Raw genomic sequence first — 144,179 nt, forward strand, 5'->3', positions numbered from 1 at the left:
GTAAGAAGCAGAATTGCTCAACATCTCACACAATACTAACTTTCAGTGCTATCATGTATATGTGATTTAATAAGTGAAATCTTCTACCTAAATTGGGGGTGTCCGTGGGATCACCTGTAGACTGCATGTGTCTCCACTTGCATTTTCTCTGACTCTCTCTACCCATTCTTTGTATCAGGTATAATATGTAAAGTGCTGCTGCTTATCTTGCAGGACCTCCTAACAGGAAATGGGAAGTGAGGATGCCTTCCAGGTGAGAAATGGCATTCCTGTGCTGGTTTTGGCCAATCCAGAACACTCTGGCTCTCTCCTAGCCCACAGGCACCCCATCCACCTGCAGGTAACATTATTTGACATGCAATCAACAACAAAAAGAAATACAACTAGAAATAACAACTGGAAATAACACATAGCTTTTTTAGATCAGATTAAAGTAGACAGATTCAGAGGTACACAACAGCTTAAACTTAATTACAGAGCTTACATACGAATAAGTATACATCGTAGTAAAGTATCAATTTCTATGCCATCCCTGCTCATCTGATGCAAGAAACTTAACTGGTGGATACAAGTTTTAGGTTAATAGACATATACCAACTACTATATATCATGAATTCCAAATCTGTGAAGACGCTGGTGCAAGCACTTGTTTTCCTGCCTGTAGTGTTTGTGCATGCACCGTAGTCCATAAAAAATGCTTGGTATCGCACCTCATGCTTGGAGTACTTCGCAGAACCAAGGCATGTCCTAGGTGCAGCTGCAATAGAAGGCAACATGATTAGTCATGACATACATTTTACAGAGCAATCCAAATGCCAGGAAGTGGGTAGGAGGGGGACTTGCAGAGGAGGAGCTGGTGGAAAGCTATGCGGAATCCTCCTCCCACTCGGGAACCGCTGGCCTGGCTGAATGCTGTTCCTGGTGGAAGCCCATACAAGACCCAACCAGGAAGCACCAGCTCTGACAAACAGGCCTCATGGGAAGTAAGCACTCCCCATAGGTCACAATGGAAATTTAGGACAATTATTTTACTGCGCCGGCCTTTTGGCCAGCAGAGTTTGCAGGGAATTGGGACCCGGGGGAGGGGTCTGAATGCGAGGAGGATCTCACATAAGTCTCACACCACCACACCTCCAGAACACTCCATATTCAGGGCTTATGCCAGCCCTCCATCCACCAGGCTGGCCATCCCTGGTGGATCCCTGGCAGCTCCAGCAGGCTCCCAGCGGCAACATGGCTCTGCCGCAGCGAAGGGCTGCTGGTGGTGGATCCTGGTGCAGCTGGGAGCCTGCCAGCAGTGCCAGGGATCCTCAGCATCCAACTCCAGTCCGGCAGAAAGGTGAGTTGGACTGCACCCTTAGTTTGTAGCTTGTTGTTATTGTATTGTGTTATCAAGCACACAAGTTTTTTTATCACTCTGTTGATGTTTTATCTATGTTTTATCACTATGTTGGAAAATACCAGTACCAATATTTTTTTTAAGTGTCTGGTATCATTTTAACTTTTGAACCCAAATGTACCAGTATGTTCCATACATTTTCTTTCATACAACTATTTATTCCTGTGGACCAGCTTTACAGAAGTACTTGCTTTTGAGCAAGTCATTGGCAGTCTTCACTGTGTATTTTTTCACTTGCCATATAATAATAGAGCAGTAACTTTTATAGCACTGGAATAAATAGACTTTGCTAGTATCAAATGCCTTGCAGCAGATTTCCTGCAACATTCAATCAATCTGAGAACAGCTATTGTTTCTGTTCTCTACTGTTGCAAACATTGTCCTTTGATTATTTTTATATAAGATTCTGGCATGGGTTGTTTGTTTTTTAAAAATGGGTAGTTTGAGGTACCCTGCCAGAGTAGACTTGATAATGAAACTGAAGTTTTAAAAACCAGCATTTGGAAATCATTAAGGCTGATAGTCATTTTAGGATTTTTCTTTGTTTAATTTATTAGGTCCAGTGAACTAATAAAGCATAAGTCATAAATGGTTAAGCATATTCTAAATATGAGTAGCATTGTAACGCCCCATGAGACATGGAAAGATACACCAGTTAGAAATATGTGTAAGCTAATTGTTGGTTAATTTATTTATTACAGTAATACCTCAGTTAATAAAGTAAATGCATTCCTGGACATTAGTTCTTTAACAGAAATGTTAGTACCAAAGGTAGGAATAACATGGAAAGAATAGGGATAGGTTCCTGCTCATAGATGGTGGAGCAGCTTCAACAGGGACTTTAAAGGGTGCCTACCCGGCACCCGCCCCCTCTGAATTGTATTGGATCCTTCCCTCCTTAGCCCTGGGAGAAAGCAAGAGATATCTTTAATGTAAAGCAAACACATATGCATGCCAGTTTCACCCTAGCAAAGCAAAGGCACAGACTTGAAAGTTTATCCATAGCAAAGCAAAGACACAGGCTAGTGAGTTTCACCTTGAAGCAAAGGCATAGGTTTGAAAGTTTATCCATAACAAAGCAAAGATGCAGGCTGGTCAGTTTCACCTTAAAGCAAAGGCACAGGTTTGAAGGTTTCTCCATAGCAAAGCAAAGCTGATCAATTTCACCTTAAAAACATCTTTTCTTTAAAATGAGCTTTGTTCCTGAAGGATTCCTTAACTGAAGTGTTGTTGTTATATGCCTTCAAGTCCATTGCCTTCCTCTAAGCCTATGGCACCCGGTATTCCCAGGCAGTCTCCCATCCAAGTACTAGCCAGGCCTGACCCTGCTTACTTCTGAGATCAGACGAGATTGGGCGTGTTCAGGGTAGCATGGCCGTAGGCTAACTGAGGTATTACTGTATTAAAATTATGTCCTCCCTGTTCTCAAAGGAGTTCATGGTGGCACACATGGCTCTCTCCCTTTCCATTTTATTCTGACAATAACCCTATGAGAGAGGTTAGGCTGAGAGACAGTGACTGGCCCAAAGTCCTCAGTCAACTTCATAACTGAGTGGAGATTTGAACCCTCATATCCCAGGTCCTAATCCAACAGTCTGACCATAACACCATACTGGCAAGATGTTGTTACTATGTGTTACGAATGTCAGCATTCGTTATGAGAAATTTCTATAAGCTTTGATGATGCATTTTCTGTGAACTTAAATTAAGGCTGCATTCAGCCATTACACTCAGCTTAGAACACCTAGTTTGTCAAGCTTGAGTTTGCTGTGGCATTCAACCCAGCAAACTGGTTTAAGTGATTCCTCCAATCTATGATTGCAAGCCAGGACGAAACTAGCTGTGAAATCTGCTTTTATTCTTTTATTTATTGTAGGTGTGGGGAACCTTTGCCCTCCAGATGTTGCTAAACTACAACTCCCATCAGCCTTAGCAAGCATGGCCAATGGCCGGCGATGATATTGATCTGTTTTTTGTGACATAGTAATTCTCAGCATTTGTATAGAACTTTGGTGTCCAATAATCTTTACTATGTTCCTGAAAGATAGCTAGGTGAATATTAACCCCAGATTGCAGTTGGGGATTGAAGCTGAGAGGTTGAGGATTACAATGTGAAGTCATGGCAAAGGGAACTTTGGAATCAGGTGCTTCCTGCATCATAGGGCACTTCCACACAGCAGTATATTGTTGACTTGGTAATTCTTGTGCATGCAAGTTTTGCACATCATCCACACAGTGCCATCCTCATCAAAATGCCACCCCATATAATTTTTCCATTTAATCTGGGTTTACTGTTTCCGGCAGGGGTGGGATGGAGAAATGTGAAAGTGGTAAATCCAGACTGAATGGGAAAAGAATATGAACTTTTATTTTGATGAGGATGTTATTGTGTGGATGGTGCAGACATACCTACATACATGAGCAGTGCTATGTCCATAATAAACTGCCATGTGGAAGCACATATAGTTCAGTCTCTTACAGCAGTAGTCCCCGGCCACAAGTCCAAATTTAATTGGTATGGTGACCCATTGATTTATTGTCCCATGAATTTTGGATCGTCAGTCTTCTCTGCTGCCAGAGAGTGGTTCCCAAGTGTAAAAATGTAAGACTTGAGCCTTTCCGACATTTGGTTACAAGTGTCAACACAGCATTATATGTTAACAAAACAAAAGTTGTAAGAAGTATTCATTATACCAGCTAAGGATTACAAGCAAAAATTGTTTTGGGTTTACTTATAAAGCCTGTGACCCCTTTGCACAGGCTTCATGACCCACAGGTTGGAAAACACTGTCTTACAGCACAATCCTGTTCATGTTTACTCAGAAGTAAAGCTGTAAGCACACAAGTCAGCTACAGCAAAATGTTTCCATTGGCCACACCTAGAGAGGCAATGGGCTGATCTGTCAATCAGTGGCAAAATCTGTTTGAAACGGAATTTTTTTTAAAAATGCACTCGAGCTGATTACACCAGGTTTTATAGTAAAAAGAGGGCGGGTTTGACTAGCATCATGTGCCCCTGTTTTCAAAAAAGAGAGGTGAAGATGCACTGGAACCGGCAGAACAGTAAGTGTTTCTCTAGGTCCCTTTGCGTTCAGTGAGACTTATTCCCAGATAAGTGTGTTTAGGATTGCAGCCTTAGTCCCTACACTGCACCAGCTCTCATTGTTAGCTTTGATTTTAAAAGGGCAAAATCCAGTTTTTACAGCCAGAAAAACTGCTAAGCATATACCGGTATGTTTTTCTTGACTGAAACTACCACAACAAGAAATTAGATCTTCCCCCCAGCCGCTTCCATCTATTCTCCAAATAACCTTAAAATACTTGTAAATACTTCTGAAGGAACTGGTCAGATTATCTTAGAGTTTGGACTACCAGACATTTTGTAATATTTATTTTATTTAAATTATTGATAATTTTCAGTCATTAGTGTTAAGAGATATATTAACCAACAGCACCCACAGTTGTGTGTTTTTCTTTTGTACTATTTACTTTCCAAACAGCCTGGAAATTATTGTTAATAATAATGTTATCTTGTCTCTGCTAGGAAAAAAATATATTAGCAGCACTGCAGGACTTTTCTGTGGTTTCTCATGTTTTATTCTGAATACATCCATTTCTCAATATTATTTACTTTCCAAACAGCCTGAAAGTATTTTTAATAATTTCCTCCCGTCTCTGCTAAGAAGAAAATATTAAGTACACCATTGTGTGGACTTTCCTATGTTTTAACAGACACCATATTTATTTCACAGTTTAGTATTCAGTTTATTCTTCAGCAGCACATACAATAGAAAATGAGTTATATGTGCAGGGCTAGAGACACAAGTAGCAGCACTGGCAAAGTGTTGGAAGCTAACTTAGATTTGATCCGAAAAGACAGGCTACAAATATTTAAAATAAAAAAATAATGATAGATGCAACAATGAAAACTTGTTTTGTTCCTTATTGTAGATGAACAGTATAATAGCAGATTTCTTACTGAGAATTGAGACTCTATTGAGAAAGACTCATTTGCTCTATTGAGAAAGACCTCCCCCCATTTGCTGCTGTTCTTATCTCAGACTTTACCAGCCATTTACAAATATTATTTAAACAGCCAATCTTGAATTATAGCTTGAAGGGGACTCCAAAAAGGACAGAGCAACCCCAAATCTTATTATCTTCCTATTGCCAAGAATTGTTGCTATTTTACTTCAATTGCTAGTCACAAACCATAGGAAGCAGCCAGCTTGGGTGATATAGCCCAGGAGGGTATACAGTTTTTATTGTTACCAGGCGGCTATACCTTGTGGGCATTTCTTAGCCTGACCACTGGCATGACTGAATGAGCACAGTCACTCAGTCTTGTTTAAAAATCTTTTCTAGAAAAAGCAACCTTTAAAGGTAGCTAGCATGAAACCCCCTGGAGCTACACAGCTGAAATGTGGCAGGGTTAGTCCCCTCCATAGAGGCTTCCATGTCTCCAAATTTAATTTCCCTGTGTGAAAAAAACAAGAAAGTTATGCCTTTTAATTTTAAAACCTTTTAAATGTTAAAAGTGTCTTAATATTAAAACCCCTGTGGCTACCCAGCTGAAATATGGCAAGCTTAATCCCCTCTTTAGAGGCTACCATGTTCCCAAATTGTATGTCCCCATATCAAAAAACATGAAAGTTATGGCCATTTTTGTTTTGCAATGCAAGTTAATAGCGTTTCTGGATATTTGTAATATCCAGATCTGGATTCAGATCCTGATTGTGTTGGAATGGGTACAAATATGTACAGACCAAATCAGGCTTTATTTGTACAGTATGTATAAATCGGTTTGGTGGTCCATGCACAGCCCTATCAACTATTGTAAAAATGCATCTTCTTAATTGCCTGCATAAGTCTTGTCGTAACAGAAAGGCTTTCAGCAAGCATTTAAAAATTAAAACAGAAGGTGCCTGCTAAATCTCTGTTGGCAGATCATTCCAGAGAACTGGACTGATTACACTGAAGGCTTGATTTCATGTCGATGTTAAATGAGCCTTGCCAACTCAGGGTACAACTATAGCCGCTCCTGCAGAGGATCTCAGTGATCGAGTTGGGATATAAGTATTCAGGTGGTCCCAATGGCAGGGGGCAGCACTGACAAAAGTGGTGGTTAGGTCTGGACCTATCCCGAAACTACCCAATAATGCCTAAAATAGGGACAGTCAACCTTTTGCGGCACATCTGGAATTTTGGCATCGGGGCATGGCATAACAGATAATGGCTGCCACATTTAAAAGTGCAGAAAGAGACACAACCACAAAATGGTGTGGGCATGCCTCCCATATCTGTCTCAAAACTCTTTGCACTTCTCCTCTGTTGGGAAAATAGGGTGGGTGTCCAATCCTGGCACTGTATAAAATGTTGGTGTGCTTAAGAGAACGTGTTTAACATAAGGAAAGCTGAGCCAGTGCAAACAGAAACTGAAGAGGAAGAGCATTGTGGAGTGTTGGATTATGACCTGGGAGACCAGGGTTCGAATCCCCACACAGCCATGAAGCTCACTGGGTGACCTTGGGGCAGTCACTGCCTCTCAGCATCAGAGGAAGGCAATGGTAAAACCACCTCTGAATACCACTTACCATGAAAACCCTATTCATAGGGTTGCTATAAGTCGGAATCGACATGAAGGCAGTGCGTTTGCATTTTTACCACTGGAGGTTCTGGTGGGTGCACTGGTGCCTGTGAGTGCTTCATTGGAAAGCCTCTAGTCATCACAGAGTCTCGTCCTCAGAAAAAAGAAAAAGAAAAAAAGAAAAATCAGAACAGTGTGGAAAAGTTATATGGTGGCCTGACAGTGGATAAACTTGCTGAAAAGGGGCCCATTATGGGCCCTGTTAACACCCTCAGGCAGTTGTAAGGGCCTTAACAGAACCTTGCAAGGCAGTTTAAATTGGGGAAACACCACAAGGGGAAAGGGTTAAAACTCCCATAGCTGCTTTACATGAGCGTGCACATGCGTACACACACACACACAAATATTAAAAAGCCAGATTCTTCTGTTACTTAAAAGGTGGTTGATCAGCAGTACTTGAAAATTGATGGCATTCTGTCTACTTGACAAAGAAAAGAGGAAGAGATGTACTAGATTTGTTCTAAAATTATTTCTTTCCCTGTTTAGTTTAATTAAATATAATGCACTTCGGGACCTTAGTTGGCTTCTAAAATTATTCTCTGGCAAAGTCCTGGTTTCTTTTGCCATAGAGAGGCATGGAAGATTTTTGTATCCTGTGTTGAAAGAGTCCAGCTGTTATGACTGGAAGATTAAATAAGCAAAAAATCTATCTATCCAACTAGATAATCATTTCCTAAGCTGTCATACAGTGCCACATGGGGGTGCAGTACAACGTGGCATGGCGGCTGGGTGGCAAGCGAGGCGAGGGTGTGAGAGAAACAAGGATGGCTGGTGGCTGGGCGACCAAGCAAGCAGTCAGCTGGATGTAGGGCAAGTGAGGGGAGTGGCTGGGTGTGAAGTGAACTGGTAAGGATCCAGGGGGGAGGGTGAGCAGCTGGGAGGGGCAAGTGGCGACAGCAGCAGCAGCCTAGGCAGGTGGCAGGTGACAGGTGAACACCCTAGATTGGGATGTGGCCTAGACATGCTGTGTGGAGCTTCGGGGTGGTGCTGTTTGTCAAGGGGAATGAGGCAGGACAGGGCAGCAGCTGGGGCAGCGATGTAGCACAGGAACAGGCAAGGAGTGTTAGATGGTCCATGGTGACTGGCATGTGCGAATGCCTGAAAGCACAGGGGGGAGTTGTAAGGGGGTGAGGAGGGAGTGAGGTGCCTGGGGGACCATGGGGGGCATTTGCAAATGTGGGGGTGTATTTGCAAGTGTGTATGTTTCGGAGTGCCTGGGGTGTGTGCGAGTCCGTGTGTGTGTGCGTGCGTGTGTGTGTGTGTGTTTTGGAGTACCTAGGATGTGTATGGGGAGTTCATCTGTGTGTGTGTGCCTAGTGTGTGTGTTTGAGGGTGGGGGTTAGCAAGTGAAGCGAGCAGGGGAGCAGAGCCCCCCCCAGTATTACATAATTATCCAGTGACATATTACTAACACAGAACTGTTGCATTAAATCTTTTATTACCAAATTTGGTGAATGTTTGTATCTGTAAATATTAAAATTCCATGGAGGTTTTTATAAGCTGATAAGATAAGGAGTGGTTAATAATGAAAGTAAATTGAAAAAACAAACTACACTTGACTGTCAACCAATTTATTCAGCAAATCAGTACAAACAGAAATATGTATGAATTCTCGCAAAACTGCAAATTGCATGTATTCTATGAATACTTATTCTCCTTAATTTCTCTCTCTCTCAGAGAGAGAGAGAGAGAGAGAGAGAGAGAGAGAGAGAGAGAGAGTGAGTCCCAGCAAGGAGATACCCAGGTCAGGATATAGACAAGTTGCAACTTAACTGCTTCTGTACCATATAGTAAATTGGACAAGTAATGACTCAGCCAATCCTTACTAATCCTCCAAAGTGCAACATAGGAGTATGCAGAAGATTAATATATAATATTTTCAATCTATGGGGCATTTTTGGTAAGATAAGCTATAGAAAAACTCTTTCAGTTTAGGTCATTGTCATTGGTGATCACTTGTGGCCGAGTAAGATTGTCTTCCAAGATAAGGTCTTTAATGGTGGGTCTGTAAGTGACTGTGGAGGCCAATTCTGGATCCACACAGCCTCCCACAGTCATAGGTTTCCAGATGGAAGATGGTCACGATGAGGATTTGCTTGACGTGCCTTCCGCTTAGCTCGTTTGTCCCTTTCGCCCTGTACTCATGCTTCTTCAAAGTCCATAGCACCTTTGATAATGGCCGACCTCCAATTGGGATGCTCATGGGCCAAGGCTTCCCAGTTCTTCATGCTTATGTTACATTTTTTTAGATTAGCTTTGAGAACATCTTTAAACCTCTTTTGCTGTCCACCGATATTCCGTTTTCCATCCTTAAGTTGGGAGTAAAGTAGCTGCTTTGGAAGACGGTGATCAGGCATTCAAACAACATGGCCGGTCCAGCGAAGTTGATGTTGGAGGATCATTGTTTCAACACTGGTGGTCTTTGCTTCTTCCAATATGCTAACATTAGTCCGCCTATCTTCCCAAGTAATTTGCAGAATTTTCTGGAGGCAGCGTTGGTGGAATCTTTCAAGAAGCTGGGAGTGGTGTTTATAGATGGTCCATGTTTCACAGGCATACAGTAAGGTTGGTAGTACAATGGCTTTGTAAATAAACATTTTGGTCTCCCTGCAAGTATCCCAATCCTCAAACACTCTACGCTTCATTCGGGAGAATGCTGCACTCGCAGAGCTCAGACGATGCTGAATTTCACGCGCTCTTGATAATATATGACAGGTTTTAGAAAGATAGTGTGGTACCAAAAATAATTTAAAAATGTAAAAATAGTCAATCTTTTTTAAAAGGCCACCCACCTCTCAGTCTTTTTTGTATGAAAAAAGCAAAATCACTATAATAATGTGTTAAGAAATCCATTAAATCTATTATGGGATGGTTTTGCTTGATTATTGATTTAGTAAGCCTGTAATCATGTAAACTTTTTTTTTCATTTCCAAAGATCCTAAGTAGTGATTTCATACATACAGTTGTCAAGTGGGTGGTGGTGGTGGGGAAACCTCTTACTGGCCAAAACCAAGGATCCAAGAAGATTAAAGGAAAGATAATTAATTAAACATGGCTTTCTGTTCAATCCTGTTAATTTATTTTGAGGAAACTTTTAAAAATCTGGTACAATTTCCATGGTTTACAAGATGATCCTAACTATATTGCTAAACACTACACTTTCTAATAGCTGCTGAACAGTTATATGCTATTTTACTGTAAAGTTCAATTAAACTTCTAACCAGCTCTTACAACCGTGGTTCTCAAAGTTAGGATGGTCTATATATGTGGTTCAGTAACTGATAATTAATGCTTTCCTTCTTCTGAATAGATGTCTATCTGTTTGTGCTAGAAGTGAAGGGTTAGGGTCCCCTTGCAATGCCTCCACATCTTGCTTTCTTTAATATCTTATTTTGATATCAGGTGATCCTGTATCCATTTCACGTCTGTCTAGTCCTAAACCTGGGGTGAGAATTAGTACTGCTGAGCTACCTCTTCTTGCTTTCTCTTAAGGCACTTTGTATCTATTACAGGAGCCAAATGCTTGTCCAGCTACTGGCTTCCAGATGTGTACATGTTAGTTGTTGTTGTTATTTTCATTTTATTTTAATTGCATTTATATCCTACCTTTCCTCCAAGAAGCTCAAGGGAGCATAGAGTAGAACCAGGCTGCTGGCACTTAAAATATTTTTTAAAAAAATTGGTAGAGAAGCTTTTAAACTGATCCCAAATGAGAACAAAAGGAAACACAACTTTGGCAAGAGAAATGCCAGCAGACAATAAGGAATGCAAAAGAGAATTCAAGGAACATATTGCTAAAAACATTAAGACTAACAATAACAACCCTTTGAATACATTATTAGCAGGAACCAGCAAGGGAGGTGGTTGGCCTTTGGATGACAAAGGTTAAAGGTGTGCTAAAGAAGGAAAAGAAGTTGAATGAAACCTTTGCAGAAGATAGGGCAGATCCTTGTGCTTGAACTGACTTTCTCTGGAAGGGAATCAAAAGAACTGAGGCAAATAACTCAAAAGCTAACAAATCACCTCCATCCAAGAGTTCTTAAAGAACTCAGATATGAAATTGCTCATCTTCTAATCTTAAAAATATATAACTTGTCCTTAAGATTGGCTTCTGTACCTGAAGACAACATTTTTAACAAGTTTAAAACAACAATTAAAAAAAACAATTTAACAATTTTAAACAATAACAATGATTTTAACAACAATTTTAAAAAAGGGATTCCGGGGGGACGGGGATCTGGGAAGTCGCTGGCAAGCTTCAGGGTTTAGTGAGGATTTGAACCTGGATCTCCCCTGTCCTAGTATGACATTCAAACCACTACACTGCACTGGCTTTAAAAAATGTACCTTTGTCCACTTCAGGTGTGTGGTATGTACATGGTAAAATGTATTGTTAAGTAGGCCTTAGTAATGTGAGAAAAGACAGGATCTCCCTCCTTTAACTTGTGGACACCCCTATACATACTTTGTGTTTCCTTTCTTATAGCTAGTGTATAGCACATACTTTGCATACAAAAGGTCACAAATGAAATCCTGATGTCTCCAGTGTAAAAAGAATTAGGTAGCAGGAAATGTGAAAGACCTCCGCCTGAGAGCCACTGCCAGTCAGAATAGACAATACTGGGCTTGATTGACAAATAATTGACCTGATATAAGGCAACTTCTCATGTTCCAAAGATGTTCTGAGTTTCTGTCTCTGGGGCTTTGCAACTGATTTATAGCATCACAGATGCATGGGTAACTAAATGTGTTGAATCTGGAAGTGACACTGAGGTTCTCACTATGCTCAGAGAAGATACAAAATACAAACATACTATAAAAGTTCTACTTTAGTCCAAAGATGAAACAGAATCCTACTGGATATATGTATCTAGAAAATCCACTTCTCATGTTTTTTTCCAAAACATTTTAGTTTCTGGTCAGCCAACACAAATGTTACAACTCTTTCTGTGGTACTGCATTCAATCAAAGAGCAATATGTTGTTGCTGAGAAAAATATGCCACCGTGCCTGCTATTATGTTGGTGTGCTCTCTGCAATGTAGTTATACAACTGTCATAGTCCCTTGACACCATGCTATTTAATATTTGTATGAAGCTCCTGAGTTCATAATGCGTTTGGGAGCTGGGTGACATCAATACACTGATGACACTCAGCTTTATTGCTCTTTTGAGATCTGAAACACGTGTATCTATGCAGGTCCTGGATTAATGCAGGAATTCAGTGATAGGCTGGATGAGGGCCAATAAGCTGAGGCTGAATTGTAAGAGGCTTTATGGGGTGTGTGTGCAGGTATGGGAATTGGACAGAATGCATGTTCTAGACATGGTTGCACTTCTTTTGAATGAGCAGGTTTATAGCTTGAAGGGTTTTTTTGATCCATCGTGATCACTGGAGATCCAGGTGGCTTTGGTGCCTAGGATCTCTTTCTATCAGCTACAACTGGTTCATCAGCTATGGCTGTTCCTGGACAGGGATAATCATTACAGTACCCCATGTGCTGGCAATCACCTGGACAGATTACTGTAATGTAATGGTTAGATTATTGTAAATATTATGGTAAAGACATCCCAGAAGCTGCAGCTTATGCAGAATGCAGCCCCCCAATTATTAAAGGAGCTGCATTGGTTACCAGTGTGCTACCAGACTAGATTCAAGATACTTTTGATGGTTTATAAAGCCTGAAACAGCTCGGGTCCTTATATACTTAAGCACTTCCTCCCATACTGACCTGCTTGCGAGTGAAGATCTGTGAGGAAAGGCTTTGCTAGTGACTCCACTTGAGTGCCACATCTGCTATGTGGAAACCATGAACGTGTATTCTCTGCAATGATGCCCAGTTGTAGGAATGCCCTTTCTATTCAGATTAGGTTGGCATCTACAGTGGTGAACTTTCCCTGCCAACTTAAAACAGGTTTGTTTAGCCAGGCATTTTGTATTTATTATTCTATGACATTATTTGCTATTCTGGTTTCTATATGTTCTGCCCTGTATGTATGCACGTTGTTGCGTTGAAACTCTCTGATATGTGTTGTATTTTAGTTTTGTTTTGTTTTTAAGCCCTATTTTTAAGGGTGGGCCTTGGGGTCTTTGTGAGAAATGGTTTGGAAGGAAGAGCTGGAATGCCTGGAACCTGCCCTGTGAGGGTCAAACCTCTGGTCTGTTTCTCTATCTAGTTTTCAGATTTTGCCTAGAGACTTGCTGACATGGTGAAACTTTCAAGAAACTTCAGGGACTTCTCAAACTTGTCAGTTTCAGATATTGAGCCTCTGTACTAGGTTCTGTGATTCCCTCCTACTATTATTGAATTAAAATGGAGGAATCTTCCAGGGAAATGTAGTTTCTCCACCCCCTTTCCTCAAATGTGCAGATTAAGTGCTTTCTTTGAATTGGATTATAGGATTATTCTGTAATGGCCAAAATCTTGTAGGAACATGTTTGGACAAGCCCTTCAGTGAAATAAACAAAAGGGAAGTGCTTTCAGTAGTTGTTGGTTTCTTTAAAACAAATGGCCATCTACTAACTATGCCTTTGAAATGTCCTGCTCCCATTCCTATCACACTCTGACCACTTAGGTCATATTACTAATTCACTGTACAATGACATGGCCGAATCAGTGTGATTCCCTGGATTTTATTTGAATTTGACTTTGCATAGTAATGGTACACACCTATCCTTGAATAACTACAGTATTTCAGTCTGTAGCTGGGATGGGAGAGAAATTTGATTCAGTTCGCACTGAAAGCTGAATTTATCAGATATGTGCTTTCTAAAACAACGTGAGAACCAAAACACACATCCTTCAAAATTCACACTTATCTAAATTTTGTGATGCAGTTCTCCAACTAAGCAATGTTTGCAAAAATGCATATATTAGAGGAAAGTGTGCATAAAAATGAATATATTAGTGAAAAATAGCATACAAAATGCATTACATTTAGAAAAAATTGTTTGCAAAAATATGTACATTAGTCAACACTGCATACAAAAGTGTGTTTAGTAGGAGAAAATCTCACTAAAATGCTAGAGAATTTTCATGAGATTTTTTTTAAAAAAATTCAAATTGCAGAAATCTGGAGAACCAAAGTTAAGATTGGAAAAACAAGAAACAGAGAGAACTGAAATGGACAGATTATTCAACCTCTAATTCTGTACCCATGTGTGTATTATATATAATCTGTCAAATGAGGACAGTATTTCGTAAATTTTACAAAGTGGGCTCTAACCCATGAAAGCTTATTCCTCAATATGTTTGCTAGCCTTTAAATTACCATAGGACTCTAGGTTTTGTACCATTAATAAAGAATTTATTAAACTACTTTTTAATGAACAACATTGATTTTGGGTGCTCTTTCACTGTTATTTTACAGTAGATTGTTGTTGTTTTTTGCTTTGCATTCTGCTTTTAATGGGTTTTTAAAAGTTTGTTAATACTGTAAGACTGCAATTCAATACACCTGGGAGTAAGTCCCACTGAATCCAGTGGAACTTATTTCTGAGTAGACATAAGTTGGATTGCAGCCTAAGACACCTTGTGGGTCTGGTCTAGAATGAAGGGCAGTGTAGAAATAGAAATATATGTACAGATCTATAGATATATTACAAAGATGTACATTGTTTATGTTTTCTTTAATATCATGCTCTTCCAGAATGCAATTCAGAGTGATGCACAGAATTTGCCACATAGTGTCATCCAGGTTTAGGCAAGGCCAACCTTACGACCAACTTTACTAAGCACTACTGTCAAATAAGAGAGCCAGTGTGGTGTAGTGGTTAAGGTGTTGGACTATGACCTGGGAGACCAGGGTTCGAATCCCCACATAGCCATGAAGCTCACTGGGTGACTTTGGGCCAGTCACTGCCTTTCAGCCTCAGAGGAAGGCAATGGTAAACCCCTTCTGAATACCGCTTACCATGAAAACCCTATTCATAGGGTTGCCATAAGTCAGAATTGACTTGAAGGCAGTCCATTTCCATTTCATTTCATACTGTGTAATAACACATGATGGGGTAATGAAATAGATATGGGTGTGTTCACATGTAAAATATTGTACCTTTTAAATTATTACAATTTCATTTTTATTATTTTTAAATTGAGTGGGCAATGTAACTTTAGTAATCAAAGTGCCAATAACCCGAAATCTACATGCAGTGATTAAAAAAAACTAATTCAGTGATGGTGTGTGCAGTTCAGAGCTAGACATAATAGTGCTGACCTCTCACATTTCAGAAATTAAAAAAATTACAAAACAAGCCTTTTAGAAATATAATTTACACTGGGGACGGTCAGGGGATTGCCCTTCCCACATATTTCAGGCAACGTGTTCATGCTACAGGCATACCTGTACATTTCTTTATCAAATGTCTATATGCTGAAATCTGAAGTTGTATTTATTCCTTTTGCTACTTCTTTGGGAAAGTGTGGTGTAATGACTACTGAATTGGGTTTGAAGCAGCTGGGCACAATCTTTTGCCCATTGGTCAGTGGCTGGGCTGACAACTTGCACTCTGTGAGAGGCAAGCTAAATGTTATAGAGTTAGGTGGTGCCGAATATGTATGCAGTGCGGGCGTTGTTTTTGTTACAACAAACTACTACTGCTGACTCTCTGGAATTAACCACTGTTAGGTAATGTAATTCTAATAATCTGAAGTGAGGGTAAAGATTCGTCACTGGATAGGCGCCCTGACCTGCGGGGACAAAGATGCAGCAGGCTGAAGAGACGGAGCCCTTCACCTCCTCTGACCTCTATAGAACCCGATTGTAATCGTCACTGTGAATCAGCTGATGACGGCACAAACGAAATCCCGCCCCTCGAGCATTATCTCCAACGACGCGCCTGTCACCTCACACCTCATCTCCCTTCATGGAGCGGGGCAGCGCTACCCCTTTGGGAAAGAAATAGAGGGCGGGACCTAGTATAATTCCCGCCCTCTTGAAGAGCTTCAATTGGTATCGTAGGTGGTTGTGGCGTCGCGATTGGTTTTGCATTTTTAGCCAGTCAGAAATCGGATTCGCTGGGCGGTGTAGGCATTTACCGTGCTGTGTGCTACAACCCCACCCCCTCCGCCAGTCATTCTTTCTCTCGCCTTCCTGCACTTTTGCTGGTCCTCCAAAGCGAATACCGTTGTAAGCGGCGAAGCGAAGAATAGCTCCCGTTAGGGGGTGAGCCGAACGGAGTCGGAGAGGCGCTTTAGGTGAGCGAGGGATGAACTTGGGCGGTGGGCGCTCGCGCTGAGGGAACTTTTTGTCTCCTTTCTTCCTCATGAGAGGAGGAAAAAGGAAAAATTTAAATGTTGGTTGTTTCTTTTCCGTTGGGACGGTTGGGAGGAACAGGCAGTTCTTAACGGCTGTCGGTGTGGAGTGTGGCGGATTTCCTTTCTCCTCGCCGGTCACAGGTTTGAGCCACCCCCCTCTCCTTCCCGAGAAACTGTCCTTCTCGAGACACCCTCACCCCTTCTTCATCCCCTTCCCCCCTTTTCTCGGGGCGGGGGGAGGAAGACGGGTAGGAGAGAAGAGAGCGAGGGAGCCCGCCACCTCTGCCGCCGCTCAGTAGTCTGGACTTGAGAGGACAACGGGAGAAGCGCAGTCAACTGAGGGGCAAGAGGGGGCGGGGCTGGACGGCCTGGAGAAACGGGGGGGGGCGACCGGCTGCCTGATATCTGGAGCACCTCGTGCTCGCGTGGGACTGGGGTGGGTTGGAAGAAGTGGCGGGGATACTGCCAGCGGATATCGGTTGAGTGGTGAGGCTGCTGTCGTCAGGGGTTCGGCTCGGGACAGCTGGCTTTGAGCGCCTCCTGGGGTGGCTTTGGATCTTTACTCTGCAATCCTCTGCTTTAGTGACTTGATAGCAAGCCCTACTAATATAAACGGGGTTGATCACAGGGTAAACAAGCGTAGGATCGGGGTGGTGAAGGCATACTTAATGGGGTCAGTGTGCAGCCGAGCCGCTTCTGAGCGTCGCCGCCACCGCCTCCTGTACATTCCAGAGGGTGTTAGTTGTATTCAAGTGAGAACAAAAAGGGTTCTTGTGGCGCCTTTGAAGGCTGCCGGATGAAGTGGGCTTTTGGATCGTGAAAGCTTATGCCGCAACACATCTCCCCCCTCCCCCCATCGCAACACATCTTTTAAGGTACGACAAGACTTTTCGTTGTCGTTTTTGTCCGACAGTTTCCACGCAGAGGCAAATACAGTTAAGTGCCCTAAGAACTTCCGGAGGGGTAGCTGAGTTAGTATGTTGCAGTAAAAACAATCTTGTGGCCCTTTGAAGACTGACACATTTATTGTAGTGTAAGCTTTTGTGGACGAGAATATACTTTAGCAGATGCATAATGGGTTATCATCAGCTGGCGTGTACACATGGGTTTGCAGAAGAAAAATGGCTGTGGATATGCATAGTTTTACCGTGCCTTGGCCTTACAAAACTCGTGCAGTTCCAAAGCCATGGGGTGGGGGTAGATTTGGTCGAAGGCATCTTGGGCTCTTAAAAAAACAAAGTTTAACAAGGACAGTGAAAGTTAGTTGGCATCGAAGGCATCTTCATTCACAAATTAAAATGTGTGCAACTTGATCTTTCGCCACCGAAACTAAAGACTGGAAATGACCACATGGATTTGCTTTTTCAGAAGCCCTGTTACTAATAATGTGGATAACTGTAAATGCATGGTATAGAAATATGTTCTACCTTGTAGAAGGTACCTTGTAATGTTGAGTGTCAGTTAAGACACAAGCTGCACTGTTGCTATCTCATAATCATTAATAGGCATTACGGTTTTGACTGTCCCCGCTGTTTTCACTAGCCAATTGACTTTATCTTATTTTGCTTTCAGTGCTCACTACTGTGCATCTTAAAACCTCTTTTAAGAAGAAAACAGTTTATTTCCTGTCAAAACTGGTTTAACTTCTTAAATGCTACTTGAAAATTGCACTCAAGAGCTCTTATTTTTCCATTTAAATATTTATAGTTTTACATGCATTTTGAAGATCGTAACTTGAAATTTTATGTTGGTGTCTTCAGAGTAGGTTGCTACCTTCCTGTAATCCTTTTATTACTTTTAACTCCACTCAAGTAGGCTTGTGATTGAAGGTGTCTGGGAAGTTGAGATCGTTTGTCTCAAAGATTTTTCAGTCTGCTTAATGGGTTAGGCACATGTTTAGAGTTGCAGTCTAAAGCTCTGTTGATACAGAAATAATGTTAATGATGTATTTTTTGTCTCCTTGTTCACTCTTGAAAACATGAATGTTTGCCCTGCAGTAGCATTGCAATGAATTTACATTCCAAAAATGCAGATTTTTAATATCAATGTGTGTCTTTCTACATTAACATTGATATTAACTGTCCAGATAAAATGTCATATTTTGATACTCATTAAAAAGATAGATTGGACAGACAGTGCAGTTACTTTAATGGCTGCTTGTCTTGGTACTGAGACTGTGTATTCACTTTACATGCAGTCCAGGCACACACAGAAAAGGAGGCAACATGTATGAAGTAGACCGCTATAATGCTGGTTCTTTGTCTAGTAGGATCTGATCACAGTAGTCTACCATAAACGGACCTTTTCACAGCATTTTTTAAAATGCCAGTGTAGTATTCCTTTCAGAGAATAAACTCATACAGAAATAACTTAACCATACTATTTCAGAGTTGAGATACCTCATTGTACATTAAGTTGAAATCTCAACCCTGAGTCATCCCCAAAAGTATCCTTGGCAAATGCATTTTCTTAACTGCCTCTTGAAACTGTTTGAAAAGTGGTCCAAAGTGCAGAAAGAAGGCTCTTAACTGGTGGAATTGTAATGGAGATGTGAAGACCTGGAAAAACGAAACCCCACGTTTTCCCCATTTTTTCCAGGCCTTCACATCTCTAATTGTATATCACTGGTCCTCAAAGCTTGACTCTGTCTACTGGTTTGTCTTTAGGCCCAGTTTCGAGTATTGGTATTACATGGCCTACCTTCTGCTCATCTGATGCCTTTGATACACATGTTTCCCCTGTGCAGTGGAAGAATGACTGATTACCTTTTTATGCCATCCTTCTTCCTAAGAGCTCAGGGTGATGTTCATCAGGGGTTGCGAACATGGTACTCGGCGTGCCAGTGTGCCCACCAATGCCCCCAATGTACATGGTTCTCTCTCTTCCATTTTTTCCACCATCAGCTTCACTGAGAGAGAATTATTTGTTGAAGGTTCATTTTATGAGTTTTGTAGATGAACTGAGGTTTGAAGGTGGGTCTCCCTGTTCTTGCCTTGACACTCTTAACCACTGCACCATGCTGGTTCTCTACAACAGTGTAAACAATTTAATAATCAAATGATCCTTGAGAGAATGCCCTGAGAGTCTCTCGGTATATCTGTGCAATCCTCAAACTAACCAAGTGTGTTCTTAAAGATCATGGTCCAACATAAGGTAGATCATGTGAGCCACTATAGGAATTAAATATCGCCAAACCCTGACTTTATTACCATGTTTGAATACTAAAATCAAAACTACTTTTTTGTGGGGAAAGGACCCTAATATGTTTACAGACCAATTGTACAGTCCCATTTTGCCAGTAGCTGCAAAGTCAACAGCAGAGCTGATATAGTAGCACCTACAAATGTGCCCATAGCATTCCTGGCAACTCCACCATCAGTCACATAATTGCACACCTATAATGGGCAACATTAGTAGCACTGGTCAACATGGGACAATGATAAAATGCCATAACTGTGTGTTGCCCAGTTCACCCCTCCCATGCACAGACATACATGCCAGGAAGAGCCTAGATAGTTTCCCTTGTCAGAAGCCACCATCATTCAGTGGGTAGGAGGGCAGCAACTAACATTTGTAGGCACCCCCTCTCTGTGTCATTTCCTCGGACGGGTTCAGAGTGTCAAATAAAGCCAGTAACAGCAAGGGGTAGCAGCGGCCTACAGACAACTCCTTTGACACATCAGTAGGTGTATTATATCCCCTCCTCCATTTTTCATGTAGCTTCAGAACAATTGGAAATATTTTACTGGATAAACATTTTTTCTTTTTTTTTCTTTTTTCCTGGCTTTATGGTTTCAGGAAAATATGTGAGAATAAATTGGCAGGTGTTTGCCTTGTGCTTGGCACACTAAAGTTAAAAAGATTGTTTTCACATGCTTTACAGAACAGAAACTCTATGAGTCTGTTGTACTTTTAAAAAAATCTTCTGTATACTTTTTGAAAGCAATCCCATCAAACCCAATGGGGCTTAGTTCTGAATATACCTGCATAGGAGTGGTAATTCTAATTTGAGGGAGCTATGGTGAAAATTAAAGCATGGTGGCCTTATTCCAGATTAGTCAATCCAGAACAATTGTGTATCTGGCTCCACCCATCATTTGATTGCACACATCCCAACAGATAATCCCTGAGGGAATGTGACTTTTAACAGAAAAATTTGCCTGTGTGGTTCAGTGGAGTGGGGGCTGGGGAGCAGAAGTCCTAAGGAAGTTTAGCATTCTTCTTAAAATACACCCCTCCTGTTTTCTGACCATTGGCAGTGCTGGCTGAGGCTGATGGGAGTTGTGGTCCAACAACATCTGGTGGCCCACTGGCTGGGAAAGGCTGGTCTATGGTATCTTTATTCACCGTAGTATAAAATGTGAAAATGGTTCTAAAAATAAAATTGCATTCCTGAAACACACTAATATAGTCTGTTTCAGTGCAGTGCCTTTAAACAGTGTGTAATGCTGCAGCAGCAAACTTCATGATGCCACACAAGAGACTGAAGTGAAACAATTTTTGTGCAACTCTTGTAACTCTTACCATAACTGATCCCACAATAGCTTCTGTCCTACTGTTTCTATTCTGTGTTCTGAATTACTTTCCTACTGCCACCCACTCATGGATGTCAGTACTGGGCCTGCTATCATTTTGCTGCTAATCATAATGCACCATGTAAAACTAACAATAAATCAGTGACTTTGATTATATTTATACAGATTCTTCTTTTTGTTTTGAATACAGCTCAGTTTTTTTATTGGTACTGAAAGTTGACTCTTTAAAAATGAATATTCTTCCATTGTAAATGTGTGGCTTATTTTGCTTGACTGTATATTTTGTGTGTATTTTTATGCAATTGCTTCCAGCAGTCAGGAAGATTTAGATACCTAATGGGAGAACTTAGCAGGATTACATTTGGAAAATATAGACCATAACACTTTGTAATTAGTTTGTTTGGCACTGTATAGGAGCCTTCCATCACAGTTTGATCCTGTGCTGATTTTTGTTCTTAATGGAAAGAATATGGGCTTTGCTGATTTAATATAATCTTTAATCTATAATCTATACCTTGAAATATTACATGTAACTGTTTTTGCCCTATATTTATTATCTTAAAGCCTTAATTGGGGAAGTTGTTTTATTTGGTACGTTAAATGTATGTAACAACTCCTTTAGTTATCAATGACCATTTTACTTGTAACAATCAAAAATATATTGTTTGGGTCAGGAATTTAATATTATACTTAGCTCTTATTATTATTATCAAGAAGAATGGGATTAAACAAACAAAATGTAAATAAATATTGTGATGAAATTTAACACTAAAATTGTCATGCATTTAATCTGCTAGATGTAATTTTTTTTAAAAGAGATAAAAATTAAATCATATAAACAGAATGGAGCTTTATAAAACCATATAATCTCTGTAGTGCATTGCAACACATTTTATTAATATTTTAAGTGTTTGATGTAGGCAAAAACTGATGTCACATGTATGCGTCTGGTACCATATACTTGGGAACTTTTGCTTCGTGCATGATTTTAATTTCTGATGGCTTAGCTAAATGTTAGGATTTGCTTTGCCAATTTATACATTTTTTATTCTAGTGCTCTTAAGTTCTAGTAAGAATCAGAGCCACCTATATAAGTATTTTCTCAATAAAGCCAAATTGTGCTGTGAGCCATTTGTGTATATTAAATGTAATGCTCACTGGTGTTGGTGTACCATCCATAACTCATATTTTATAACTGTTGAGGCAGAACAGAAGTAATTTCATTGGGTTCTTGTAATTTGTTATACCTTTCAAAAGCATGTGATGCATATTTTCATTTTATTTCTGTAGGAGGCTAATGCTTCATACCTTGATTTTAAAAAACCTGTTCTCATTTAAGAGGTACTTCGGAAGTGACTATGTTGATGCATTTCCATTAAGGGAGGGAACACACCAATCCTATTTTCCCCTCCTGTAGCTGTTGCAGCTTAAGTGCATTCTGTGAAGCAGACTTGAGACAAATTGCTCTGATTACCCTTAAAAGCCAGGGAAAATCTTGTTGCAGCTCATAGATGGCACAGAGCTGTGCTGCAGAAATGTTAGAGTGGGGCACAAGTTGACTGCCCTTCTCTGCTTCATTGCATGACATTCCCACTGTACAAGGATTTCCCTGCTGTGTTGAAACAAAAGCACTGATGGCAGAAAATATGGTTCTCAGTGCATGGGAAAAGGAGTCGTTTGACCTTTGAAACCCTGAACTCAGTTCTGTTCTCTTATTTCTTCATGTTATGTTTGTAAATGACTAACAAACTAACTTCTGATGAATGTCTTATATTTCAAATGACCAAGTAGGGAATCTTCCATTTTATTCACAGGCTCACAAATGATGAAGGTTGCTATCCTACACACAAGTACGTAGGTGTAAGCCCCATTTAACTCAGTCATACTTCTGAGCAGATGTGTACTAGGTTCCTGCTGGGAGGAAGAGTGGGATATAAATCAAATAATAAATATATAAATAAAATGTATAGAATTGCAGTGTAGCACAGCTACATTTGGCCAAGCAGATTAAGATTGTTGTTGGCTAATAAGTTTTGCAAATCTGGCTGATTCAAATATGTATTTATAAATTATCTTATGGATAGTTTATCATTCTGAAGCCATGTTCTGTACACAGTATGGTTCTGAAGTTTGCCTAACTGACCTTTTAATGGAGCCTCAGAATCCATTAGGAATTGAGAGAGTTATAAGTGAAAATTGAATCAATACCTAGAAAACCTTTCAGACTACATGTCTGAGGAAAAAACAGGCTTAATAATTCTTGAAATGTAGGCTATAAATTGTACAAAATGACAGGATGCTGACCACACCCTACTTCTGCTTTTTTGTTCTTGAATCAGCGTTTTTAGCTGTTTTATAAACAAGCCCTTTGTGTGCTACTGAAATGTGGTACCATTTAGATTATAAGGCTATTTTGCAAGCATATTAAGGATCTGGCTTTCATATTTTTGCTTTGAATGTCAGTCACTATTTTAACGACAGTAAAATGATAATTGTTGTTGATTCTACTAAATTCTAGTAGTTTATAATATGCAGTATTTGTGACAATGTCTGCTGTTGGATATTAAACTGGGGTGGAGTTGGAATAGGTTTTCTGAAACCGTTGCATGTTTGCTCACAGTTAAAGAATGTGTGTAGGAAGATGGAAATCTCCAAAGAATTTCTGTTCAATGTTGTGTTGTGCTTTTTGAAAACTATCAGATTGCCTTTTCTACCTAGTCATATCCTGTATCTTACAATATTCAACAGTTGGTATGAGTTTTCCGATAATTTAGTATTAATATTTGGTATGTAAAAGATTGCTTCAAGAGAAAGGTGAAATAACCTTCCCTGCTGCAAACTTCTTACCTAGTTAGCACAATTATTACCTAATTTCTGGCCAATTGGAAATAACAGAACTATTTTAGGAACTAAGCAGGGGTTACTTATTCTCTTCTTTCTCTGTTAAATCATTTTTTCTATTGTTGTGTTGGTGGTAATTTTGTGTTTCAAAGATCAACATGGTGTAGTCATCTTAGTGAGACAGACAACCCCAGAAAATTAACTGGAACTGTGGTAAGTAAATAGAAAAACTGCCTGCCTGTACAGACAGGATAAAGTTGTTTGATACAGGAGGCCTGAGAGAGAAGATCAGCTGTCACATATGACTATTAATTTTTAAAACAAAAAGCTAACCTTTTAATTATCACGTGGTTTGAATCTGCATGTAGCAGTCTGACTTGAGAGAGCTAAAGCCATGCTATTTCATAGCTTCCTGCTGTTGATGCTGCATAGATATTTGCTTCTGCAGTGTATGAACTTTGTCTTGATTGTGGATTGTGCATAAATAATTCATCTGATAAAATTAATAGTGCAATTTAACATTATAGTATAAGACAAAGCCTTTTGGTTATCTTGTCTTGCATTCACACAAAATGAATTTAATATTATTTCAAAATAAGTATTTTAAAAAATATATCCCAGGTGGACTTCCCTGAAGTTACATTGAAGGGTCTCAGCCTGATCTTCCATCAGTATTTGATAATCTGACAGTAGGAACTATAAGTAGTTATCCTATTTAGCAAGTCAAACTCCACTGATACAGAAATATCAGTTTGGTGTTGCTAGCAAGTCTGAGGAGCCAGGAGTGCCTGCCTTCATATTTTTTTTGGTTTATGTTCAGTTCACAGGAGAACCTATGGACTGTCTGTGTGAGTTGTTATATGTTTCCTCAACAGTGGGTGGGATTGGGATTGGCTTTATAAAGAAGGATAAACATGGAAGAGAGAAATATTCTGGCTGTCACACTGCTGTTGTAATTGCACATTAATAGTGACAAATTGTATGGAATTAGTGAACATACAATTGAATTTTGGCACCCTGATCCCATACATCAGATTATATATAACATTGTTTAAGATGTTTGGGGGAATAGCTGTAGCTCAGTGGTAGAACATCTGTTTTACAGGCAGAAGGTCCCAGGTTCAATCCCTGGCATCTCCAGGTAGGGCTGGGAGAGAACTCTGTCTGAAATCTTGGACAGCCAGTGCCAGTTTGTGTAGATGGACCACTGGTCTGACTTGGTGTAAGGTAGCTTCCTGTGTTCCTATGTTGCTGTATTTGTCTGAATAAATAAGAGGAAAAGCTATGGAGTAATACAGAAAAAATGTATGTGTAAAATAAAAAGTTAAGAGTATTGGCAGAAATATGCTAGATATTGAGTGCTGCCAAGGATGTCAGTAGGGATAAGCAATTTCCTGTTTGCATACAAGAACTCAAGACATCCTGTGGAGGTACAGTCTGGATGACTACCTAGTAACATGTATATAGAAGTTGATTGGTGCTATTTTCCTCCTCTCCTAATTGCTGTGGACTTGAGCTTGTAAAATTGGCCCAAAGCATATGTTGACATTAGAATGGCACCATGAAAGCATTGCTGCTTTAAATAATACTGTGTTATTTTCTTGAAAAGGTCTTGGTTTGTGACTCATACCCTTTATAAACCGCATTATAATGTGCTACATGTGGAGAAACATTTTCTCTTTCCCTCATCTTTTCACAAAGGGATGTGCATCATGGTTCTTTAAGTTACTTTGAGCCTTTGAAACTTCATATCAATAGAGGAGTAGGGCATGCATAGAACGTTCAAAGAAGCTACTTGTTAAGGTTCACATGGTTTTGATTCCTATCTTTATTAAATACATTGTCCCTTTATAGGAAAAAGTATTCTAAAGAGTATTTAGTGTTCTTGAATGAGTCATTTTTTCTCTGCAGTTATAAATACATGCCAGACAAGAGTTCTTGGTTTCTGTGCTGTCTTGACATCTCAGAGCGAATGCACCCTGAGCTTCTGGAAATACATGCTATCCTTCCTCCTGTCTTTCCTAGTTTCCAACCCCACCCCAGAAAGATTCTCTGCCAAAAATATAAAAAGCTGAACAAATACATTAATATTAGCTTGTTGGGTTTTTTTGTGAGACATTGTGCTAAGTTATAATTTTTATATTAAAATTCATTTTGTTCATGAACTCATGGGAAAAAGCAAAGAGAGGAGTCTGTAAAGTCATGAGGCGTGAACCAGAGACTGGCTGGTTTCCATGTCCAGATCTGCTACAAAGTTGAACTTGATAGTCTTTTCTTTCTTCAGTATTCCTAAAGCTCACATTATCACTTACTGTGTAAGACACTGTTGCAGGGCTAGCTCCAAAGGGTGGCCAGGTGGGGCCCTGGTAGAGGGCCCCATGGCTCACAGGGACCCCTGAAGGGCTCCTCATTATAGTGGGGGAGTAGTGCTTCCCTTCACCATGGATCGCAGGGAGGGAGCTGCCCGCCAGCACGCCCGTGCCCTTCCTTGCCCTCCCCCGCCTGCTTGTTTGCTTGCCCTCTCCCCCACTCATTCCCCCACACATTCACCCTCCCCTGGCCCCCCCCGCTCGCTCGCTCGCCTGCCCGCCCGCCCTCGCTATGGTGGGGGAGTAGTGCTCCCTTTCCGCAGCAGTGAGGATTGCAGGGAGGGAGCTGCTCGCCAGCACACCTGATCACTCACCTTCTCCCTGCCTCCTCGCTTGCTTGGCCTCTCCACCCACTCACTCGCCCTCCCTCTGCCCCCCCTGCTCGTTCACTCACCTGCCCTCATTATGGTGGGGTGGGAGCTGCCCACTGGCGCCCGCTCACCCTCCCCCTGCCCCACCCACTCGCTTTCTTGCCCGCCCACCCAACTTCCTGCTCCTCCACCTGCCAGGTAGGTAGGTAGGTAAGGTGTGTGTGCAGGTGCCAGGGCCCAGGATAGGCTGGTGCCGACCCTGCACTGTTGTCAATGTTTATGCTATGTAAAAAGGCCTTTTATCGAGTGGCCATTGTTACTTCTTACATGTGCCTCCATAGAACTAACAGCCTGCTCCCAAGGTTTCCTATGCAACCAAGACAGTAAGGATGAAAGTGAGAGATTGTTCCTTCAGATGAGAACTGTTGTGTGTCTGTTTCCAATACCAACATCTTTAAAGAGTGAGATTAGGAAAACTAACATGTATTTTAATAGTTAGTCCAGATATACATGCCCATGCATTGTTTATTTCATCCCAAGAAGTAGCATTTAAATTTGAAGGGGATGTCCCCAATGCCGTGCATGATGTCTGTGAAAAAATTGTCGTTAGGAAAAATCAGGAAAGATTTCTGAAAATAGGTTTGATGGATATCCCATGCTTGGTCTTTTACATAAAGACATAACTGAAATCTTATGAATAGTTCTGTTGACTTTATTAAGTCTTGCTTCATCTGGGCCGTGTGGTTCAGTGTCTTCCAGTTGTCTTGCAATCTTTCATAAGCACACAGTGTACACCTACAGTATGCACCTGGTGGCCAGATTTTGCATCATGAGTGCACTTAGACCCAGCACTAAAAGGATTGGTTTAATTGGGTTCCTAAAGCTTTAACAGGCTGGTAGTTATCTGTTGATTGGTAGCAATTTAATGTCATCTCTGAATGTCTTACTCCCACTAATGGTCTTACTCCCACTAATTACAATTGAGTAATTCTCGTAAGTGTAGACAATATATGGCTGTAAATCTATGCTTTTATATTATCACCTGTGATCATTGGAATATTGAGAATCCTAGCATGTCCCATTGTGCATAAAAAAGGAGGTGACAGTCTTCCCTGCTTTTTAGAGAATTAAAAATGTATTATTGATATCTAGATCTGTGGTGTGCTGACGCTTGACTATTGGAAGACAGCAGTACAAAGACTCTTGGCTTCTTTTACCAGGTTGAGGGGCAGCGCTGATTATGCCTTATGCACTACCACCCCCAATTTTGGAAAAAAATACTGACATAGAAATGCCACACCACTAATCCTACTTTGGCATTTCTGGATCTTAGAATGTAGAAGATGAGATGTTTTCCCAAACATTGAATGGTTTCAGGGAAAATGTGTTTAGGCTGTGCATCTGCTGGCCTTTAGTAAACTAGTTTGCCTTTCTTTGCTCTTTTCAACACTCCATCATTTAAGATGAGAAGCAAGTTGCATTGATTAATAACATAACTATGGAAACTGAATAAACACTTTCATCATAATGCTAGATAGCTACTCCTTAGTGGTTCTAGTTTTGCAAAAAAAACAAGTGTATTGCATAATAGTAATGTTTTTTCTGTGAATCTTAAGGCTGAAGATTTCAGAACAGATGTTGGAAGATGCTGGCGGTGGACACAGGGATCGTAGAAGAATGGTTATCGGAATACAAGGTAATGTAATTCATGAAAATAAATATTCTTTTTCAAGAATTAAATACTAGCAGTCATTCCTAGTAGTAGAGCCAGTGGAGCGGTTCGAGCAGGTGGCCTAACCTTTTTGATTATGTGGGCAGATTTGCTTAGATGCCTTCACAGAAGGCTGTCATGGGGGGCATGACCATTTACAAAATGGTTGTGGGAGTGCACATGACCAGTCACAAAACAGCCATTTCTCATTGACGCTAAAAGTCAATTAATGTGCCCAAGGACCTGAGTACACAGCAGAGGTGGTGTCTGAGGCTCAAAAGAGAGAACCATTCCTTTGAACCCATAGCTCTCTGCTCCAAAAGAAACCCATTTCACAGAAGGCAAGCTCACTCTCTACCAGGCAATTCACATCCCCTTCCAGAATTACTATCCATATACCCACCTTTTATTTTCTTTTTTTACCCCTGGATCACCACCCAAAAGTGTACACACACACTCTTTCAAGAAAATTGCTCACCCAACTCCCCCTCTCTTCTGCATTTCCACCCCGTCCTGGTGACCTAATAGTAATTGCCATTCCTCGTTCAATCCATGGCCACAGCTCAGTCACCACTGGGGCCTTTTCTCTCCTTTCCAACCAGTCCAAAGGTGTGCTGCCATCCAGTCAGGATGGAAGTTTGTGTATGCAGTAACAACCCAGGGAGCAGCAGCACAGGTCGGGGAGACCATTTTAGTCTCTTTTTTTTTAAGCAAACAATCTGGTGTAGAGCACGTAGTCTAGCAGACCCCACATTGGGTATCCCAGGGTTAGGGTGTCAGACTAGGACTGTGAGACCCAGGTTCATATCCCCTCTCAGCTTCCACAATGAGTGATGTTGGACAAGGTCAGTTGCTCTCTAGCTTACCTCAGTTGGGGGAGAGGACCCATGTACATAATTCTGAGCTTCTTGCAGAAAAGTGGGACATACACATAATTAAATATACAGACCTCTTAATAAATCCCATTCTGCAGCAAATAGTATTATTTTAGATCCTAAAATATATGGGTAGAAACCCAATACAGTGCTAAAATTTTGAAGAAAAAATTGCTGAATGTCTATTTGAATTACAGCGTTTGGGATTTTGGATAGGGTTAAGTCATGTTACTGCTTATTATGTTAGCTTTTTATCCAATGGCTCTAAACGTAGCATGCAAGAAGGTTATAAATACAAATAAAAGCAATAACAATGTTGTGTAGGGCTAGGGACACAAATAGTTATTGGGAATCCTAGTTACAGAAGCATAGGTACCTCAAGCTTTTCAGAGGAAAGGGGAATATAAAAGTTCTTAAATAAAAAGCAAAGTCAAAATGTATTATCAGTATTCCGTACTGCTACTTGGGTTCTCTGCAAGGCCCCACTCCTAGGACTAGACCCATACAGTACCGCAAAAGATGGAACGTTTGGAGCCCTCCTCCCCAGTGTGCTTGCTTTCAGTACGAAAGATGGGAACGGAGCATTTACTCTTGCTGTCCAGTTGTTAACACACTGAAGTATTTTGTTCAGGGTTCTATTACTGGTAAAAGCGCGTGTTTAAAATGTATTCTTTTAGCAATAATTATAGGGAGATAGTTATTTTCCTCAATGTAAGAGATTCTGGCTCTGGCAAGTCAACAATCTTAGTGTTATATTACTTGATTTTCCGTCAAGCCACAGATGACTCAAACTATTCATTTTGGGAAAATATAAGATGTCAAGGGCTAAACTTCTGATTATGGATTTAAAGAAGGGTGCTGGTTTGAACAGGCTGAACATACCATTACTGCATTCTCTGGAGCTCTTGCTGCACTTAGATTAAGAAGAAAAAGCAAAAGGATTGGGTCTGGACTTCTTCATCTATTTGCAGTGCTTGTGAATAGTCCTACATTTAATCAAATGGATGGACTCCATGCCTTGTGATCCTTTCTAATCCAGGTTTCATTTCTCCTCCTTTAGATAAACAAGTTCCCTTTTGTTACTGGTTTTGAAGAATTTAGAATTTTTAGTACCATTTCCTGTAGAAGTCCCCATGCTTGTATGCCACCTTGAGCTCTTTGGAGGAATGGTGGGATATAATTATTGCCTTAATATCCCATGCAAGTAAAGTAATGCTCAAGATTCTACAACAAAGGCTCTTACCATATATGGAGTGAGAAATGCCAGACGTCCAAGCTGGATTTAGAAAGGGAAGAGGCACCAGAGATCATATTGGAAACATACGTTGGATAATGGAACGGAGCAAGCAATTTCAGAAGGAAATTACCCTGTGCTTTATAGATTACAGCAAGGCCTTTGACTGTGTACATCATGAAAAACTATGGAATGCTTTAAAAGAAATGGGGGTGCCACAACATCTGATTGTCTTGATGCGCAACCTATACTCTGGACAAGAGGCTACTGTAAGGACAGAATATGGAGAAACCGATTGGTTCCCCATCGGAAAGAGTGTGAGACAGGGGTATATTTTATCACCCTATCTGTTTAATCTATATGCAGAACATATCATACGGAAAGCAGGACTGGACAAAGATGAAGGAGATGTGAAAATTGGAGGGAGAAACATCAATAATTTAAGATATGCAGACGATACCATACTACTAGCAGAAACCAGTAATGATTTGAAACAAATGCTGATGATAGTTAAAGAGGAAAGCACAAAAGCAGGACTACAGCTGAACATCAAAAAGACTAAAGTAATGACAGCAGAAGATTTATGTAACTTTAAAGTTGACAATGAGGACATTGAACTTGTCAAGGATTATCAATACCTCGGCACAGTTATTAAACAAAATGGAGACAATAGTCAAGAAATCAGAAGAAGGCTAGGACTGGGGAGGGCAGCTATGAGAGAACTAGAAAAGGTCCTCAAATGCAAAGATGTATCACTGATCACCAAAGTCAGGATCATTCAGACCATGGTATTCCTGATCTCTGTGTATGGATGTGAAAGTTGGACAGTGGAAAAAACAGATAAGAGAAAAATCAACTCATTTGAAATGTGGTGTTGGAGGAGAGCTTTGCACATACCATGGACTGTGAAAAAGACAAATAATTGGGTGTTAGAACATATTAAACCAGAACTGTCACTAGAAGCTAAAATGATGAAACTGATGCTATCATACTTTGGACACATCATGAGAAGACATGATTCACTAGACAAGACCATAATGGTGGGAAAAACAGAAGGGAGTAGAGAAAGAGGAAGGCCAAACAAGAGATGAATTGATTCCATAGAGGAAGCCACAGACCTGAACTTACAAGATCTGAACAGGGTGGTTCATGACAGATGCTCTTGGAGGTCACTGATTCATAGGGTCGCCATAAGTCGTAATCGACTTAAAGGCACCTAACAACAACAATAAATAAAAATAAACTGATATTTTGAGGTTAGCTAAAGACTTGCTTACTTTCTCTCTAAGCCTCTTGCTATTATTTTTTTTGGGTAGCTGAACAACCAACCATCCTTTCAGAGACAGTAATTGATTGAAAGCAATCGTAAGTGAAACAGTAACATAGGACTGAAATATATCTCACCCCTTTATAATTTTGTCCTTAGCTGGTTCTGGTGGGTTATACATTTGCCTTTAGTCTTGTTTTGCCCTAGTCTTCTGATACAATATAGTACATTGACTTTTTAGAACTGTCATAAACGCTGAAAAACAACAAGACATGGAACAGTCTGGGAGGATCAGTTCTGTACTGGACTGTTGTGGATGTCTCATCACTCATATGGTGTACCTGAAACTTTTTTTCTGTCTTCCCAAGACAGACAAGTTCAGGATGGTGCTCTGCCAGAGTAACATTCAGTAGGAAAGTGCTTGCCTTTAAAATAATCCTTACTGATTTTCCGCATCACAAAACTAAAACTTAAGGACAGATCCAACTTCACCTTGAATCAGCATGTGAATTCAGGGAAAATACAAAAACATATATCCAAAAACTAGAACTTCCAAAAGAAAGATGACAGTGTGGCATACTCCTATGCATGTTTATTCAGTCTTCTTGTCTAATGTGTTTGCATAAATATGTTGATATATGCACTACAACTTTTATTATAGCCAGGATAGTATTATATAAGGTTTTAAAATGAAACTGCAGAAATATATAAGACATTTATTTATGAGGCTCTTTTTTCTCGCAAGAAGTATGCAACTTAAAATAATAGGATGGATACCTCTTCTGAAGAAGGGGAAGAAATCTCCTTATTGCAAAGACACATATATTGGCTTACTGTATGTTCAAATGTTTTGTGTTAGACAGTGCCAGAAGCATCTATACCAAGCTATGCTAAAAATCTGAAAGACAAGAGTTCTCTGGTTTCATCTCTGTATAAAGTTATTCAGGATCCACAAAGTGAGGTAGGTAACTGTGTTTAGAATTACAACTGTGCTTGAGAGAACTGTGAGAATAAATGGTGCATATTTCAGTGAAGCACTAAGGTTTTAAGAAGTGGACTGGGTGAGCAGAAGCAAGAATGACACAGAAAATGAAATCTTGTTCCCTTCTTTATGATACCCTGCTTTAGGCCCTTCAGTTTTAGCTTTCTGTAGATGCTACCCATGTATATTGCAACTTTTCAGTGTACTCTTCCCAACTGAGGGCCAAACTAGATGTGAAATTAAATACATCTTTGCCTTTAATATGCAGTCTTTAATAAAAACAAAATGGCCTCAGGGGAGTCTGATAATTACTGGAATTGTGGGAGGGAGATTTTAATTCTTCTGCTGCATTTCTGACAAAACACAGAAATTCAAAAAGTACATCCTTCTCTCTTCACTGCTGAGGAAATAATTGCCCCTATTCAATATGATACGAGGAAAAATTAATGTAACATTTGCCATACAATACTATTTATTTTAAAAATTGATAAATTTTGCTTCTTTATAAAGTGGGGAAACACATAGGGATGTGTTAAACCACTAACAAAACATTTAATGTTTGCTCTGGTTTCAGCTGCTAGAGCCAGTCTGTCATCAGCTGTTTGAATTCTATCGCAGTGGTGAGGAACGTCTGCTGCAGTTCACACTGCAGTTTCTTCCAGAACTGATATGGTGCTATCTTGCTGTTTCTGCCAGTAAGGACCTACAAAGCAGTGGCTGCATAGAAGCACTTCTCCTAGGAGTTTATAACTTGGTTTGTATGCACACTTGAGAAATTAATTAATAGTTCTTGGGGCAAAGTGCAAATGGTTGTGTGGTGTCCCAGAGTCTAATAACCTGTTACATCTGAATCTCTGTGGCATACTGGTATTAGCAGAAATAATCGTGTTTTTGTCAGAACACAAGCTTAAAATATGGAAGATTAACTTGTCCTATTAATATTCTAGATTTTTAGTTTGAGTTCTGACAAAACTACATGATCATTTCAATACTGGTGTGATAGTAGTAGGATAGCTCCTATCTGGAGCATGCCTCTGACTAAATATTTCTAGTCCTGAGCATGTGGGAGGGTTGCATAAGAAAATGGACTGCATATTTTTCTCAATGGACAGGAGGAGTGAAAGTAGGCTCCCTGCTCCCTTCTGCAGCTTTCCCCACCCACAGTATCTCCTGCTGTGAGATATGAGGCATTGGTGAAAAAGTGGGTGGGCTGCACAGGGAAGCATACCTGTGTACAGGTTACTTGTCTGATATTGGAGTGGAAGAAGACAACGTGTGGAAGATCTGCACCCTGCTATAGAATTCCCAGTACACTTTCTCCTGTTTTAACATGAGAGAGACTGAGAAGGAGGGCAATACAGGTGGTGAGAGATTTCAGAAGAGGGGAAACCTGGTTTCTATTGAAAGCTAATGGAGAAACAGGTGAACATCAGTCAGTCTTCCTCACATTTTCCCTGGCTGCACAGAACTAGCAAGGGTGTCTTTGGAGGGGGTGGGAGAGACAGGCATAGCCTGTATTCCGGGAAGGAGTTTCCATTTTTGTATTCTGGTTAGCAGGTCTGGGTCCATAAGCAAGAAATAACCATACTAATGATAACAGTATCAACTGATATTCTATGTCCTGTCTACCTGAGTTATGCCCATAGTAATAACTTTATCTGTATTAAACTCATAATTGGTGTTTTATTGCAATATGTAATATCTTGATTTTGAGTTAAGCTTAAACTTTTATTTTTATCTGTACTTACAACATTAGTATTGTGCCATAAACACTAAATTTTATGTAGTATAGGCTTTCTTGGGCCAGAGCCTATTTTGTGAAATGCATTGTGCTTATCCTGTGGGTAGGGATATATACCCCTAGTACAGAAAGATGAAGAGAAAAATTGTCAAGTGAGCCCCAAACGTCAAGCAGTATAAGAGACAGCTGAGTGACAGTGCTATGTAGAGCACAAGTGAATATAGGAACCAATAAGAGTGGATGTGACTAGCAGCCATTGATGATGCTAGTAGACCTAGCAAGATCAGTACTGGAAATAAAATGCCAAAAGAAGGACAATTATATCTTGCTGCAACATGCTAACAATTACCTAAGTTTAATTTATGCACTGAGCGTAAAGGAATTTTGTAAGGGTTGTAATTAAATAAGTTAAGCTAAAGTATTCAATCTTGGGGCATTCTCATTTCCTGGATAAAGAAGTTAAAATGTACATTAAATCTGTTATATTTAATTATGACCCTCTGTTGACAGACAGTTCTTTGAACAAGCAGAGACTCCTGTCGGTGTAATGGGTCAGGAGACTATTTTTACCAACTGGTCCCTCCTCTGGTGACTCCCTGGACGAAACCTCCTGGAGCAGATTTGAGGGGGACTGCAATGGGGGCTGGGGGGGGAGGAGAGGGTGAATATGCAGAAATAGCTTTCGTTTCATGTTCCTGCTGATAGAAGCCTCTGCTGGTTCAATGGAACTTTCCATCAGCAGAGGTACACCATGGATACAACCCATAAGATTTATTCAGGACTCTTAATAAGCAAACCACATTGAAAAAGACTGGGCTTGATTAGTACTTATTTCCACTTGAACAAAACTTTTTACATGCCAATTTTAGGATGCTTTTTGATGAAGACTTGATGCATATGAGGAATAAGGAGATGTTTGATTTCCCAATTAATCCATGTGTTTTGTAGAACTTTGACCTAACTTGCATTTCTTTATGCCTTACAGGAAATAGTTGACAAACAAGGACACAGTAGGGTATTAAGTTTTACAATTCCATCCTTGTCCAAACCATCAGTATATCATGAAGTAAGTTTAATAGATATACTTCTTTTTCCTTATGCTGTTTGTATTTTTGTTGTAGCGTCTCTTATATGAATGTCATCTGGCCCTGATTTTGTTATCATAAGAATCAACATGTTGTCCTAAAAGTCTGCTGACAGTGCAACTAGTTGTTTCTGTATATTACAGTGGCATAATCGTTAGAGTATATGAAAACAGATTATGATTCCTAACAAATTAATTCTGCTTCAAGTAAACGTCTAGAGTTTAGGTATAAGGGCATATAATATCAACAGACGCATGTGCAAAACTAGGTTTGATGCCAAATACCTAGTTGCAGGGGAATTAGGGACAATAGCACAGTGTGGAATGGAGAGAGAAGCTGAACATCCTCCCACATTTCTCTTAGCGGTTTTTCTCCTGGTGCAGTTCCAAGATCAGAAGGAACTCCTGTCAGGAGAGTACAGTTGGAATAGCACAGGCAAGAGTTTTGCTCCCCTTTCTTAGCCACCTGTGCTTGTAAATTGATTTAGGTCAGTGGTTCCCAACCCTTATGAATACCGGACTCCCTTTGTAACCTCAAAAACTTTCACGACCCCCACATGCTAATTGTTCTAATTTTAACCTCTTTTAGTTGAAAAAATACATAATGAAATGTTAAATAATGCCACTTTTTATTCATCACAAAAACAATATGATATTTATTGCCTGTCCTTCACCAGAAGGTCCCAGGGCAGGTTACAACATTATATCCAACTTTTAACAACATTTGAAGAAAATGAAAGGAAGGAAATAAAAGTAAACCAGTCAGAGTGGTGAACAGAGCTTGGTTGATGCCAGGGCATTTGGATCATATCGCAAACATACTTTGGATAATGGAATGGACCAAGGAATTTCAGAAGAAAATCACTACAGTAAAGCCTTTGACTGCGTAGATCATGAAAAACTATGGAAAGCTTTAAAAGAAATGGGGGTGCCACAGCATCTGTTTGCTTGATGCGTGTCGGGATGCAGGATTTGGGGCCCTGATGTTTCAGAAGATGAGGAGAGGGAGGGGGTCATTTGGCCAGAGCCATGTGAAGAAGATGCAGAGGAGGGGGAGGGAATCTCAGAGATAGAACTGTCTGGCAGCAAAGACCTTGAATGTCCAACAGACACATATCCTTCCCGTGAGCTTCCCACACCTCCTCCCCCTTCGAGCTTAGAGCAGTTGGAGAAGGAGGGAGGGCAAGGGGGAATCCAGCCTCCTCCTGATCCAGGGAAAAGCAAAGAGAAGCCACCAGATGGTTTAGGCCTTGCCCCCCCCCGCTTTCCCCCATACCTGAATCAGAGTCCTCAGAAGGGGAGGGGGCAGTGGCACCTCCTTCACCACGTACAAGGAGACAGCAAAAGAAGGGGGAGAGGAGGGGAGTGGATGAGAGCACTTTGAGGCGGAGTGAGAGAATTCGCGCTCGATTGCCCCCTTCTTAAGGGACAGGGGGAATAGTGGTTCCTTGTTCTGTCAACTTTCTTCCTAGTTGCAGGTTATGTTTTGGTAGTGAAACTTCATGAGACGGCGTAGTCTTTGTCTGGATATTACTTTAATAAAAACTGATTTGCTTTCACCAACTGGTCTGGTTCCTGAGTCCCAACCTGGATACGACAATGCGCAACCTATACTCTGGACAAGAAGCTACTGTAAGGACAGAATATGGAGAAACCGATTTGTTCCCCATTGGAAAGGGTGTGAGACAGGGGTGTATTTTATCACCCTATTTGTTTAATCTGTACGCAGAACATATATGGAAAGCGGGATTGGACCAAGATGAAGGAGGTGTGAAAAAGGACAGTGAAAAAGGCGGACAAGAGAAAAATCAACTAATTTGAAATGTGGTGCTGGAGGAGAGTTTGCGCATACCATGGACTGCGAAAAAGACAATTGGGTGTTAGAACAAATTAAACCAGAACTGTCACTAGAAGCTAAAATGATGAAACTGAGGTTATCATACTTTGGACACATAATGAGAAGACATGATTCACTAGAAAAGACCATAATGCTGGGAAAAACAGAAGGGAGTAGAAGAAGAAGAAAGCCAAACAAGAGATGGATTGATTCCATAAAGGAAGCCACAGACCTGAACTTACAAGATCTGAACAGGGTGGTTCATGACAGATGCTGTTGGAGGTCACTGATTCATAGGGTCGCCATAAGTCGTACTTGACTTGAAGGCACATAACAACAACATCTGCATACAACGTCTTCTCTTCAACATCAGCTCAGGAAGCTCCATATGACAATAATATGTCTAATAGACAGAATGTCAACAGATGAAGCTTTTGCCACAATTGTATTTCCATACTAGAAAGGGCTTAGTTTAATTTGTTTAATTTCTGCCTTGTGTTAAAGGTATAAGAGCCCCCAATGCCAACTCTAAACCATGTAAAGAAGTTAAGAGTAAAAACGACAAAATCTGGGCAACTTAACATATTTTAAATTATTTAAAAAATATTGAAAATGAACATAAAGAATCGTGTAAAAACACATTCAGAGCCTTGATAAGGAGCAACAAAAATACCCTGAGCATGTGCAATGTCGCATTTTTAAAAGTTACTTTACCCATCCTTTTTTTTTTTTTTTGCTCACTTACTGCCTTGGGTCAGCCACTATCTCTTAGCCTAATCTTTGAATTCTATAGGACTTACTTCTGAGTAGGTTAGGACTGCAGTCTTGTATTATAGACATAATTTTTTACTTCCTTTAACAAGAATGATGTATCTTTGTCTTTTATAAAGCCCCATGTTTCCCCAGTCCTTGCAAGGAGTACACCTTCAAAGCTTCAACAGAATCTTAGTCTGGTTTGATTACTGCATTTTGATTTACCTGGGAGTAAGCCCCATTAAATATGAATAGACTTACTTCTGAGTAGACATGTATACATTGTACTATAAGCTAACTCTACAGTGAATTTTTAATGAGTGCCCAGGTGTGTTTTCATGGAGGAATGCTCTGGGACTCCATCCTGTTATTTTTTGTGGCAGGTGGACCCCTGTCAGGGTCCCTCTGTCTCTATAGCCAGAGCCAATCAGCTTGATCAATCTTCCCTCACTGCTGCTGACAAAGAGGAGGGGACAGAGGCACTGGAGCTTAAATGAGCTCAGCTGGCCCCTTCTCTTGATGCACTCGCTCACGTGCTGTGCTGCTCGGCTCTCTGTGTGACAGGAGCTGACTGGAAGGAAGGAAGGGGAGGTGGAAGCGGCTGTGTGCACATGTAGTGCAGGCTCACAAGTTAGTGGTGCACAAACCAGCCATTAATTAATTTTTTAAATTAATAAATAATTCTTCTCTTGGCTCTTTGTGATCCGCCTCAGATGACTTTGTGACACCCCCCCCCGGGGTCCCAACTCCCAGTTTGGGAACCACTGATCTAGGTGCCATCCTAAGTTACTATTGAAGTGGTACATAGCATCTTCTCTACTATATCTTAGTGGCTGTTTTTCTCATGTTCCTTATCATGAATGCATTCTTACCATGTATCAGTTACATTTGCATACAGTGATACTTTTATGTCGGTATGTCTATTTTTCAGCTCCTTTTCTCACTCTCTTTTTTTAAAAAAGATTTTAAATACTGCTGTTCTTAGTTCTTAAAGTATCTGTTTTCCTTAGCCTTCCAGTATTGGCTCAATGGCTCTTACTGAGGGTGCTCTATCTCAACATGGCTTATCCAGGGTTGTGTATAGTGGACCTCATTTGCAGAGAGAGATGTTGACAGCACAAAACAGGTAAGAATGCATATTGATGCTTATGAAAAAATAAACTTTGAGCACTTACAACTATACTTCTATTCACTAATAGGCAAAAAACCTTGCAGTTTAAGAACGTACCTATAGCCAACAGATAATTCTCTCAAACTTTAAAAAGCAGGGAAATTGGGCAGCTATAGTGAATGCACCAGGGGAGCAGGAGACCTGACCCCCTCTCTGAGATATTGTACTGCCCTACAAATTTGTCAAAAGGCAAACACAATTTGGGTTGGCCTTTCACAGTCCAATCCACTTGCTGTGTAGCTTGCAAGAATTTGGTAACATGTGCCTCTGAGCATATGGTGAGTGGTGGCAATACCTGCCATCTCCAAAGATAATTATATTTTTGTATGTTTGTTGGAGTTCTTCTTACTTTGCTTCTTTCCTGTGTTACTAATATTTCTACAGAGAATCTATAATAGAAAATATTATTTACTCCCCTGCAGTCATGCTTAGGATAGGTGAAAGTGACCACAGGGGATGGGGAGGGGAGGAGGAGGACAGGTTTGATCATTTGCATGTTTATTGAATTCAGTGCTATTTACTCCCGTGCAATCATGCTTAGGATAGGTAAAACTGACCAGGGGAAAGAGAGGGAGGGCTGGAGTGGGCAGGGGAGGAGGAAGAAGGAAGAGGAGAGGGGAAGAGGAAGGAGAGGGGAGGAGGAAGGACGGGAAAAGCAGGTCTGATCATTTACATGCTTATTGAGTTCAATGGGATTTACTCCTATGCAATCATGGTTAGGATAGGAAAAACTGACCATGGGGGAGGGGGAGGGGGAGGAGGAGGCAGGAGCGTATTAGAGGGGAGCAAAGGAAGGGGGAGGGGAGGGCAGGTTTGATCATTTGCATGCTTATAGAGTTCAGAGGTATTTACTTCCATGCAATCATGCTTAAGATAGGTAAAACTGACCATGAGGAGGGGGAAGGGGAAGGAGGGTATTGTAAGGGGATAGGGATGGGGAGGGAGGGGCAAAGGAATGGGGAGGGGAGGGGCAAGAGGGAGGGGATAGGAGGGAGGAGAAGGGAGGATGGGTTTGATCATTTGCATACTTTTTGAGTTCAGCGGGATTTATTTCTGTGCAATCATGTTTGAAAATGGATGTGGACTGTCTTCAGGTCGATCCTGATTTATGTTGACCCTATGAATAGGGTTTTCATGGTAAACGGTATTCAGAGGTGGTTTTACCATTGTCTTCCTCTGAGGCTGAGAGGCAGTGACTGGCCCAAGGTCACCCAGTGTGCTTCATGGCTGTGTGGGGATTCAAACCCTGGTCTCCCAGGTTGTAGTTCAACACTGACCTGGGGGAGGGGAGGAGATTGGGTGGGTGGGCAGTGGGCAGAGGGGAATACCCTTTCCTTTCCAAAAGGAAAACATTGTGAACAGTATCACTGCTTTTCAGCGTTTCCCCCACCTTTTTATTCTACAACAGGCACATGTAGCCTCATACCCAAATTTAAACCAAAGCTGTCCCTGGCCACATCCACACCAGGCCTTTATTTCACTTTGGACAGTCATGGCTTCTCTCAAAGAATCCTGGGAAGTGTAGTTAGTGAAGGGTTCTGAGAGTTGCTAGGAGACGCCCTGTTCCCCTCACAGACCTTCAATCAGAGTGGATGACTGTTAAACCAGTCTGGCCGCTGGAGCTCTCTCAGTGGAACAGGAGTCTCCTCTCAGCACCTTTCACAAACTACACTTCCCAGGATTCTCTGAGGGAAGCCTTGACTGTCTCAAGTGAAATCAAAGTCTGGTGTGGGTGTGGTTCCCTGATTAGGCAAGCCCAGCAACTGTGAGTCTGGCTTTTAGAACACTGACAGCTAGTTCTTACTGAGCATGCCCCACGTTATCATAGGGTGCCAGCCAAAATTTCTTAATTAAAAATCAGCCAGGCATTTTTTAAACCTTTAAACTGCAGAAGATGAAGGTCAGAGTATGGGGCAAGGTCAGTATTAGGATTACAGGTACTCTGTGGATGATTTTTAATGAATTTCAACAGAGTATGAGAACTCTCAGAGAAAAAAATCCAAAAGGGCTCTGGGTTTTTTTTATCTCTTTTTAGAACTCTCGATTCTCTCTGACTGTTTTGTGTATTGCCATGAAAACTGAGAGTGTTGTTAAGCAAGCGTTTCTGAGTTCAGGACTATAAGTTTTGTAAAGTTTTGTTTTGAAATGAGCTTATGGGAAGCATCAGAATGGCATGGGGGTATTTTCAATTTAACATTGCGGAATGTGAAAAATCCACGCTAGCTGCCACTCTCGTGGCTATATAATAATATCTTCTTATACACTATTATAGTATTTCTAATAGTATAACCTAGATGTTGGTGGTATTCTTTTGATCAAAGTTAACACTGTGTGTGTACAAAGCCTTTTGTATTTTTCAGTGAATCAAAATTCTTTATTTGTTTCAGGTTTGAAGTACTTACATTCCTTTTGTTGCATTACAATGCTGCCTTAAGTTATATGCCTGCAGTTTCTCTTCAATCATTATGTCAGATCTGTTCAAGGTAATTTTCTTTGTTTGCTGAACTGAGAATAGTAAACTTAAGTTATAATCCTAAGGAGTTGATTCCAAACCATAGGGCTGGGTATAAGTCGAAACTCCTTGCTTTAATTTAAAAAAATCTAGAATATTATTACATGGGGTGGTTTGGATGTAACAGTCTCTGTTTAAAACCCATTGCAAGCAGAGGACCAGCATTGGTCCTGGGTACTTTCTCTTTTCTCTGCTTCACTTTACGTGCTGGAATTGAAGATTTCCACGGCTTGCAAAACTACTGGTCTCGTTCGTAATATATTTTCTTAGTTTATTAAGCTGCGCTCTCACATGAAGTCCATTCATTTCTCCCTTTGCCATGAGCTGCAACTGAACCAGCAAGCCTCTTAATAATGATAGTTTCCCATTTCATTTGAAATGGAAAAGTGTGACAACTTCAGAACAAAGCACAAGAGACAAATCCTCAAAATGATACTGAAAAAATAATCTATTGGCTAATAATACTACTTGTAAAATACTTGTGAGACACTGCCTTGATAGGAGAACCTTAATCTTGAGCCCCTGGAGAAGATTGTATCAGCCAAAATATATTGGACATTTTATTGTTTTACAAAAATTATCTGATGAAGGATTATTTTTCAGTATCATTTAGAGACTTTCCCTGTTTTGCCTCATTTGCTTTTTATCACTGCCCCCTTTTTTCCTTTGCAGCTTCAGAACAAGCCAGGATATTAAACAATTTTAAATCACAGTTTAAATATCCTGGCTTGTTTCAAAGCTCAGAACCAAAGTTTCCCAGTTTTGAAAAAAATGAAAACTCTGGTTAATTAGACACTTCTGGTTTAGTCATGGAAAAAGGAGAAGCAAAAGGGTTTTGTGTGTGGGCAAAAGGATTATGCAAATATGATCATCTGAATATGGCTACCCAATCTGAACCAAGAAACTGTAGTTTCATCTTTATTTGTTAACCATGCTTCTCTAGAATCTCATATTCTTTCCTTTAATAATGCTACATGAATTCACACAGCCCTAGAGACAGAAGTGGTGATACGCTGAAATGAGGTTCCTTGCCTTGACTGCAAATCTGTTTGTCTTCAAAAGGAGAAAATGGCACTGGATTAAAATGTAATTCTTTTTTAGCTTAATTTAAGCACATTGGTTTGGATCTAAAGAACTGTGGACAGGAGGAGAAAACATGGATGCTGTTATGAATTCTCATGCAAGAATTAGTGAACAACTTCTTGCAATGTCATGCCACAATATATTGATGTTTACATTGAAGCATAAGAAATGGTGATCAACAGAAGTACAATCTGTAGTGAATAAACTACATAGGAATATTTTGAGGATGAGCTTAAGAAATGAGCTTGTGGAAAAGAAAGAACTCCAGATTTGGGGACGCTTATCATGCACAGCCGTTCTGCCAAACTGGAAGCTTTTTGGATCCAATCCGTAGATAGACTACTAGGCCCTGAAAGTGGGGTGGGGTGTATGCCTTCACTTATTCAACTCTTAAGCGTCTTGGGGATTTTGAGTAATAAGCATACAATTTACCATTAAGAGTTCATAAACCTAAGTATTTGTAATGCAGTATAGTGTCAATGCTTTTTTTAAAAGCAACAGACATTAATGTTCAATGCCTTCCACTTTAGCTTTTGCAATGCAGATGGCAACAATTTCCAGAGAGGTAACTGTGCTACTCTATCGCAGCAAAAATAATGTTTTAAATACTGACAGATTTACTATGGCATACGTGTTCTTGGACTAGAGCTTACTTCATCAGATAAATGAAGGATTATGTTCAGTTAGCAGACTGAGACCACCCTTAAGATTTTATACAGCACTCTGCATGATTACATTCCCACTTCCAGGTGATCATGCAAAGCTTTAGGTTTGAGGCTTTCTAGTGTCTCTTAAAGCTAGGTCAGTACCATCCAGCTTTTTTAAGGACTTCACTACTTGTGTTTTGTGGCGCTGCTGTTGATTTTCAAAACAATTTGTTACATGTGGTGAGCACCTGCAAACCTACAAATTATGGCAACACTTGCCCATCTCTACAAGGTAACAGTACCATTGCTCTAGGTGACCCATCTCTTCGTCATCTACAGAATTTCTCCTCTGAAATAAATATAAGGGCAATGCCTTCATTAGGCCAAACAAAATGTCACAAAATAGCATGAAAGCTTTTGAGTTCTCCAGAAGTCTTCCTCAGGCTAGATGGCAAACATGGGCAGAGAAGAAAAAGAATTGGCTGGTGGTAAAGTCGTCCATGTCTTCATCTGGTAAGAGTCTTAGGATGGAGCTAGCAAACATTCAGTTGAGGCTCTTTTAGATGCTATGCAGGTTTCAGGTTGCACAAAGGCCTTTGTAGTGCAGTATAGTGTCAATGCTTCGAAAAGTTGTCGATTCACTTGCCTCTTGATTTTGCAGTTTTCTTGCCAATTATGCTTCTGATTTTCTCCTGAGGTACATGATGCTGCTCCTGCCCAAGCAGTTTTTTCTATTGCTTGAGTGTTTGTGGGATTTCTTTCCCACTTCCTGTACCTTTTGCTTTTTTTTAGAGTTAAGATTTGCTGATCTATAATCCATATTTAATAGCAACAACTGAATATAGATTTAAGGAACAGGTTTGACAGCAAGCATCAGTGGGGAAGTGAAAAAGTAAGAAACTGAGCTATTTCTGGGTTCCATGGCCTCCATCTTCTGTCACTAGAAGCAAGAGCAAGAGGTCTCTATAGCTAGTGTTCCATAGGCCAGGATGGGGAGCCACTTTTGTCAGATGAGGTCAGATGGAAGCCCCACTCCAAAGAAGCAATTGGGAGTGTGCTTTAAGGTCACGTCTTTGCCTATCCCAAAGGCAAGTGGGGGAAATGACTTTGTAAATTCATTAGGAACCCTGACTGGCCTAATTTAGCCCTTGGGTCAGAGGTTTCCTATGCCTGCCATGGGCTATTAATTAACTGAACACCTCTGCTAAGATTTACAGAGACTGATTATAACTGTGCAGTCTTTCTAGTTTTTTCCCTACAAAATATTTATTTCATGGATTTCAGTGTATATATACATATATTTTCAATGTTTCTCAATATGTGTATAGATTTTAAACAGTGTTTGCTCCCTCATATCTGTCTTCTGTCTGTCTCTCTCTCATATTATATTTTTATATACATTTAAATAAATAAATTTTTGGTTTCTTCTTTTGAGGAAAGCCAAAGAAGAATATGCACTTCAAAAATGTATAATTCTTCCTTTTCATGAGTGGTATCTTTCAGTAACTTCTACTTCATACTGTATGTTTCAATAACTGGCTTGTCAAACAGTACTGTATCCAGGACAATTTTGCTGGAATCTTTTACCAGTTAGATAGTTAACTGCAATTCTTTTAATAGAAGCTTGACCAGATAAGAGCAAAGTTTTGTAGGAGAAAACTCTGAAATGATTTTTAGATGGAATTGCAAGTTAGATGCATTCTGCCAATCAGATTGTTTGGCCTAGAAAAGAACACACATTTCTGGATTATTTTTAGGATTATCCTTTTTGACATAAGTGCACAATATTTTTCCTATTTTAACAAACAATAAAGAAATCTAAAATAATAATACTAATGCTAATTATATTTTAGGATCTGTGTTTGTGGATATCCTCGCCAACAAGTGAGGAAATACAAAGGCATAAACAGCAGGATTCCAATTTCCTCCGAATTCATGGTGCAGATGTTAACTGGGATTTATTATGCTTTGTAAGTTCAGTAAATCTGTTTTGTCTATTAAAAAGTACATTTCATGGTGGATAGTATATAGTGCAGAATGCTCATTTTCATGACAGCAGAGACAGTGTCCAGGGATCTCGCAGGTGCTGTCACAAAGGATTTTGTTTTTTTGTCATTTTTGCCCTGCCTCTCTATAAACTGCAATAATCTAATCTGAAGGTATTTTAAGGCATGTGTCGCTGTGGCCAGTTCTGTCTTCTCCGGAAGCGGTGCAGCTGGAGCACTAGCCAAGTCTGAGTAGAGGCATTCTTTGCCACAGCTGCCACCTGGACATCCAGAAGCAACGCCATGTCCAGGAGCATTTTAAACTTCAAATGTGATACTTTAGATTTCTCCTATCCTGGGTCTCCAGGTGTTGAACTATAACTCTCATCATCCCTGACCTTTGGCCATACTGGCTGGGGATGATAGTGGTTGTAATCCAACAATATCTGGGGACTCAAGGCTGACAGGCTGCTGTAGAGCAGGAGGGAGTAACCTACAGCCCTAAAGCTTCACGTGGCCCTTAGCCTATTTTTATGGGGTTCTTGGCTAACTTCAAAAGACCTCTGCAAGCAATCAGTTCAGTTATCTGGCAAGAGTGATATGTCCCTCCCTTGCAGCATACTGTTTGGAAAGGGGTGGCTCTGGCCACAGTCAATTGTGGCCTCCTGCCCTGCACACAGCATATGGTGTCCAACAGATTACCCCTAAGGGAATATGGCTCTTGACATAAAAAATGTTGCCTGCATCTGCTTTAGAAGAGATAAGATAATCCTAATGTTATTACTTAAAGTTTAAATATTTAGTTAAAGAATGTAGCATTCTGATCAAGTTTTAGTTAATAATACTTGTACACCAGTTTCCCTAACTATTCAGAGCCCTTTCATATCTTAGCAATCACTACAAAAGTCTTGTGAAATAGGCTAGCAGTATCTTTATCCTATTAGCAAACAGAGGAACCCCAAGTGGACTAAGATATTACTGTTTTCAGTGCACTGAGACACTGTGGGCAGACAAAGTATCAAGAAGGGGAATCTGTATTCTAGGACCAAAGTAAATATTACAAAAGAACCATGGGTGTGATCTCTCACATTTTTGTAGAGTTTCTAAAATTACTAATTAACAGACTCACATAGTTGTCTTGAAGAGTAGGGAAGTGGTGCTGTGAGGGGTATTACATTCTCCCATTTCCCTGATCTAAATACCCCCAAAACTGCTAATGGCTGCCTAGGAAAATATACAAAGACCTGCATATACAGTGCCTTGCAAAAGTAATCAGACCCCTGACCAATGCTCTCATATTACTGAATTACAAATGGTACATTGTAATTTTGTTCTGTGTGATATTTTATTGTGAAACACTGAAACTCAAAATCAATTATTGCAAGATGACATTGGTTTTATGTTAGGAAGTGTTTGTAAGAAAGATAAATACTGAAACATGTTGCTTGCATAAATATTCAACCCCTGTGCTGTGGAAGCTCCCAGTTTACACAGATGAAAGAAATTGCCCTATTGAGGACACAGTTACCATTGGCCTCTACCTCTGAACCATTAAAGTTGCTGTCACATTGTCAGGATAAAAACCCCACTGTTGACGGATCACTGGTCAGGCTGTGGTTCTGAAGGAAAATGAAGACCAAAGAGCGTTGTACAAAAGTTAGAGATAATGTAATACAAATGCACAGATTAGGAAAAGGGTACAAAATAATATCCAAGTGTTTGGATATCCCAGCGAGCACAGTTGGATCAATAATCAGGAAGTAGAAGCTGTATCACACCACCCAGGCACTGCCAAGAAAAGGCCATCCCTTAAAACTCAGCACTCGAACAAGGAGGAGACTCGTGAGAAAAGCCACAGAGAGGCCAACAATCACTTTGAAGGAGCTACAGAGTTCAGTGGCTGGGAATGGAGTAATGGTGCCCCAGTCAACCATATGAAGAGCGCTGCATAACACTGGCCTGTGTGGGAGGGTGGCATGCAATAAGTTGTTACTCAAAAAGTACCATCTGAAAGCACACCTGGAGTTTGCCAGAAAGCGTGAGAGTGCCCCAGCTGCCATGTGGGAAAAGGTTTTGTGGTCAGATGAGACCAAGATGGAGCTTTTTGGCCAAAGCTCAAAGGACTATGTGTGGCGCAAACCTAACACTGCCCATGCCTCAAGACACACCATCCCTACAGTGAAGTATGGTGGTGATAGCATCGTGCTGTGGGAATGCTTCTCATCAGCAGGGACTGGGCATCTTGTTAAAATTGAAGGAAGAACGGATGGAGCATAATACAGGGAAATACTGTGAGAGGACCTGCTTCAGTCCACTAAAAACTGAAGTTTGGGAGGAAATTCACTTTTCAGCAGGATAATGATCCCAAGCACAAGGCCAAAGCAACACTGGAGTGGCTCAAGAAGAAAAAGGTGAATGTCCTACAAAAAGGTGAGTGGCCCAGTTAAAGTCCTGATCTCAGTCCCATTGAAAATCTGTGGTGCTCTTTGAAAATTGCGGTCCACAAGCAACGTCCAACCAACCTGTACAACCTGGAGCGAATCTGCCAAGAAGAATGGTCCAAAATCCCTCCAGCACTGTGTGCAACGCTGGTACATACCTACCCCAAAAGACTTAAATCTGTTATTGTAGCGAAAGGTGGCTCTACCAAATATTAATGTGGGGGGTGGGGTGGGGTGGAACACTTATGCAAGCAACATGTTGCAACAATAAATCCTTTCAGGAAAAATGGCAGATTTCTACTCTCTGGTCCACAGAGAACAACATTCTGAAAACTATCTACTGAGTTACAAAGCCAAGATCTGAACCAGGGACAACTAGGCTCATAATTCATGCTCTTTATAACCACTGTGCTGCATCAAATTTGTATCTTTGTTCTGCTATAGTTATCCATCTGTTTTTCATAGCTGTATACATTTTACATAATTTTTCACTTGCTGCTTGTGCTGAATCAGGGATGGTGAACATTGAATGCGTAATGTGGGGAAATGCAGGCAGAAGGTTTATAGGGTGAAAAGCCTCTCTGTCTTGGGGGAAAATTGTGCATAATCCAAAACATTAAAATGGAAGCTGTTTTATGTTTTGTTCCTAAATCAGCATTATTGATGGCCAGAACTTGATCAAATGGCTAGAAAATATTTCATCTCCTTAAATATCAATGTTTCCATATAGCTTCTGTTATTTCTTGAATGCATACTGTTGTGCATTTTATTTCCATTATGATAAATGGTTTATCCAGATTTATTAATGAATAAGATGTATGGCTTTGATGCTGAAATGAATAATTACAGTCAGTTTTGATGTTTTGTGGCTGTATTTGTTAACTTTCTAGTTACAATGGAGAATGGGATCTGGCTCGTAAAGCAATGGATGATATTTTATACAGAGCACAACTGGAGTTATATCCAGAGCCACTGTTGGTAAGTGCCTTCTGTCAAATTATTCTGTACATTTCATTTCAGTTTAAACTAAAATATTACAAAGTATATTAGACAACAATTAAAAGGCAAATCATAGGTAGTGCACCAATAAAACATTCTCCAGTGGGCACCAGGACACCCCCAAGTGGGTATTTGTCTTCCTGTCCTGTTGACTGAGGCAGGAAAGAGTTAATACGCCAAAGGACTCTCACTTCAACCTTTCCCATGGAGTGTTAGTTCATTTTCCTGCCTTGCTTGAGCAGCACTGCCTTTTCCTTTGCTCTTCAGTCTGGCTGGCTTATGTCCTTATTTAATGTCTCAAATCTGAAACAGTTCTTAAGAGGGGCGACTTTGACATGGGAATTGATGCTGGACAGGTGCCAGACATGGGATCTGTACAAAGTATTGTCAGCTCTCCAAAAACTGCCCTTTAAACTACTAAAGACTTCCACTGTACAAATAATATCTTACAAGGTGCTATTCCGAATAGCTATAACTAGATGAATAATCTGAACTGGGAGCACTGTCGGTAGCAAAACACTTTTGTATGTTCCACAAGGACAGAGTAGTATTTTGAACTGATTCTGCCTTTATTCTGAAAGTAAATATGGCTTTTCACCATCAGCAGGAATTAGTTTTGCCAACCTTCTGCCCATCACCGTCACATGATCTGGAACATACTTGGCATTTCTTAAATGTGCAGAGAGCATTAAACATCTGTATTACTAGGACAAGGTCAATAAGACAAACAGATTCTTTGTTTCATACCATCCAACTAATATGGGGAAGAAAGTATCATCTTGCATTCTGGCAAGATGGATTAAAGGGTGCATCGCTTCGGCATCCTGTACTCTGCCCCTGCCCCTGCAATTAGGTATTGTGGTGCATTCAAGAGCAGCAGTTGCTACTGCAGCATTTTCAACAAATGCACCTCTACAAAAGGTTTGTTGGGCACCTGGGCAAACCCAAATACACTCACCAAGCACTACAAGATAGTCATTCACGCATCTGCAGAGGCAGCCTTTGGGAGACAAGTTCTTCATCAGGTGCTGCTGATGTATGTACCCACACACACAGAAGGTCAGCTTTGGGACATCCCACTTGCAGGTGTCCTGTTGCCCACTGGAAAAGGAACCATTTTACTCACCAGAAAGGTGTTTCTCTGGGGGCACCAGGACACAGCCAAAGCCCGCCCTGGGATGTAACGCAAGGAAAGATGGGTGGAAGTTGAAGGGTCAGGGGACTGACTTAGTAAATTTAGAAGTTATGTTTCATGTTGGCTACAGTGAGTTCAACATTATTTTGAGTTGTTAAGTTAGTGTTTTTTCTCCACGATACAAGTGTTATACTTTCAAGCTTGGCCAGATGGTGAACTAACACTCCATGAGAGGGGCTGAAGTCAGAGTCCTTTGGAGTGTTAACTCTTTCCTGCCACAACCAACAGGAGAGGAAGACAACACCCACTTGGGAGTGTTCTGGTGGCCCCAGAGAAACACCTTTCCAGAAAAAGAGAAAATATTGGAGCAAAGAACAAATTGGACACTAGTCAGGTCATATATATTTGTTGAAAAAAACACTGGCAGAATAGGAACCAAATGGATGTTGTGAGATAGGGAGTTACATAACCTGGGCACTACTATGGGGAAGGTCCTCTCCTGCTTCACCACCATCCAAACCTTTGACAGCAGGACATACAGAAGTGTCTTCTATAATATGATATGTCCCTCCCCCACAGTTAAGGTTCTAGGTTCTAGTTTTGGTGTACAAAGCCCTACATAGCTTGGGACCAGGATACCGGAAAAAAAAGGGATTGCAAAGAGCTCCAAAAAGACCTCCAAACTGAGTGAAGGGGCGGAAAAATGGCAAATGCAATTCAATATAAACCAGTGTAAAATTATGCATATTGAAGCAAAAAATCTTAATTTCACATATACGCTCATGGGGTCTGAACTGGCAGCGACCGAGCAGGAGAGAGACCTCAGGGTTGTAGTGGACAGCATGATGAAAATGTCGACCCAGTGTGCGGCAGCTGTGAAATAGGCAAAATCCATGCTAGGGATAATCAGGACTGGTATTGAAAATATAACAGCCAATATCATAATGCTGTTGTATAAATCTATGGTGCGGCTGCATTTGGAATACTGTGTACAGTTCTGGTCGCCTCATCTCAAAAAGGATATTATAGAGTTGGAAAAGGTTCAGAAGAGGGCAACCAGATTGATCAAGGGGATGGAGCGACTCCCTTACGAGGAAAGGTTGCAGCATTTGGGGCTTTTTAGTTTAGAGAAAAGGTGGGTCAGAGGAGACATGATACAAGTGTATAAAATTGTGCATGGCATTGAGAAAGTGGATAGAGAAAAGTTTTCTCATAATACTAGAACTCGTGGGCATTCAAAGAAGCTGAATGTTGGAAGATTCAGGGCAGACAAAAGGAAGTACTTCTTTACTCAGCACATAGTTAAAATATGGAATTTGCTCCCACAAGATGCAGTAATGGCCACCAGCTTGGATGGCTTTAAAAGACGATTAGACAAATTCATGGAGGACAGGGCTATCAATGGCTACTAGCCATAATGGCTGTGCTGTGCCACCCTAGCCAGAGGCAGCATGCTTCTGAAAACCAGTTGCCGGAAGCCTCAGGAGGGGAGAGTGTTCTTGCACTCAGGTCCTGCGCCTTTTGAAGATCTTCTGCTTTAACAAGCCTTTTAAGTAGAGACCTTATCCCAGTCTGTGTCTGTGGTGAAATTGCTTTTTAAGATGTTTATAAAAGTTATTTTAAAATGTTTTGCTTTAATATGTTTTTAAGATGTTTTAAAGTGCTTTAGTGTTTTGTTTGCTGCCCTGGCTCCTTCTGGGAGGAAGGGTGGGATATAAATTTAATAAATAAATAATACTGTTTAGAAAGGGTGACAGAGGAAAAAGGGGTGGTTCCATCTACTTTTGGCTCTGGCCCGGCTGCAGTCAATTATTCCATTCTGCTTTTTCAGAGTTCAGTTTGAAGTACTATTTACATTTGCAAAGTTAGTTTGACCAAAGGCCAGGAATATTATGTCTGATTTAGGCAATAACACCTGTACAATATTGCATCCAGGGCTCAAACAACTGTAAATTCCATAGCCTAAGGCAGGGGTCCTGAACTGTTTTGGGCCTTGAGGTCACATCTGGAAATCTAAAACTGTCATCAGAACTACAAAATAACCATTTCACAGGAGGCAAACAGACACACTCTAAAAAACACCCCCATAAAAACACACAGATACATCCTTCTAAAAATATAACTCACAAAAACATGCAGCAGCCCGATTAATTCCCCCAAAAGCCAAACACTCAATTTAAAATATTTTAATATTGGGAGGGGCAATGGGCCTTGGTGGATGCCCATGGACCCCAAGCCTAAGACATCATCTTTTCCCCCATCCCCAAATGTTCAGAGTTTTGACAACACACAGGAAATTGTAAGAAACAAAGGCACTTCTGTACGCTGGGGGGGGGGGTCAAAAGACAGCAAAAAGCGAAAATATGATTATAAATGGTCTTCTGCAAGAGCTATTAAGGGAAGTGGTCTCAGTCTGAATTGTTCACTACTCTGAAGTAATGCCATAATTGAACAGATGGAAGTAAAACTATTATGCATTTTGACTTTTATCATATCTAATATAATCTATATTGATACGTAGAAAATGTTGCTTTAATTTTAAATCTGGAGTTAATTTTGAGAATCTCACCCACTTTTTTGTTACTTTCTTAGGTTGCTAATGCCATAAAAGCTTCATTGCCTCAGGGTGCCATAAAATCTAATAAAGAAGGTACAAAATGCATTCAGGTTGAAATTACACCTACTGCATCTAGAATATCAAGAAATGCAGTAACCAGCATGTCTATTCGGGGCCATAGATGGAAAAGGCATGGTAAGAAATCTGTTATTGAAACTACCATTTGATAACCAAATCACCATTTTCAGATCATATGGGATGCTTACCCGTGAATATATAATCTTCTGGTACAACCAGAATGTCATTGAGTTGGCTGGTGAGTTAATTTTGCTGTTTTATTTCTTTTATACAAAGAGATACTATGGCTTTCTCTATCAGTACTCATGAACATAAGTAACTTCACTGTGCTTATTCAGTTTATCATTCATTAGGTTGTATTCCACTAAGTCCTACTCACCATAGACTCATTAAAATTAATGAACCTAAGTTAGTCATGTCTATTAACTTGAATAGGTCTACTCTGAGAAGGACTAACATTGAATGTCACCCGTTATTCCTAGGCTTTAACATATACACTGCATATTTATTCTGATTCTGCCCTCAACTGCTTGTATCTATAATTTAATCATAACTAGAATTTTATACCCAAGTTGAAGTTTGTGTATAACTTTAAGCAAACAAACAGATTGAATTCCCAAGAGTAACTGTGTAATTTAAGATAATATTTTAACTGGAACGTTGACATTATTAAATAGTGAAGTTTATAAAATCACAATGGTTTTTATTTTCATTATAGTAATTCTCTAGCTCTTAAAATGTCCTAGTAGGCGTTATATTATGTTGCAAAAAACGGAATACTCTCGTAAAGTACAAGGCCTCTCACTTTCATTTGTTTATGGGATAGTCACTATGAAATAATTTAGTCACAAGTTTTGATTGCTAAAATGGATCCTAAATGTACCCTCCTTCCCAGCTAGGTGAGGCTTGGGTAACCTAAGGTTTATTTCATCCTGCAGAAAATGACAAAAGTTATCTTGTCCAATGGTTGATTGCTGAAGTGGTTGGTAACCTTGGCAATCTTCTTCTTAATTCATCATGGCTATAAATCCTTTCCATACTGAGTTTCATCACAGCAGTGATCATGTGTGAAAGACCCTGGTGAATCTTTACTTCACCCTTCAATATGTTGTGCCCTATAGACTTTGTCTTGTCTTAAACTAGATATGCAGACATGCATTCTCTCAATGGAATTGTTAAGCCATTTCCATCTCCAGATATGAAGTCAAGAACTGGAGACCTCTGTATTAGACCCACTAATGATTTCTGACTATCTTGTAGCTCTGCAGAGTATTTTATTTTACAGTTCTCTAGATTAAAGCCCAATTTGTACAGGTCAGCAGTATCTGTTCTGGTAAATCTGAGTATACAAAGATGTTGCTATCTCCTAAAAACTACACAGAGTACTTTAAAAAACTACTACTACTACTACTAAGAAATACTTTAGATTACTGATTTGGCCAGTTACTGCTTCTATTTTGTCTCTTCTTTGGGAGAGATTCCTAAGGAAGCTTTGGAGTTTTGCCCAAATTAACTTGCAGAATAGTGGTGCAAGGGCACAAATTACAGAGCTACTTCCTTCTAGCTAATACAATTTCTTCTCTTTTTATATAATTGTAAATAGATTGATAGCCCAGAAAAGATATATATCTTCGACTTTTTAGAAACCAAACCATTCTTTAATGTTGCCTTCCTCCAGGAGTCATACTTGACGATACAGGTGCTGAAGTTCACGAGTCAATGGTTAGGACAAGTGTTTGCTGCAGCAGATAACAGTAAGGAAGGAAGCTTGATAGTATTAGTGAAGCAACTGACTCCAATAAAGATGAACAGTTACTTTGTTAAGAAGAAGGATAATTTGCCAGATATGCAAGTGTTGCTGCAGACTCCTAAGAGCTAGTAAGTTGTGAACTTTCCATTCAGGAAGGTGATGTCATGATATTGTTATAAAGTGGGGGTAATATTCTTTGGCTCATGGAGGAAAATTTTGTGTTTAAAAATAAACTGAAAGGAAAGATTGGGGGTTTCCAGGCCCTGACCTTCTCACCACAAGGGAAAACAGTATTTTGCTTCAAAGCTGTGATCTGGAATAGAAAATAAGCATTTTGGTGTTCCCTTGTGGTCATCTCCAGTAATTGTCTTCTACCTTGTGTCATTAACCAAAGTGCTTACAGGTAGCATCCAGCTGGTCTCACTGAGTTTGCTACTCCAACCTGTTGCAACTACCTAAAACATGGTGGGAAACCTTTCTGGTTACAGGGGCCAACACTTTTCTATAAATCTATGGTGTGGCCGCATTTGGAATACTGTGTACAGTTCTGGTCGCCTCATCTCAAAAAGGATATTATAGAGTTGGAAAAGGTTCAGAAGAGGGCAACCAGAATGATCAAGGGGATGGAGTGACTCCCTTATGAGGAAAGGTTGCAGCATTTGGGGCTTTTTAGTTTAGAGAAAAGGCGGGTCAGAGGAGACATGATAGAAGTGTATAAAAATATGCATGGCATTGAGAAAGTGGATAGAGAAAAGTTTTCTCATAATACTAGAACTCGTGGGCATTCAAAGAAGCTAAATGATGGAAGATTCAGGGCAGACAAAAGGAGGTACTTCTTTACTCAGCGCATAGTTAAACTATGGAATTTGCTTCCACAAGACACAGTAATGGCCACCAGCTTGGATGGCTTTAAAAGAAGATTAGACAAATTCATGGAGGACAGGGCTATCAGTGGCTACTAGCCATGGTGGCTGTGCTCTGCCACCCTAGTCAGAGGCAGCATGCTTCTGAAAACCAGTTGCCAGAAGCCTCAGGAGGGGAGAGTGTTCTTGCACTCAGGTCCTGCTTGCGGGCTTCCCCCAGGCACCTGGTAGGCCACTGTGAGAACAGGATGCTGGACTAGATGTGCCACTGGCCTGATCCAGCAGGCTCTTCTTATGTTCTTATGTTTTGACAGGTGGGTGGGGTGACCCATATGTCAATCAGATGACATAATTATGCCACATGATTGATAGGCAGGTTGCCCACCCACCTGTCAAAATCTCGTGCTTGGGGATTGCAAAAGTGATGGGGAGGGGAGAAAGAAAGGAGCATAGGTAGCAGATTCTGCGCTCCCTGACGCACGCAAAACACACCTTTCTTTCTCCCCACCCCGTCAAGTGAAGGGAGCGGGTAAAGAAAGGTGCCTTTAACAAGCAAAGGCAGCAGGCGGGACTTCTCCCACACTCTGCCGATGTTCATGAAAGGTACCTTACCTTCTGCTTGCCTTGGCTGTGCACACCTGTTCCCAATCGGGAAGAGATGCATACATCCAAACTGAGCAGGATTTAGCCCTCACCTGTCCACTGACAAGTGGGGGGCTAAATCCTGCTTTGGCTGCAAGCGTCTGTTTGCACAGCCAAGGCAGAATTGAATCCCACCCTCCTGCCCCTCAGTTGGTGTCACGAGGTGGGTGTGGTTTGTGGTAAATAGCATTGTGGGCCAAATTGGACTCCCTGGTTGGCCAAGACTGGCCTGTGGGCCAAAGGCTCCCCACCTCTGACCTAGAAGAACATAAACCTTACCATTGCAGCCTAACCTCTTCACAGAGTTGTGGGGCAAAATTGTTTAGCAAAACATGAAGTATGGGAATTGAAACAGGTATTCCTAGATTATGACAGAGGTCAAGATCAATGCCAGGAAGCTTTCTGCATGGAAAACATGCCACCAAATGGGAGAGATTTTATCTGAGTAGAGACATGGAATGCAGATCCAGATGGTTCTGGAGAAAACATTTCACATAGTTTCTTACTCAAGAACAGTAGCCTTAGCTGGTCATTAATCAGGTTGCCATTTTAGAATTTGAAAGAAGGTTTGGTCTTGGATCTCTCTCTCTCTCTCTCTCTCTCTCTCTCTCTCTCTCTCTCTCTCTCTCTCTCTCTCTCTCTCTCTCTCTCTCTCTCTCTCTCTCTCTCTCTCTCTCTCTCTCTCTCTCTCTGAGTGTGTGTGTGTGTGTGTGTGAGTGAGAGAGAGAGAGAGGGTTCCTATTTATTAAATTAATTTGCATAGGAAATGTACAGCTGTAATGAGTTTTTAATTTCTTGGGTAGTGAGTATGAGAAGCTCCAGTACTCCACACTACTTAATTTAAAATACATTAAAATACACTGAAGTAGATAGCAACATAAAATAGAAACACTTACAAAAGGATGCCATTCTCTTAAACAGTGGAATAATGACACAAAGTGCAATATCCAAAGCTAATGGGTTGGTTTAATGGAAAAGGATGGGCAGAAAGTGATTTTCTCATTCCTTCTCTCAAGCAGCCCCTGCCCGAAAATGTGCACCTGACGATCAAGGGACCCTGCTGAATAGTGTGGGCTGTGGGGTGCTGAGGGGGAATAAGGAGATCATGAAAAACCAGGCAAAGGCACCTTCTGTGAGCAGAACTTCCAATTCCCATCTGCTGTACTCCCCATTTTCCTCCTCACCTGCAATGGGCACCCTCCTGCAGTTCTTGAAATCCTCTGCACTTCAATACATCCTTGCTGGGCCATTTCTGTGTTTTTAACTTAGCTTGTAAATTAAGAGAAAAGGCAAATACTTCTGTATAGTTGGGAGAAAGTGTGCTGAAACTGCTACCTTACTTTTAAGCAAGCCTGTTTCATTGCTGAATTGATATCCTTCAGATTACCCAAGTTCTGTGATAGAAGGAACAAGTGGCACCTGGAACAAAATGTTGAGGTATATTTTCCAACCCTAAAAGAGTGCTGCAATTCAGAGCTGCAGGCAGCCTGGAACAGGAGCCTTGTAGTCCTGTTCCGGCCTTGCGGGGAAGAGGCAAAGGGAAAGGGCTTCTTTCTTGGTTCTCTATTTTCCTTCTCCCTTCCCTGCTTTGTTGTATAAGGGGCTTCTAGCCTGGAACCTGAGCATTTTAGAGATATACAGCAGGGACTTGTGATGAGCAGGGAAAATGTATCCTCTTTCCTGAAGCACCTGTGTGGTGCAAGGGGGTGGAAGGTTTTTAACTTTACATTCACCTTTGCTGAACCCTAATCCCACTCCTCAGAGATACTCATTAAGAGCTGTTAGTGACTTAAGCAAGCCAGTTTCTTCCCCGTGTCCCACACAGTTTGCCTGACTTCAGATTCCTTTTAAATCCTCTTCGTCTTACCCATCTGTCTGTAAGCTCAACTGTCCTCAACATTTTTTGGAGTTCTGGAATCTTCACAGGTGTTAATTTGGGTCACTTTTGGAGTTTTATAACATTGATTTTACTTTAATAACTGAATTGTTCTACAGGATCTCCTGGTATGTAGAAACCGCACTCTAATTTTTTGATGGCCCTCTTTCACTTTGAAATTGGTAGGCAATCAACTCCCTGAATTTACTAATAAAGAGAGTGATTGTGATCGTTATCTAATCACCTGACTTCAAAATTACTTGCCCCTGGCTCTTTGATTTTTTTAATCCTCTTGTGTAATATTATTTGCCAGATAGAAATGGAAGGACATTTCTGCATAGGGATGACTCCTCCTAGGCAGGGTCCTCAGCATTTTTCACGTTATATTATTATTCTCTAAACCATAAATCTTCTGTTTAATTCTCAGATTTTGTAAAAAAAATACAGTGCTTTATTTTATGTTTAATATATTGTTTTAGCCACTTAACTTTAGAAAAGAAAAATATATTCTAAAACTGTAAGTACTTACACAACTATAAGATGGGTGATATCAAAGGCTAGTCATACTGAGAAAAGACTCATTGAAATGATGGACTTAAGTAACTTCTGTGTTCAGTGGGTCTACTCTGAGTATAACTTAGTGCTATAGAGTGATATCCATCTATCTGTGATTTTTTAAAGTTACAATACCAGTTCATAATGGAAGCCAGGCTGCTCTAGAAGGACAAAATATAGTTCTAGATTCCTTTTATATAGTGGTGCCAGTTCAGCTGTTTGAATGTGTTCTTAGATTTTACTTTTTAAAACCTATTAATTACTGAATGCTGTGGCTAGTGTTGCAGAGATAAATGTGTGAAGCCACTGTTTTACCAGTTTTAGAGTGCTTAAGCTGTGAAAATGCATTTGATGATGCAGCTGTTTCCAGTGCTGCCCATCTTCCTTTCCCTGATTGAACTTTCAAAATCTGATTTGACAGTGTTAGAAAGCTCATATCCTTCCTATGACCCTTACGTTTTCGGACCCTGCATTGTTCTAAATTTGGTCTAACTCATTGCCTTCATTTTAATTTTTTTTTATGAAGCTGGTTCCTCTAGTCACATTTCCCCTTCCATGTCAATCAATTTTTTAGACTTTTACTTTTTGCCCATCAAGCGTTCTATTTCTGCTGAACCTCTTAGTTAGTGTACCACAGATTTGTTGCTGCTATCCACCTGAGAAGTGATGCAAATGGCAACAGAAAATTTCTGGAATTTGTGTGATAGTAGTCTTAGAGATCATGTAATAAATGTGCATAAGGAAGCTTTCATAAATTAGAGCAGTCATGAAAGTGGTATATCTAGGTATTTCTTCCTAAGTTAAAATTCCTCATTTGTTCTTCCTGTAACATATCAAGGTTAGCAGCTCAAAAATCCATAACACTGAGGACTTAACAGTATTTAGCAAAAAGGTCTGTCACTGGCAATTCTTTAGATTCTTTTTTTACTGTTTTATAGCTTTCTTTGGAATGTTGTTCGTTCTTTCTCATTTTGTTAAACTGCTGTAAGTGTTTCATAATAGAAAAGTGTGATATAAGTGTATGCCGCCCTGGGCTCCTTCTGGGAGGAAGGGCAGGATATAATAATAATAATAATAAATATTAGAAATTAATGTACTAGTTTTTATTGAATAAAAGGTGAGAACAAAATGCACTGATTTAGCTAAATGTTTATCTCAGCATTAGAAACACAGTGACATGTATACTCCCTCCCCCAATAGGAATGGAAAAACTGGGGTTTGAGTCCTTATGTTAATAGAGGATCCCCACTGCGTGTAAGCGCTATCTCAATGGAGCTGTTTCTCTTCGCCTCCCCATTGCATGCATACATAGGCAGCATGCTAAGACGGTCTGAGGAATGAGAAGATTATATTTTATTTATTATTAGATTTATATCCTGCCCTTCCTCCCAGAAGGAGCCCAGGGCAGCAAACAGAAGCACTAAAAACACTAAAATATCATAAAAACAAACTTATATATATATAAACATCCTTAAAAACATACCAAAACAAAACATCTTTAAAAACATATTTTTTAAAAAAACCTTTAAAAACATATTAAAAAGCAATTCCAACACAGATCAGACTGGAATAAGGTCTCTACTTAAAAGGCTTGTTGAAAGAGGAAGGTCTTCAGTAGGTGCCGAAAAGATAGCAGATGGCGCCTGTCTAATATTTAAGAGGAGGAAATTCCAAAGGGTGGGTGCCACTACACTAAAAGTCCACTTCCTATATTGTGCGGAACGGAACTCCTGATAAGATGGTATCTGCAGGAGGCCCTCACCTGCAGAGCTCAGTGATCAACTGGGTATATAAGGAATAAGATGATCTTTCAGGTATCCTGGTCCCAAGCTGTATAGGGCTTTGTACACCAAAACCAGCACCTTGAACTTAGCCCTGTAGCTAATAGGCAGCCAGTGCAATTCTTTCAGCAGTGTAGTGACATGCTGACAATATCCTGCCTCAGTGAGCAGTTGCGCCATTGCATTTTGCACCAGCTGCAGGTTCCAGACCAACCTCAAGGGGAGCCCCACATTGAGCGCATTACAGTAATCCAGACTGGAGGTTACCAGTGCATGGACAATAGTGGTCAGGCTATCCCGATCCAGAAACGGTGCAGCTGTCTTACCAGCCGAAGCTGGTAAAAGGCACTCCTAGCCACTGAGGTCATCTGGGCCTCTAGCAACAAAGATGGATCCAGGAGCACCCCCAGACTACGAACTTGCTCTTTCAGAGGAAGTATGACCCCATTCAAAGCAGGCAACTGACCAATTATACGAAATCGGGAACCACCAACCCACAGTGCCTCCATCTTGTTAGAAGTCAGAGTCAGTTTATTGGCCCTCATCCAGGCTACCACCGAGTCTAGGCAGTGGTCCAGGGCTTACACAGCCTCTCCTGATTCAAATGCTACAGAGAAATAGAGTTGGGTATCATCAGCATACTGCGGACATCTCACCCCAAATCTGATGACTGCTCCCAAGGGCTTCATATAGATCAGTGGTTCTTAACCTGGGGTGCACACACTCCCGGGGGTGCGAGACATTTTTTTCTAGGGGTAAGGCCCAACCAAAGATTTTGGACAACTGTCGTTTATCTTAGCTAAGTTAGGCTAAAACACACATTAAAATTAAATTAAATTAAAATTAAAAATGAACGGTATTTTTTCAGGGGGTACGAGAGCATATTTTGGAAATCCAAGGGGTGCTGGCAATGGAAAAGGTTAAGAACCACTGATATAGATGTTAAACAGCATTGGGGACAAGGTGGTACCCTGCGGGACCCCACAGCACAACTGCCAGGGGGCCAAAAGAGAATTGCCTAATGCGGTTCTCTGAAAATGACCCCAGAGATAGGATCGGAACCACTGTAAAACAGTGCCTCCGATATCCATCTCACCAGATCAGCCCAGAAGGATACCGTGGTCAATGGTATCAAAAGCCTCTGAGAGATCAAGTAAGAATAACAGGGTTGCACTCCCCCTGTCCTCCTTCTGATAGAGGTCATCCATCCGGGTGACCTAGGCCAATTCAGTCCCATAACCAGGCCTGATCCCAGACTGGAATGGGTCATGATAATTAGTTTCATGCAAGAGTACATGCAATTGCTGCGCCACAACCCTCTTGATCACCTTCCCTAAAAAGGGGTATTTGCGACTGGGCAGTAGTTGTCACAAACCAATGGGACTAGAATGGGGTTTTTCAGGAGCTGTCAAATCACTGCCTCTGGAACCACTCCCTCCTACAATGATGCATTGACCACACCCTATATGTGCCTTCATGCTTTGCAGTGATCGGTCCCACTGTCTGTATGCTCATGTACATGCACCCCAAAACGGGGTTCAAATGGGGATGTCAACAAGGGGAAGACGAGAAAGAAAGAGGGGGTGATGTCACATTTGCCTGGCTTCAGAAATATACAAATACCATAACTAATAGAAAAATCACTTCCTGTAAAAATATTTCATAGAATCATAGAATAGTAGAGTTGGAAGGGGCCTACAAGGCCATCGGGTCCAACCCCCTGCTCAATGCAGGAATCCAAATCAAAGCATAGTGACTCTCCATATGTAGGATAAAGATTAATTTTATGTAATGTAAATTAGTACAGAAATAATGTTGATAACTATAAAGCTCTGTGAGTCAGTTGACTTCCAGTATATCATAGTATAACCTACAAGAAAACTATTTCTTATATAATTTTTGGGTTTATTATAATTGATCTCTTTGTGATAACTTTGCCTGGGCTCCTTCTGGTAGGAAGGGTGGGATATAAATTTAATACATAAATAAACTTAAGAGTGAATGTATTTATTTATACATTCACTACAGTAGTAGCAGTAGCTGAATGGTAAGGCTTGAGTTTATAGTTAAAACGTCCAGAATTTTATTTTTTTAATCTTCTGGTTTACTGCTAGAAGAAATGTATTCCCTCTTTACTAATATTGCTAAATAATGGCCAATAAGCAAAACATCTGACTTTGTAACATTCAGCCTTCTCTAGTTTTGTCAGATTTGTCTTTTTTCTTTTGTCTCCATGTTTTTGTTTCAGCCATCTTTTTTTTGTCTTATCCATCTTTAATTCTAGAACAATCAGATAATGCTAATGACACTACTGAATCAGGCAACTTTGTCATACCCGAGATTAGTGTCACAAATGTGGCTGGAGAGAGAACCGGGAATGGGGAAAAAAGCAGAGCACCAACAGAGAATGATGCTCAGTATATACAGGGTGTGCAGGAAGCACCTACAGATCCTAGAGTTGACAGCAAAGGCATGCCAGAAATCAGGAGGCAAAAATCTGTAAGAAAAATTATGGAGGATGGAATAAGCTCGCCTGGCAGAGTGCAGTTTTAGCAGAGCTCTTTGTAGCTAACCTCAAAAGGTATTGATTGAAAGGGTCACTGCTGCATGTTTGGAGGATTACAGTATAGAATAAATATATTTGCATGTTACCTTTAATAAAACACAACTGCATGCTTTGCACATAGAAAGGATCCATCTGTGCTGAATACATTGCTAGCATGCTGGTAGCACGTAAGTTTGTTTTCACTTGGGAAACCACACTGTGAGACTTCAAATTGGCGGACAATTGAATTATTCTTACATCAATATTCATCTTTTAGCTAAGCAAAGTCACTTCAGTAATTTTCTTTCCAAATGTACATATACCATGCCAATTCATTTTAATTTTTTCCCTGTTTATCATTTTAAATCTTTGCAGTTATATTAATACTCCCAGTGTGTTAGGTTTCCAGACTTTTCACTATATGGACTGCAGAATGTGACCTTTCAGTTCTTGAAACAGAAGCACTGTTGGGTTTGCTAAAAATGTAGAGCCTGCAGGTGATGCCATACTGGCTTTTATGGTGTCCTGATTATCTAGTTCCGTGATTAATTTGCTATGCTGATAGTATGTAGATGCCTTTGCAAATATTTGGAATATATATATCTTTTCCTACCTTTCTGTGATGTTTCTAACATCTTTCTAATCTTTTGCATGAATAATAGGAATGCTTTTTAAAATTGCTCCAAGATGAGATTATAAGGATGTTTCTTAGTTTAATAAATCCACTTTCCTGTTGTGAAGTAAATTATAACAAATTGACAGACAGTGTACAGTGCGATTGGTAAGTTTCTATCTGCTTGGTAATCTGCTTTATGCTGGGAAATGCCAAAATCCAGCAGTATCAAATTCAGTCACTTACAAAGCATGGCTGTGTAAATTCATAAATTAACTGCCTTTTTTCCCCATGCAGGTAATGAACTAGGAATTCCAGAGGAAGAACTGATAGAAGTATCTGAAGTTGATGAGGGTTTTGACTCTAGGGCTACCTCTACCACAAATCACTCTGCTCTATCAAACAGCAGCAATACCAGTAACAAGACTCCGCTTGGCAAGAGTCAGCGAAGGTCTGGAGGAAGCAAAGTGGGAGGAAAAGAAAAGGAAACTATTGACGAACCCTACAAAGATCATTTGTCTCGTAAACAAAACCAGAGAGCAATGAGTGAGAATTTAGAGCTTCTGTCTTTAAAGAGACTGACCCTGACTAGCAGCCAATCCCTGCCTAAACCAGGTAGCCATAGTTTGGCTAGAACTAGCACTACCCTTTTTAGCAAATCCTTTGAGCAGGTCAGTGGTGGCATGGTCCCAAATAATCACGGTGGCACAGAAGGAAACAGGTTTTCAGTGTGTAGTCTGCAAGAAGAGAATTTGATTTTTGGAGCCAACAGAATAGAACTTCCTGTTTCAAGCAAACAGCCGAATCAGCAACGACCACCTATCATCAGCATAACTCTGTCAACAGACTAAGAAGCAGGTGACTAATTTGTCAGTATAAAAGAGGATTCTATTGTTAGTACCCCATCCCCGATAACCCTTCTCTAAATATTTCTTTTGAGATGTCTTTAAAGTTTTTCTTTGTTGGAAGTAGTGTCCAAGTTGCAAGTTCTAAGGATTGCAATTTTAAAACAGAATAGGGTGGATAATTCTGCAAGTATGATGATGTCAAAGTCTTTTGAGTTCCCTAATTTCAAGATTGAAATTTGCAATGGTACTACAGTTAGGGTTGTACTACAAAGCCACCTGTACCAGAGGATTTTTTTTAAATGGGTTGTACTGTTTGTGCAAGCTTCAGTTATCTGTTTTGGTGAACAGTTGGCTGCAATCCACAATATAGGTGCCATTTTAATACAGCTAGCTCTTCTAGTCCAGTACATACCCACCCCTCAAAAAAGAAGATGCTTTTCACATTCATCTTCTGGCTTGTGTAAGTCCTGCAACAAACATTTTTCAAAATATAGTGTGTACATCTGACCAACAGAGGAAGAAATGAAGCTTTGTTACATTTTTAGATGCACTAGCCATAGGGCTCATATTCAAAACACACATGCACAAAGATCAAGATTTGTGCTACCACCACCACCAAGGTGGTGTGTTTGACCCAGCTGCTGTTTGCCTGTTAAAATTCACATTTGTATGTGGACTTAAATACATAGAGTTCAATTCTTGTATGGCACTATCTGTATACCTTGATTGTGGTCGTACACAGATCAGTGCATTGGGCTCTGTGCATGTAGATCTCTATGTAAACTTGAAATCCAATGCAGAAGCATGGGCCATGGTGATATTGTCCTAATTTTGCATTTCAAACATCAGCGTAGGGCAGCTATTCCCACAATTTCAATTTCACATTACAGGTGAGTTCACAATTACAAGAAACAAACCTTCCTATACAGAGCTTATAAATCAACATAAGGAAAAACACTGGTTTCTAGTTCTTACTGAGTTGTTAGGTTTGAACAGAATCATGCACCTTAAAGGTTTTAGTAACTTCGAAATTTTGATTAAAAAATGAGTGTTGTCTTCACTCTTTTCTTGCATTAATCTAATTTTTTGAGTTGCATCTCATTTAAATGTTAAGCCCTATGTATATAGGTGGTGGGCCATGAAGGAACAGATGAACCTATTAAAAATTTTGGAAGGGCAAATTTATATTTGTTTTTGTTTCCTTAAAAGTATAAAACTACAAACTTGTCTGTTGCTGGTGCAATAATCTTTTTACATGATTTTGTCATGGACTGCAAGCAAGAGCAAGAGTGGAAGGTGTTTCTGTTCATGGGGGCATGCCAAGCCTCTTACCTCCCACATTTGCAATCTCCCAAAAGCTTGATTCAGAGTGACTTTTTGGAAGTTGTGGAATGGATATGAGAGTGGAAGGGAATGAAGGGCACACTCCAATATAAGCAGAAGTGCCTTCTGTTTGTACATGGAATCTGGATCCAAGGCATGGTCTCCAAGTGTGCCTATTCTCCCACCCCCTGCTAGTTTGTGTTACATTTGAGCTAAATTACATTCAAACTCTGATCCAGTTTATAACCTGCATTCTTCCAAAGGAATATTTCCAAGAACTGCAAAGAAATGTACATCTGTTATCTTGTGCTCCATTAGCTTTTTCCTTTAAGCCACAAGCAGCTGAAAACTTATGAAGGTAAGGGCTGGATATAAAGTATCTGTATTTAACTTAACTATTAGTTAAGTTGATTCTAAGTTAGCTTAGTCCCACTGATCTCAAATGCAACTAATTCAGTTTGGATCCAACCCATGGTATAGTCAGAAATTGTACCTTCAGTTCAAAGAGGTTACCTTTCCTGAATTTCCAGAGATCAAAGTTCTCTAACCAAAATTAAAAGTTTTTATGTACACACACAGACAATACGAAGTTTTAAAATGGATGAATCTTAAATTGGAACTGTTCATTTAATCACTGACTTACTTATCATAACAATATTAATATATTTGATATTTTACAAGTTAAAGAATTTACAGGTTTTTTACATGTTTTACATTTTACTGGCTTTTAATAAAATTTTATCTAGTATAGGTAGAAAATAATAACGTATACAGGAATATACAGCCATTGTAAAAGCGATCTAAACTTCTTCCTATAACTATTTAAAATGCCATAAGATACAAAATGATGGTTTAAAAATGTTTACGGTGATGTAGTTTTGGTATTGTAGGTGGTATTTTTGTTTTATGTTGTTTTTTGCACATTCAAGTAATCTTGTACTAGAATTACTCCATATACTGCCAGAAAGGTTAAAATAATGTACATCTACATGCTTCAGTTTGTAATCAGGCTTGTTGCTCAAAGTAACTTTGAAATAGCATGTATGACAGTTCTCGTATGTCCTGTGTGCATACATGCTGACATAAAAGGAGGCTTTCAATAAATGTGCAATTAATTGTATTTATGCAGAATCCAAAACACAACTGGAGTACATAACCACAGTATGTCCAGGCATACTTTAGTATGTACAGAATTAAAAGCAGACAGTCCTAATGCATTTTGATCAAAAACAATTCTTTATAAACATTGCTAATCTTTAACGGTGGCCTACACTTTTATAAAACCATGAAAGGGTGATTTGTATAATCCAACCTGTATGCAATACCGATGTGGTGTATTATATATAATTCTCATAGATCTTACTCTTTTCCAATCTTACCTTTATGATACAAGCATTTAAACTGCACAATCTTTAAAGTAAGATAGAGCAATTATCTTGAGCTTTGTCCCAAATTGCTTAAAATGCCTGATAAGATCTTGGGCCTGCAAAATCAGCACATAACTATCAGGACGATAAGGCCTGGAACCTTTACATTTGTGTCATAAAAGTTTATTTAGTGAGTCTCCAGTTTAAGTGGCAGTTTCCATTTTGGAAGAACATTGTGGTGCTCACTGTCACATTTGAAAGCTTTGCAAATTTTAATGCAAAGTTCTCAGTGTGGTTGCATAGAATCTGCTCTGGATTGTAATTCCTAATTTTGAAATTTTCATCCGTTAGCTAATTATGTTTGATTGTCAGTATTGAAACATTATTGTGCTTTGCGCAATTGAAAAGTTGGCTTTGAAAAGTTGGCTTTACTAAATAATACTTGCATAGATGAGCACTTAAATGTTTTAGGGGGATGTTGCATCTGTGACTAGGTGAATATTATATACTATTTCACTTACAAAATGACATTTCATTTCCTTTTTAAAAACAAGGATGTATTTGATTCATTAACTCCTTGCTGAGTTATGAATTCTGATCAAAGTCAATTGAACCTTCCAGTGAAGGTGGTCATTGATTCATGTCCTATAGTGAAATAAGATTATAAATATAGTTTGGTTGTATTTGTTAGACTTTGCTGTGGTGGCAAATTAGTTTTTTAAAAAAAAGAAATTAAGATTAATGACAAATATGAAGACCACAGTTTTGGAAGAAAACAATCTACTGAATGATTTCAGCAATCCTATTGAGAGTGCCACACTTTTTTTATCATACATGGCATTTATTAATGTATCGTTTTTGTGACGGGTTTTGATTTTTAAATGGGATAGACTTCTTTCTCTGAATCAATACTGCAATGTTTTGCATAGCTCCACTTTTGAATATTGAAGAGTAAAACAATTGGCTGTTTGCATATTTTTCATAACTTGCTGATTTCAGGGAACACAACACCAGTCGATACATTTTTCCTTAATAGTATGAGAGTTTAAATTAAGTGTGCAACTTTCTCTTTTGTACTGTAGTTTGTGAATACTTTCTGTTTTGGTAACAAAATGCTTGTTTTGTACAGTTTAACAAATAAATTGCTTACCTAGAGTTCACATTTCTAAAATAAGGAGTCTATTGTTTGTGACTAGAGTTTGTGGTCATTGCAATAATCCAACTGAGGTCTTGGTTTCTGAGATTTTGTACATTATGAATACTAGCATGTATTGAAATTCTGCTTCTTGGTTGCTGGTATGATTTTTGAAATGGTAGCCTTGTGAAATTATACTATTCAATATTTTTCACTTTTTAAATACAACCAAAGGATCAGGTCCCACTGATGTATCATCACAAACACCATACCTTACTTAAACAATACCTCTTTTAATACTCCAGATTATTAAAATATATAAGGTTTTATAACATCCTTCATATTTGTTCTATTTCAACACATCACATATATAAAGCAAATACAACATCTAGTATGTTAGAACAGGGTCAGAATTTTATTCTCAGTCTTTCAGGAAAAATGACATCTTTGCTAGTGGTGGAAATCTACCATACTGTCTTTCTCTGTTAGGTTTACTTCAGTTTAGTGAGAGACCAATATTTCTTCATGGTCAATTGTCTAAACCATTAAGTAAAGCCCATTTAATAAATAGGGCTGTTGATGAAATATGCATGAATCCTGTGGCTATACCTAATTACATTTTACACTAAAGAGAAACCAAAATGCCTGAATACAGTTTCTAAGGTCTTAATTACCTTCTCTCTAACAGAGTTCAGATTCCCAGTTGCTTACAACAGAATTCTACTTCATCAGTTGTTACCATTACTCTTGTACTAGAATTTCATCCTCTGCTATCATCCCAGCTGGGTTGCTCTAGGTCTAAATGTAATGTACCGCCTTCAAGTTGATTCTGACTTATGGCGACCCCATGAATAGGGTTTTCATGAGGCTGAGAGGCAGTGATTGGCCCAAGGTCACCCAATGAGCTTCATGGCTATGTGGGGATTCGGACCCTGGTCTCCCAGGTCATAGTCCAACACCTTAACCACTATGCCACACTGGCTGTCTAGGTCTAGGATGAGTCAATTGTGGGTAAATATTTGAGCCTTGATCTGCCTCACTTCCCCTAGTTTTTATAATCCTTGTAAGAACTGTGCTGTTTTTTGCTGTGCAGCTGCTGCATACATTTATCTTAAATCTGTGCAATTGCATAAAATATAATCAAGGGGCAAAATAAATTCCAACCTGCATGTTTTGAAGCACAGTTGGGAGGGCAAAGATGAATGCAGGATTTCTTCTCAAAAAAACCCTTTTTGATGTGGCAAAACCTATTCCTTTCCACCCAAATATATATTCTGTACAGGCGCACTATATGCTAAAAAGATTTTGTGATTAGTGCACATACTACAGCTAATGGGCAAATTAGACATGATAACTACATGAATTAAATGAATATATGCACTTTTTGTCATAAACACCAACTGCAGGGGCTGGGGAGAGAGTTTAACTTCCCCTCTGCCATAGTCTCAGTTAAAATAACCTCCCAGCTGCTATTTGCAGCTTGTTTATAGGAAATTATGAGTTGCTCCTGGGTAAAGCCAGAAGTTCTTGATTCCTTGAATATATGGTAATGTAAATTATAGATGACCAATATGTGGCACATGGCACCCATCAGGGACAGGGACAGGACCTGCACTCTTCTGCACTGTACTGTGGTCTGTTCCTTGGCTCCATAGAGCAGAGGCAAAACCACATCAATGCACCAAGAGACACTCATGTATTGTGGAAGTGTAGCACATGTGCCAAATGGATGGTCACTAATTTATGTAAACTAGAGTACGAAGGGTTGCTTATTAAAGGGTGACCTGTAACAGTGTTGATAAATTATATATTCCAACAATCCGATCACAAAGTATATGAGGTCCCTTAATTTTTAGAGAGAATTGAACTAAGGTAGCAAAATTATTAATACATGGCCTGTAAAAAGCATTCACGGTGCTTTGATTTTCAGAACTGTTCGCACTGCATCAGCTCCTCTAATAAGAACTGGTACAATATAATTGAAACTGAACAAGTGCAAAGGATTTTTTGTTAAATCAGAAAAAGAATGACGTTTAATGAGCAGTCCAGAAAGTAGCAAATTTTCTTCATGTTCTTTCATTTCAATAGGCAGTATATAGAAAATGAAAAAAGCAACAGCACTCAACAGTGTCCCCAGTTTCTGAAGGAACTAATGGAAGATGCTAATATAGATGCAAATGGGTGAATCTTTTATTGAGATTCAAATGTCTTTGTAGCTGTAAATGTACTATGTGATAGTGTATGTGTACATGCATGTATGTGTACATTAAGAGAGCTCTTTGGGGAAATGTTCAGTCTGACTGGATTTTCTAGCACACAGTCTGGGTTTTGTTCAGTTGGATCCAAACTTAGTTGCAGTTAAGTTCCCACTGGAATCAAAAGGGACAAGTTAGTCATCACTTGAGTCTCACCAATTTCAATGGGACTGAAATTCAACTAATTAAATCTGGATCCAATCCAGAGGAACTTGCTGGGTCTGGAAGCTATTGAAAAGCGCATTGGTATAGCATGTTCCAGTTGGTTTTTCTAGGGAAAACATATGAGAGGGGAAAACCAAGAGTATGGGATAAACTGGCATGCAGTGGAGAAAAGACATGCTGCTTCATGTACAGATGGGCTGGTCCTACAGTTCATGTGCTATAGAAGGAGAAGGCATATGAACCCCTACAATGTACCATGTGGTCTCATAAATAAAGACACCATTTCTAAAATTCCACCTCCAAAAGAGGGAGGAGGGGAGAGATGCACATCGAAGCCCATCTGCATAGAAACCCTATTTGTATAACACCTACCTTGCATGAGGAGAAGTGCTGGATGAAGAAGACGGGCATGTACTAGACAAACTGCTGGACTGTAGTTCAATTCCCCACATAGCCATGAAGCTCACTGGGTGACCTTGGGCCAGCCACTGCCTCTCAGCCTCAGAGGAAGGCAATGGTAAACCCCCTCTGAATACCCCTTACCATGAAAACCCTATTCATAGCGTCACCATAAGTCGGAATCGACTTGAAGGCAGTACACAAACAAAAGTGTATGAACTGGGTCAGCCTCTCCACTCAGAGTCCACTTTATCCCATCTCAGCCAATGGGACTGGTTTCTTCAAGAACTTGAGGGGTAATTAATACTCCAAATTTTCTTTTATCATAGATGGGTAACAGGTCAGATGTCTTTCTGTTCCATTTTCCAGAATTTGTTTTGTATCTTAACCTATAGGAGTAAATTATCTTTGAATGCATCCAAGAACAACACACTGCTTTGTGTAAAGAAAAGCATTATGGAATGATGAGTGATCAGATGTGACTGCAACTCCTTCTACATTAATCCCAAAATAGGTACTGTAACACTACAAGAGTTTGGCTGTCCATCACAGCATAAATTCCTTGCCTGATCTATATATTTAAACTTCTTCAGCACATACGTGTTACTTTGTGGTATCCAGGATTAGAATGAACAGGTGAGGATGAAAGCAAGGCAAAAGGAAATTAAAATTAGAACAAGATCTTCTAATGTGCAAAACATAAGCCATCTGCGGCTTTTAACTTGGTTTTAGATTCTTAGATGTAGGGGAGCTGCCCGGGATATTAGTGGGTGTTGAGCCCTGTAGAGTGCTATAAATCTCTACAGAAAGTTGCACTGTGTGTAGCTTAGTAGAGAGAATTATTTTAATTGCTGTGACAATTTGGTTAAAGCTGTCATTCGTGTCCAATTAAAGCATTGCTTAGATGTTTTGTAGAGTAGACTCCTGTCCAGTGGAATATAAGTAGTCCAGTGTGAGTGAAAAGAGAGATCTCCATTTCTGTTTTTTTAGTGTGTCCCAGTTCTCCCTGATGTTTAGCCTCTACCCCTTTATTTAATCCATGGGTGGGGAACCTTGGGCCCAGGGGCCAACTGTGGTCCTCCAGGCCTGTCTATCTGGCCATTGAAACGCTCCCCAGGCCACACTCCTTACTGGCCCTACTTCACACCCTGAAGTAGATGTGATTTAGCCTTGAAATTGGATCATGCCTCTTGATTGGATGGATGGAGGGCAAGAGAGGGCTGTGTAGTATGTGTAGAAGCTATCTTACTGTACAAGGGTAAAATGTACATTCACTGCACCACCCAGTTCTATCTCTGACCCTATCCACCACACTGGCATGTGGCTCTTGGAAGTTGCTGAGAAGCGAATGTGGTCCTCGAGCTGCAAAGGTTTCCTACCCTGATTTAATCTTTCTGCCATGTTCTAGTCAAGTTTCACAACACCTACCTCAGAACAGGTTATAACACACCTACTCCTGCTTATAGCCATCCCCAAAGCCCTAAATGGGTATTTCCATGGCCTCCCAAGTCCAAGCCTCCTGGAAACTCTAACAGTAGTTGCTGTTACTGCCCCTGCACATTGCTGTTTGCTCCTTTTGTGCTGAATGGCTAATCAGAGCCTATATGCTGCCAATTTAGTCATGTATGTAAGGCACAAATAGGTGTGCCAATACGCACTGCCCAGAGTTTAATTGCCAACAGAGGCCCATATGGCCTACAGCAGGGATGACTAATGTGTGGCTGTCCAAACATTGTTGGTCTCCAACTCTCATCAGACCCAGCCAACTGGTCAATAGCCATGGATGAAAGGAGTTACAGGCCAAGAACAACTGGAGGGCCACAGATTAGTTACTCCTGGCCTACAGGGTTCTTCACAGCTGGAGCAAAAAGTGTCAGCAGGGAGAAGGCAGGAAGCTGGGGAGAGCATGTGAGTTAGTTCTGTGATGGTTTATAAGCTCCCCACCCAATGCTTGCTTCATCTCTCCTTTCTGCTTCATCAGCATTATAACAGCAAGAGATTTCTTTAGTCCTAGATGGCTGTGGAGCAGAAGGTAGCAAAATAGTCTTTCCCACAAAGGTATTGCATGTGACGGATTCCTGAGAGGGATAGGACTTCCAAGGAACTTTCAGAGAAGTCCACTTATAAGGAATGTGCCCATTATATTCGCTTCTAAAATATATATTCAAATAAAATGCAGCAAGCCATCATAGCTGTTGCACTCTGTATAAAATAAACATTTGAAATCACCTGATTTAAATTGTGCTCTTTCTGTCAAAACAGATTTTGTTGTAGCTGTCACACAAGGACAACCTTGTCATTTTATTTAAAACCATATTGAATGATGGAGCACAACATTTTGATGCCATGTGAAAACATGTCAAAACTCAATGCATAGCATTAATATTGGGTCATGCTTGGCTGCCATCTCCTGTGCTGAACAGGTGAAAGCCTTTCATTTTTGCCAGTCACAAGAGGGAGAAAATACTGGCTTAGTTTTTGACTGTGTGAAACGCTTCCACTGCCAACATTTTCCCCAACCCAATACATATTTTGCCATTTTAACAAGCAGGTTTCACAGATTTCTTATTCCAATCCTTTTGCAGCACATGATGGACTTCAGTCAAAGCTATGCCTAATACAATCCCTCCTGCCCCATATGTCTGGTATAGGGTAGAATTTGTTTCTCCACATTTCTGCAGCCATTCGCAAGCTTTGTTTTTAAAAATCCTCATGAAGATTCTTCAACATTTTAGTGTGAATTTCTCTTAATAAACACATTTTTGTATGCAGTTTTGACTAATTACATATTTTTGCATGCAGTTTCTAATACAATGCATTTTGTATGTTATTTTCACTAATATATTCATTTTTATGCACACTTTCCCCAATCTAGGCATTTTTGTACACATTACTCGGCTGGGCAACTACATTGCAAAATTCAGATAAGTACAAATTTCAAAGGATGACTGTGTTTCAGTTCTCATCTTGTTTCAGAACATGGGCATTTGATAGATTTGGCTTTAATTGAACTGTGTCGGATTTCTCCTCCATCCCTAGCCTGGTATATAATGTGACTTAAGAAGGCTGGTTATGACTAATTTCTATGGTACATGAGTTAGTAAATATCCTTTTTGACAAGTATCTTTCCTGCACTATAATTACTGGAAGTTACTTATAATCATAATGATAAATTAACACTTCTACAGAATGTTTAATTTATTTTAATTACAAATGGGTGAAACAGGCAACATTGGGGTGAATCCAACACATTTGTTTAAATAGAAACCATTGCCTATTTGTGTGGTGCTAAAAACTTGTTACAATGGCTAATTACAGTTTGCAGTTACTTACTGAGCACACTGTAATTTTGGTCTTAGATAAGGGTATATAGGGAATTTTCTGCATGTTCATATGCTGGTGGTGACTGCACTTCTTATAATAAAATCTCTACTAACTGGAACTTCCTGATCCAAATTCGCCTCCCTACACACACACACACACACGGACAGCTGGATGGCTGGAACTGGCATAAAACTCTCTCTTTTAAGTAGATAAAAAGAGCCTGCTGGATCAGGCCAGTGGCCCATCTAGTCCAGCATCCTGTTCTCATGGTAGCCAACCAGATGCCTAGGGGAAGCCCACCAGCAGGATCTGAGTGCAAGAGCACTCTCCCCTCCTGTGTTTTCCAGCTGTTACCATCAAGACTACCCCCTTGCCAGTATATGCATAGGGTCGAGGGTTCTTGCTTTCTTCCTACCCCCGTGTCTACACAGAGTCCTTGCATGTCAAACATTAGGTCACCTAAGCTCATAGGTTATCAACAGCAGTCATCTAGTGTAGGTGGAGAACAGAACAGAAGAAGTCTTGTGTCTTGGGAGGTGCCAGAAATTTTCTATTTGGGAGTCAGACTTCAGACAGCAGAATTGTCTTTATAATATATGCTATTTATTCGTATCTTGCACACTACAACTAACACAATGCCTTAGGTGGCCTTAGCCATCATTTCAGAAACAGAAACATAGAAATATATATATCTGCACAAAATAAATGGCTGAATATCCATTTAACATCAAAGTATAAAACTCTGAAAGCACATCTTAATTAAAACAAGTTACAATAGGACTGAGTTAAACTTTAAGTCATATCACAGAGCCAAAGTACAAAGGACATAGGAATACATGACATGATACATCACCCATCACATGTTATGGATGGAATACAGGGGCGGTTCTCCTGTTTTCTTCAACCCCCCCCCCACTCTAGCAGAGCTGAAGGGGCCCTGAGTGCTATGAAACCTGGCTTTTAATACACTTTATTTTCAATGGGAAGGTGTGTTCCCATGGTTTTTTCTCATGAATTCATTCCCACAGATTTCTCATAAACATTATCATGGGACAGTCTTACAAACAAACATCTTTCCATTCTCATACGTTTCTGTTTTATAAATGTAGACATTCTCAGAGATTCATATCAGTTCACAGGTGAATTGGCCAGGTTACTGCCAGCCTTTCAGAAAATCCTACTAAGAGGTTTCCTGTTCATTGTTTACGTTCTAACACGGACTTGTTTATTTTTAATCTACTACCTTGGCTGTATGCCCAGACTTCCTGGAGGTATAGAAACACTTGTCTTTTTAAAATGCTTTTTCTCCAACTCTGAAGGGGGGCAATTTCAAACTACTTCTCTTTTACTCTTGGCTCTTGTACCTATAGCAAACTTTATACACTAGTTCAATAAGGCTTAAGCATCTTCTAAGCAAATCTAAGCATGTGAAAATGATTTCAGCACATTATATGCATATTGTAAGCCATTATCTGGATCTTCCCATTACACAGCAATTGGTATTCAGAAGCATGCTGCCTCCGACCATGGAGGCAGAGCATAGCCATTACTGCTAGTAGCCACTGAAAGCTTTATTCTCCATGAATGTCTAATCCTCTTGTAAGACCATCCAAGTTGGTAGCCATCACTGCCTCCTGTTGAGCAAATTTCATAATTTAACTATGCACTATGTGTGAAGAAGTTCCTTCTTTTGTTTGTCCTGACACTTCCAACATTCAACTTCATTGGATATCCACGAATTCTGAGAAACAGGTATGAAAGAGGAAGAAAACATTTTATCTATCCATGTTTTCCATGCTAGGCATAATTTTATAGATCTATCATGTCACCTCTTATTTGCCTTTCCGCTAAACTAAAAAGCCCAAACCCTGCAACCTTTCCTCTTAGGGGAGTTGCTCCATCCCCTTTATAATTTTAGTTGTCTTTTTCTGAACCTTTTCCAACTCTATAACATCTTTTTTGAGATGAGGCGATCAGAACAACACAGAATATCCCAAATGTGGCCACACCATAGATTGTGTAATGGCATTATGATATCAGCAGTTTTATTTTCAGTTCCTTTCCTAATGATCCCCATGGTGGATTTTGCCTTTTTCACAGCTGCTACACATTGGGCAAACATCTTCACTGAGCTATCCATGATGACCGCAATGTCTTGTGCCTGTCAGGCACTGCCAGTTCAGACTCCATGAGTTTATGTGAAATTAAGAGTTTTTGTGTTCCAGTATGCATCACTTTACATTTAATTGCATTTGCCTTTTTACCACCTAGTCACTCAGTTTGCACAGGTCCTTTTGGAGATCTTTGCAATCCATTTTGGTTTTTAATACTCCCACTGCTCACCCTTAATTCTAGATCATTTATGAACAAATTAAAAGGCACAGGTCCCCATACTAATCCTTGTGGGGACTACACTTTATACATCCCTCCATTGGGAGAACTGTCCATGTATTCCTACTGTCTGCTTCCTGTTTCCTAGTGATTTCTTGATCTACAAGAGGCCATCTCCTCTTATTTCATGATGGCTATGCTTACTCAGGCCCCCTCTAGGATGCACACCTTAACGTGGTGAGGGGGTTTGAGAGTGTTGAAGAAGCTGAGAGCAATGCCGTCAGGAGTCTAGACCAAGAGGCTAGACTCCTAGCAGGGGCACCCAAGGTGGAATGGTCAAAGCTGAGACACCAGACTAAGATGCATCCAAACTCAGAGGAAGGCAATGGTAAACCACCTCTGAATACCTCTTACCACAAAAACCCTATGAACAGAGTATCCAAAATGCAACACGAGATAGTGCTGGAAGATGAGACCCCCAGGTCAGAAGGCACTCAACGAGCTACTGGGGAAGAACAAAGGACAAGTATGAGTAATGCTGTGACTAATAACGCAGCTGGGTCAAAGCCGAAAGGAAGCCCAGAGGCTGATGCACACAGATGCGAATGGAGAGTCTGCAATTGTACGACGCACACAATAGGAACATGGAATGTGAGAAGCATGAACCAGTGAAAGTTAGAAATTGTCACGGAAAAAATGGAACACGTAAACAGGGGGTGGGAAGGCGGGGAGGGGGTGTGGCAGTCATCTATCGAGAGTCCTTGGTTTTTGCCAGACCTCCCCTCCATAGGACTCAATTTGTTGATTGTATGTACTGGAGGTTGGGCCCGAAGGGCAGTTTAGGGATCTTGCTGGTGTACCGCCCACCCCGCTGCACGGCACATTCCCTGGCCAAGGTGCTGGAGGTGGTCTCGGCTGTACGGGCATTGTCCCCAGAGCTGTTAGTTCTGGGTGACTTTAACGTGCATGCCGAGGCCACTCTCATAGGAGCCCCTCGGGATTTCCTGGAAACCATGGCTTCCTGGGAACTGTACCTAAGTAATACTGGGCCCACCCATGTAGCCGGTCATGCTCTCGACCTAGTATTTGTCCTGGGAGAGAAGTGGTCTGAAGTTGGGAGTGATTTTTGCCACTCCTGTGTCATGGTCAGACCACTACCTGGTAAATATGGACTTCTCGTTGCCATGCCCCCTCCGCAGGGGTGAAGGACCTATTAAAATGGTCCACCCCAGACGCCTGATGTATCCAGATGGATTCCTGACTGCGCTTGGGGAATTGGAACCTGCTGAAGGTTGCCCGGTCGAAACCCTGGTGAAGGACTGGAACGTGGGGATCACCAGGGCATTAGACCAGGTGGCTCCGAAATGTCCTCTCCCCCTGAATAGAACTCAGCTAGCACCATGGTATACACCGCGGTTGCGTAGTCTGAGACAGGAGGTGAGACGACTAGAGCGCCAGTGGCGGAAATCCCGCTCCGAAGATGTCCGGACACAGGTTAGAGCAGCAGTAGCTGCCTACCAAGTGGCAATAAAGGTAGGAAAGAAGGCTTTCTTTGCTGCCTCTATTGCGTCTGCGGAGTGCTGTCCCAGGAGGCTGTTCCAGGTGGTCCGAAGCGTGGTCGGTCCAGTCGCTCAGAAACCCTTGGAACAGTCAAAGGCCTCCTGTGACTTATTAGCAAAACACTTCGCCAATAAAATCGAACACTTACGGAGCTCGATCCTGTGCGCCGTGGACACAGTGGATGAACCAGAGTTGGCCAGTTGCATGCCGGTAAATTGGGATCGGTTTCGGCTTCTCCCTTCTGAGGAAGTGGACAAGGTGCTTTCATCTGTGATGCCAACCACTTGTCTTACTGATCCTTGCCCTTCGTGGCTCCTTGTGAGCTGCAGAGAGAAATTGGGCGAGGGGATCAAAGCGGTGGTAAACGCAACCTTGAAAGAGGGTGTGATGCCATCAGCCTTCAAGGAGGCAATTGTAAAGCCCATCTTAAAGAAGCCCTCCTTGGATCCCCAAGTATTCGATAACTTCCGCCCAATTTCGAATCTACCATTTCTGGGCAAGGTCATTGAGCGAGTGGTGGCCAACCAGTTGTCAGCACACTTGGATGAAACGGATTATTTGGATCCATACCAGTCGGGTTTCAGGACTGGTCACGGAACTGAAACAGCCTTGGTCGCTCTGGTAGATGATTTGAGGAGGGCATTAGATAGGGGAGAATCCACCTTTCTTGTCCTCCTCGATCTCTCAGCGGCTTTTGATACTGTCGACCACAGTATCCTTCTGCTTCGCCTGGAGGGATTGGGAATTGGAGGCACTGTATTACAGTGGTTCCATTCCTTTCTCTCCGACAGGTACCAACAGGTACCGTTGGGGGAGGAGGTATCAGACCCTTGGCCTCTCAATTGTGGTGTGCCACAGGGCTCTATCCTCTCTCCCATGCTATTTAACATCTATATGAAGCCGCTGGGGGCAATCACCAGGAGATTTGGGCTGCAGTGTCATCAATATGCGGATGACACTCAGCTCTATCTCTCGTTTAAATCTTCACCAGAGTTGGCTGTGGAGACCTTGTCCAAGTGCCTGGAATCCCTGAGTGGATGGATGGGAAGGAACAAGCTGAAGTTGAACCCTGATAAGACCGAGGTACTACTTGTGGGGGACAAGAGAAGGTTGGGCGACATTGACCTGCAGTTCAACGGGGTGAGTCTACCCCTAAAGGACCAGGTCCGCAGCCTTGGGGTTGTGCTTGATTCCAGGCTGTCCATGGAGGCTCAGATTTCGGCAGTGAGCCGGGCAGCCTGATACCAACTACACCTCATACGAAGGCTGCAACCCTACCTTCCTGTTCACCAGCTCCCACTAGTGGTACACGCCCTGGTCACTTCTCGTTTGGACTACTGTAATGCGCTCTACGTGGGGTTACCCTTGAAAACGGTCCGGAAATTACAACTGATACAAAATGCGGCGGCTCGACTACTTACGAATAGTCGCCGCCGAGATCACATCACACCAGTGTTGTTCGACCTACACTGGCTACCAGTTGTTTTCCGAGCCCAATTCAAGGTGTTGGTATTGACCTTTAAATCCCTACACAGTTCCGGCCCAGTTTATCTCACGGAGCGCCTTCAACGCCACCAATTATGCCGCCCGACAAGATCGGCCACACAGGGCCTTCTCTCAATCCTGCCAACAAAAACAGCCAGATTGGCGGGTACAAGAGAGAGGGCATTCTCAGTGGCGGCCCCCACTCTTTGGAACTCCCTCCCACAAGATCTCTGGCACGCCTCTTCCCTAAATGTGTTTCGGAAAGCCTTAAAGACCTGGCTCTTTCAGCAGGCCTTCGGGGTATCCGGGGAGGGTTAATTGTTATAACTGTAATGCCTCCTGCCCAGTTTTAATATTGTTGCTGCAGATGTATTGTTTTTATATTGTATTACTGTATTTTATCCATTGTATTTTAACAATTTTGTAAGTCACCTAGAGTGGCCATTGGCCAGATAGGCGACGAAGAAATTAAATTTATTATTATTATTATTATTATTATTATTATTACAATACTTGGTGTGAGCGAACTAAAATGGACGGGAATGGGACATTTTCAATCAGGCAAATACAAAATATTTTATGCAGGAAATGAGAAATTAAGAAGAAATGGGGTTGCTTTAATAGTGAGAAGTGATGTAGCAAAAGCAGTTAGGACCTACAACGCAAGGTCTGAGCGAGTTATATCAATGAGATTAAATGGGAACCCTATCAACGTAACCATCATCCAAGCCTATGCTCCGACGTCAAACGCAGAAGAAGAGGAATTGGAGAGATTTTACGCAGAAGTACAAGAAGAAATTGATCACACACCAAAACAAGATGTGCTGATAATCATGGGGGATTGGAATGAAAAAGTAGGGAACAGAGAAGAACTAGGAATTGTGGGGGAATGGGGCCTAGGAGACAGAAATGAAGCAGGAGAAAGACTTATTGAATTCTGTGAAGCCAATAATTTGTTTCTTGCAAACACATTTTTTCAGCAACCAAAAAGACGACTGTACACATGGACATCACCAAATGGTCAATATAGGAAACAAATTGATTATATAATTGGTAGCAGAAGATGGAGAAGTTCCATACTTTCTGCAAAAACAAGACCAGGAGCAGACTGTGGTACAGATCATGAACTGGTCGTATTGAAAATCAGAGTAAAGCTAAAGAATACCAGCAAAGCAATCATAATGCCAAAATACAATTTAAATAACATCCCAGAAGAATATAAAGATCAAATAAGGAACAGGTTTGAGGCTTTAAACTTAGTTGACAGAGAACCAGAAGAACTATGGAATGAAGTCAGAGACGTTATCAGGGAAGAATGCAAAAAGACAATACCTCTAGTTAAAAAGAGAGAAAGACCCCAATGGATGACTGAAGAAACTCTTAAAATGGTTAAAGAGAGAAGGAAAGCAAAAGCAAAAGGAGATAGAAACATAGTCAGAACTCTAAATGCAACAATACAGCGACTAGTACGTAGGGACAAAGAGAACTATTACAGTAGTTACTGTATAGAAATAGAAGAGGACAACAAAAAGGGTAGAACAAGAGCCCTGTTCCAAAAGATTAGAGAAATGAAAGGGAAATTTAAACCACGAGTAGGGATGTTGAATAATCAACAGGGGAATACACTGACTGACCGAGATGAAATAAAAGGAAGATGGAAGCAATACACTGAAGAACTCTACAAAAGAATGCCTGGATGACAGATTCATTCACGGAGGAACCGTATGATGAAGAACAAGACATTTTAGAATGCGAGGTGAAAGCTGCTCTTAAAATACTTGGAAGAAACAAATCACCAGGAACAGATGGCATACCAATAGAGTTGCTACAAGCTACAGAGACTGAATCAGTCCAAATTTTGACTAAAATCTATCAACAAATATGGAAAACTAAACAATGGCCCACAGACTGGAAGCGTTCCATATACATCCCAATTCCAAAGAAAGGGGATCCCAAGGAATGTAGTAATTATCAAACTATTGCCTTAATATCCCATGCAAGTAAAGTAATGTTCAAGATTCTACAACAAAGGCTCTTACCATATATGGAGCAAGAAAGGCCAGACGTCCAAGCTGGATTTAGAAAGGGAAGAGGCACCAGAGATCACATTGCAAACATACATTGGATAATGGAACGGAGCAAGGAATTTCAGAAGAAAATCACTCTGTGCTTTATAGATTACAGCAAAGCCTTTTACTGTGTAGATCATGAAAAAGCTTCAGACAAAGGTGAACTAGAGGCTGGAGAGGAGCTGCCAGCGCCTGGAGAAATGGCTGTGAAAGAAAAGGTGCAGCAGGAGAAACCTGAGAAGGGAGTTCAAGTCCAAGAGAAGCTCCCAGCGCCTGGAGAGATGGGCGAGATAAAATCCCCAAGTGACTTTGTCCCTTGGGTGCCCCATAATGGTCTTGTGGGGTGGGATGCAGCTCCTATGATGGATGAAGTCCTTGGGCGAATTCCAGCAGTGAGAGGCACCCAGTACCCAGTGAGTTTGGAGGGTAAGAGACACTGGGAGGGTTTCCTGCCTCTGTTTGGGCCCATGTTTCATACTGGAGATTGTGAGGGAGGACAGAGAAGATTTCTTTCTGCCAGCCTGGGTGGACTAGGCCAGCTAATCTTTAAGAAGATCCCCCCGGATAAAGACTTGTGGCAGAACTTTGATTTGGCGTTTGGGGCAGGAGACCAAGTGGACTGGCTTGAAGTCTTTTCCCAGAGCAGAGAGTGGCAAGAACATGGCTACAGCCTGCCATGTGCTGGGGAGGAAACAAATCTGTTCCTGGAAAGGAGTCCCAACCCCCTGCAGGCAGCAGCAGGGATCAGCTTGGACTGGGAACTGTCAGCTCTACACTGCATCAGCAGTGCCAGGGGGGGCTGGAAATTCCTGGGTCTTTGGCAGGGAAGGAAAGTCCTTAGCCAGCAGTCAGTTGTAAATCTGCCAGGCCTATCCGAAGCGTACTTGCCGAGTCAGAAGTCCAGAAGCGAGGTCAGTGGAGGTCCGGGATCAATTGCCAAGGAGGTCAGTCAAAGAGATGCTGCAGGGAAACTAGGTCTACACAAAGCCACGCCTGATGTTGCAGTCAGCAACAAGCTGCAGCCAAGGTGTGCCTTATAAAGAGCAGGATGGACAGCAGGTGTGAGCCCTCAGCGTTTGGGCCTTAAGGAGACAGGCCTGCCTCTCTTCTGCCTGACCTTCTGCTGTCTACGTTCTGCAGGTAAGGGGGGAGTATCCTGTTCACTGTCTGTGTCTGGCTGCAGGGCCTCTGCTGTCCCTGGGGTGCTCTGCAGCTGAGGGGCAGAAGGAGCTGGATTCTCAGGAGGCTCCTCCGTGTCTCCTGCTGCTCCTGGGTCTGCTGCTGTTACTCCCGAGTCGTCCTCATCTGAGGAGTCCTCTGACGGGGCCATGACAGGAACGCCATGAAGCCCCAAGACAAAGGGCCATGTTGGCAACCACATGGCTTCGGGATGGGGGTTGTGCTTATGGGACTGTGTAATGCTGTTGATTTGTGCCTTTCTGCATGCTGGTGGGGATATGAGCTGTTTATGAATCTCCTTTGTTAATCAAATAGAGTGGCTAGGTAGTTAATGGTCCTATTTAGTTGCCCCGGCAACTGGTGAAAGGGGCTAGGAAGATCATTTTTGTCATTTTAAACTCTACTGGAGGAGAGTCTCCCCCCCACTCCTGGGCGGGGAGAAGTGTATTTGGAACTGGAGGTGGGTGTACTGGAGAACTAGGGCGGCAGGCATGCGCAGAGGCTGGCTCCCTGCATCGTGGCGATAGGATGCCCCTGCACCCGGATGGAAAAGCTGGATATTAGACTGCTGATGCCTTGAACCCCTCCATCCTAAGCTCAGGTTGGAATGTGTGTACATAAATAAACCATATTTCATAAAGACACCGCAGTCTCCGCTGGCCTTCTTCCCAAAGGAAACCAAACCCTGGATGGGCGCAGGGACCCCCCTGAAATCTCCCCGCTCGGAGATTGGGGGAGGCGCACAACAGTATTGTCTATTTAGTATTAATAAATCACCCACCATTCTTCATGGTGCTAGACAGAGTTACAATGCTACAACAATGCTACCCTGAAAAATAATTTATATTTTTTATAAAAAATAATAATATATAATTTATGCCTTCAATCCTTGAACAGGCTGGTAGTGGTTTGAGGGAGGTAGTAGTACCACTGCATCCAAGACTGAGGGTCAAGACTCCAGTCTTTTTGTAGGCTTCCTTGGCCTATCTCTCTTAAAAATCATGCCCCACTTTGTGTCTTCTCTTGATTTCAGTCATAGTTGGGCTGAGGGTCTTTTTTGAGTGGTTTTCCTATGTCAGACAAAATGTTAGGTTGCTCCAGATTAAGTTGGCCGTACTTAATTTAAATTCAACACAATGGGACTTGTGCACCATGTTCAAGGGACCTTCACTCCTTGAAACAATACACATGGGAGACATTGATCAGATATGGGTGAAAACAGACCACAATCGTGATTGAATACAGCAAGCGCATGGGGTTGGCTAGGTATGGGGGAGGGTCAGAGAGCCTACTTGCTGTCTGGTACTCCACCCATTAGGGTACAGCCAGCAATGGTTCTCACTGTGGCGCAGGCCAAGCATGTGAGTTAAGCTGGCTACCTGGGCGAGCGGTGCTCCATCTAGCCCCCTAAGCTGGGGCCAAGGCATAATACTCTTCTCCTCCCCAACCCCATAGGAGTCCCCTCTTAATGTAACGATCCTGTCTGATGCCATTTCCCTCCCAAAATTGTAACACAGTTTGCAATCACCTCACATTGATTATGCACTTTGTTTAAATTAAATGCAGTGGGACTTGTCATGAGTAACCTTACCCACAAATTGGGGGACTGAAGTAGGATCCAACCCAATGTGTTTTCAAGGGAAAATGTGAACACCTCTTGAGGACGGTACAGTTCCTTACAGGAGGGTGTGGAGAACAACTACAACAAGTACTGAAGTGCTCCCAACATGTCCTCCCCTGACCCCAGATGGTAAATAGGGTAACTGATGTGAGAACATCAAATGGTTCAGGTGTGGAGAAGACAAGCTATTGCCTTAACGTTCTGGGATGCATTCAGCTGTCCTTCAGCAGTGAGGTTTGGGGGTGGAAAGCTTCAGTTTGTTTACAACACTGTTTAGGAGCTGTCCTGTAATTGGCAGAGGTACTGGGTGCCCTTCTTCATCCTCTGCCCTGGAAACTCTTAATGCTTATCCCAGAATTGAGGACAGTTCTGTTTACAGAGTGATGAAAGAAAAGCAGTGTGTTATATGGCTCAAAGGCACTTTCTTCTTACATTGCCTTCCTTCGCTTGTTCCGTTCCAACATCCGGCACTGAAATGCCCAAAGCTGATGTTTTCTTTCTGGAACCTATTAGTAAGCATCCTTCTTTAGATAATATATGAATTACAAAATGTGAAGGAATGCTTTATATAAAGGACTATCTGATCAAGTCCAGTTTAAAGCAAAGAAGGGAGGTCAGGGGGCTTTGAAGTTAGCACGTGGACAGCAGACTGAGCAGGCATGCAGGTTACCGGCTCACAGTATTCCCCACAGTGGTGAGATGTATTGTATTTCTATTTAAAGAATCTTCTGGCATCTTAAAAGACTTATTATGGGACTAGAGGGGGCAGAGCCCCTTGTTCGCTTCGCTTACCAGTCCCCCAGCCCCAAACACACACATCTAAGGTGACCTCCAAGCACACACACACATACACACAGACTCTTTCTTACAACACACACATGCACACACACACGCACGCACACACACACAAAGGGAGACACATACCCAGGTACCTTCCAACACACACACACACACAGGATCTCCCAAACACATACACTCACAAACTGCTCCCCTCCCCTGGGCGCTCACAAGCCTTATTGTCCTCCCACTTGCCCAGGCTACTGCTGCCCTGCCTGGCCACTTACTGGCCTTCCACCCCCCTGGCCTGGAGCAAAGCCGCAGCCCCACCTAGGCTGCTTAGAGTCTCCTCCCTGCCTTGAGGCCCGCATGGCCAAACCTTGATTCCTTCCCCCTTCCTTTCTTTCCCCCTGCCCCCAGCCCTGTGCAACTGCAGTTTGCCTCCTGTTTCCTATATAACAGGTACTTTGGCACTGGTAAACCAGATAACACATGCACACTAAAAATCCTTTGTCTCAGTTCAATCCACAAGTGATAGTAATGAACCTCTTGATGTATTATAGTTTAGCAGTTTTGTTTTTATCAGCTGTATCAGTTATGTTTTTATCATCTGCTATATGAAAGCCATCCTGCTATAAACCAGACAAATTAATGTAGGACAAGACTATCTAGCCACAATGGCTATGTTCTGTCTCCAATATAGGAAGCAGTATACCTCTCTGAATTCTAGGGCTGGTTCACATGGTGATTTAATGTGAGATTGGTGCTACTTGCATTCCCGTTTAATTTGCAGAGTTTACATGACATCGCAGGCAAAGGGAAGGTGTGTTGCTGCCTTTCCCTTTAAATCCGAATTAAACCAACCCACTGAAAATGCAAAAGGTGAAGGAAAAACTGTCTCTACTTCTCTGCACTCCTCCCATATAGGCGCTTTGCTCCAATCTTTTTGTTGGGGAGTGGATCACCACTTTCAGATACTCCCCTTTCTCCGCCCACCAAACTATCCATGAATTCCGTTTCATTTCCAGTGGCTCAACAAGCAACTTCTGCCTGACTGCTCCTGAACTGCTGCAGCCCTCCTACCTTTCACCCCTTTCTCACTCAATAAACTGCCTTCCTCATTCCTGTTTTCTTTAAAAAAAAACAACTTTGGCACAGTTCAAACTCTTTTCACCCAAACTTCCTCGGGCTTTGCAAAAAAGCTCACCTACCCCCATGACTTTCCCACACAGCACCAATCTGCAGGAAGGAAGTGAATGTTCGGCTGCGAAGTGTGTGGCAGTGGCGATGCGATGGCGCGATAGAAATGGGGCGGCCCAGAGTGCATAACAACTAACAACTTTGGCAGCTGCACACAAGCATGCACACATGCATGCTGATCTCTCTCTCTCTCGCCCCCCATCACCCATTCTTTCCCCAGAGATCAGCAATAACCGAAAGGGAAACTTCAGGGTGGGACCCACAGTTAAGACTTTGCTTTCCGGGAAAGGTTGAGGGGAAAGGAGAGGAGAGAGCAGGCAGAACAGGAGGAGGGGAACAATCATTGGTCTTACACAGCAAAAGAGAAAGGCAAGTTCTGGCTCCACATGCAGTGACTGTCCCAAGATAATTAAAAAATAATCCTGTGCACTGTGTGAGCAATGTGAAAGGAGCGTGCGCACACATACACATTCTTCCACTAAAAATTGCATTTCATATGTACTTAATTTTAAAAAGGGGGGTTAACTATAAATATGTCAGGAGGAAATGAAAAGTTTTTTGTGTCAGTTGCACCCCCCCCCACACACACACCTTCTCCGGCTTCAGCGTGCAATTGACAAATGAAACAAAAAAACCCTCCCCTTCTTCAATAGCGATACTCCAGAGAGAGTAAACATGTAAATTTGGGGGCAGGGCCACAAGGAAACAGTGATACTAACCCTTTACATATGTGAATGGAAAATAGCTGATTAGAAGGTAGTCGAAAATAGCAGATTGGAAGGTAGTGTGAACCTTCCAAATCTATTGCAATGGATAAAGCTGCATCTTTAATCCGAAGTTTAGCTCCCATGTGAACCAGCCTCTAGTTGCTGAGAATCACAAGTGCAGGTGCACACTATTGCACTCAGGTTCTGCTTGCTGGCTTTCCATAGGCACTTGGTTGGCTACTGTGAGAAAAGGATGCTGGACTAGATGGGTCTTCTGGTCTGATGCAGCAGGGCTTTTATTATGTAACAGATGGAAAAACACAACACGAATGCTGTCTAGTTCCCACCTTTGTCAACCTTCTGCTTAAAACTAACCTGGCTGATCATATCTGTGTCTAGTACTTCTGCCATTCATTTGTGAAATCATGGAATAAATAACATACTTTACTCCATGGCCAGGGTGTGGAGTTCTAGGCTTATAATGGGCCTTTTCTAGTCTCCCCTAACTCTGCAGGCTCTTGCACCCCTGAAAAGCTGCTCACGGAGCAGGACTCAATATCACACAAATGGCTGCTATTGGAGATAAAAAATGACAATGTTTCTCTCTACCTTTTTCCTCCTGCCAAAGAACTGAAGTGTTTTCTACTCTCCCACAGGACGCTGTGGCTTCTGGCCCAACACAAGCTTGTAAACTAAATTACTAGAAAAACACTACAGTTAAGAGATCACTTGAACAAATGGAAAGTTGCTTCATTGGCTTGAAGCCAGATGAAATAGCATTCATGTATGTTGAAGCACAGAAGGTGCAACAGGCATTTTGGCAGATTTCTGCATGCTTAAGTGTTTGAGTAATATGATAGCAAAAGAAATTTGCAAAAAAAATTGCTAAGTGGTCATGATCAAAAGGTTTGTAGTTTATTTATTTGTTATTTATAATCTGCTCTTCGCCCTTCCGTCTGTGCCAACCATAGAAGAATATTCACTGATCTTCCTGCTCAAGACACAGTTTGCCTTATGTTTCCAAAGTGAAAAAATGGGATAAAAACTGTGGGAGGTGAATGGAGTGAAAAAGAGCTGGGACTGTGTCTTCTGGCTGCTTATAAATCAACTCAAGACTTATTTGGTAACCAGGACGCTGTGTTCCATTCCTCAAGACAATTCTCTATGGGTCACATATGCACTCTTTTTTGTCAAAAATTCCAGTTCACTTATCTCAAAACTTAAAAGTTAATCAGTCAATTTAAATGACATGATGCCTCTGTAAGAAATAGCTAAGTGGCAAACTGTATGCAGACAAGTCAGTGACTTCAGGAATAGTTTTCTCAAGTTTGTTCTTAAAGGAACAGGTTTCCTTTTTAAAAATAAAGTTATGTTTTCCAAGTGTCTATGGTTGGGAAAATACATTATATGTGGCCATTTTAGATTAACTTTCCATTTCTTCAAACAGCACCTTTCCCTCCAAGATATGTCTTCCCACAAAAGAAGTTTGTGAAATTCACATGTGGAGTGGCCATCTGTTTAAAGAAAGAAGAATCAATCTGGAAATTGATGTATCTAATGCACTTCTCTACATCCCAGTCTATGTACTTTAAACAATGCATAAGTCTACTGGACAGACAGAATTCCTACTATGTCCCTAGAAAAGCTAATTTTAAAATGATTAGAAATTAATAGTATCTTGTGAAATCATGTTACCCATTGCATTAACAACTGTATCCTATTATTTAGCTGAGACAACTTAATCACAACTTTCAATTTTTTAAAGAGCGCTCAAGGTAGCTAACAACATACAACAAATAAAGTTCAGATAATAATAGATAATAATAATAAAGATAATAATTAAACCAACTGAAAATAAAATACAACTGCATTATAAGATCTTTTGTTACTACTCTAGTCAAGGTATACTCAATTACTATTCTGCCCAGAAGCAGTGCATGTAGTAGGAGAGAGCTGCCCCCCCCCGTACCCATATCACTGTTGTTTATCTGGATGGGCATTGGCGCAGTCAGGGCTGTGCAGATGCACTGGTGGGATCACTGTCATCACTACAACCCCAATCTCTCCATTGCTCCACCCAGCCATGTAAGCAGCTGTGAGTCTGGTGTCAAGACTGCTTATGCCCTTGCAGTGTTCTTGCAACGCAGGCTCTAAGCAATATAAAACATTGGTTACACATCATAGAGGATGTATTGATTAAAGTCACAGTAATCAGTTATAGCTATAATCATACATAATGTACACTTCGAAATGAAAATATAAAAGTTGTAATAAAGTTCGAAGAATTCTTCTTGCACGATCCACGATTCATCTCCCCCTCTTTTTGTATGATCAACAGAGGACATTCAGGACTAGAGATTAGCTAGAATGTGACCATGTTGGTACAATTATTCATATGTAACAAAACATCAAAAATGTCAACATTTGGAAAAGTGATCCTTTTTCAAGGGATCGGCGAACTCTGGCAAAAGTTAAAGTATTTTCTGTTAAATACTGTCATCTTGTGGTGAAATATGAAACTACGTATCTTAAACAGCAAGTTTAGCAAAAATGTCTACGCATGTTGTCTCTTCCATATTCATTTAAGTATTTCTCATCTTAATGTAGATCTAGCCTTATTGAAAAACACAGCAGTTTCCTTTTTTAAAATCATGCTCCAGATATTTCTTTAAAGGATTCTTAGTATCTTCTCCTAGTTCTTCTTACCAGATTGTGCTGTCTCATCATCTTGTGCCTGTAAAACTCTCCCAGCTTCAGATAAACTTCTTCAGAGTCTTGACAACTGCTTCAGAGTTATGATAGACTCTTTTGAATTATGTAAACTCCAACTGCTGACAACCTTTGGAATACTACTTCCAATTCCAGAGCTTGGAAGTAATTGGTTGCAAGTAACGAATTACTTGTAATTCATTACTTTTTTGAATTCCTTTACATTTTGATTGTAATAGAACTAGGAGTAATTTTATTACTTTTGTGGAGTAATTGTAATGTTTCCAGCATTACTTTTGGGCATTACTTTTTTGGGGGGGAAGCAGGGGAAATCTGCTCCTCTGATTTGTGGATGAAAATCATATGCCTCAAACTGGGCTTCTGTGCATCGCTCTTCCCTCATACTCTGTGAGCGGGGAGGAGGTGGAGAGTGAGATGGGGTGGAGTAGAGTGGAGAAAACAATTGTTTTAAAAAATGGATGGTGGTGATGAAGAATGGAGGGGAAAAGGAGCTGGAGGGCAAGAACATGGATAAAGAAGGAGGCAGCAGCAGAATGGAGATAAAGAACTGTGGAGGTGCAAGATGGCAACATGTGTGTGTGGGTGTGTGAATACTGTTTGCACTTGGCACACAAAGTGGCCTCCACCACCCTCTCTGGTTACTGTGCTGCATTTGCAGTATTTTAACTTTTTTGCATCTCAGGGGAAAATGTTTGCTTGGGTGAGTGTCCCTTAGTTGGTGGCAGGCAGGGTCTGGGAGGTGTTCAAGTGAGAGAGATTATGTTTGCTGTTGAATGGGGGAGGGGGTTGCACTTGGTTTGACGTGCAAAGATCTGACTAGCAGCCTCTGCCTCCCTTACCAGCGGAGAGACCACCATTGCTATCTTATGGATAAAAAGAATTATTCTACTACTTCTGTATGTGTGTATTTTTAATGTTGTTTTAGGCTACTTAGATGTGCAACAGCCAAGGCCAGCACCTTGTAGGTGTTTTTTTTTAAAAGTGACTGAAATGTAATTGTAGTGATTACTTTGGAGAAAAAATAATCAGTTACTTTCAGAGCAATTGTAATTGTAACAGTAATTACTACTTTTGGGGCCATGTAATTGTAACTGTAATATATTACATTTTAAAAGTAATATTCCAAGCTCTGTCCAATTCAACCTATATTCCACAATCACGCTTGTGTTTCCTCAAAGGTATTACACAGCCACCTGTTGGATGTGCTTTAATTTGGATTCTTGCAATGAGCCTTATAGGCCCTGTCCAACTGTACAATTCTGTTCTCTTACCTGGGAGTAAGCTCCATCAAACAATGAGACTTACATCTGAGTAGACATGGGTACAAATTGCAGTTAACCAAATTCTGAACAGCATTTCTTTAATATCCTGATTATCTCCTCCATCTTTCTAAACTCCAGAACAAAATAAAATTCTTACCAACTAACAAAATCTGTTCCTTGATCATTTTTTAACTTGTTGCACCTGTACTGCACCTCCTATGAGATTCTGGCTGTACTTAGCTCACACTCTGCTGTTATACTCTTCACTTTTCTAGATTCTGTCCTATCGTTTCAGATTATGAAGCAGAGGCAACTAACATGGTGACTTCCTGATGTTGGGCTACAGCTCTTATCAACCAGGCACCATGTTGGCTATCCCTGCTGTAAAAGATTTGCCATCTGTCACTCAAAAAGTAATCCTCACAAAATAATTTTGAATCAGTATAGAATTCGGGAAACAGATTCTTTATCTCCTAATACAAAGCTTTTCCATTCCTCTTGTTTTCTTACACATATTTCATGTCGCTATGTTGAAGAGAATCAGCTGTCTTTTCCAGCCTGTCATTCCTGTCCACTTCTTTTCGCTGACTTTGCTCCATTGCCAGGCTGGTGCTGTGTGCTAATGTCCTGTTTTGCATCAATTGCTCAAGATAATAAAATTTCATACTCCCTATCCTCGGCCAAGCACTCTTCTGTTAACATAATGACCTCAAAAGACCTACCTTCTTCAGCAGTCTGACTAGCTACTTGTACAAGATTGCTTTATTCTGCTTCTAGAAATATTCCCTCTCCCTATCTTTGATGGATTTTGCTAGATCTTCAGAATATATTTTGTACAAGTTGCAAATATCTCCCCTTCTTCAGCTAAGGAAAGGGGCTACAGTTAACTAGTACAGCACGTGCTTTGCATGCAAAAGGTCTCAGGTTCAATCCTTGACATCTCCAAGCAGTGTTCAAAGAGAGTCCAGTCTGAAACCCCGGAGAACTGCAGCCAGTCAGTGTATACGTGAGGTGGGGAAGCTCAGGTTTGGAGACTAAATGTGGCCCTCCAAGCCTCTACATTGCCATCAGGATTCTCCCCAAGCTACACCCTTCACCAGTTCTTACCTTCCCTGAGTGTTCCAGGTTGGCCACAAGAAAGACTCTCAGGCCAGAAAAAGTTCCCCATACCTGGGTGCAGACAATAATCAGATGGACTGCCCAATTGTCATGTTCAATATGAGGCAACTTCCTCATTTCCCATGTTAAATCTGCTCAATTTGAAACTTGCTGTTTGTTAAACCTTCAGTTATGCATCCTGGTATTTAATATAGCAATACCTTCCTCTTTTAACAAGCCTTTTAAGTAGAGATCTTATCTAGGTCTGCGTTTGTGTTTGAATTTCTTTTTAATATTTTTTAAACCTTTAAAAATGTTTTTAAAGCTTTATTAAAATGTTTTTAAAGATGTTTTAATTTGTTTTTAGGATGTTTTAATATATTTTAAAGTTTGTTTTTATGATGTTTTAAAGTGTTTTTAGTGCTTTTGTTTGCCGCCCTGGGCTCCAACTGGGAGGAAGGGCTGGATATAAATCTAATAAATAAATACAATACTAATTCTGGTCTACATTCTACAATAGCAGCTATTTTCTTTAGGCGTTATTACATTATTCTGGTAACAAAAGGCATATAGTCTTAATCAGTCCTCCTTGTTGCAATTTCATTTAGTAAGACTATTTATACTTCCAGTTTTCTCAAACTTATTTTCCAAGTGTAGTTTGGTCATTGTGAGAATTTTATCTGATTTACAAAATTGAAATATCCTAGATATTTTGGCTATACAGGAAGAAAAAGGGCTGTCCACACAAAGACATTTATTGATCCACCTAGCTTGCATACAAAGGCAAAGGCCTGCCCACAACCAGAAGAGAACTGGGGGATGCAGGACTCCATCCAACCTTTGACTGCTGTTGTGTAACGCCAGGTCTGTGGTACAGAAGACATCTCTCATCCATGATATGATTCTGGATGAGAATGCAGACCTGGTGTGTATCACGGAGACCTGGCTGGATGAGGCCTCAGCCCCCATACTTGAGGCCATGTGCCCAGCCGGTTTCCAATATGCACAGCAGCTGAGGATTGGTAGGCGGGGAGGGGGTGTGGCAGTAATCTATCGGGAGTCTTTGGTTTTCACCAGACCTCCCCTCCGTGAGACCAAGTTTGTTGATTGCATGTACTGGAGGTTGGGCCCAAAGGGCAGTTTAGGGATTCTACTTGTGTACCGCCCACCCCGCTGCACAGTAGACTCCCTGACTGAGGTGCTCGAGGTAGTCTCGGACGTGCGGCTGCTCTCCCCCAACCTATTGGTTTTGGGGGATTTCAACGTGCACGCTGAGACTGCTCTCATGGGAGCCCCTCGGGATTTCATTGAAACCATGACTTCTTGGGAACTGCACCTTATTAATACAGGGCCCACCCATGTAGCCAGTCATGCTATTGACCTTGTGTTTGTCTCGGGAGGGGAGGGAAGTGCTCTGAAAATGGGGGCTATCTTTTCTAACCCCGTGTCATGGTCAGATCACTATCTGGTGAATATAGACTTCCCCATGCCGCACACCCTCTGCAGGGGACAAGGACCTATTAGGATGGTCCACCCCAGACGCCTGATGGAATCTAAGGGATTCCTGAATGTGCTGGGGGAGTTGGAGCTTCCTGAAGGACGCCCGGTCGAAACCCTGGTGATGGAGTGGAATAGGGAGATCACTAGGGCGGTAGACCGGGTGGCTCCGAAACGTCCTCTCCCCCTGAATAGAACTCAGATAGCGCCCTGGTATACACCACGGCTGCGGGGTCTGAGACAGGAGGTGAGACGACTAGAGCGCCGGTGGTGGAAATTTCGCACCAAAGATGACCGAACACTGGTTAGAGCAGCAATAGCGGCCTACCAGGTGGCAACAAAGGCAACAAAGAGGGAATTCTTTGCTGCCTCTATTGCGTCGGCAGAGTGTTGTCCCAGGAGGTTGTTCCAAGTGGTCCGAAGCCTGGTCGGTCCAGTTGCTCAGGAACCCATGGAGCATACTAAAGCTTCCTGTGACACATTTGCTAAACACTTTGCCGATAAAATTGAGCGCCTGAAGAACATGATTCCATACGCCGTGGATACAGGAAGTGGGCCAGAGTCAGCCAGTTGCATTCCGTTCCGATGGGATCGGTTCCAGCCTCTCCTCGCTGAGGAAGTGGACAAGGTGCTCTTTACTGTGAAGCCAACCACCTGTCTGCTTGATCCTTGCCCTTCATGGCTCATCATGAGCTGTAAAGAGAGTCTGGGCGAAGGGATCAAGGCAGTGGTAAATGCATCCTTGGATGAGGGTGCAATGCCATCAGCCCTCAAGGAGGCAGTGATAAAGCCCATCTTGAAAAAGTCCTCCTTGGATCCCCAAGAGTTGAATAACTTCCGCCCAGTCTTTAATTTACCATTCTTGGGCAAGGTGATAGAGCGAGTGGTGGCCAAACAGTTGGATGAAGCGGATTATCTAGATCCATTCCAATCGGGCTTCAGGACTGGGCATGGAACTGAAACAGCCTTGGTCGCTCTGGTGGATGATATGAGGAGGGCGTTAGATAGGGGAGAACACACCTTCCTCATCCTCCTGGATCTCTCAGCGGCTTTCGATACCGTTCACCACGGTATCCTGTTAAATCGCCTGAAGAGTTTGGGAATAGTGGGCACTGTTTTACAGTGGTTCCGTTCCTATCTCTCAGGCAGGTACCAATGGGTGGCATTGGGGGATGAAGTTTCAGACCCTTGGCCTCTTAATTGTGGAGTGCCACAGGGTTCTATCCTCTCCCCCATGCTATTTAACATCTATGTGAAGCCACTGGGTGCCATCATCAGGAGTTTTGGGCTGCAGTGTCACCAATATGCGGATGACACTCAGCTCTATCTCTCATTTAAATCCTCACCAGAGTTGGCTGTGAACACCATGTCCAAGTGCCTGGAGTCCGTAAGTGGATGGATGGGCGAGAACAGACTGAAGCTGAACCCTGATAAGACCGAGGTGTTGCTCGTAGGTGACAAAAGAAGGTTGGGAGATATCAACTTGGTGCTTAATGGGGTGAGATTACCCCTGAAGGACCAGGTCCACAGCCTAGGGGTCATTCTTGACTCCCAGCTGTCCATGGAGGCTCAGGTTTCAGCAGTGAGCCAGGCAGCTTGGTATCAATTGCATCTGATACGGAGGCTGCGACCCTACCTTCCTGTACATCAGCTCCCACGAGTGATACATGCCCTGGTCTCCTCTCGCTTAGACTACTGTAATGCGCTCTATATGGGGTTACCCTTGAAAACGGTCCGGAAATTGCAGCTGGTACAGAATGCGGCGGCACGTTTGATCACACACTGTTGCCGCCGGGATCATATTACCCCGGTGTTAAGAGATCTGCACTGGTTAACAGTTGTGTACTGGGCCCAATTCAAGGTGTTGGTCCTGACCTTTAAAACCCTATATGGTTTCGGCCGAGTTTATCTGAAGGAACGCCTCCAGCATCACCAATTATGCCGCCTGACAAGATCAGCCACACAGGACCTTTTCTCGGTCCCACCAGTCAAAACAGCTAGGCTGGTGCGGACCAGAGAGAGGGCATTCTCGGTTGTGGCCCCCACTCTCTGGAATTCTCTTCCCTTTGATCTCCGACATGCCTCCTATGGGCTTTCGCCAAGCCTTAAAGACCTGGCTATTCAGGCAGGCCTACAGAATCCTCGGGGTGGATGAGTTTTAATATTGTATTAATTGATGTTTTAGATTACCCTTGTGTCTTTTGATTGTATTGTATTTTATTATGTGGTTGTAAGTCGCCTAGAGTGTCCGTTGATTCGGACAGATAGGCGACTAACAAATAAAATTTATTATTATTTATTATATTATTATTAATTGTTATTTCCACAGGATCACAACTAAGATTCTGAAACAATTTAGTTTTCCTTATTTTATCTCCCACATTTCATAACGTAACTTCTTGTTCTGTGTTCCAAACAATTTTCCAATATTTAAAAGTTTCCTCTATTTGTCACGCAAATGATGCAAAATCAAAATGATGTTCCTTTGATTTTAAAATATCTTCTCATAAGGACACGTTTATCTTGTTATAATTCATAGTCTGTAGAGAAACAAAGTACATTGAAATCAAGGGAATTTTTTAAAACTAAAACATACAGGAGTTTATATTAATCAATCATGTGTGTATGTGTAGCACAACACTTTCAAAGGTGACACTGCATTGTGCATATGCTCGTTCAACTATTTAGAAGAGGGATTCATTATAGCACATGTATTTTACAATTTTAATGGTATAGTTACAGCTCATCTTAAACATCTATGGTCCTATTCTTAATGTTTTAAATTGTCTTAGTATCTTAAGTGTATGCTTCATGGTTTTAATGTCGTGAATAGTTTAATTCTATTTTAATTGTATATTTTTGTATGTTTTTTTTACCTATGTGTAGTTTTTATTTGTAAGCCGCCCCGAGTTCCAGTTTTGGAAAAAGGGCAGCGTAAAAATAAAGATTTATTATTATTATAGTTATTTGGAAGGCAGTCCCTTTTAATCTCTCTGGAACTTTCTCTAAGCAAATATGCTTAGGCTTATTAATGGTGTCAATGGCTGCAATTCAATGAGCAGTGTGTAGATGACAATATATTCATGAGGTTCTTCTGTCCATTTTTCTGCATCATTCTCACTCAAGCCCTATATTTAAACCCTCCCACAAAGTCAGGTGTTTAAAAAGCAGTTTGAATATTTTGTTGAAGGGAGCTGTGAAGGGGAACTAACAGGAAAAGTCCAATGTATGTAGTTCTAAGGAGACATACACTTCTGGATCATATTTAGGTCAAACCTCTTGCAACTTTTATATAACCAGGTTTTAAGATTATTGGACTACTTGATAAATGGTAAAAAAGCTGTACATTGACAGAATTATATCACAACTGTTCTTGGGACCAAATATTCTTTAGTTATAAAAGAGCTACTGAGAAGATATTAAGGGCATATTCAACAGGTTTTTATTCTGAACTAATAAAATACAACTACGTTTTCTAGAAACACAAGTGTCTATGAATCTAGTGAGAAAATAACTGCAAAGGTAAATTTAAGCATACTTTAGCTGTCATACTGGCCTCAGAAAATCCTTTAAGCCATCAGATCTGTGCATGATACTCTACAGAGATATCCACAATCAGTTCACAGTTTTCATCTTTGGCCAGATATTCTATTCACAATGACACAGACTGAAGATATTACTAAGTGGGATTCATCTGAATAGACAAAAAGCAATATACCTTTGCTGGGAGTAAGACATTGGATGTCTGTATCTTTTATTACAGAATCTATAGGAAGAAAAAGGAAGCTTAAGATTAACATTGTAAAAAGAATTCTGTTGGTCCACCTTCATGCAAGATAGCAAATCTTCACACACAAATTTCATTATCTGACATATCTTTGGTTAAACTGGTCTTTTCCTAAGAGTTCAATTCTTGTTTATGTCAATTACAATTTTAATAAAATATAATCAGCATCCTGACTACTTTGTAATTAATTTCTTAGACCTTTATTTTATACGAATTCACTTTCCCCCAACCTCTGTGACAGAACTTGTACTGCCTTGTCTCGAATAAAAGGTGTAAGCAGCCAAAAATATAAGCCAACATCAAATGTTGCACTAAGCATACCCTGCTTTTAGTAATTCTCAGGAACATGAGCTGCTGCTACTAAGTAATTAGCAACTTGACATTTCTACATATACTTTTGTTAAGGTAGAAGCTGAGTTAACCTTCCCCCTTTCTTTTTCTCCCCCTCCAAATGAGTAACACTGCAATTTACTTTGCTAACTGCTTAAGCTAGAATTTGGCGAAGAAACTGTACATGCCAAGACTACAGTGCTGTAAATAACAGCTTTCTCTCTCTGCTAAATGTTATTCTCCTAGCATAGCAATTCTTAAGCTTTTGCAGTTTGCTGCTTTTTAGAGGATCACATGTTTTCCTAATGCTACATCTGTCATGTTGGAGACTATCTGAAAGGTTTTCAATTAACCAGCTCTGGAATGCAACAATGCTGAATGTATGAAGGAAAAGGAAAAGAACTACTACCTAGTGGATGGGTTTTGTGGATGCTCTTTTTTCTGAAAATGTTCTTTAGTCTAAACAATCGTTCAGGTCTGATTCAGTCTCCCAAACCTAATGCTCAACTGACAACATGGGGCAGATAATGGATTAACAAGTTGTACCCCAAAGCTGGGTTCTTTTCACTGAGGGACACAAGCCTCTCCACAGGACCTGATAGAGCAGGTTCTGAAGGAACTTTAGTGGTGAGCCAACTTCATATACTATGTTGGGCACTATAGTCTGCTATGTATGCGTTCTAAATAGGAGACCAGAGATGGAACTGTAGCCTATCTATTCAAACTCATGTGCACCTTTTCTCTCCTTTGGAAAGATTGCCACTCCTAGCATTTCCTACAATATCCCATTTGAGGAAAGACAGCAGTCAGTAAGTGTTAGGGGTGAAGGGAATCTTTGTATATCATCTTCCCACCAGTGAGGCGCATTTGTAAAGCCCTATCCCATGCTTTTCCTCCAACATTCTGTATGTGTGCAAGCTGAGGAGCAGAATTTATAATAGTAATAAAATTTCATTGGTGTTACAGCTCGTTTATATATTTGATCCTTGAGATTCAGCTGCACTGTAGTTTGATTTTACACTCATACCAATATAACACTGATTTTTCTAATCTAGATGTAGACCAGAAGATGCTGATCTGACATCTGAGGCAGACATGTACATGCAGAGGCTTTCCCAGATGCCCACATGGTCCCTTCTCCCCACTGAAATAAGGCTTAAAAGAAGCATTCTACTGTAGTTAACGGAATAGGCTGTGGCGTGTGCTTGGTTGCAGAGTGTGTGTAGTGCCCATAACAGTTTCTCCAGTTTGCAAATGTCTACCTTTTTGGGCCTGTGGCCACAACAACTGACAATAAACAATTTCAGTGAAAAGAGAACTATGAAGAAACTCAAGATAGTCAGTCTTCCTGCAGCAGCTGAGAATACTCCAGAAGAGTCTCTAGAAACTGGGTGAACTGGTGACTAAATGTCAAATCAGGTTCAATGTAAATAAGAGCAAAATTAAACACATGGGGCAAAACTATACACGGATGGGATCTGAACTGGCAGAGATTTCTCAGAAAAAGATATTGGGGCCTTGTCAAATCAAGGAAATATAAAGTAATCTGGAAAGCATCATAAACCTTTCATAAAATCTATGGCACAGCCACATTTGGAATACAGTAGGCCCCCACTCATAGGGTGGGTTATGTTCCAGACCTCCGCCGAAAAGCGGAACTCTGTCAATAAAATGGTGCCTGACGCCCGAAAAATGCCGTAAAGGCAGAACAAGTGCTGTATGAGTGGGGCCTTACTCTAACTGAAAGCTGTCGTATTAGCGGAATGCCGAAAAGCGGGCCCCTACTGAACTGTGCACAGTTCTGGCTGCTCCATCTCAAAAGAAAAAGAGTTAGAAAAGGTATGAAAAGGACAACTAGAATTATCAAGGGCTTGGACAGCTTCCTTAAGAAAAAATACTCAGGACCTTTTTAGTTCAGAAAAAGCAGGGCTGCAATATTTAGTCAATTAATTTGCTAGGATTAATTAACTAAAAACCTTTCTGATTGACTAAATAGTAACCCTAATGAAATGAGAAAGCATTTAAAAAAAATTAAATATAAAAATATAATTTATATAAATAACAAATATAATAATAAAAACTAGATAACAATGATTGTCTTAGAAGAGGTGATTAGCATGGCTTCTGCAAGGGTGAATCCTATCTCACTAACATTTTCTCTGAGAGTCTCAACAACATACATACAGCGGTGATCATGTTGACATTGGACAGGTTTGCACATAAAGCTAAACGAAACCATGGCTTACACCAAACAAGCAAATATGTGGGCTACCAGAGAAGTGATTGCAGCCACTTTGCTCCTTTGTCATTTTGTTGCTGCACTTCACAGAGCCAAGTCATGGTTTGACTTAGCATGCTGTCTGAATCTGGACTTTTAGGTTAGTTCTCTCCAGAAAAGCCACAATTTGTAACTAAGGTTTGTCCTATGGTTTAAAGCTCATGGTTTGTCTAAGAGAGCTAAACTACTAGCCTGGGTTCTAATGCCAGGGTAAAGTCAAACCATGCCTCAATTCACTATAGCACAACATGATTATGAAGGAGCAAAGCAGCTATGATTTCCTCTCCAGGAGCCCATGTTTACTCATCTGTGCTAAACCATGGTTTGGCTTAGCATTATGTGCAAACAAGGACCACTGTGTATGTAGTCTTTCAAAAAGCTTTTGACAAAGCATCTCACCAAGGATTCTGAAATAAGCTTAGCAGTCATGGAATATGAGAGGTCCTCTTATGGATAAGTAATTGGTTAAGAAACAGGAAGGAGAGTAGAAATAAAAAGACGGTGCTCACAATGGGGTGTGTGTGCAGAAAGTGGAGTTCCCCAAGGATCAGTATTGGGACCTGTGCTTTTTAACTTCTTCATAAATCATCTAGAGGAGGGGTTTTCAAGCTGTGGTCCACCGACTACTAGAGGCCTGCAATCTTCATTCAGGTAAGTCCATGGTGTGTCTGTAAAAATACAATTAAATTGCGTAACATCTAGCACAGCATATTACAATTGCTACAAAAAGCAAAAAAATCATTTAAGAGGTCTGCCAAGCCCTCAGCAATTTTCAAATGGTCCATGGGGAAAAAAGTTTGGGAACCACTGATGCAGAGCTGGGGTGGCGTCACTAGGGTTGGTGTCACCCGGTGCGGTAACTCATGGTGTCACCCCCATGGACCTCCTTCCGTACCAGACCATACAGAATCCTTAGTAATGTTTTTTGTACTAATCTTACTCGTAAATCGTAATTCCCGTATATCACTGGATGTAATAGCAATAGTAGTGACATAAACAACTAGCAAAATTAAAATTACACCTTTAAATTACAATATCATACACACAGCCTAAATGTATTTACATTTATACATAGTTTCATGTGGTTAAAGTGAAAATTCGGTAAGAAAACAATAGAATTCGAAGTGACTGACCAAACACAGTGCAGAAACACAAAACTAAGCATGCACAAAGACTACAATAACACATAAGGGTAGAATATTAACATGCAAATTAATGTATACAGTGGGTCTGAATGGTTCTAATTGTAGCCATAATTTTACCATCATGCAGTGAAGAGTGACTAGCCATTAAGGTCTACATCCTGCATCAGCAACCAGTCCACAATGGCACCATATCTCTACAATGATGGAACAGCATTAAAAGTTGTGACGCTGTGGTAGCTGCTAGCAAATCAACTACAATACTCCATCCCAAGTATTACTCTGCAGATGCACTCAGGCCTCAGATAAGACCATCAGCAGTTTTTGAAATATTGTTATTTGCTCTTTATGGAGACAGTTCAATTCCAATAAAGTATGAATTACAGATTCCTGTTTCTAGAAGCAGAACTTCCAATATCATTTTTATATAACTTATCAAGAGTTGATGTGCATTATAACCTGTATCCATGACATTTCCATGAAAAATAATGGCTGCTCTGGGCTAGAAAAAGTATTTGTAGGTGTAGGTGGAGTTGGGATTCAAAGAGCTATTTAGGCATGCACCAGGAATTTGTACTAACCCAGTGCAAGTTTTGACTCCCTCCTTTAAATAGCCAACTCTGTTGCCATATCATTAAATGCTTTTGAAACTCTTGCTCAGTGTGCCATTCAGCCTGAAGGCTGCTAATTCAGGAATATAAGCATAAAGCCTTTTTGGGCTCACAGAACTAGCTTTATGGTTCCAGGTGCCCAAGAGTTTCTCAAATGTATTGATCCTTATTATCAGGGAATGCCCCTTAGCCATAGCACTATGAAGAATAGGAGTGCTCCAAAATTTGGCGTGGCAACTGAACAGTGCAGAGTAAAACACATTTGTCTAGAACTAATGCTGCAATCCCATACGTGTTTACTTGAAGTAAGTCTTTTTCATCACAGTGGGACTAACTTCCAAGTACACATGCAAAGAACTGCACTGCAAGTCCCCTTAATTTCCGTAAGAGTTCCTTTTGAGTACATAGATACAATATAATTTTAGTTGATTTTAAAGAGCAGACCACCATGCCATATTACAAACTGGTTTTTGAAACTCCTCTTGTGAAGCTGCTGTGAAAGAAAAACAAGCCCAGAGTCTTTTGGGACAAACAGGTGGCTGACTCACTTCCTTTCACTCTGATTGGCTCCAATCAGCAGGAAAAAATAAAGCACGTTAGAATTTATTTATTTGTTAAATTTTTATACCGCCCCACTAGCATAGCTCTCTGGGCGGTGTACAACAAAAATACAAATACATACAATAACATACAAATAACATACAAATACATACAATACAATAAGATTCCATAATATAATACAACAAAAACATAAATAAAAATAATAAATCTAAAATCAATTGCAGCAGACTTAAAAACTAAATTAAAATTAGATTAAAATGTCTTAGAAAAGAGGAAGGTTTTAACTTGGCGCCGAAAAGATAGCAATGTCGGCGCCAAGCACACCTCATCAGGAAGACTATTCCACAGTTAGAAGACTCTTCTCAGTGGTTAACACACTCCCCTTTCATGCTGATTGGCTTATAGCATGCTGGAGATATAGGGACTCTGATGGGACACTGCTCCTAAAAAGTAAAGGGTTTAAGACCCTCCCCAAGCCCCCAGATGACTACACCCCTGGTCCTGCCCAGATATTTTTTATGAGCACGCTCAAAGAATAATAAGGCTGTTGAAATGCACAGTATAATGTTGAAGCACTGGAAACGGTAACTCTGTTGCTTCAGTGAGTTTCTAATCAGTGAGGTGCCTGCTCTGGTTTGCAGATTGTCAGCGCTAGGAAATCCAATTTGGCAATAAATCCATGTTACATTGTGGGTGGGTGGGGTCTTGAGGGTGAAGTGAACGAAATAATAAAGCTTCAAGAAATTGTTTATTAAGACAGAATGTTCCAGGAAGCTGCCATAAATTACAGCACGAACAGCCCATACTTTAATTTATGCTTGAGGCTTGGCATCTCCACTCTTGGACACAGCAGATTATGCCTACTGAGGAATGACTGAGGCTGTAATCCTACTGAACTCAACAGAAGTTACTTATGACTAGACATGCCTAGAATGCACTATACTTGATATAGCCTATATGCAATGACATGATGAAAATAAGTGGGAATTGTGTGTATGAACTGCCCCTTGTTAGTTCTACTGCAAAACATCAGAATTTCCCAAACCTATATAGTATACGAATGACTGAAAATCAGTATATGAGACAATATTAATATTAATTTTCATGTGGTGTTTTGGTTGATTTTAATTTAGGTATGTCTTTGATGAAGAAAACTGGGATGTTAAAATAAAATGGATTTAAATAAAATATCACACCAAATTATTAATGTATTGATTGAAATTACTGATTTGTTAGTTGCCTAACACAGGGCAGTCTCTAGACATCTTACAACCAAGTTATAAAACATACAAAATTGTTAAAGACACAATCAAAATGTAACAAATCAATACGTAAAACATAAAACACCAGCCTCCACAGAGAAAAACAAAATAAAAGATATAACAGCAACCTAGAGTGGCACTAACATAAAGCCTTGACACACCTGGCATGAGGGGGACTCCCACCAATTCCCGCACCCAGAAGCTGCCTCCCGTCCTCATCAGCTTACCCCTAGGGGAGCCTGTGCCCGTTTCCTAAGCCACTTATCTTGATCAACCCCAACTCAAAGCTGACCCCTTGCACCTCTCTCGCCCCAGAAATAATCCCATCAGCTGCGTGTTTCTTGCAGGAGAGACCAAAACGCAGCGTCTCGCCTACCCCTTTCTTGTTAGACGCGCGGCCCAGGAATGAGCCAGGGAGACCTCCAGGAGAGGCGATCTTACATTTTGTCAGTTTCACTTTGCAATTGACAAGACCGTTCGTTCTGTTCAAGATTCGACTACTGCGAAGGAGAAATGCACTCCCTCTTGTGTTAGCGGGCTGCGCATGCGCCGCACAGACAGCGCCCCTCAGCGCCGTCCGCCTGCCCCGCTTCCTGGTGCGTAGGGGGGCGGAGCGGCTCTGGGTGTCACCCCCATCTCGTGGTGTCACCCGGTGCGGCCCGCACCAGCCGCACTGCCCAAGTTACGCCCCTGCCAGCGAGAACTACTCTCGTCCTTCCGACCGGCCTCAGGCGCCACCACCGTCTGAGAACAGAGCCTTGCCCAGTAGGCCTCCACGCACGCGCGGTAGAGCCACGGAGCGAAGGACGCGCAGGCCTTTCCATCCCCGCCTCTTGCTTTCGCTGCCTGTGAGACTCCGCCATGCCGAAGCTGAGCAAAGAGACGAAGCAGCGGCTGCAGAACCTATTCAAGGGCGGCCAATTTACCATCCGATGGGGCTTCATCCCTGTTGTACTCTATCTAGGTTAGTGGTGAGGAGGAAGGAACTAAGGCGGCCGCGGCCGCAGAAACAGCAGACCCTGACTTGAGGAGTGCCCCCCTGCGCATTCCTTGATTGTCGGTTAACGGCTGTTGCCCCAGGGATAGTTCCAGCGCACGCAGCGGGTATTCTCGAACGCGACGACGATTGTGACGCAACTTACTGGGGGTGCGCGGGGTGGGGCTTACGCGGCCGATTCCCTCGTGCCTTAGCGTAACGGCAGGGGACTCCGCTGTTGCGCCCTGCTTCCGTTTCCTCAACCTCAATCTTCCGCTTCAAAACTGACCCCAGTGCTGCTAGTTTCGAATATAACTTTCAAGAGAAAAGTAGTCTGTCGGATTTTTGTCTACATCAGGAAAGCTCACCTGTTTCCTTCTAGTATCAGACCTGTGGGAAGGGGGAATTTTTTGTTGTTGTTGCAAAAAATAGATAATTAAATGTATTACAGAAAAAAATTCTGCCCCCCCCCAAAAAAAACACTTTTGGTCTGGATACGGGCTTGTGTAGTTCTTGTTAAAGGAGACCTGATCTAGGCTTTGAGCAGAATAAGGTGGTAGAAGAAACTCTTATTATATTAATTCACTTTGTATGTGGGACATACAGCTTTTGGATGCTCCTATGCGGTAAAATTGGTAACTCCTTGCAAGAAAAAACGATGACACGGAGGAGTGAGCTGGGGTGCATTTCTCTCATGTGCTAACTTTTTGCTTGCAGTGAGTCTTAGTTTTGGGTTGATTTTCCCAGGTGTAATCTTTGTACCCATGAAGTTCTGTGGACCTGCTCCAAATATTGGAAATGTATCACTCCAAATTGCGGTACAGTGTTGAATTTGCAGCATGTATTTGGTTGCTCTAATATCCCATTATGCTTGGGGTGCAACTTACCCTTTTCTTCCCATGCTATATTCTGAGCTTTCTTCTAGCTGCTTTCTCCTGCATATGAAGGATTTCCTTCCCTAATGGTACATAGGAAGTTGTCACCTGGCAGCAGCTCTCTGAGTTTTCAGGCAAAGGATATTCCCAGCCCTGTCCACAGGTGGCAGAGACTGAATCTGGGGCCTTGCATGCCAAGCAGTTGTTCTATTACTGAGCTATACCGCCCTTCCCCAGACCATATTTGGAAGCAAAAAGGTCATCTGAGTTGGTTGAAGGGTGAAGTTCATTGAAAAGATGTTTGAAATAAGGTTTGTCTTGGGTGGATTTTAGCTGTTGTATGAGTGGAAGGAAAATAAATATCAGCAGACAAATTGCTAAAGTCAGTATCTGGAGAGGTGATGGGAAGTATAATACTGTAGTGTTTCTAGAGTTGTGCAGTTGATGTGCAATACTTCTGTAAATGCTACTTCCACTTCCCTAGGTTGTACACTGATTATTTTATGAAGACTCAGGATATGGTGCAGCCATCTTGTTGAAGCTAAGCAGATCTAGGGTCTGGGCAGTGCGCTAATGGTAAAAGGCTTGGGAGTCTCTTAAATGCCCCCTTCAGGTCCATGGTGCAAGAGACATAAATATATTAAAATAAAATAAAAAGGCCTATAGATAGAGCAGAGACAGGCAGAAGGCATTTTGTGGTCTACCAGTGGGCTACTTAGGGTGCCTGATGGAACTTGGGTCTGACCTAGTAAGGAACTTTTTAAAGTTCTTGAGCAAGCATGCATACTCAAGATCACTCAACAGAGATAAGTTGATTGTTCAGAGATCCTGAATATGAAAGTAGGTAGACAGTGAATATTTGAGAAGGCCACACAAGACTGAAGTCACTGCAGTACAGCTGTTAAAAGACGCAAAGCTTCAATCGTTTTGAAAAAATCCAAAGAAATAAGTCTTCCTATGCACAGTGGAGCTTCCTCCCAAGCGATTGCAGCATTGTTTCTTGTAACTGCAAAAATTCAATAAACTTTAAATAGGAAAACACATGCACACCCAATTATATAACAGCAGCTCAGGAGCATATATTTGCTTGGAAATAAATGATTGTCTTTCCCAGTGAGCTGTCCTTTGTCAGTTAGTGGCATTTTTCTTATGCAAGCCTATAATAATTTCCAGTTTCCCAATTGCAGGGGTCAGAATCTTGTTCCTATCCTTTGGTCACCTGAGATGTCACATCTTACAGAATCCTTTTTCCTAAACAAAAACGGACACATTTTGAAGTAGATTGATTGAGTCCTCTCCCTTGAAGCATCTTCTGGGCTGTAGAAAAAAGAGGGACAAACTCTTAAAGCTAACCCATTTTTAGTTTTCCCACAATCACTTTTCTGAGATACAGTAGGGCCCTGCTTATACGGCGGGAAAGTGGAAATCGCCATAAAGTGGAACCCATTGACTATAATGGGTTGCGTTGCGCGAAAATGACGTGAAAGTGCTGCAAAATGCCACAAAAGCACAAAATCGGCTTTAAAACGGGGAATTTCCCTTAATTGAAAGTTGCCGCATCAGCGGAACGCCGGAAAACAGAACGCCGTAAAGTGGGGCCCTACTGTACTGAAATTATATAATTAACATTGGATAAATTAGGCACATACCTGATTATGTGTTGGGGGAGAAGAGTAGCTCAGATTGAATGGAGAAATGGGTAAGTAATCACTAACACACACACCTGTTTTTGTTTGCAAGGTAGATTTAAGCAGATTATAAACTATGGTTTTAGCTTTCCAAATTCTGTACATAACTATGTGGACTTCTAAATGCGTATAGTCATGGCACAAAGGTTAATATGGTTAAAATTGCTCACTAGTATGATCTTTCATTTGAGGCAGAAGGGGTTTGCTGGATGCTTAGAAGTCACCAGATTTCTTGAAATGTAGAGACATAATTTTACAGGGTTCTTTTAGGATTTCCCAGGGCATGCTGAATTAATTTAGCAAGCACCTTCTATTCCCCCATATTTTCACATGACTAGTGGTTGAATCTATGCATGAGTGACTTCCTGTTACATTGTGAACAAGGTAGCATTAGGTTTAGCTTTCTGCATGAGTGTGTCAAAATTAATACAAAATATTAGGGCACACAATGATTCTGCCCTAAGTAGGATCATTAACAACATTTCATTTGCTGGGAAATAAATAATTTCGTCTATGGGCTTGGCCTACAGGGCATTTCTTACTGAATTCCGTTAACAATGCAATAAAGTCTAGTTTATTAGAGCGCAGCCCAACTTGTATTTATGCTGGGCTGAGGGGAGTTGGACATGGTGGACCACTGGCAGAGCCAGCAGGGTCTCAGCTCCACCCAGCTCTGCCAGCCGAAGCCCCTCAGCTGCAGCGGGGCCAAGACCCTGCCAGCTGAGCCAGGGATCTGCCGGGGGAAGCCCAGCCCAGCAGAACGGGGGAAGCCAGTGGAAGACCGGAAATGGGGTGTTCGGGGGCTGTGTCAGAGGAAGGGCCGGGGGAGGGGCTTTTCACAACATCCAACTCCCATTTGGAGCATGCCTGCAGGAACTGATCCGGCCCAATGTTACACTGAGAAAAATGTCAGTCTAAGAAAATAATTACAGTGGAAGACTATGGAGGGTACTTACTCCCCGGCTGGGGTATTTGTGAATGGCAATTGGATGCCATGAACCTTCCCACTGGCTCCTCTGCCAGCACCCCTTCTGCTGGCTTGAGTTGGATTCCTCTGTTAGTAACAACAGAATCTGTCTCACTCATTGTGGTAGATTTGGTAGGCAACAGATGTCATGACATGAAATAGGAACTATTTTAGATGTCAGAGGATTTTAGAAGAGTATTCTTTCTTCCCAGGTATGTTAACAGCACACTCCTAGCCATGTCTACTCAGAAGTAAGTCCTGATGAATTTAATGGGGCTTACTTATGGGTAAGTGGAAGTTAGGATTGCAGCCTAAGTCATCTGCTGTGGAGGAGTGGGGTTTTCTATGTGTATTGCTGGCCATGCAACGTAATGGACCCCTTTCTCTGCAGTTCTACTTGATTACTGGGAAAGATGCATGATGCTGTTTTAAACCAGGGCTGTGGAGTCGGAGTTGGAAGCAATTTTGGGTAGAGTTGGAGTCGGTAGAAATGTACTGACTCCGACTTCAAAATAAAATTAATATTTTAATATTAATATTAACTTATTAATATTAATACATTAATATAAATTTGCCATTTATGAAGGAGTCAGAGTCGGAGTCAGACAGTAGAAAAATTAATATACATTTGCCATTTATGAAGGAGTTGGAGTCAGACAGTAGAAAAATAGAGGAGTCGGAGTCGAAGGTTTGACATACCGACTCCACAGCCCTGCTTTAAACTACAATATTTTATCTTACTGTGGCTAGTCATTATACGTATATGTGTATGTATACATTAATTCTGTAAAGTTTTATTCTACTTTGTAAAGAGCAATAATATATTCCTGACATAAACTGACATATATATTGTTATAACCAGGTTTTAAGAGAGGTGCGGATCCTGGAATGCCTGAACCAACCCTTTTGAGGTATGTGTTCACTAAGTAATACCTCTGCAGAAATAATGCAAGCTGAAGGAAAGAATGGAAGTTGTGGTTCTGTGATTCTGTGATTAACTTGGAGGTGATGGTACACTTACCTAGGAGTAAGTCCTATTGCACTTAGACATAGAGCATTGCACTTAGAGATGTTAGGATGTATAGAATTGCACTTAGAGATGGAAGAAGGTAAGAGACAAATCATATTGTGACTCTTGCTGTATTCTCAGGTAAGGTGTAGGCCAGGGTTTAATTTAAGGGACATGCCATTAGAAGGAAACATTCTATCCGTTGGTTGCTGACTTGAGTGCATCATCAAGAGATGTAACTTTTGGTGAGTCAAGGCATCTTTTTCTTGGAACTTGCTTGCTTCAGTAACTTTATAAACCTATAACTGTTAACCATGGAATGATTTAAACAATGACAGCTAACAACTTCTCAAAGCTGAATTTTTAAAAAGGAGTTATTGGTGGTGGTTTGACTGCATATACAAAGCATAGGCCTTTTAAAAGAGTATTGTTGTCTCGTGGCACTAATAAGGGACTGTGCAAAATAAAAGTAGTTAAATGTTAACAGTTGGAATGAGTTGGATAGTCGGACCCCCATAAAACTTAACTGGAAAACAAAGAACTGATTGAACTTCAGAGTGAAAATAGCAGGGAAAACTTATTTTTTGCTGTTGCAGAGGTGTGAGCAAGCATAAAGGTTATGAATGATATCTAATGTTAGTCATAGTGTAGACCCAGTGAAATAAATGGTCTTAAGTCCACTGTATATCACTAGTCAGGAACAGGGAACCTGTAGCCTTCCTGATGATACTGGACTGCTGACCATTAGCCATGCTAGCTGGGGTTAATGGGAGTTGAAGTCCAACAACATCTGGAGGGCTATTGTATTAAAAAAACTTGATGAGGCAAGTTATGATAAAATACGTTAGATGAATATGTTCATTTTAAAGCTGGTATCTTTTGGTGCAGTTTTGCAAATAAATAAGCAAAAGACATTTCCTTTTAAAATTCTGGAAGTAATACACAAAAATCATTGAAGCTTTTCATTAATTTCTTCTTGCACTTGTGCCACTTCTGCATGGTGATACTTTATTGTATGGATGCTCCTGAGATGAGGCATTAGCATTACATTTTATAATTTAATATTCTACACTCTGACTGCTGTCTGGCTGCTGTTTAGAGTCCTATAATTAAACTGTCATGTTAAATCCCATTGTCTTGTTTTAAAAATCTGCATGTGATCAATATATTCAATTTTGTCTTGTCCACAAGTTTTTGTATTTATGAGATTTAAAAGATAACATGCATTTGCTTCTTATTGAAGACTAACAATTTCTAAAATATGAAGACTTATCCAGCATGTTAAGAATATGGGAAGACAATTAAATGAGAACCTAAATTGCTCTGTTAAGTGCATGTTGACCAAATTGACCTTATAGGATTAAAAAATTAATAATAACTCTGAAGCTTGCTTCTTCAGTCAATGAGATACCAATCTTGGCCATGGTAGATATTTTTCGTCTAATACTTTGGAAAAGCAGTAGCTAACCTTCTTTAGCTCAAGGGCCACATTGATAGTTAGCCACCACTTTGGGGGCCACATGCCAGCAGTGGGCATGGCCAGAGGATGTACACATACATACTCCACATACTAGAAAGATAGACAGACTCACACATACACCAACATACCTACAGCACTCACTAGACTTGCAGGTATACAATGTGTGCATGCCCCTACACTACACATCTAGACATCCACACAGACACCACACTTACAACATATCCCTATAGCACACACACTGTCTAATGCCCTCCTCATATCATCCACCAGAGTGACCAAGGCTGTTTCAGTACCATGTCCAGTCCTGAAACCCGACTGGTATGGATCCAAATAATCCGTTTCATCCAAGTGTGCTGACAACTGGCTAGCCACCACTCGCTCAATGATCTTGCCCAAAAATGGCATGTTCGAAATGGGGCAAAAGTTGTTCAAGACTTGGGGATCCAAGGAGGACTTTTTTAAGATGGGTTGCCTCCTGGATCTCTCAGCGGCTTTTGATACCGTCGACCACGGTATCCTGTTGGATCGCCTGGAGGGATTGGGAATAGGAGGCACTGTTTTACAGTGGTTCCGTTCCTTTCTCTCTGACAGGCACCAACAGGTAGCATTGGGGGATGAGGTTTCAGACCCTTGGCCCCTCACTTGTGGAGTGCCACAGGGTTCTGTCCTCTCTCCCATGCTATTTAACATCTATGTAAAACCGCTGGGAGCCATCATCAGGAGTTTTGGGCTGCGGTGTCACCAATATGCTGATGACACGCAGCTCTATCTCTCTTTTAAATCCTCATCGGAGTTGGCTGTGGAGACCTTGTCCAAGTGCCTGGAATCCGTGAGTGGGTGGATGGGAAGGAACAGGCTGAAGCTCAATCCTGATAAAACCGAGGTGCTGCTTGTGGGTGACAGGGGAAGGTTGGGTGTTGTTGACCTGAAGCTTAATGGGGTGAGACTTCCCCTGAAAGATCAGGTCCGCAGCCTCGGGGTTGTTCTTGATTCCAAGCTGTCCATGGAGGCTCAGATTTCGGCAGTGAGCCGGGCAGCTTGGTATCAACTACACCTCATACGGAGGCTGCAACCCTACCTCCCAATTCATCAGCTCCCACTGGTAGTACATGCCCTGGTCACCTCTCGATTAGACTACTGCAATGCGCTCTACGTGGGGTTACCCTTGAAAACAGTCCGGAAACTACAACTGGTGCAGAATGCGGCGGCTCGTTTGCTTACAAACAGCCGCCGCCGTGATCACATCACGCCAGTGTTATTTCATCTACATTGGCTTCCAGTTGTTTTCCGGGCCCAATTCAAGGTGTTGGTGTTAACCTTTAAATCCCTATACGGTCTCAGCCCAGTTTACCTGAAGGAGCACCTCCAGTACCACCAATTAAGCTGCCTGACTAGATCAGCCACACAAGGCCTTCTCTCAGTCCCACCAACGAAAACAGCTAGGTTGGTGGGGACTAGAGAGAGGGCATTCTCAGTGGCGGCCCCCACTCTCTGGAACTCCCTCCCGTTCGATCTCCGCCATGCCCCTTGCCTGGATACATTTCGCCGAGCCTTAAAAACCTGGCTCTTTGGACAGGCCTTCTGGATCCCCGGGGTGGGCTAATTTTTCTATGATTGTTTTAAATTGTTTATTGATTGCCCTACATTGTTCTATACTGCTGCTATTTAAAATGGTTATGGTTGACTGCATTGTATTTTATTCTGTATTTATATTGTATTTTATCAATTTCAATGTGTACGTCGCCTAGAGTGGCTTCAGCCGACACAAAAATTAAATTTTACTTACTTACTTACTTACTTACTCACCAGACATGCAGGCAAAAAGCTCTCTCACGCACTTGCAGACGCAGACACACACAGTCGGCATTTCCAGCCTTCCATGCCCCAGTGCTTTAGAGCTTCTAACACTTTGGGATTTCTGTTTTTATGACCTGGACCAGTGTTTTATTAAATTTTATATTAAGATGTGAGTTTCCATTTCTGTGGCCTAAACCAACATGTGGTATTAAATTCTGTATTTAAAAAAAATATTGTGATCACATCTTCATAGTGTTCCATACATTTAAAATGTCTTTGTGGTAGTAACGAAAGGAAATATGAAGGTAAGGGAAGAATAGGTTTACGTATTAACTATTTTGTATTTTGTGTCAACCCTTGGAATCTTTGCAACCAACCAATTGGCAGAGAGAGGAATTTGATGTGATGTTAGCCTTTACTATTTTGGGGAATAGGATGGTCATTGGGATGGACACTGACTGAACACTCCTGTGTTTACTCAAAAACTGTTTGATGGGGCTTACTCTTAGGTGAGTGTGCACAACATTGCAACCTGAGTACAAAATATTATAAATTTGCTGAGGATGGAAATGACTGCAAATCAGATGAGGCACTGGGAAGATGCAACCTATTTTTTGCTGGTGGCCTGAACTTTATTCTTTGGTGCCCAAATAATTTTGGTGCCTTTTAAAACCAGAAACTATATTTCTAGCTATCGATTAGCCCTTTACACCCAGTCAGTTCATCTGGAATATCATAACCTCAATCTCTTACTCATATTTCATCACTGTTTTCATCCTGGAATAGGTGATAAAACAAACAATAATATACTGGGAGGATTTTCTTTCTAGTGTGCATGATGGAATGCCAGGTTCCCTTAAAATAGAGATGGGACTGTGAACATTTTCTAGTGAGCAGTGAAATATGGATAAACTCTAGTATCAGTAAAGGTCAGTTTCAAGATAAGTCATAAGATTACAATTTCTTTAAATGATCTCAGAATTGCACTGAAAGAATGTGACAGTGTACTAAGAAAGAAAGAGAAAGAACTGGAAGACAGATGAAATACCCCCAAAATTGTTTTGTAGTCACGAGTGTTAATTCTGTCCCATCTGGTGGGGTTCATTTAGGACTTTAAATATGATGGTGTTCCTAGAATTTATGATCATTTCAGAATCTGTTACAAATAGATGATTGAATTCAAACCTGGATTGAAGCCCAAACTCCACCTCTGCAACTGGCTCATTGAGTAGCATTGGCTAACTATCTGTCAGCTGCAATTAATTATCAGAGTGATGCTGGGACTGGACAAGGTATCACTAGTCTCTTCTAATAATTCTACAGTCATTCTGTTCTATTAATTAACATGGCTCTCTTGTTATATCTGTGTTGGATGAGCTTCCACCACTGAGTAAATTATTAGTAAGTAAGCCTGTACATTAATACCTCAGTTAACAAAGTACCTGCATTCCTGGACATAACTTCTTCAACAGAAACTTTGGTACCAGATGTAGGAATGACATGGAAAGAATAGGGATAGATTACTACACCACAAAAAAGAAGAGCAGTTCAACATATTTCACCAAAAATTTTATTCAAAACTAACAATACGTATGTCTGAAATGAAACAAGCAGGTCAGGCAAGCCTTGCTTACAGACCATTTGAAGGCTTCATACACTTGAGCAGGCAGGCAAGGGGCAGCTACCACCCTGTGCTTGCTTGCTTGGTTGGTCTCTCTCTGTGTGTGTGTGCCATCCTCTACTACACTTGAGCAGATGTGGAGGGCACCTGAAGCATTGTTTACTGGGAGGTGCCTGAGCCACCTGGCAAGGAGCGCCATTCCAGCCACACAATCCAGTATGACTATGTCAGAGTGTGCGCCCCCCCCCACTCAAAAAACACTTTGTTCAAAGGAGCTTCTTTCCTGGAGGATTTGTTAACGGAGGTATTACTGTTGTCCTATACCCAATTACTTAAGAGTGATCATCATTGAAATTGATGGGATTTACTTCTGACTGACATGCATAGGACTTTGCTGTAAGTGACAAAGTTGCATTCTTTAGTGTTTCTTGCAAGAACTGTTTTGCTGGTAACAGCATCATAAGAGTTGTAATCAACTTACTATTTTTTCTCCCACCCCCTCTCTTAGTCTGCTTTGGGGATGAAGGATTTAACCATAGCATTCTGGAAGCAGCTGCTGATCAGGAAAAAAGTTGGAGATATAAACATTCCAGAGGCTAGGAAGAACAACAATGAGCTATGCCAGCCTTCCCTGACGACATAGAATATGCTTGCAACATAATGGAATTTCCATCAGCCTAATTTATTTATGTTTCACTTTCGTTTTCTTCTGCCGGAATAAATATTTTGTCTGAAATTCTTTAACGAGAAAATTTGATTTTTGCATGACACATGGTAATACTCATTTTCCTTTGCCACTGTTTCAGGACTGATGGGTTTAATTATTTCAACCTCATCTTTTTAATCCTTAGACCCTGGACTGTTCACTCATAGGTTCGACAAGGTTACATCTTTGGAGACACTGCAGAAGAACAGTGCTATATCTCATAAGCAATAGCGTTATCTTCAATTTAATTGCTTATGAAAAATCCCCCAAAATCATTCCATAATTTCAGCAGGGGCTGTGGTAAAGTCTGTGGCTATTTGAAGGGTAGGGAATAACAGTTGATTTCAGTGGAATTTTACAAGATGAAACTTAAGCAACTCTGCACATTCTTTAATGGAGATACTGCCAGACACTCCTAAATTCGGACCCTTCTCTGCACCTTTGTCCCAGGGCACTGTGCTGCTAACCCCTCCTTTCTACACACCTAAAACACTAGTGCAGACAGCTGAACCTTGACAAACCTTAGATATGTTTGGGAGCCAGAGACTGTTGCTATAGAGATATAGCAGCAAAGAAGTTACTGTTTTGTGCAAGCATACCTCTTCTCCCGAGAGTGGGGTGGTGATACACCTATTAGTTTGTTTATTACATTTATATGCCACCTTTCCAAAGAGTTCAGGTTGGTGTAGATGGCCCTCCCTTCCCCATCTATTCTCAACAACTCTGTGAAGTAAGTTAGGCTGAGGCACAATGACTGGTCCAAGGTCACCCAGTGAGCTTCAGGGCTGAGTGGGGATTCAAACCCTCATAGTTCAACACCTTAACCATTACACCACACTGACACTCTGGTTGTGGCTTATTGGTAGCTTGGGGAAAAACATCTTCCAGTGTACAAAATCCTTCCTGCCTAGTTGTGTGGAGGCAACTCACAAGTGAGAAGGAATCTACCTACTAATAAGTCTCCATTAACTTTCTGTTAAGTTTTTGACATGAGATAGCATGCAGCCCTACATCCTAGGGTGCACTCCTGTGTGTTCTTTCTGAACATGTGGATCGGGTCTTGAACATACAGAGAAACTGGCCTGGCCATTTACCATTGTTCACCATTTTAACAGCTTGCTGGGTGTGTACTTCAGCCTGCAACAGTGGCTAAGCCCCAGTTTGGGGCGTGATCAAGTTTTCCTCACCTTCCCCAACCCTACTGATTTTGGTGGCAGAACAGTAAATAGAAAATAAAAAGTAGACACAGCACTAGGATGGGTGGAGCCCAGTGCCCTAATGGCGATACAGGTCACTGGTCCTCAGTCATTAGATTGACCATTTGATCAGTTGGGGGGGCTCTCAGCTGATCTGTGCGTATCAGTTGATTAGGCAGGGCTGTGTGCCTGTGTGTGTGCATGCATGTGAGAGAGTGGGGTATCCACTGCTGGCATGCAGCCCCAGAAAGGTTGGCTATGGGTGAATATGGTCCTTGAACCAAACAAAAGTTATCCACCCCTGGCCTATAGATCAAGGTGTATTCTCAGGTTGAGAACCTACTGGACCAGGGCCCATTGAAAGCAATTTGAGATGGATGTTCCTCTCTTCTAAGGGTCTACTGACCATCATTAGATCAATATCTTGGTTCACTGTTAGTAGATTTAACTACACGTATAGAATTGAAAACCACCCTCACACTGAGCACAGGAGTCTGGCCAGGTAAATGGAAAGAGAGCCAATTGTTAAGGACACTAACCTGGACAGATAGGCGACCAATAAATAAAATATTAGTATTATTATATGGATGTAGTCAGTTAGATTCAGTTGTATTTTTCTGTCTTTAGGAATAATCCGTTACTAAGGCTGCAGGCATTACCATCTTAACAATTCCTGGAGCCTTACTAATGGATTTACTAAGGCTCTGCAGGAAACCAGGAAATTGGTAATATCCACATACATCTAAAACTAACAGTTAACAGGTTAACAGCCTTCTCCCAAAGGGAAATTGGTAACTAACTGAGGAACCAGTTAAGATTTTGAGAGAGATTCTAAGTACATATCTGTCTATGTCTATCCACCACCTTGATGATAACCTCTAGGTGCTAAAGGAGTAGCACTCCTAGTTGAGATTCAACAGGCAAGATTCCCTTACATCTGGAGTGCCACAGATGGTGCCCTCAGATACTCTTCTTATCGCTCGCCTGCTCCCTCTGCTCCTCCCAGTTTAAATTGTCTTTAAATAACATTTTGGGCGGTTGGTTATTATGGGAACCTTTTCTTTTGAAGGGATGTTGCCTGCTTGCTTTCCTTTTTGTCTTCTGTTTTATTTGGAGGATGTGTTTTGCCAGTTGTTTCAGGGAGGAATGAAGCACCGTTTTTTTCTTCTGCAAAATGAATTTTTTTTGGTGCCCACAACAGATTCTTAAATTTCCAAATGTGCCCCTAGGTCCAAAAAGATTGGGGACCCCTGCCATGTCTGCACTCATAGTGACATCTAGGTAACATTGAACTGTCAGTGTGTTTAATTTTGCAATACATGACCTTTATGTCCCAGAGAAACCTGGGGAAGATACCTGGTGTAGCTAGATGCCAGTTGTGTGCGAGTCAGATTATTTTATTGTTTCCTTTTGTTATGCCTGAGGAGTGTACACCCAATGAAGCAGGAAGATGGTGAGAAGAAGCTGTATCAGCTTCATAATGTAGTTACGAGAAAAAATGACATATCTGGTTCAATTTCACCTCAGCTGTGGATTTGCTGAGTGGCTTTGGACTGCCCAGGGCAGCAAACAAAAACACTAAAATCATTTAAAAAATAAATATTTAAAATAAATATTTTTTAAAAAACACCTAAAAGCATTTCCAAAATAGATGCAGACTGGGATAAGGTCTCTACTTAAAAGGCTTGTTGAAAGTCTGGAGAATGTGAAAGAAGAGGGAGATATTAGCATGGTCAGGTGAAGTAAAACGCAGAAAGAGAAAATACATTAATATGTAATAAAAATATAAGGACCCTCCCCCTCAGCCGAATGAAGATTCAGCATGTACGCTGGCTACAGAATGTAGGGTGTCAACTGGGGAGGATGGAGTGGAGTATCTCGAAGAAGTCATGGCTGGCTGGCACTAAACAGAAACACCCTGGTGCAACATCTTATTGCAGCTCCCACTTGCAATAGCAGATGTACTGGCTGAGATGTAGAAAATTACATCTCATGACTAACTTTTTCTAGGTCACTTTTGGAATGATCAAATGCAGAAAACATTTTGATCTAGTAAACATAGTAGACATCTGGAGTAAATCTACTATGAAAATGGTATAGAACCATAATACAGATGCAGTGCAAGAAAATTAAGTTTGTATTATTTATTGGGTTTCTTCATAAGGTTGCAGGACAAGTTATAACAATATATAAATACAATACTAAAATAAGTTACAAAAATAGAATAGGTTGTCTTCTATTGTAAAACCATAAATTTATTTTTAAAATTAATATATTAAATAAAAATTATTTTTAAAAAATTCATTGCATAATTTAGCTACGTATTCTTAATCCATACTTTTCAAGTAAAATATTCAGTGAATACTGAAATCCTGTGTGGTGCTGTCTCCCTGTTTAAATTGGCTGTAAGTCTTCGGAGTAAAAATACATACATATATTTAATATATATAATAAATATCATAAATAAATTCAAAATGCATATTCCCAATTAAACAATGTAGTAAGTTCTCAAAAAGGAGAACAACATCAGCTTCTGCTTCAGTAGCAGATGTATTGAGAATTGACGTGCCCAATTCTAAAACAGACACTAGAACTCCTGGCTTCTCATAAGAAGCGAATAGCCCTTGTAGTTTTCTCCATAAATGTAGTAAACTCTTGAAGTATGAGGTGCTTGATAACTGTAACACTCCAGCCTCTGTTTTCTTGTAGTTTTGCAGAAAGAATTTTCTGAGCAGCTGGATCTGGCAAAGTTACAGTCTCAGGATTGTTGATCTGAAGGGGAAAAATAAAAGTTCTTGGTTACAGTGCTGTTGCTAAGAAGAGTGTTGCTTTGTTTATCAGACAAATGGATTATAGTCATTTTCAGGCAAGAAGATGCTATTTGGTAATATTTTCAGATTACAGAGCCTTTTGTAATGTACAATAATAATAATAATAATAATAATAATAAATTTAATTTCTTCGTCGCCTATCTGGCCAATGGCCACTCTAGGCGACTTACAAAATTATTAAAATACAATTAATAAAATACAGTAATACAATAAAAACAATAGATCTGCAACAACAATATTAAAACTGGGTAGGAGGCATTACAATTATATCGATTAACCCTCCCCGGATACCCCGAAGGCCTGCTGAAAAAGCCAGGTCTTTAAGGCTTTCCGAAATACATTTAGGGAAGAGGCATGCCGGAGATCTTGTGGGAGGGAGTTCCAAAGAGTGGGGGCCGCCACTGAGAATGCCCTCTCTCTTGTACCCGCCAATCTGGCTGTTTTTGTTGGCGGGATTGAGAGAAGGCCCTGTGTGGCCGATCTTGTCGGGCGGCATAATTGGTGGTGTTGAAGGCGCTCCGTGAGATAAACTGGGCCGAAACCGTATAGGGATTTAAAGGTCAATACCAACACCTTGAATTGGGCTCGGAAAACAACTGGAAGCCAGTGTAGGTCAAACAACACTGGTGTGATGTGATCTCGGCGGCGACTATTCGTAAGTAGTCGAGCCGCCGCATTTTGTATCAGTTGTAATTTCCGGACCATTTTCAAGGGTAACCCCACGTAGAGCGCATTACAGTAGTCCAAACGAGAGGTGATCAGGGCGTGTACCACCAGTGGGAGCTGATGTTTATCTGAATTATACACCACATTGTCATGTAGACTCAGGGCTGGTCAGCCCACAACCTGTGGCACCTATTAGTCATGCTCAGAGCAGACACACTGAAATCAGTATAAAATAACTTAATCCTATTGATTTAAATGGGTTTATTCTGACTAACACTGGATATCTCTCAATATTTTTAAAATTCCTCCATTTGGCATGTGCCAATTCTTACCATTAAAGGTAACCATTTGCCCATCCTTTCCTAATTCCACATACACCCATTCCCTTTTGCAGATAGTTAAAGTGTGTTCTTTAAAAATCCCAATAAAATTCTTCTCTCATTTGCCTCATGCCACATTTGCACCTTACATTTAAAGCAATAATACCACTTTTACAGTCATGGCTTCCCCCAAAGAATCCTGGGAACTGTAGTTTGTGATGAGTGCTGAGAGGCCTTAGGAGATTCCTATTCCCCTTGCAGAGCTACAATTTGCAGAGTGGTTTAACAATCAATCTCTCTTCCCAGAGAACTCAGAATTTTAGCTCTTTGAGAGGAATAGGGGTCTCCTAATAACTCTCAGCACACTTGTATGCCCCCGGCCATGGGGATTTCAGGTTTGAGAGAAATGCCAAGGAGTCAATAAGACAGTTTCAGTTTTCTCACAAGCAGATAGTTTATTGAGTAACTTACAGCACACAGGCATACCCAATAAGCGGAACAGACTGCAAGGTCCCTGCACAGAATGTTGACCAGTCTGAACAACCAGACTGGGCATCAAGAGTGACTTATATAGCAAAATCTTTGGCAAGGCACAATGGTGACAGTTACATGATTAGTTGCTATCTTACATCAAATCGCTTCTTAGCAGAATACATGATTAATTGTTCTATATCAGGCTAGGCATCAAAGCGATTCTATAGATAACAATTTATGGCTACTATCTTCGAAGCATCACAGCATTTGATCTGAAGCATCATAGCACTTGATTATCTTGTTTTCATACATTCAAAGACATTGCGCTAATTGGCACTACTAGCCAGCAGATCATCTTGACCTCTGAAAGCTACTTGGCAGCCTTAGCTCATTAGCCTTCCTAGATAAGGCTTGGAGCTGCTATCCTTGGCAGCACATCAAACAGTCAAACCCCTCCTTGGCAAGGCCAGCTCATTAGCTTCTCAGATAAGGACCAGGTGAGCTATGAGCTAACCTATTGACTGCTCCTTGATCTATCTCACATGCTGCCAAACCGAGCTAATTGGGTACATTGGCCATTCTTTGACCATCTAATAATAATAATAATAATAATAATCTACCAAGATGCTAAATCATTGCAGATACTGACAGGTACCAAGGCTCAAAGGAGAGAGAAAATCACACACAAGCTCCCATGCCTAAAGCAGCTTTATATTTGCCCTTATAATAGTTATATATTTGCCCTTATATTAGCCACTGGCCTATGCAACCCTTAACAAACTGCAGCTGTCATGATTATTTGGAGGAAGCTATGACTGTTCAAGTGGTATAATACTGCTTTAAATGTAAGGTGCAGATGTGGCCTCACTCAAAGAAACAGTTATGTGCATACTCTTCCTGGCCAGCTTCTCATCCTATGTCCTACTGGGCACAAGTTTCTTTCTCCTAGCATTCACAGTCTTAAACCAGGCCTCTAACACAGCTAACTTTGCCAAGGGGCAGTTTGTATACCACATGGCTTTGTTTGGTCCCTAACCCTATTCCTGTTTTTCCCCCCATTTGTGCTGCCAATACCCTGCCACAGTTAAATCAGTACTGTACTGTGACCTCCTCTCAGCCAATGTGCGTTTGTTGACATGTGAGCTGGTATTCAAGGGTACATGATTGGGAAGTGCAGACTGTCTTTTGTTAGGGGAAGGGAAACTGTGGCATGAAGAAACCTTGTTGTAAGATAAAAGTTTTATATCAGAGTAGTAGCATTCAAAAATGGTCAGTTTATGATTGGTCATTTGCTGGACATTCCATTCAAAATTATTGGTCCTTAATTATAGGCCAATGAGGGTTTGGAATAGGGTTGCCAGGTTCAGGGCCTGAGACTGATCCTGTATCTTTAGGAGAAGAGAAAGTCAGCCAAGTGCAGGTGTTCTTGCAACATTGTAATGGGAAAAACCACAAGGTGGAATTCTCCCTTCCCCCTGCACAACTTTTAAAGCTACAGAAGACCTCTTCTCCTAAAGATACAAGATACAGTACAGGATCAGTCTCAGGCCCTGAACCTGGCAACCCTAGTTTGGAATGCCATCATAAACAAATTGATTGGCTGAAGAGCTCTGGCTGAAGGGACTACAAAGCCAAGTTCAACACTGTTTGAGATTCAGCCCCCATCTGCACTATACATTTCAAGCAGTATCACACCACTTTAAACAGTTATGGCTTCCCCAAAATAATCCTGGGAACTGTAGTTTGTTAATGGTGCTGAGAGTTGTAAAGAGACTCCTAGTCCCCTAACAGAGCTACAATTCTCAGTTTCCTGGGAAGAGGGATCAACTGTTAAACCACTCTGGGAATTGTAGCTCCGTGAGGAGAATTGGGGTTTCCAAACAACTCTCCACACCCTTAACAAACTACAGTTCCCAAGTTTCTTTGGAGGAAGCCATGATTGTTGAAAGTGCTTTAAATGTAAAGCGCAGATAAGGTCTTAATTTGGTGGCCTGTGAAGAATTTCAGCAAGACACTGAAAAAGAAGCTCTGCATGAACGCTAAAGCAAAAGAGAGTGAGCTAGTTTGTTTGCAGATGAGGCTTGCAGCTGCAGAAAACAAGGAAGCCCACCTGGAAGTTGACATCATTTGAGATAAGAGCTAAGAAGGAGCAGGAACCACAAGCATTAGATGCTGGAAGAGCTGAAGGTAAAATGACTGGCCAGAGGTGGAATTTGAAGACCTTGAAAAAGCTGAAAAGATACTTCAGAGAACTGTACTTTAGCTAGAAGGAAGACTGCAAGTAAAGCTCTTTTGACATGCCTGTGAGTTAACTTGGGGGTAGAGTTAGGAGGGGTAACAGACTAAGGTTCTTGTGTAGGGAAAGGAACTAGATAAGTACCTAGTTAGTTTCTTAAAGCAAAAGAAGTTGTGGATTATTTATCATCTATTTAAAGCTATATAACAGCCCTTTTCTGTTACTTTTAGTACCTTAAAGACTATAGGAATTATTTTGGGTAATAGTTATGCTCTAAAATCTCAGGACCTACTTATTTTATATTTTAAAATACATTCATAGGAGTTCACATATACTCATATAGAATTGGATCCCCTAATTCTGCTAGGGAAAAATGGGAAAAAAACCTTCTTTGTCTATCAATCCATTGTTTTTTCTTTTGTTAAAAAGAAAAGACATATTTGTTATAGCTACCAGAAACAGAAGTAACAATGGTTTTAAGTGACAAGTCACTAATTGAAAAAAATCAATGATTTCCTTTAGTGCCAACAGTATTATGCACACTTAACCAGCGTGTGTTACATATTCTCTTTAGGGTTCCCGGTTCAAGGTCTGAGACTGATCCTGTATCTTTAGGAGAAGAGGAAGTCAGCCAAGTGCAGGTGTTCTTACAACACTGTAATGGGAAAAACCACAACTCCACCTTGTGGTTTTTCCCATTACAATGTTGCAAGAACACCTGCACTTGGCTGACTTTCTTTTCTCCTAAAGATACAGGATCAATCTCAGGCCCTGAACATGGCAACCCTAATTCTCTTCCACAACTTAATATCGTTCTAGTTCCTCTTCTTATATCCCAGAACATTTATGTATGATTAAATGTAAATAAAACTTACCATTGACCTCAAGGTATTTGCTAGGTGCCCTGCACTTGGCCCAAATATATGTGCATTAGTAACAGAAGTTGCTTCTAAATATTCCAAGAATGTCTGAAATGCATAAAGTCCACTTGAAATTCTTCCCAGGCATGTTTCCTAAAACAGGAGAGTAAGGAAAAAGTAAGTCTTCTAAAAAGTCACTAGGCAAAAATATTGCATTACAATTGTAATTAAGGGTAAGCAGGCCAAGCATTCTGAAATGAACAAAGTATTACAAATGACTTTGGAAATATATGGTTGACTACATACAACAATCATCTTTTACATTTAATTACTTGGATGATACATAAATGTCCAATTTTATCATTCCAGATGTTCAGATTATAAATGCTGTTGCTTATATAGTTAATACAACTCCAGCAATGCCCAATGGGGAAACATCAGCAGGCTTAAGAGAACCGCAATGCTTGTTAAAACATTAAAGCAAACTGGTGGGGGGGACCCTGAAACAGGAAACTGCAAAAACAGCACAGTGAGGTTTGAGAGTGTTCAGTAGCCACAGCAGCCTTCCTCATTGCAACACTTTGTTGCAGATCCCATTGGTTACACATTAATAAATGATCTTACCTTGTCAAATCCAATGTAATAGCATTTATCTTCTGGAGTGATCTTTGGAAGGTGGAGATTATTCAGGGCCAGTAGTTCCATACTGCCTTTACATACATTTTGCTTCTCGCACAGCTAGTAAAACACAAAAATGTTTAACTGAACTTTCGTCCCATGAGCACTTTAATGCTATATTCCAAACCATCAATATACACTGTGAATGATATAAAACTCTCCGCACTGGTGTTCACTAGGTGGTCCAAAATGGCTTTCCCCGTGTTCTTTCCTGCAGTCATCCCTATCAGAAGATGTAGCAATAATAGCCATGTTAAGTCAGTCTTAAAGTGGATTTGAAATGTGTATATTTTTAAAAAAGGCTGAGTGTAAATTTGCAACTGTAAATTCCACTACTTAAATGTTTGCTACAAAACTGACTTGTGTGACCCTGTATTTTGAACTTCCCTGGAAAATAAATAAAAATATCTTCACCATGTTTAGCTATGATACTAGATTTCCTAACTTCCAAAACCAAAAAAGCAACATTTCAAATCTCAAATCATTCCTTTTCCTATAACTTTTGACTTCTTTGCAATTGTTTTCACATTAATTTAATATTCACCAATGCTAGATATTGTTAAGAATTTGAATTCTTATAGGCCATATAAAATGTTACCCAACAGGATTTTCCCTTACTCTCCTCTTTTTCCTCTACTGGCCAAACCAGTTCCAGAGACTCCCCCAAACCTCTGGAGCAGATTTTGAAGTGCAAGAGGGGGTGTAGGCCAAAGGAGAGGGAGGGGATGTTCATTCTGCAAGTAGACTGATGTTGTTGGATGTCACCCAATGATCATGTCTTTCAGCAGTACCAGTCATGCAAATGGCTTCTGCAAACAAGAGAACTCTTTAGCCTATAGCCCCAAACAATCTCCTTAGACAGCACACTGTCACCCTCTAATCTGCTTCCACTGAAAGGTGATCAGCGTTATCAGAACTTACAGTGCTGATTATCTATTTGGAGTGGAGAGACAAGGCACTACAGTAATGGGTATGCAAGCCTCAGTTGTGTGGCAGCATACAAGTGCAAGCCAAATGGGACTCAATCACCAGAACTGAAATGTAATTGTAACAAATCCTAAACAGTTGAAAAGTAAGGGGACTGAGGGCACACTTCACAAGTGTATGGAAGCCATTTTAAGTTGCTGTGTGGAAGCTGTTACAGATCTTTTTAAAAAGGGCCTCTGGCCTCAGACACTCCAGTGGCTCACACGTCCCCACACTGCTGCAAAAAGCCTAGAACTAGGGCCTTTTCAGTGGTGGCCCCTGAACTGTGGAATAGTCTCCCCGATGAGGTGCGCCTGGCGCTGACGTTGCTATCTTTTTGGCGCCAGGTGAAAACTTTTTTATACTCCCAGGCATTTTAAACTGTATCTTATGTGTATTTTATAGTGTATTTCAACAGTATTGCATTATTGTTGTATTTTGGTGTAGTTTGGTTCCCTGCTTGTTTGTTTGTTTTTTGATTCTGTTATATCTATTGTATTTATATATTGTGCTTGTTTTATTTCTGATGTACACTGCCCAGAGAGCCTTTTAGGCTTAGGGCGGTATATAAATTCAATTCAATTAAATAAATAAATAAATAGAAAGAAAAGGTTTACAGTGGAATGTCAGGAAATTTCCTCATTCAGATGATGAAGTGCTGCAGAGAGCCACACATGTTACATAAAGATAATCTAATATGGCTTCTTTGTGGCACCCGTAAAGTGGGAATCATTCCTAAAAAGTAAGGAGGGAACAGAAGTGTATTATGCACTTCTTTTTTGCTTAAAAAGCATATGCTCCTACTAAAATAAAAGTGTATTTCTAAAGAGTGAACAAGAAGATCAGTCATACTGAATGAGTCTCCTATAGAAATACCTTTTGCCTTCACTCACATAAACTCTGCCTATCAGCTAACTGTGGTTACCTCTGAAGTAACACCCAGGTAAGTAGCATACAAGACTTCAGCTTATGTGTACATCTAAGGCCCTCCTCCGAGTCCCGTCCCATAGGGAAGCTCGGAGGGCTGCTACTAGATCCAGGGCCTTTTCAGTGGTGGCCCCCGAATTATGGAACAGTTTCCCCAATGAGGTGCGCCTGGCGCCTACTCTTCTATCTTTTCAGCGCCAGGTGAAAACCTTTTTATTCTCCCAGGTATTTTAATTTTAATTTTAATTGTTTAATGTTTAGTTAATTTTATATCAAGTTGTTAAATGCTTCAGCTGTCTTTTTTAGGGATTTTATCTGATGTCTATTTTATAGTATTGTATTTTATTCCTTGCTGTGAACCGCCCAGAGAGCCATTGGCTAAGGGCGGTATAGAAATGGAATGAAATAAATAATAAACAATAAATAAACAGAGATAGAGCTGGAGGCATAGTGGGTTGCTGTGTATGGAGGTCTGAAAGTGTATTTGCATGACTGTGTTAACATAATTATTTTTAAAAGATTTATGACATTGTAAAATAAGTAGAAAGGATGCAGCAAAAATGCTCCAATGAAAATAAGCGAACAATAATTAAAAATTTCATGCAGAAAAGGCTTGAGTTCATAAAAAAGCACACATCTGAAAGAGTAGATTGTTGGAGCATGCCTTACCTGACAGGTGTGGGGAACATTTGGCCCACCAAATGTTGTTGAACTACAACTCCCATCATCCCTGGCCATGCTTGCTTGGGCTGATGGGAGCTGTAGTTCAGCAACATCTGGAGGGACAAAGGCTCCCCACTCCTGCCTTATCTCAAATGGTAATTAAAGGAGCCAAAACACTGACAGGCCTACTACTGAGGGACACAAGGTGAATAACAGAAGCCATGGAATGTAATAGCCGGATAGGGGTGTAACGGGGGAGCTGGTCTGTCAAGTAGCTTGGTCCCAATTTGTTTATGGCTTTGCAAACCAGTAACATCTTTAATGAGCATATAGGTAGCTGGTGCAGCTGCTTTAACAAAGGTGTAACATGTTGATGATGGTTAGCTCCAGAAAACAACCTCACAGGAGCATTGTGTACTAACTGCAGCTTCCAGACCAACCTCAAGAGCAACCCCATATAGGGTGCGTTGCAGTAGTCAATTCTTCAGATTACCAATCCATGAACCACAGTGACCAGATTATCCCTTCCCAGGAATGACCAAAACTGGCCTATGAGCTGAAGCTGGTAGAAGGAAATCTTAGCCACTTGTGATAAACTGGCTCTACAAACCTTCAAAGGGAGCACAACCCTGTCCAGAACAGGCAATGGCCAATTTCCTGACCTGGGAACCACCTCCCCCAATAGCCTCAATTTTGTCTAGATTCCGTTTCAGTTTATTGGCCCTCATCCCACCTGTCACTGCATCAGGATTCGCATGTCCGTTCCTGCTTCTGGTATCACAGAGAAACAAGCAATGAGGATCGTCAGCATACTGAAGACATCATGCTCCAAGGCTCCTGGTGACTGTTCCCAATGGCTTCATATAGATGTTAAATAGCATTGGGGACAAAACAGTGTCCTGTGGAACTGCACAGTATAACTGCCAAGGGGCCAATGCATAGTTACCTAGTGCTACTCTCTGGAACTAGCCCTGTAGGAGCTGCAGTTCCTTCAACCCAAAAAGCAGATCCAGGAGGATACCAAGGTTGAAGGTATCAAAAGCCGATAAGAGATCAAACAAGAGGAACAGGGTTGCACTTTCACTGTCATTCTCCCTACATGTGTGTATCTCTAAATTGAGTACTTTTTATCACAAAAGGGTGCCTCTTCCTTTATCAACCTCCCTATGTATTACAATCCTCTGCTTAGGACCTACTGCAGGTACCTCTTATCAGAGGCATGCTATTTAGTGACGAGGGTTTTCTTGGCAGTGGTGGCACCCCAGTTTTGGAATGTCCTCCCAAAAAAGGCCCGCCTGGTGCTTACCCTACTATCTTTTCAGTGCCAGGCATTTTAAATTGTTGCTTTTAAGGAGTTAATATCTGTTGTTTTTATCATCATTGGAATTGTGACATGATTGATGTATATCACCCCGAAATCATAATAGGATGAAGGGCAAGTTGTGAGTGTTTTAAAAAAATATAGTTCTATTAAACACTTCCTGTGTGTATACTGGCCCTTCTTGGTCTAGCTGTGAATGTCTCTGCTCTACATCCAAATATCCAACAGCCTTCACAAGTGTTGGATTAGCACTTGAAAGACTAGGGTTCAAATCCCCACTCAGCCAGGAAGGTCTGTGGGAGATCTTGGCCCAGTCAATGTCTTTCAGCCTAATCTACCTCACAGGGTTGTTGTGAGGAAAAAATGGGGAGAGGGAGGATCGTGTATACCACCTTCAGCTCATTGGAGGAAAGATGGGATGTAAATGTCATAATAAATTTAAAAGATCCTTTAATACTTACGAGGGACCTTTTACCAAATTGTTACTGGGCAATGATGTTGTTGGGCGTTCCTTACCGTTTTATTATCTATACTGCCTTCTCTGTGCTCTCTTACGCTTTGGCCTAACCTGCCACCTCCAAAATACACTTAACTGCTTTTTGTTTGTTTGTTTTTACAATAAGAGCTTTTCTTATCTTAAGTATCCTTCTGAAAAGGTCTGGCTCTTCGCTGATTTACTGTGAGCTCAAACGCCCCAGAGCCTGGATCGTTGCTGCAAGACCATGTAAATCCAACATTTCCTGTTCTTTTGGGCCTTTCCATTGGAAAAGATCCACTCCATCTCCTCCTCCACGGTAAAAACAGAAATAACTAATCGAAGCAGCAATCACCATTGAAAAGTAGCAAAATCCCAGCCAAGAGGGAACCCCCGAGACAACTCAAACGTTTCGTAGCTCCCCAACTTACCTCTTTAGTCAACCCAGCAGCTCTTCCTTGAAGCCACCGAGCCAAAGACACACTCTTTGTCAGCTGGGGGCTTCTGGTTGGCGAAGTCCTGGCCGAGGGCTCGTCGCTAAGTTCTTCTTCCCCGGAGGAATCACCAGCTGCAACAGGCAAAGCCTCTGCCCTCAAGAACAGCATGAGGGCGGCAGCAGCGCAGAAAACGCCTGGTGCAAGGGAAAGAAAAGGGGAAGTAAGACAAGTTGAATGAATGAGATTCCTGCCGGCTGGTACGCGGCGCCTCCAGCTGCTCCGCCAAGCTAAAGACGCTCCCTTGCATAGTTGGAGGAGCCCGCGAAAAGCTGCGGCGTACTCACATCCAAGCAGAACACGCATGGTCTTCCCTCTAGGCTTGAACCCCTTTGCTCTCTGGAGAAGCTTGGTAGCTTGTGGGCCTGAAGAGCTGAATGAGTTGTAGGGCATTTCTGGGCCTATTTATTGAGATGGAAGGGGCTGACTGCTCATTGTGCTGGGGGAAATCCAACGTTGAGAAAATAGACTGGGATGGGTTTTTTTGTTTGTTTGAAGTAGTATAATGAACCATGGGATCTTCTGCTGGGAAATAACTGGAGTAAGGAGTGAGGTCACAGCTAGTGGACTAAAGATGTCTTTAGTGTACTTGGATTTATCTCTTTTCGTGTGAAACCCACTCCTTTGTTCAGATAAGACGTTCACTTTTGACAGTGACTCATGGAGCAAGTGGATCCACTCCCATTGTGTATTTGTGGGTCTGGAACCAGAAAGAAGGTCTCGTGGGGGGTGGGGTGGTAATCTGAGCTAAGAAGCAAAAGACAATATGTTTTTTCTTTGGAAAAGCTCTCTAATGGGAACAATCCAGACCATGGGAATCTGCCAGTTGGTGCAGACTTGGTGATCCACCACCGAAAAAAAACCCTGCATCCAAACTCCATCTGAATGCTGAGGGAATGGCAGCCATCTCCCATGCCACCCCAAGCACTCCCTCTCCCTGCACCCATACATCACACATGCCAAGGACGCATGCCAAAACACAATGCAAAAAAGAGGGGGAGTTGTGATTGCAAGAATGGAAATGGGTACACAACCCAGATAAGCACAGCACTACCGAGCAATAGCAGCCTGTACACATGCAGCCCATTGGGCCCACATCTCAGCACACACACTGGCACCAGAAGCAGTGACCCCACCACTACCACAACTGTCACTACCAGTACTTGATCAATGGCATACCCACATATGATGCCCAGGGCATCTTGACATATGTGAGTGCTACAGTGCCTGAGAGGGTATATGACTTCAAGATCCTGGAGGCCTCCAGCCTATACCTGCTGAAGAACTGGCTCACAGGCCATGAGTGACTCCTCTGTAGGTGCAGTGTGTGCTGTGGATGGACGGGATAGGTCTGGTGACTGCTGTGCTCTCGTCTGTAGCTGACTGTGGGAACCCACTGAGGCCTTTCCTCCTCACACCACATCTCATGGACGTGGCAGGCCACATGGCGTGCTATAATTGAGCACACCATTCCAGGATCTACAAGGCTTGGAGCCCCCCCATGGCACCATTTTATGTGGCCACCCTCCCAGCAGTCTTATACACAGCAGCTCTCCTTAGCTCCTGGGGTGAGGCTTCCCTTCCTGCCCTTGAGCTGTCCTGTGTACAGTGCTGGGGTCTCCCTCCCTACTGAGCCTGTCTCTTGCAGTGGTTGGTTGCCTCCATGTGGGTTTGGTCCCCCAGCTCTGTGTGGACTGCACTTCCTATCCTGCTGGGTAATGTTGTCCTTCAGCACAGGATGCTGGAAGTTGTGGTCCAGCAGAGCTGCTACAAGAGTAGCTGCAGGGGATCCCTGCTGAGAGTGTATTCCCTCTCTAACCTTGGCCAAAGAATAAAGATGACATAGGGTAAACCAGTTAAGTTTTTTTTTTAATTGAATACAGTTTGCAGCAAACCCGGGCTTCATGGAGGCGGATAGTGGTGATGGTTGCGGCTGTAGGTGTTCAGCCCAGTCTGACCATGTTGGGTAGCAGTGTGGCCATACCATAGTTGGTGGATCCTTGGCAGGAGGCCAGGGGCAGCACCTGTGTCATGGCAGCCTATGAATGCAAGAGAGGGGGAAGAGAGGCAATTGCTTGCCAACAATTGTGCTCCATGGGATTGGGCCTGGATGCCATGGTTGGTGTAGAGTGCCGAAACTGAAGGTTGTGGTTCAATTGCACAGCAGTTGAGCGTGATCTCTCTTTCTGCTGTGTGCAGTGTTTTGTTTTGTTCTGTCTCAGTACTCCTGAGAGAGTAAAGTACCCTTCCACTTTAGCACCCATTCCCCAGAATTTCCCTTGGAGCCCCCCTGGCACCTACCGCATGGTCTTGACCCCCTCCCACCCTTTATCTTCACCTTTGTTTGTACAGCCAGTATGTATTGTAAGTTTTTAAGGAGTTTACAGACCTTTTCTGTGTACCTACTGCAGGGATATGTAGAAAGCATATACATGCCTTTTGTGTGTGCACGTGGTACATGTGCTATGGGGAGTTGCAGTTGATTTGTGTTCCCTAGGTATACATGAAGTTGCAAAAAGATGGGTGTGCACTTAAAATACTACAGGTTTTTTAAAGCAAGCCCACAATATGAGTATGCATCCAGTGAAAATGCAACATGTATAGCAGTTTCAAAAGTAGAACTCCCACTTCTTCTTGTGTATGAAATGGAGTTTTGTTTTTATTCACAGTTGCCTGTTGTTACTTTTGCTCATATTATAGAAGTCATGACAGAGAATGTTGGGGAACTCTTACTCAACCATAACTTTCTCAGGGTGGGTTTGTGAAAGTCCTTATCTCTCAGCCCAATCTACAGCTGTGAGGATTTATAAGAGCGAGCCTGTTTTCATTATTTTTCTATTTAGACCTTTTCTGTGTCACTTAATACATAAAAAATCTCCAAGCAGTGTGCAGAAAACTAAATACAACAACAAATGTTGTATAAGAAATGTACAAAAATACACAATAAAACCATTAATACAGATTACTAATACAGATTACTAATAAATATAAATGTATATACTAATAAATACATACAGATAGCAATTCCTTCACCTTCTGACACACTTCCCCACTCTCAGTCCCCTGGGTCTCATTCTCAACCAGGGCCCAATCAAACTCACAGATCACCCCCAAAATTTCATAACAAAGAGAGTTTCTGGAATCTGCTGAGATCACCCTAGTTTCTCACTCTAGGCTTGCTTTTATGGGCAGCCACCAAGACTGATGGAGTTTCCTCAGGTTGCCCTTACCAGTTAGAATCACAGAATAGTAGAGCTGGGGGCCTATAAGGCCATCGAGTCCAACCCCCTGCTCAATGCAGTTATCCTGGGATCATGTTATCTCTTCTCACTTCAGCCTTTGATTTGTTCACATGTTTAAGGTATTAATCAGGCTGAAGCAAGTAGAAAGAAAATCAACAGTACCTGGCATGATTCTAGTCTGTTGACTCACTCTATAATTATTTTTTCAGACTACTGATCTCTGGTGAGTAAAGCTCAGAAGTTCTATAGTGGAACAAAGAACAGTGTTTTAACAACCTGTGAAACAGGAAGCGCAAGTGAGTTTGGTGCTTCTGTTGAAAGTTTTTTTAAAAAAGGAATGCAGATATGCATTCAAGGTAGTCCTATAGAAAGATGTCTCAGGATAGCAATCTCTGAATCTCAGTGTCAATGCAAAAGTCTATAAAAGGGGTAAAAGCAAAAAGCAATAAACATCAAACCAAAATTTTAAAAAATTAAAAGGATCTTCCCTAGTTATTCTCTAACTAGGTAACACACCACTAACTTTAGATATAGATAGATCAAAAGTGATTTCTTGTGCCATTTTATTGCAGAAGGAAATGCTTGTGGGGCTAATGCTATGACCTGCTGTATCTACGCATACAGAAAGTCATGGGATCACACATGTTATACTAGTGGATAGTTATCACCTACCATCAGATTATCTACCTTTATTTAGGTTATTTCTTTATATTGCAATGGAAGTTTTGAGTTTGTTGCAGGGCCACGTTGTTGGTTCCTGTGCTTAGTTGCCACACAATACAAACAGGTTGTATTTTTATGAAAAGCATCTGTTTTTCTCCCTCATTCTCCCCCTTTTACTTTCATTGAAACTTTTTCTTTTAAATCACAGCTACATGTCTACTTGATGATATAACAAGACATTTGCCCAAAGCACTGTATCACCCATCTATGCAAATTGCTGTCAGACATCCCTGTCTGTGACGCAATGGGGAACTCTCTGGATGAACTGTGAAATCCTTAGTCAGCTCTGCTCTGTACTTTTCTGCTTTTCAGATTTTTATGCTTACTCCCTAGAGGAAAATTCATGATGCCTCATGTTGCAGGTTGGCTTTGCAGAACATCATCATGTTTTCTATGTGGAGAGAATACAGATCGAGCCTGCTGTTCTTATGAAAAAGCTGAACTGTAAAAATGTAACATCAACAGAGCTAAGAAATGTGTTTTGCATTTCATATTCACAAAAGCAGTCCCAGGGAAAGTCTTCTAAAAATTAACAGTAATTCTACTAAAACATTCATGAACAGTTATGCTGTGAATCCTGCACAAGAAGGTGGAATTATGACCATGTTAGTGACATGATCTCTTTCCATTCTTTGTCAAAAAATGGTCGGTTCACACATGAAACAGACCACACATGATTGCCTTGAGACTGCACAAGGGGTACCACTGAGCCACGAATGTGTGGAGGGTCTTGCATGAACTAATGTAATCACAGGGGTATATGCAATCAATCTAATTCTTGCAGTGGCAAGAATTCAAAATTCCTGCAGTGAAAATTCCTGCTCCTTTTTAAAAGGACATTTCATGTGTCTTTTTACTTTTGTTTTTAATGAATTATTTCATTTATTTTTGTATTTGTTATTATTGTTGTTATTGTTATTATTGATAGTTACCTTGAACTTCCAGGAAAGGCAGGTACAAATTTGTTAACTTAAATGATGCTTTTGACACAGAATGATAGAAATGGAAGGGTCCTCAAAGACCATCTAGTCCAACCCTGTGCCACTGCAAGAAGGCCACAACTATGCATCCTTACAGTACTACAGCATCCATCATGAAAAACATTCAAGACATATGTTGGGACAGCCACTCTAAACAGGTTAGCTCTCCTAAACTGTCATCATGTTGCAGCATTAGGGGTGGGGGAGAAGTTCAATTCATAAGAACATAAGAACATAAGAAAAGCCTGCTGGATCAGGCCAGTGGCCCATCTAGTCCAGCATCCTGTTCTCACAGTGGCCAACCAGGTGCCTGGGGGAAGCCCGCAAGCACGACCCGGGTGCAAGAACACTCTCCCCTCCTGAGGCTTCCGGCAACTGGTTTTCAGAAGCATGCTGCCTCTGACTAGGGTGGCACAGCACAGCCATCATGGCTAGTAGCCATTGATAGCCCTGTCCTCCATGAATTTGTCTAATCTTCTTTTAAAGCCATCCAAGCTGGTGGCCATTACTGCATCTTGTGGGAGCAAATTCCATAGTTTAACTATGCGCTGAGTAAAGAAGTACTTCCTTTTGTCTGTCCTGAATCTTCCAACATTCAGCTTCTTTGAATGTCCATGAGTTCTAGTATTATGAGAGAGGGAGAAGAACTTTTCTCTATCCACTTTCTCAATGCCATGCATAATTTTATACACTTCTATCATGTCTCCTCTGACCCGCCTTTTCTCTAAACTAAAAAGCCCCAAATGCTGCAACCTTTCCTCGTAAGGGAGTCGCTCCATCCCCTTGATCATTCTGGTTGCCCTCTTCTGAACCTTTTCCAACTCTATAATATCCTTTTTGAGATGAGGCGACCAGAACTGTACACAGTATTCCAAATGCGGCCGCACCATAGATTTATACAACGGCATTATGATATCGGCTGTTTTATTTTCAATACCTTTCCTAATTATTGCTAGCATGGAATTTGCCTTTTTCACAGCTGCCGCACACTGGGTCGACATTTTCATCGTGCTGTCCACTACAACCCCGAGGTCTCTCTACTGGTCGGTCACTGCCAGTTCAGACCCCATGAGCGTATATGTGAAATTAAGATTTTTTGCTCCAATATGCATAATTTTACACTTGTTTATATTGAATTGCATTTGCCATTTTTCCGCCCATTCACTTAGTTTGGAGAGGTCTTTTTGGAGCTCTTCGCAATCCCTTTTTGTTTTAACAACCCTGAACAATTTAGTGTCGTCAGCAAACTTGGCCACTTCACTGCTCACTCCTAATTCTAGGTCATTAATGAACAAGTTGAAAAGTACAGGTCCCAATACCGATCCTTGAGGGACTCCACTTTCTACAGCCCTCCATTGGGAGAACTGTCCGTTTATTCCTACTCTCTGCTTTCTGCTTCTTAACCAATTCCTTATCCACAAGAGAACCTCTCCTCTTATTCCATGACTGCTAAGCTTCCTCAGAAGCCTTTGGTGAGGTACCTTGTCAAACGCTTTTTGAAAGTCTAAGTACACTATGTCCACTGGATCACCTCTATCTATATGCTTGTTGACACTCTCAAAGAATTCTAATAGGTTACTGAGACAGGACTTTCCCTTGCAGAAGCCATGCTGGCTCTGCTTCAGCAAGGCTTGTTCTTCTATGTGCTTAGTTAATCTAGCTTTAATCATACTTTCTACCAGTTTTCCAGGGACAGAAGTTAAGCTAACTGGCCTGTAATTTCCGGGATCCCCTCTGGATCCCTTACATTTGCCACTTTCCAGTCCTCAGGCACGGAGGAGGACCCGAGGGACAAGTTACATATTTTAGTTAGCAGATCAGCAATTTCACCTTTGAGTTCTTTGAGAACTCTCGGGTGGATGCCATCCAGGCCCGGTGATTTGTCAGTTTTTATATTGTCCATTAAGCTTAGAACTTCCTCTCTCGTTACCACTATTTGTCTTAGTTCCTCAGAATCCCTTCCTGCAAATGTTAGTTCAGGTTCAGGGATCTGCCCTATATCTTTCACTGTGAAGACAGATGCAAAGAATTCATTTAGCTTCTCTGCAATCTCCTTATCGTTCTTTAGGACACCTTTGACTCCCTTATCATCCAAGGGTCCAATTGTCTCCCTAGATGGTCTCCTGCTTTGAATGTATTTATAGAATTTTTTGTTGTTGGTTTTTATGTTCTTAGCAATGTGCTCCTCAAATTCTTTTTTAGCATCCCTTATTCAGTTTGCATTTAAAGCTGAATTTATCAAATCTGCACTTTCTGAAACAATATGAGAACCGAACAAAATTCGCAGTTATCTGAATTTTGAGATGCAGTTGTCCAACCAATCAATGTTTACAAAAATGCATATATTAGGGGGAAGCGTGCATTAAAATTAGTGTGTTAATGAAAATGACATATAAAAATGCATTATATTAGGAGTTGCTTGAAAAATGTGTTCATTAGTCAATGTTGCATACAAAAATGTGTTTATTAGGAGAAATTCTCACTAAAATACTGAAGAATTTTATGATGAAAATGACAGATTGCTGCAGAAATGTTGAGAACTGAATTTAAGACTGGAAAAATTAGAAACTGAGAAAACCCAAAGTAACAGATCCTTCCATCCATTCCAGCATATCTTCTAAACCAGGAATAGTCAAATGTGCCTTCCGGATAATGGACTCCAATGGCCACTCATTCGAGCCATCACAGTCAGAGATGATCAGAGTTAGAGTCCAGCAACACCTGGGGGGCACTGTCTTTGCTACCCCTCTTCTAAACAGATTTAGTTGTATTATTTACATAGGAATACCACTGAACTAGTTCCATCTCTTAAACTTAACTGAGGTCTGTAGAGATGCAAAATTACACACTTAATGATTTTTCTGTGAATGAAATGAGTTAAAAGTGTCCTAGAATCTACTATGCCTGCTGAATTTCTTTCTACACAGCTATCAAAGGTGCAGGAGCCCTGCCCTTTTTTCACCTAGCTATCCTACTACTAATAAAAATGTAGGCAGTAAACTTCTATTCATTATTTTATGACAAATCAGAGTGAATGTTCATTAAAGAATCAATGTTGTTTAATTTCCCTGGAAACAAATCACGATGAATGCTCAGGAAACATGTTGTCTGGAAAGGCCTGTGGTGCCTTCTGATATTTTCTAGTCTTCAGTAGGAAATAAATTAACAACTTTTAGTTCCTTGGGGATGGCTTCAAGTGTCTAGTCTAAAAGTAGCCTAATAGTTGCCAGTGACGCTTCTTTTGAGGAAGTGCAGTTTTTTTCCCTTCCAATTATAGTTCCGAAAATGATTTTCCCCAGAGGAAGGAGAGTTTATTGGGCCATTCAAAAAAAGAAAAGAAAACATAAAATAGTTATGAAACTTTGATGATGAAAGATAAAAGAGAACACCCTTTCGTTACGCATTCCCACTTCCTTGAGTTGCAAGAAGTTCCAGGAGTTTGGCTTTCTTTGGAAGAAGAGATCACTGGGGATTTATAGCATTTTCTAATATTTGAGTTTCTAGTGGGATGTCACAATGTCCTGGGCCCAGTTTTTATCCAGATGAAGAGGTGAAAGGAATCCTTATCAGATTTACAGATGGCACAAAACTGGAAAGGTAGCTAATATCTCAGAAGCAGGAATAAAATTTAAAAAGTGTATTTCATAGAGTAGAAAACCGGGGCTGACACTAACAAAATGAAAATCAACAGAGACAAATGCAAAGTTCTGACTTTAGACACAGATTAGGTGCACAGACATAGGGTAGGGATCCCTGGCTAGGCACTACTACATGTGAAAAGGATATCAGGATTGTAGTCAATCAAAAACTGAACATGGATGACAGTGTGATGCAGCTGCAAAAAAGGCTAATGCAATTGTTCGTTGCATTAAAAGAACGATAGTTTTCAAGTCACAAGAAGTAATAGTTCCATTTTATTCCACAGGAAGGATGTGGACAAACTGGAACAGGTTCAGAGGAGGGCTGGATACTGAGCAACAAGTCCTGTGAGGAAAGGTTGAAGGAACTAAGTATGTTCAGCCTAAAGAAGAGAAGACGGGGGGGGGAGGGAGAGGAACATGATGGTACATTTCAAATACTTGAACAGCTGTAACATAGAAGAGTGCACAGACTTGTTCTCTGCTGATTATTATTGTTATTATTGTCTTTATTTATACCCCGCCATTTTTCCAAAACTGGAACTCATGGCGGCTTCCAGATAAAAAATACATATAATTAAAAACATACAAAGTCTACATTAAAATAAGATTAAGCTATTTCCAATATTAAAACCATACACACATATAGCTAAAAAAGTTCAGACTAGTTTAAAAATGATATAATAGACATTAGCAATGCAGCACCCTTCACGCCCTATCCTTAGCCTTCAATTCCAAAGGCTTGTTGGAATAAGAAGGTCTTTGCTTGTCAGCGGAAGGACTGCAAGGATCCAGAGAATAGGACTAGATCTACTGGGCTTAATTTAGAGGAAGGTAGATTTGGATAGAACATTAGGAGAAACTCCTTAATAGTAATAGCAATGGACCCTGGAAGACTCTTCCTTGCTGGAGATCTTCAAGCAAAAGCTAACAATCATCTGTAGGGGATGCTCTAACTCTGCTAATTAACTGCATTGGGCTGCCAATTAACATCTGGACTTAATTCAAGTGCTGGTTATGCGGTGCAGGACCCCAATACCACCTCTCTCCACATAAATCAGCCCTGATCCTGCATTCATCATTTGAGTTCCTTCTTCATGTGCCCCTCCAAGGAAGATGTGGAGGGTGACAACACAAGAATTGGTCTTTTTAATGGTGGCTTCCCAGCTGTGGAATGCTCTCCATAGGGAGGTGCGCCAGGCAGCATAAACCAGTAGTTCCCAACCTAGGGGCCATGACCCCCGGGGGGCTGTGAAGTAAACGGGGTGGGGGGGCGTGAACAGTAAAGAAATTAATTTATTATTTTTTTAAAAAAAGTCTTCACTCCCTGGACACTGTCTGTTCCCCACTGCCACTGCAGATGACACCTCCCCCTTGCTCCAAATGAGAGGGGAGGACTTTTGCTGAAGCGGCAGAGCATCTTTCAGGCGCACTGAGGGCAGGTGTCTGCCTATAAAACATATGGCAGATGCCAAAAAAAGGCTGAGGGCAGAGCTACCAGGTAAAAGAGGGGATTACTATCACCGACTCCTGTCCCCTCACACTGCTGCTGCTGATGACTCCCTTGCTCAGAACGAGAGGAGAGTGCTTTTTGTGAAGCAAAAAGAAGCAAGGCTGCAAGGAAAGGCAGCTTTCCCCCTTCCTTCCTGGCAGCCAGCCCGCCTGCCTTTCTTGGCTCCTGCTTTGCTGCCACCTCCTTTTAAAAATTATTCTTATTTGCAAGACCACCCAGATCTTGCCTTCTACCCAGATGGAACCAAGGAGTAGTGAGGAAGCTCAGGATTTGCTTGCCCCCCCCATTTCTGAGGCTAAGTGTGTGTGCCAGTGCCCCCCCCTCTTCACACTCTGCCCCAGTCTCTCCAAGATGCTGTGGCAGTTGAGGGCTTCTCCCCTCCCACGTGCCCAAATGCATGTAAACCTGCAGATGCTTGCAGGAGGGGCAGGTGTGTGTGTGTACTGATCTGTCTTCTGCTGCACTCTCATTCCCCAAGTGCATGCTAACCAAATCATCAGTTCTGATTATCATTCCAAGGCTTAAAAATACTAACCCCCTCCTCAATCTATCTGCCCTGTTGTCTGCAGTACGCAATCTAGCATCCCTGTCACCACCACATTGCTGCTTCTTGATGATGATGATGATTTTAAAAGCTCAGCAGGTTGGCTGGCTGGGATCCTGGCATTGCAGCAGAAATGTATTTAATTATTTCATTGATATCCTACCTTAACTCCAAGTTGCTCAAGGTGGTGCACATGGTCCCCCCCCTCCATTTTATCCTTACACCAACGCTGTGAGATAGGTCAGGCTGAGAGACTGTGTCTGGTCCAAGGTCATCCAGTGGGCTTCATGGCTTGGGGGGGGATTTGAACCTGGTTCTTATTCCAACACTGTGACCCACTGGTGTTGGGAAATGGGACTGTACATCTTCAGACTTTGTGTGTGTGGGAGGGAGATACCAATTTGATTAGACCTTTTCATTAAGAAAAGGAAGCAACACCTCCCTATCTGGAAAGGGATATTTGGAGATCTGATTTTGCCATGCACCTTTTTTAAATTAACAGAGACTAAAATTACAATTAGCGGGGAGGTGGTCACAAAACTTTTTGAGCTTACAAAGGGGCCCCCGTACTCATAAAGTTGGGAACCACTGGCATAAACTTTTAGGCAAGATGTTCCTGTTTATCCAGGCATTTGATTCTTAACTGGGATCATATGGTATGATGATAACCTAACTATTTATGCTTTTAACCTTTTAGTAGGGTATGATTCTTACTTTTTATAATATTGTAGGATAAGCACTTTTAGTAAATAATGTTTTCTTTTTTAAAAAAGGTTTTATTGCAAAAAGTAGTATAACTAAACCACATGATACAGAAATTTAAAGAAAAGCACAGAGGACAAATGGTAGATTCAAGAGTTTGCTTCTAAGCTATCTATCTACATCAGAAAGCAGTCCAAATAGAAACAAAAGTTTATTACCATATGCCATATTACATCATAAAGCATAACAGCCAGTATTCTCATATGTATTCTAAGTTTTTAAACATTCCAAACTTCAAGGGACATTGCTGGCAACTGTTGTTGAAGATTAGTACTATTAGCATATCAATAAACTTTACAAAACGGCGTGGAAAACAACTGGAGATTCAATATCTTAGAGAAACCACAGACAATATAGAATCTTCTCAGAGACAGCAATGTTCCAAACATTATTATACAGCTTGGGATCAAGATATCTGAAATACCATCTCATCCCTTATATTCCCAGTCAATCACTGCGCTCTATAGGTGAGGTCCCCCTGCAGATATATCAGGAGGTCTGTCCTGCACTATATAGGAATTAGGCCTTTAGTATGGTGGTACTTACCACTTTGCCCCTTTGTCATATCTTGATAGGCCCAGCTAGTCCAGTGCTCTGTTCTCAAAGTGACCAACCAAATGCCCATGGGAACCCTACAAGAAGAACCGGAGTGCAACAGCATTCTCCCCACTTGTCTTTTAAAAATCATTTCTTAAATAAGCAAAATAAAAACAGGGATAGATGGTGACATAAAGTGACATAATAAACAGTCCAAAAGAAAATTATGCCCTATATTATTTGAAAGCCCGATGACAGGTAACAGGGTCCTTCTCCCAATAAAGGTCATCCATCAGGTCAACTAAGGCCAATTCAGTCCCATAATCAGACCTGAACCCAGATTGGAATGGGTCTAGATAATCTGTTTCATCCAAGAGTACTTGCAACTGCTGCACCACAATCCTTTCGATCACCTTCCCTAAAAAGGGGGTATTTGCAAGCCTGCAATAGTTGTCACAAACCAATAGATCCAGGGGGGCTTTTTCAGGAGCAGTTGGATCACCGCCTTTTTCAGGACACTGGAACCACTCCCTCCTGCAAAGACGCATTGACCACACTAAGGATCCACTCGGTCAGACCCCCTCAGCAAGCTTTAATGAGCCAAGCAGGAAAGGGCCCAGAGGACATGTTGCTGGCTGCATCTTCGCAAGCACCTTGTCCACGTCATCAGGCTGCATCAACTGAAACCAGTCCCAAAGAAGTTGCAGCAGATGTTGCACTGGACACCTCACTGAGGACTATAATAGATGTGGATGGGGCATCAAGATTGCTATGGAGGCGAGCAACTTTACCCTCAAAGTGCCTTGCAAACAATTCACAGTGGGCCTCCGAAGGTCTAAAACTCCATTTCCTAGAGCTGATGTCAACAGACTCCTGACAATACGGAAAAGCTGCACTGGACAGTTTCTTGAGGATGCGTTGGTGGCAGAGAAATGGACCTTCTTCGCCGCCCTCACAACCAGACAGTAGGCACAATTATGTTTTACTTGTACCTGATCAACCTCACAGCACATCTTCTGCCACTTGCACACTAGCTGTCATCCAGCCTGTTTCATAGCCCTTAGTTCACTGGTGTACTAAGGTGCAAACCAGGCTCCTCAATGCCGGAGAGGGTGCTTGGGGGCAACCGTGTCAAGTGCCTGACACATCTAATTGTTCCACAGTGTGACAAGGGCTTCAACCTGCTCTATCTACTGGGAACTCCCCCAGGGCATTCTGGAATCCAGTGGATTCCATTAATCTCCTGGGGTGGACCATTTCAATCTGTCCACCATCCCTGCAGGGGAGGATGGGAGCCATAAGTCTAAACTTCACCAGGAAGTGGTCTGACCATGACATCCACCACCACCCCTCTCCAGACCACCCCTTCCTCCCTCTGGAGCAAAAACTAAAACGAGGGTGTGCCCTGCCCTATGTGTCAGGCCGGTGACTACTTGGGACAGACCCATGGTCTTCATGGAGGCCATGAACTCCCAAGCTGGAACACTAGAGGTATCCACAGCATGGACCTTGAAATCACCCAGGACTATTGTTCTGGGTTCCTCCAATACCACAGCCTCAGCCAGCTTGGTCAGAGAAGCTGCCAGGCAGCAGGGTGGACTTTACACCAGCAGCAGCCCTAGTTCACTGTTTCTTTGGCCCAACACAAGGTGCAGGCCCTCTCAGCCAGCTCCAAGACAGAGTGGTTTCCTGGTGACAGAGACGGAAGTTCTGTAGGCCACAACAACTCCTTCCCCCCATCCCTGCAACCTGTGCTGGTGTTGCATCGAGTATCCAGGTGGGCAAAGCTGGGTCAGATCAACTCCTCCCAGCTCACCCACCCAGGTCTTGGTAATGCACACCAAATTGGCACCTTCATCCATGATCAAATCATGGATGAGTGTGGTCTTATCGTGTACCGATCTGGCGTTAAACAACAGCACACACAGGCCAGTGGGCACAGCAGATGAGCAATGCAGAACCCATTCATGGGAGGAGTGGGAGTGAGGATCAAGGCGTAGATAGCCTTGCCTTTGACTTCTGTGGTAACTCACCGCCTCCCCATGGCTATATCTCCCTCTACACTGAAATTGGGGAGGCATCATATGTCCCTCCTTATTAAGACTCCTCCTCATCACCTGATATAGACTCAACAAGAGCCCACCAACAAAACCTACGTGAACCAGTTATCCCAGCAGTGGCGTCACTAGGGTTGGTGTCACCTGGTGCGGCCCTCAGCGCCTTGTCTCCTGAGAGTGCGAGTGAAGGCCAAACAACAGGGCCCGGGAGCGCGCTGCCGCCTCGCTGCCGCTGCTGCCGCTGCTGCCACTACCACCTTCTAACAGCCGAGGAAGGCAGCCGGCACGGCACACGAAGGCTCTCGTTGGAGCCTAGGCGGTGCCGGGGGGGCGGCTCTGGGTGTCACCCCCATCTGGTGGTGTCACCCGGTGCGGCCCGCACCTGCCGCACCGCCCCAGTGACGCCCCTGTATCCCAGTAGCCTCTGAGAGAATTTGGAACAGTCAGATCCACTCAATATCTTCACACAAGGCACATCTACTCCCCCCCCCCACATCTCACACCCAGTGAGGGGCAGCCTTCTGGGTTACAAACTCACTCTGAAGGCGTTTGGTGACTTTCTCCTATCATTGAGTTCATTGCACAGGCTCTCACCCTGTGCAGGAACAACACAATCGCCTTAAGCCTTATGCCCTCCCCACTACCAATCTCCTCCAGATTGGTTTTACAAAAATAGAAGGGGGTAGTGCTCTTTTATGCCCCCTGACCCAGCCAGGAGCTGATGCAAAAAGCTGCAGGATTTACTGCAGCCTCTCTCTAGATTCAGGACCAGGCAGGGGGTTCCTGTGCTTGCAGCACTTAACAGGGACTTTAGCTGTCTCAAGAGACAGCAACAGGATGACAATACACTTTGGATTTTTAGAGAAATGGGAATGCTCTGTATGGCCCTCCACTGTGAATAATTCAACATATCTTTTTCTTTCTAGGGCTGAGTTCTGGAGAAAATAAAGTCTGTCAAGTTTGAAGCAGAATCTGGCTATATGTGTGGTGTTGATTGGCTGACCTCCCAGGAGAACTCACCATCTTCTCCAGAGCACTTTAAAGGATAAACATTAAAATTTGGATGGGGTGTAAATGTTCCAAGTGAATCATGGTGAGAGGAGTAAGGACCCCTCCAGGTGTCTTTTTATTGTGCATTCACAATGAATTGTGATCGTGATGGTATCACGGCATCTGTATGTGATCATGCTTGGTTTTTCTCCCCATGCTTTTGTTGCATTATAATGCAAGAGTGCCTCTCCAGATAGCAGGGCTCCTGCTGGAAGGAAGGGCAGGGTATAAATAAAATAATAAATAAATAAATAACATGGTAGCTTTGGGGAAGCATTGCAGAACTAACAAATCAGAATGATGTGTAGATGGTCTAGTATAAATCTATCACTAATACACTATTATTGTGTCAATGACATGCTCCAATGACCTGGAGGGACCCTAAACTGAAGGCTAAGGCAGCATTTGATTAGCTGGTGTTAATACCTGTTATTAGTGATGCTAGACTCAGCCCATGCCAAGGGGCACACAGGTGGCTCTCTTTCTGTTGCATCTGTCTTCAGCCTGGATTTTAGCTGCTGTCACATCTG

The 144,179-nt window shown here is 41.4% G+C and overlaps 3 protein-coding genes, 1 long non-coding RNA gene, 1 other non-coding gene and 1 pseudogene across 9 annotated transcripts; 2 read left to right on the top strand and 4 right to left on the bottom strand.

The window, feature by feature from the left end:
* The first annotated feature begins 231 nt into the window (after positions 1 to 231).
* HYCC1 (hyccin PI4KA lipid kinase complex subunit 1) lies at positions 232 to 67,730 on the top strand. 5 transcript variants are annotated; one of them, XR_009758211.1, is made up of 12 exons: positions 16,025 to 16,241; positions 27,974 to 28,053; positions 32,304 to 32,405; positions 33,001 to 33,180; positions 35,153 to 35,233; positions 38,852 to 38,967; positions 41,400 to 41,495; positions 45,108 to 45,224; positions 48,571 to 48,658; positions 52,407 to 52,566; positions 54,128 to 54,327; positions 56,721 to 56,836. XR_009758211.1 is itself a non-coding variant. In XM_061587297.1 (12 exons), the coding sequence occupies exons 2-11, from the start codon at positions 28,003 to 28,005 to the stop codon at positions 62,467 to 62,469; spliced, it is 1,260 nt and encodes a 419-aa protein (XP_061443281.1). In that variant the 5' UTR covers positions 16,029 to 16,241; positions 27,974 to 28,002; the 3' UTR covers positions 62,470 to 62,497; positions 63,372 to 63,458. The 5 variants fall into 5 exon arrangements, 4 of the variants coding, with proteins under 4 accessions (XP_061443279.1, XP_061443281.1, XP_061443278.1 ...); XM_061587297.1 differs by lacking the exons at positions 54,128 to 54,327; positions 56,721 to 56,836 and adding exons at positions 62,201 to 62,497; positions 63,372 to 63,458 and having other exon boundaries at positions 16,029 to 16,241; XM_061587295.1 differs by lacking the exons at positions 16,025 to 16,241; positions 54,128 to 54,327; positions 56,721 to 56,836 and adding exons at positions 232 to 340; positions 63,372 to 67,730.
* LOC133365747 (5S ribosomal RNA) lies at positions 2,665 to 2,782 on the bottom strand (annotated as a pseudogene).
* A 29,095-nt stretch (positions 67,731 to 96,825) lies between the features above and the next one.
* On the bottom strand, positions 96,826 to 104,471 carry LOC133365433 (uncharacterized). The gene is made up of 3 exons (XR_009758212.1): positions 103,819 to 104,471; positions 100,311 to 100,469; positions 96,826 to 97,172 (listed from the first exon to the last, which is right to left on the bottom strand). It is a non-coding gene; the product is annotated as an uncharacterized LOC133365433 (long non-coding RNA).
* Positions 96,959 to 97,048, bottom strand: LOC133365713 (small nucleolar RNA SNORD93). Its single transcript, XR_009758305.1, has one exon. It is a non-coding gene; the product is annotated as a small nucleolar RNA SNORD93 (small nucleolar RNA).
* On the top strand, positions 103,927 to 114,526 carry TOMM7 (translocase of outer mitochondrial membrane 7). Its single transcript, XM_061587299.1, has 3 exons — positions 103,927 to 104,341; positions 108,746 to 108,794; positions 114,299 to 114,526. The coding sequence occupies exons 1-3, from the start codon at positions 104,239 to 104,241 to the stop codon at positions 114,312 to 114,314; spliced, it is 168 nt and encodes a 55-aa protein (XP_061443283.1). The 5' UTR covers positions 103,927 to 104,238; the 3' UTR covers positions 114,315 to 114,526.
* Positions 114,527 to 118,263: 3,737 nt separating this feature from the next.
* On the bottom strand, positions 118,264 to 128,996 carry IL6 (interleukin 6). The gene is made up of 6 exons (XM_061585677.1): positions 128,891 to 128,996; positions 128,541 to 128,740; positions 123,704 to 123,817; positions 123,095 to 123,232; positions 122,094 to 122,246; positions 118,264 to 118,464 (listed from the first exon to the last, which is right to left on the bottom strand). The coding sequence occupies exons 1-6, from the start codon at positions 128,994 to 128,996 to the stop codon at positions 118,297 to 118,299; spliced, it is 879 nt and encodes a 292-aa protein (XP_061441661.1). The 3' UTR covers positions 118,264 to 118,296.
* Between the last annotated feature and the right edge of the window lie 15,183 nt (positions 128,997 to 144,179).

This window comes from Rhineura floridana, chromosome 10 (assembly GCF_030035675.1).
Source record: "Rhineura floridana isolate rRhiFlo1 chromosome 10, rRhiFlo1.hap2, whole genome shotgun sequence".
Lineage (NCBI taxonomy): Eukaryota > Metazoa > Chordata > Lepidosauria > Squamata > Rhineuridae > Rhineura > Rhineura floridana.

Coding starts and splice junctions, on each gene's coding strand:
- HYCC1 (XM_061587295.1), top strand. CDS start 28,003: ATGCTGGCGGTGGACACAGGGATCGTAGAAGAATGGTTATCGGAATAC. Junction 33,181..35,152: donor TCCTAGGAGTTTATAACTTG/GTTTGTATGCAC, acceptor TATGCCTTACAG/GAAATAGTTGACAAACAAGG. Junction 52,567..63,371: donor CCATAGATGGAAAAGGCATG/GTAAGAAATCTG, acceptor TTCCCCATGCAG/GTAATGAACTAGGAATTCCA.
- TOMM7 (XM_061587299.1), top strand. CDS start 104,239: ATGCCGAAGCTGAGCAAAGAGACGAAGCAGCGGCTGCAGAACCTATTC. Junction 104,342..108,745: donor CCCTGTTGTACTCTATCTAG/GTTAGTGGTGAG, acceptor TGTTATAACCAG/GTTTTAAGAGAGGTGCGGAT.
- IL6 (XM_061585677.1), bottom strand. CDS start 128,996: ATGCCCTACAACTCATTCAGCTCTTCAGGCCCACAAGCTACCAAGCTT. Junction 123,233..123,703: donor ATTACATTGGATTTGACAAG/GTAAGATCATTT, acceptor CTCCTGTTTTAG/GAAACATGCCTGGGAAGAAT. Junction 118,465..122,093: donor CAAATGATGTCAACTTCCAG/GTGGGCTTCCTT, acceptor TTTCCCCTTCAG/ATCAACAATCCTGAGACTGT.